The sequence below is a fragment of the Homalodisca vitripennis genome, chromosome 4 (assembly GCF_021130785.1).
Source record: "Homalodisca vitripennis isolate AUS2020 chromosome 4, UT_GWSS_2.1, whole genome shotgun sequence".
NCBI lineage: Eukaryota > Metazoa > Arthropoda > Insecta > Hemiptera > Cicadellidae > Homalodisca > Homalodisca vitripennis.
In genome coordinates, this window is record NC_060210.1 from 88403189 (window position 1) to 88536039 (window position 132851).

At 33.7% G+C, this 132851-nt stretch overlaps 1 protein-coding gene across 4 annotated transcripts; it reads left to right on the forward strand.

Moving 5' to 3' along the window:
- The first annotated feature begins 4689 nt into the window (after positions 1-4689).
- On the forward strand, positions 4690-101933 carry LOC124359723 (pituitary homeobox homolog Ptx1-like). Of its 4 annotated transcripts, none has more exons than XM_046812696.1 (7): positions 4690-4858; positions 18909-19265; positions 49261-49365; positions 53646-53884; positions 96770-96958; positions 98349-98620; positions 100507-101933. In XM_046812696.1, the coding sequence occupies exons 2-7, from the start codon at positions 19022-19024 to the stop codon at positions 100667-100669; spliced, it is 1212 nt and encodes a 403-aa protein (XP_046668652.1). In that variant the 5' UTR covers positions 4690-4858; positions 18909-19021; the 3' UTR covers positions 100670-101933. The 4 variants fall into 4 exon arrangements, with proteins under 4 accessions (XP_046668652.1, XP_046668654.1, XP_046668655.1 ...); XM_046812698.1 differs by having other exon boundaries at positions 18909-19262; XM_046812699.1 differs by having other exon boundaries at positions 98349-98653; positions 100507-100645.
- The last annotated feature ends 30918 nt before the right edge of the window (positions 101934-132851 follow it).

Below are 132851 nucleotides of genomic sequence, written 5' to 3' on the forward strand. Positions count from 1 at the left end.
AAGGATACAACCGATGGCATTTTTTTCAAGTTAGTTTCAAACAAGTGGACCCAAGTTAACAACGGCGATAAAGTTTGAAATCCGTAAAAACTACAAGTACTATCACTAAAGCAGTTAATCAATTTGTCATCTGGGTTTACTGGACTTTATAAGTACATACCCAAAGAACAGACAAATAGGCTCAAACATAAATCCTTTCAGTACACCATACATAATTTGAAATTTGTTAAAATTCTTCAAAATCTGTATGCATTTACTGCACTACGGCCATTATAAATAATCATGTATGCGTGAGGTCGTTCTGGAACGTTCTTTTATGTAGATGCATACACTGATCGTACGTTTGGTAAAACATTTAACGTAAGCAAGACAAGATGGTTTGGTTAGATTAATAAATGGTGAGCTTATTTTGAATGCCAGTTCGTGTTTTTAGATTTTTTATAAAGGTGGAACAATCTACTTCAAAGATATTGCTCACTCACGAGAGATGTGACAAAGTAATTTGTAATGGAGAAAGATGGCTAAATTTTACCGTTATTGGTATAGTAGTTGTTAGGAAGATTTATGTTTCAAATTAATCAATATCGTGCAAAGCTTCAATACGTGTCTTTACAAGGATTAGAGCATACCGTTAACGTTTGTAGGCGGCAGCTTGGCACAGTTTGAATTTCTGCTTGACACGGACAACCGACATCGCAGAGAAAACGTTGGTGGAGATACATAGATTATTGGAGAGCCATGATATTTTAATATCCCAGGACTTCCTCATGTCTAAATTAAATTTACATCTGTAAAGAGTCGCATTCCGATGGAAACGTGTTCGCTTTATGTTTCACAATGGACATTTATATATCCTGAACCGCATTAAACATAGTGATCCCGTCATGAAATTTGCCCACCTTGCTATCCTGACCAGATTTTCGTTCAAGTAACTTGTATTTCTCATCCCTGCACAAATCTAATACACATCTTCATCAGTTCATTATTGTGAAGAAAACTACTAAATTTAGTAAAATTTTTACTGAGGTAACTACAATTGAATAATTACGGAGCATCTCTTCCGATAGACTATTACACAATCAAGAAATTTACTTCAAATTCTGTCCAAGAAACGAAGTCTCGTAGAATAAAGAGGGGAGTATTTAAGCGTTCCTAGGAACCAGGATACCAACAAGGCTGTGTGTGCTGCACTGGAGAAATGGGGTTAACATATAAGTGGTGTAAGAGATAACAGAATGTAAACCATAACTACAGAAAACTCTATTTCCAACCAAGGTATAAGGAAAATAAAATAGTTGGAGGCTGCAGCTCGAGATTTCTATAAAAGATGCCGTACATGCAGCTCATGCTGTCCAAACATTTTTCACCAGTAACGTCCATCCCGGACTTTACTAACTGTTCTCGAACTGCACTAAACTCGTATTCCCATGTTTCTTGCTCGAATTACTGCAGTGATTTGTAATCTATTCGGATTTTCAGAATTTAAAATGTAAGTATGCAGTTATTTTGACCTAGTAAACATTTTCTTTTCTTTTGAGCGTTTTCGTTAGTTTTCAAGAACTCTACAAAGTACTTTAATTTATTATTTGTCAACTTTATAATTTCTATTTCCTACCTACAAATAAGTTAAGCAAACTATCTGAAATAAGACTGTAAGAAAATCCGAGTTACTATAATATTAAACATTTGAAAAAAAGCAACCAGTTTAATTGTTTACTGGATTACTCGACTTAATCGATTTTTACGATTTTCTGTGTTGAGTACATTAAAAATATTTAAGTGCTAGGACTTAGTGGTGAACTTACGACAGCATTTAATACAAATATAGGTAATGTAGAGTACTTTTTGTTACAATGAGATTCCCTTCAAGGAAATTAATCGCAAATTCAAAATTCGTTATATGGGTTGAACACAAAATAAAATGGTGCCTCCCAGGCATCCATATTGGGTTTGCAATTTTTTTTATCACAAATGAGATTCAGGCAATACCGACCAATCTGTAAAAACGAAGTTACGAAGTTCAAGAAAAAAAGCTCAGCGGTTAGTTTAAATTACAAGTAAAACTTAGAATGCCTTAGCTGTTAACGCGCCCGTATGTTAAGTGAACTTTACTGACTGCTCTCGAATTATACTGAGAGTTTCCATGATCTAATTTTTCATTCCTCTTCAAAGAGCAAAAGTGTTTGGAAAATTAAAGGAGGTAGACTAAGAAATCCTATCTCTTGAAATAATATTTAGGTATTGACAAATTCACGGCCACTATTCAAAGGATTTTTTTGGTCATTTTATCAATTTTTTAAAGTGGTCATTGAATGTAAGAGAATGAGGAAACACTTCTTTAAAATCAAATCATGTTTGTGTCGCTCGAAACAAACAAATAGATTCTTTTATCCAACATTTACATATAAGACGACTTTTAAGGACGTATTTAAATTGGTTTAGTTCATAACGTGCGTTGTAGTATGAATTAATAAAGTAAAATATCATATGTTATATAGTTTAAGCCAAACATTTTATCAACTATTACTTAAAATACTGACCCAACAGTCAAAATTAGTTGGTTTAATTGTAACTAAAAACTTACTTAACATGTAATTAAAAAACACTATTTCATTTTCGATAAATCCATTTTAATTTTCGATTATTCTCATTGAAGAAAACCTCCTTGTAATAAAGAGGACTTTACATAAGCTATATTTACTTGGCATGCTGTAGAAAGACGACTCAGTCCTAGCAGCTAAATTTTTGAAATGTACTCAATAAAGAGAATCATAAACAAACGAGAGATTTTACAAGTAACCAATCAAATTGGTTATTTAATTTATTCAATGTATTAGTAACACGTACAGTAACTCAAATACTTTCTATATTAGATAACTTGTTTGCACATATTAAATAGCAACTATCAACTCAAGAAATAATAAATTAAAGTTCCTTGTACAGTAAAGGAAAACTTAAGAAAACGCTCAGAATAAATACATGTTTATCAGGTCAAAATAACTGCACTGCTTAGATTTAAGGCTCTGCAAATCCGAACAGATTACAAACCATCACTGCAGTAATTCGAGCAAGAAACATGGGAATCTTCCTTTTAAAATATTGGCGGTAATTTAATTTCACTTTTGACTAAGATCGGTTACTGTGGTATGTTTTCATATTTAGGTTGAACCAATGGAGAAAGTAATTAGTATTTTTTGATAAAACTAGTTAAACCGTCTAGGTAACGACGCGAGGACTATTAGAGCGCGAAAATAAAAGGCTGTCGGTTGTGGGGCACGGGTCAACGGGTAATCCTAGGGCTCTATGTTAAGTCTGTGGATTTGGACAGGGTAAGAAAATAAAACTGGGGCCGTGTAGCGCTCTGGCCGCGCCGCCTTGCCTCCGTCCCGCCATTTACTGTGAGATGGTGCTGCTCGTGCTTTGCTGGACTTCCTTCATTTTATGTCTTCTTTCAGCATTGAGTTCCTGTTTCCAACAATTTTTTATTACGTCAAGTACAACACAGTTTAAATGTTGTCAGTTTAAAAAAAGTTATTTCTCATGTTCTATGTGTAAAATATTTTGTATTATCATGCAATTTGATTTATTAGAATAAATTATAATACATATAAATAAATATCTATTTTGAAGTCAATACGACAAAAGCAATAGATATTCAAATGGTTCTCTTCGGCTGACAGAGTTGTCGAATATAACTTTTCAGTAGACTCTATTGATGATTTATATTTTACCCATAGTTTAGGCCTATCCCAATACCAATAATAACATTAAACTTAATGATAGTTATTAGTTTCAGTTATCATTGATCAAAATCATTCTAACAATTCAAAGCACTGATAAGTTATGGGTATAAAGATGATCCGTTATAAGAAACAACAGCTTATAGGCTACTAAGTTATACATGTAGCCTATATTGTCATGAATAATACAATCCTGAATTCCATAGGCTATAAAATTCTATAGAAAAGAGATGTAGAAAATGGCTATTAATACTATGCTATAGAAAATATGAACACAAATAGGCAATTATTAGACTATACTACTGTAGTCTATGTAGACCCACCAAGCGAAACAATGTTTCTGCATACATACTAACTACTCTTTAAAATATCTAAATTGGACAGTCTGCCTATTTTAAATATAGGTAGGTATAGGCTATGAATTTTAACTTCCGGTGCTATTCTTAGAAGGCTAAATATTTGTATCCATTATGTATAGACTACGGTGATAAATTGGAGGATCGGCTGTCTTACCCTTGTTTGCAAATTAAATGCTAGGACTCCGTGTTGTTAAAACAAGATCGATTTATATTTATTCCGAAATAAAACAATCGCTTGGATTTTCAGACCGAACTTTTAAGTGTTATTTGTTTTGCGGGCCCATTGAATAAATTTAACGGGAAAGAAATTTATTAGGAAACTTCTTCCGCAGATACACTGGCCAAATTTACAGTCGGCAAGAGGTTTTACCGAGTTTAAAATCGTTCGTGAAAGGATGAGTCGGGATAAATAAGTGCAGTTGATACAGCAATAAAATACAAGTAACATGTAGAACCCGTCTAGTGGGCCGGGCTTAGCAAGATGGCGTGGTGGCATGGTGGGGGGTTGGGGGGTGGAGTGGGAGGGGGAGGGGCGGGGGACAGACCTGCGCTCTGGCGGCGCCCAGCTTAACTCTCTCACAAAGCTCTTGCCATCATTCCTAGCCCGAGGTCAATTTGTCCAAAGCCTTCGCGGAAAAGTGTTTCTTTTTTTATATAATATTGTATTTGAGCTAGGCGGTCACCGCGTCGGTAATACCCGTGGGCCAGTGTTCTCGAGAGATCCCAGGATTGCAAAAGTCCGCCGAGTCTCCGGGAGAGGTGAGTACTCGAAAACGTCTTAACACCAGTGATTTCATACTTAAGCCGGCCAGCTTAGCCGGGATTTTTTGGGGGGATTTTTCCAAAGCCTGCCTAAGCTGCCCGCTATCTCTATATTTATTATCCTTCTAAACTTTCCTCTCCTTGCTTCTAATAATTCTCGTCATGAGTCATTTTTACTGGGTTTTGACAACTCCGGTTAGACTCTTGACAGTGTTAAGGCCGTCACAGTTTCTCTTGCTCACTTCCACCCTGAAATGTTTATTTCGGCGGAGTCAGTGAGGATGTATTGGGTGTTTTAATTTATTTTCCAGGATTCCACCGGTTTACATACGGTTTCCTGAGTACATCTCGGACTTAGTCTGGTTTTTGTTGACACCCAACATGACTTGTGAGTTCTTTGAGGCTTATATTATAATATTCTTATAACTTCATTTATATTTGATCAAATTATACATTTCACATTATTTAGTTTTTTCTAAAACTTTTAATTTATTAAGTAGGGAGTATCCCTTTTGCCTTCATGAATTCATTTGGACTGGCCTACCCAAATGAAACAAATACTACTAGGGCCTATAAATACTATAACTTCTATAACAATGGTTATATTTTCCTACACTTTGATAACCTAATTTATTCTAAACGTAACACGAACTGTAAATAGTTATATACATAGCTACTAGTTTTATAATTAGAAACTGTTTTATTTTGATTTACTAGTTAGTCGGCTGCAATTCAGTTTCTTTAAATTTAGTTTAAAATTTAATTTTGGCTCATCACTAAAGCAGATTAAATTATAAGAAGTTCATTTATTTATAGATTATAATAAATAGTTTTGTTGTCGTACAAAACAGAATTGTGTAATAAAAAATAAAAAATTAAAGCTTTTTGTTACTGAAGATTTGCATTAGAAATAAAAATGGGTTAGACTAATTTATAACATTACTATTTAACAAATAGACTAAGACAATTTGTTTTGATTTCATACCGTACAACAATTTTTACTAACCTATTTAACTTATTTGTACAATGAACTTATTTGTATACCATACAAAATTGTTTAAGTTCAAGACATTTACAACTAGAAAATAGTTTTACATACACTGTTTTTTGTGGAAAATGAGTAGGATTTCTCATCAAGCTTGGGCGATTACCTTATAGCAGCTTAAGCACAGGAAGTTCAGCAGGGAGTAAATCAAAATAAAAACATTAAATCAGTAATATGCCTCAAAATTTTAAAAATGAAACAAACTTTAGTATTTGTAGTATAAGAAAGAAAACAACTTCACTTGTATTGTATGTTATCATGCTATAAAAACATAGATAGCTCTATCTGGCTGTAATGTTACGTGTATAATTTGTATTATTAATTTACAACAATCTCATATTCGTAGTAAAAATGACAATCTTAGCCTAACTAGATAATGAAAATCAGAGTATAATTATGCCGTATACCCCGACCTTTAAAACACCATGACAATGTTATCTTCCTCTTTAATCGTTTACTGGCTATAATGAGGAAAAGAACGATATTCAAAGTAATAAAAACATAAATACTGTATAAAATTACGATGGTATCATATGAAGGAATTTAGTTATGTAGCCTACATGACTATTACAAGTAAAAAAAAAAATAATAGACTGCGAACATACACAAACAATATGGCCTATGTTTTTTTAAGCAGTATTCACGTATGCTCAAATTGAGAATATAGTAATCGTTTAAAATATATCACACCTTCTGATTTAGGTAATTTAAAAGCCAGAAACCAAAGAATTTTGTTTCAAATTTGTATACAAGTTATTATTAATGATATTGATAGTATATCTAATATATTGCCTCAATTACCTCACAAATATTTAAATTCATTGATAAAATATATTGGTAGTGTATCAAAAGACTATCATTTATACTATACTATTATACAATAAGAGAGCACCTATTTCAATGGTAAAACTATTTCTTAAAACTTGCACCTCAATAGCACCTCAGTGTTCAGTTGAAAAATCTTTTAGAAAATGAACTAAAAAATGATAAAGTCTCTTTTGTCTACTGTCAATACACACAATTGTTACAGTTAAAAATACTTAGTAAACTTTATTATACTTTAATCTTGACAGCAATTCAAATTTCGAGTTCCAACACGTTTTTCTATTCATAGAAAATACAAATTTATTTAAAATAAAAATTTCATTAATTTTTAATTTGATCGATGGCCCATAAAAGGAAATAACTAGAATAGTCTTCACCTAAAATACTAGGATACTCAAAATGTTGATACATCTGATTAAACCGTAGTCTATTTGTCTAGTTAATTATACACTCAATACCAAATGAGTGCTCTACATTAAAGATTTATTTGGCAAACGTAAAATATCATCCTTATGTGCGCCTGTTCAATATTAACTAAATACGTAAGTATAAATAAAGTAAGTTTTTTTCTACAATCCAAATTTAGTTAAAGTGTCACTTTGAGTGTTTGAATTGTATCATTCCTTACAAGCGAGCAACACTATTTACATAATAATTTATGTCGTTGCGGAAAGCAATATTATAATTAATTGATAAGGATGTGAAAATAAATAGTAACAAATATTATATAAACAATATAACACAGTTAATTACATAATACAATTGGAATCGATTTTAAATAACCGACAAATATCATACCTAATTAATTAGGCAACAAATGTCATGATAGTTTGCATATATTTAAATAAAATATTTATATGCCAAAAATAATTTCGAAGGAAGAATATAAACACTTAATAAACAAATCTATACACTATTTAAAAAAAAACATGTAAAAGTAGCTCAAATCATTGATTATTTTGTCTGAAATAGTCTTGCGTTAGACTATTTTTGTATATGATTCCGAGCTAAAATAACAAGTAGGCTAAACTAAAATTTTAAGTAAAAATAAATAAAGTGACACATTGTTACAAATTCAGCATTATCAACTATTAAAACGAATTTACATCTTGTTCAAAGAAAATTCCGTAAAGGTCACAGTTTTTTCAAAATCGTAGATCTGATGGTTTTCATCAAAATGGAAAATCACTCAAATGTTAAAATATAAAAACACCTAATTATAAACGTAATTAATAATCTGCAAATAAAATAGTATTTTAACATCCAATTATTTTTATTGCAATGTACTGTTCTGGAAAATTTTACATTTATTTAACTAATTAATGTTTACTAGATTATTAAATAAAATAATAATTTCCGGTTGGATTGCAATTGATAGGGAAAGAGAAAACTCGTCAAAATCCCAAATCTGAATTACTTCGTCGAGAATAAAGTGTTATAAAGTGCAATAAATAATTAAAGTAAAATGTAATAACTGTTGTCAATATTTACTTGGTAGTCGTCGGAAAAGAGAGCTGACGTTTATCAGTCGAGTGCACCGTGTAAGCGGAAGTTGTGTTTGAAAATGTTGACAGAATATTTATCATAGAAAGCACCCATTTATAAGAAAACTGTTGTTTTACTTTTATTTGTTTCATTAGTTAATTCAAAATCAGTTTTTAAATATATTTTAATGGAGTATGTAAACAGAGTACGTAATGAAGTTAGCCAAAATCGTTATTTTAATTTTTTTAAACCTCTAGCGTAAAATTATTCTGATAGAATTAACTTTAATTAACATACTTAATTCCATTCAGTCATACTAATAACAATTCTATTAACTGGTGTGACAATAATTTGTAATTGATGAACAATCGCCATCGATTAAAAATAATATTAACATATTTTAACATATAAACTGTTTAAGAAAACTATTCACACTCGGTTTTAAAATAACCAAATTTGTTAATAACACGGTATGTGTTAAAATTGGAATATTGCTGACTTTTGAAAATAAATGAATAAATGTTATTTAGCAATATTCTATCGATACTACAAAGCAAACTGAATTTCAGGGTTTTTTAAAAACATTGGTTTTGTAAGCGGTTTCCAATAACTGTAGGGCAAACGTTTCAATCTCCAAACACGAGTATCTTAAAGTGATGGGATCGGTATTTGTTTGGGATTTTTTTATCATACTCCTTTAAGATAACTTTCCTAAACATACGAGAGCGTTTGGCCAATCCACGAGGAATTCAGGGGATTCCAAGTAGAGCATTTAGATAATTTTGTAACCGTCCAAAATAAAAATGTGAATATTTATAGTACTTACATGGGTTATATCTTCTGGGGGTGACATTTTTATTATTGACAACGTAAGGACATTTTTTAATGAAATATAAATGAAGAAAATGACGTATATCATAATAAATTATATTTTGAGAAGTTACGCTTCCTTAAATCGTTTAGGCTTCTCCAGTCATCTTTTATGTAGATACTGCAAAAATTCATATCCTCATCTTCAACCAGTTTTGTATGGTATGATTATAAAATTCATCTAAATTTTGCTCCCAATACCTAGAAATCATTGTGGGATTAAACCATTTGTTCTATTTCTATATTTTATTATAAAAATGTATCGTAATGGGCAGTGTCTTAATTCAAAAAATATTATTTCCACAGAAACTTTATTGCGTCATTTCAACCAAAAATACAAACAATACGAAAAGTAGGTTCAGTAATTTTGAAATTCGGATTTTCTCCTCTTACTTTTAACTTACACACCAAAATACCACTTTTGTTACTAAAAAAAAATATATTATTAAGATATAGCATTTTAATAGTGTTATAAATTCACACACTTGTTTATTACTTGCTTATTTTTCGACAAACTGACTTTAAAGTTTTAACACTAGCAAAACAAATAAATTTTAATTTTACATTGACGCCTAGTTCAGCGTACTATTAGCTATAGAAATCAAAGCAGAGTTTTCTTTCTTAAATTTAAATGCGTTTTTCTGTTTATTTTTATCCAAAACGTATACCAAGAATTGCCTATTGTACATTGAGTATGTTCATCATCACCGATTGAAATTTTAAAATTTCCACGATTTCGAGTAAAAAATTGACAAGTGGAAACATAACTAACTAAATGCTTGAGTAAGGTTCAGTGTAGTTGTTAAATCAACGTGGATTCACTACAGATGTGAGGAAACGGCGCGTCGAGCAAACAAACAAACAAACAATCGGTTGCTCTGTTTATTAAACCGATAACGGGAAAATGTTGTTAAATTGTAGCAAACTGCCAACAAGTGGAACTGCTTACACTTTGGATTCTCTAGTGACATGAATAATAACATCAGTTTATTTAACTCATCTATGTTGTATTAAAAATTAACACCTATCAAGTTTTTGTTTATTTTAACTTAGCTTGTAATTATGTGTTAGGTTAGTTATTTACCTCAAGAAGAAATCTAATTACAGATCTCAAAATGTAGAGTTACTGAATTTTTGTATCACTAAACGATGGTAAATGTCCGGGAAAATTATGTTATAATTCTAGGATTTCTAAAACAGCCATGTGGGTTACAAAATTGATTTTTCCTCTTTGATATTATCAGAATGAAAGTAACAGCAGCCATTTAAATTTATGTTTTAATGGATTTGAAAATATTGAGTTATATAATTTTGAAATCAGTCATAAATGTTATAAAATTGAATTTTCTCTAGCAGACCTTTTTTAATAGCAGTAAGTAAATGATAATGCTGATTTAGTTTAATTATTTTACTTTTAATAGGTATGACCGTACAGCTACTGGTACCTACAGTAGACCATGCATAAGGTTATTTTTAAAGTTTAGAAAGTAATTAAAGTATTTCTTTTACAATAATGCCATGGTACAAAATAGCTTAAATATACCGAACTACATTTTTAATGAGATATTTAGGAAATATGTCATAAAATAGCAATGTTTTGACGTCTAAGGTATACTATTGTACATTTTGAATACACAATGATACTATCAAGTTAATAGTCGTTTACTAACATGTGTTGAGTTGAAATATCTCCATGCATATTTGAAATATTTATTCCTTTAGGGCGTAAATTTCACTTTTCAATTTATTTACTTTTCTAAATACCTGAGCAATAGTCTAATCTAAGTCCCAACAATAGGCACACAATCGACATTTTTTATAGCCTCGTGTTCCTTAGTTTTACCTTAAGGTAACACAAGAAACCGAACGAGCTAGGCAGGAAAATTAAGTAACAAATCAGAGTTAAGTGTTTAATGTACATGAGTGTTAGCGAAGATTATCGCTCGATAGGCTGGAAAATTTGCTGTCTGTCGCATTTACATAAACATGTTTGGCGGTCTGTTTGTGCTAACGCTATCTCGAGAAAAAAAAACAAACGTATAGAATTGAAATTTTGCATGAAGCTTCATTTATATATATTTGATCAGCATAAGGTACGATAATGATGCATGCTTGTTGCAATGGGGTTTGGCTGAGAGTTAAGTTAAACTGGGGGGGTGGGGTAACCAAGATGGTATCAAGAAGCCGCATTATAAATAAATTTGTAAACCGACCACAATCATTCGATGTTTCACTACGTGGCATAGTCACACACGTAGCCTAATGAAATTAACTGTAGATCTAAATTTTGCATAAACCTCAGCGAAGCTATTACGTGACTCACGATGCGACGTACTCCCTTCTATCTAAGAGATATCGAATCAGTATGATTTGTTCCTAAGTTTTATTTAGCGCGAAGGAGACGTCTTCTCGAATCATATAATATTTCCAATGTGGCAACATTATGTTGATGACTAAAATAGCTATAAATCTTGCCAATAACTAATTAAAAGAATAAAATAAAAATAAACCAAATATATTCGTTCACAAATATTGTTCAAGCGCGTACCTATATGAAATAAAATAATAGAAGTCTGTAAGCAATTTTCGAATACAAAATATTAAAAAGAGTAGCTGGTCATAACAGAGGTAATTAAATTCTGCGAAAATATTATAAAAAACAGCAATTGATAAATACGTAACCGAACTACAAATATAACAACGTTCGTACAGTGCAATTGTACATAAAATAGACAAATATGTATTTAAATCGATAAAAATGTTATAAACTACAGAACGTACTTCTAAAATTATCCAATGAACAATGAATCTAACATCAGAATAATTGCATTCAATCAAGAAGAATACGTTTTAGTAAACGTTTCACATTAGTTTAGTAGTGAAACGCCGAACGTAAGTTACGTACAAAATTCTTTGACATTACCGATTGTAAAAGTAAATTAATCTCTGGGGATGCACCATGCAGTTGTGAAATAAATGGATACGAACTGAAGGATAGTCAGTATCGTACGCTAGTAATTATAATGAAACCTAATGTTAGACTTCAGAGGAGGTCTAGAACAAGATTAGGGACTGGAGGACGTGAAAGACTAATTTCAGAAAAAAATAATGGAATTTTATTTTAAGTATATTACAATATTATACTAATGCTTAATTTTAACTGAGAAGTACAGGTAATATATAAATATTTGTAAGTAAGAATCAACAGGCTTCATTTTAGCCTCAAAAATAGGTTCAATGAATATTCAAGCATTACAGTTTTGTTTGTTTAACCCAACCATCTTGACGTCCATGATATTTTGTGAAATGCACGCCTATTTTGTGAAGTTTTGCAGGTCTCCCTGTTAAATTTATAAAAAATACTAATTGATATATAAAGTGTTCCATGTAATTTTGTTGTAATGAATTATGAAAACAGTACTCATACAGTACTTTTAACATTTAAAAATGTTTAGTAAAAGAAAAAAATTGTCATAAAAAATAAAAATAGCTTAAACTAATGATCCAGATGCTTTTATAGTAACATTATTATAGTATCATAGTTATACTACATTTTTTGTTCTATATGTAAAATATAGAATAACCAAACTGCAAGAGATTTTATTTTTAAAACAGAAATATATAATGTTGTAAAATTTACATAGGTAACTTTTTTTTGAATTTTTTCAACAACATCTATGCGCGCTTCGCTGGGAACAACAGCTGATACAGTCGATGTAAAATAATGTTCCGTACAGGCAAAGATAAACCCAAAGGCCATTAAAGACGGAAAAAGCTCTTGGACTTTCGAACGGTATAGCTTATAATGCGATTTTACATATAATAGCGCCGCGTTTAAGAAACGAAAGATGCGCCGCTGCGTTGTATAAAACGCATTCAGTAAATTAATCATATTAAATTCCATGTAAGTCTGTTCTGTAGTTTCGCAGATTTCATGATGAGTCAGTCAGTGGTGACTCACTTCTGTGTATATAGATTCATTTACGAACTATTTGTAAATAAGATATATTGTTTTAAAGCACGTACTTTGAAAACTCGTATTTTAGATGAGAATGTAGAGATAGCGCCTCAACTTCCGCTTGGACCTAACCCCGACATTCGTTTTGAATCAACCCCTTAGCATGTTATGCGTATTTTATATACTATACAGCTTATGTAATTATAAAAGTACGGGACAAGAAACAAAGTGTAAATAACTCAAACAGCAATTATGAACAGAGTGATCTTGTGTAAACTAACGGGTAGCGGGTCGGCTGTTTTTGGTGTAATCCGGATCACTGCGAATTATCCGGTTAGCATATCCTCGATATACTATACGAGTTACAGCCTCTCACAAATTACGAAGATACTGTAGTACCTACTCTTGTCCACATACAGTGTTTTAATTCTAGTTTTCTGTCTGTTTTCACCAATTCATTTAATAAAAAAGTACTCCTAAGTATATAGGCTATTTTGTATACACGAAAATACTTTTGTTCTTTAATTCAATAAACATTTTCTGTATTCTATTTCTTATTTAAAGGAGGCAGTATTTCTTATTTAAAGGAGGCAGTAACCCATAAAGGCATATCGTGCACATATAGTGCAGTGCGTTCTTGTACATAGTCTTTCTGAAATTCAGTGTTACTTTTCTGTCTGTTATTAATTATTTTACGAAGGAAATACCACTATAAAGTCTGCAAACACTACAATATGTTTCATTTCATTTTTCTTCTATTAATTTTATATTTTCTATATATTAATAGTAATTTTCTATATGTTCTTACTTATATTAAGAAGAAAGTAATCCATTAAAGCTGTATGCACTACAATACTTTTGTTCTTTTATTCAATATTAATTTTCTGTATTCTATTAACTCTTTTAAGAATGAAGTTACCCATAAAGACTGTTTATTTTAATTTACCACAAACAGTTAATTTTGTTTTTATCAATATCACACACAATCAATATTTGGTCGTCAGCATTTCGATGAACTTTTTGTAGAAGCATGCTACTTTTAATCACATAAAAAATACACCACCTACAATCAGATTTTGGATATTAGCGCATTGATTATTAACATAGGGCGTATATCTCATAGATAACTCTAATAAACGGGTTTCGCATATTATTATATTCACACACGGGTGTCGGAATGAAGTAATTTTTCACACACGTCCCACTCATTACTAATACTCTTTTTTATGATGGTTGGACAGGGAACTAAACAGAAATGAAAAATAGGAACAAATATAATTTATGTCCCTTAAGTTGTTTTATTGCTCATCGGTATTTAGTTTTTCTTATATTGAAACTTGCATTTTCTTTGGGGATTGAACACGTGGGACCTCAGTTAGATATATACTACAATAGGTCATAACAACCTTCATCAGCTTTCTGGGACCATTCAAAATCCATCGAGAACAATCACATGTTCTCTTTATTTTGACATTTTTGAACTGCTCTAGTAGAAACTACTGAATATTTAAGCGGGTAAATTTGGAGCCGGTTCTAAGGTTGATTATGCTGTTTCTACAGTCACCTTTCTGCAGGTCTACTCGCTTCTAGGTCTAGTCGCCAAGTAGATCGTTATCTTCTCAGGCTGTTGGTCTGATCACGGGAGATCATGGGTTCTGAAGAAACATCTTTATAGAATCGGCATTTTCAGAGAGTAACCCCTTTGTAGATTATGTAGTTACCAAGAAAAAACTGCTGAAATCGTACTACTTGACTGCCCTGTGACTGCGAAGGAACGTTGCCCTATGTTTGACATTCTGGACAAGGATGGTGAATTCCCCAAGAGGAGCTGATCACCGGCATTTTGTGGGATTACTGAAATTGTGAACTGTTAGGCTTCATGGTACACTTCTGGAGCTCGCGAAAGGACCTTTTAGGCTTAAGTGCATGGCGGTAGGCCGCTCCTTAGGATGAAACACAGGTTTAAAACTACACTGATCGCACAATATCCAATCTGTAGCCAGAAACATAAACGGAAGCAAAGTAGGAAAGTGATAATGATAGGAAGAGAATGGATTGATAAAGACGTATATAAAATCGAGTATTATCTATATATATAAAAGAAAGTCGTGTTAGTTACACTATTTATAAGTCAAGAACGGCTGAACCGATTTGGCTGAAAATTGGTAGAGAGGTAGCTAAGAACTGGGAGAAGGACATAGGATACTTTTTATCCCGTTCCCGATTCAGGATTCCGCCCCACTGGTCTCTAAAAGTTACAGAAATACCCGTAAGAAATGCATAGCAGCAAACATATGTTATTAAGTGAAAGAGCCTTTTCAAATTTAATCAGCTGTTCTTTGTAAACATATATAATGCGACAAAAGAAATTTATATGTTTATAATATAATTTAATTACTATTTTAAATTTCTTTACACTTATAGTTAGAAAGCATAGAGTAAGCTTAAGAGAAACAGCAAATTTTGTTTCAACTGTTTCCGCAATCACTGTTAAACATAGACTTTACTATCCAGATAATACAATTCAAATTTGACGTAAAAATTCACCTTTAACTGCAATATTTATCTAATATAAACCATGCTCATGCTTGATCAGAAGAGCAATGCAGATATCAAAATTACTATCTTACGTTGGCTACAAATATAAAGAATGTTATAAAACCAACCTTAGTTGTTTTTTTTTGACAGAAGTATGGTTCTCAAAACTCCGTGTGTACATATTCTCTCGATCGAGACAACAAAGCAAGCTCAATCATGGCATCGGATATATAACTAATTTAATCCAGAAGTGATACACACGCAAAGCTTAAAATAAAAACCAATACGCAATTTCGCTTAACATCTGAAGCTCATAATCATTAGACTGTAATAAAATGTACCTAAAATATGCCTATTTTCGTTTCAAAATTACATTGAGCGCCATCATTTATTACATTGAATTCCGCGCTAATGAATTCCGACTTTTTGACTCCTGTCCACGATGGTCTAATATAGTTCAATTGTATACAAAAATCATAGAATATTGGAGAAAAATTCCAATTATTTCACAGGTGCATATTGAGACTGTTTTAAAATTTAAATCTTAAATAGATCATGAGCTTGGAGTATCTGTCAGTGACTATCATTTATCTCAGAAGGGTAATAACGACGTTTAAAAGAAATATGCTCTCCTACGTCCCAATTTTTCTGTAGAAAATCGCGTGCGAAGGAGTGAGTAACAGCTAGTATATATTAAACTGTGACATTCAAATCATATTTTTATTGTAATAAATAACGGAAAATCCAATATTTAAAATACTATTCAACAACTCCGTACAAATATCAAATTGGAACCAATAGAGGAAATCTAATTGTCTAAATTTATTATTATTCTGAGTTAACTTCTTCATTTACTTGTATGTTACAAAAATTAAATTATAAAAATTAAATATAAATATTTATTGCGTTTTTTAAAGTTTACGATAGATTTGATAAACCGCATACGGTTTACATTTCAATACTTTGGCTCCGGCAACATACACAAGTATACGCCCTTTTTACAGTGTTATGCTCTTTTGTACCAGGCCGACTTAGCAGCCGAGTAGCATGGTTAACACATTTTTTCGATGTAAACATGAATATTCATTATACTAAAATATAAAATACTAAAACTGCGTTATATTTATAATTGTGATATTTTACTTATGATACAAAAACCCTTTTTTTAACTTACAAAAAATATTTATAATGCATTATTTAGCATTTTCATCAAACCCCTTCCATTAAAATCTGCTGTTATATTTGTCAGGAAAGTTATATTTGTCCTAGTCTTTTTCTCAGTCTCTGATAAAATTGTCATTCTTATACCCTCCATCTTATAATTTGACGCTACACTAAATGACTAACATTAACAGAAGACATTGCTACGGTAATAGAGAAGAGAACATTTTGTATCTATGTATGTATATTTCACATTTCGATATGTTACATATTCTTTTCACCACAAGTATTACTAACTTACTTACCTATACATTTCTTACTGGAGAGGTCAGTTATCTATAAAAAACTGTCCCTTAATGGCAAACATTATTTTAACTATAACTCGAAGGTTGTTCGGTTTAACTTGTTCAATAAAATAAAGTTAACCGATTAAGACATTTTTTATGTGTACGTAACCACAATGATGTACAATATTGATTTTGAAAATTATGTTGATATCCCAGTTATGGTTTTCGACCATCTTATTAGTAAGAGTAGTAAAAATATGTCAAATTAAATTCCTGTCCAAAGTGTTATTGTTACTATTAACAACGGTTATTTCTCTTCTGAATATACTTATAAGATTTAGTCTCCATGAATATATAATTACTTCCTGACTTATCTAGTGGTGTTCCTTATCGAGAGGGATCAGAAGGATTGGTACTAGTGGTAATTCTGGATAATGATTTGGGAAGTGACTGTCACACTGTTTCGATAGTCTTCATACCACAAATTTGGGATATTGCAGTGGTATACAGCTGGAACTCGTTGGCCTAAACTGTTGCTATGGTGATATTGGCTGTTATTTTCTTTTCATTTAATATTACATTACTGTATTATTGGCTGAGCATTAGCGAAGCCTAACAATCGAGAGGTTGAAAAAAAAAAAATCATTTCTGTTTGTCTCTTCTGTCCGCAAGATTTCTCGAAAACGAACTAAACGTAAAGACGTCAAAATTTGCACGAAGCTTCACTTTGTATGAGCAATACCGAGTTAGATGATGGTGCATCTCACTTCATGGGATTTGGCTGAGCTTTAGGGAATATTTTTACATTGGTCTTATGGGTAACCATGATGGCAACAAGAAAATAGCAGAATAAATAGATTTCTAATCAAACCAATACACCCACAAGAGATTCAAACATGTGACATATTAACCCATAACTATACATTCATCATTTTATAGTGCCTTGGCGTGTAAACAAAAATATGAATGTATCATGTGGCAGGATATGTCGAAAAAAAAATTCATATGTAGATGTCACATTTTGCATGAAACTTCATTTCTACAACAATGAATTCTATGATGTGCCTTTTTTGCGTCGAGTTATTTTTGTGTGATTGTCAGTCACTCTATGTGTCCACAGGACATCTCTTGAATGAATTAAGCTATAGATATGAAAATCTGTCTGCACCCCAATGAAGCCTGTTATGACATGTTGTGTGGTGTACTCCTGCCTTGTACTAGGTAAAAACATCCATATTACACAACGTCAGATCCAAAGTTTCAATCGAATTACGCACTTAATCATTTGCCGATATTCCTAACCTTCGCAACGATAATTCGGAAACTCTTGAAAAGGTAATATGTTACCGTGAGATTGTGGGATAAACTAGCCTCATTTCAATATCCAGCATTAAAGTCACCAATTGTGAAGCAGCATACTGCTTTAGATTTTGTAATGAACATCATTATTTAGTAAAAAGGTGCACCAGTACAGAAAAAAAGAAAATTTACCTCTCTCTTAAATTATATTTAATAAAATTTTACTCTCGTGTATTCAGTGTTTCAAAGAATGTCTTTATTACTTATAAACCTTTCAACACATCTATAGGAATCACAGAGAACTTAATGAATCATCGCAACACTTTAGTATAACCAAAAGATTGTCTAGACAAGTGTAGACATCTAGGAGAACAAGACATCAGTAAATATGGTATATATGTTGTTTTTAGTGTTTGTGTTGACAGAACTTAGTTCTTTCATTGACTTTTAAAATTTGTCACGTATTATATTGGCCACACCATACTGAGCATTCTACTTATTTATCCTTTTTCAAAAGTTGCAACAATATTGTCATTCAATATACTGTAAGACTTATCACAGATTCTGTTTATGTTTCAGGTCGTGTCTTCCAACTGACGCCGCGGCATCCGCGCTTTCCACCGTTTCCCCCCTCGCGGTCCGCGGACCATGAACCACTGAGTGTGCCGTGAGTGTATTGTCCGTTTCGCAAGATGATGGAACGCCTGGAGCCGCTGTCAGACCCCGGGCTGTGTCTCCAGGACCTGGTATCTGGAGTCGCCACCAGCTCCGGCCACGACCTGCATCACCAGCACCTCCACGACACCACCGCTGGAGGACTGGGGGGCTCCATGCTCGGCGGGCACCACCACCACGTGCACCACCACGAGCCGCACCATCCCGTGCCGTGTCCCCCCACGGTCCTCCACCACGAGCCCCTCGAGAAACTGAAACGTGGTGAGTTGACTCCATACTGGCCTTCATCACTATACAGTATAACTGTTAACTCCAATATATAATGACGATTCCTTGGAGATTTTTTGTGTAGGACCCTACATTCATATCATTGTAAATGATACTATAAAGGTTAACGAAACCTTAGATTTGCAGTTATATGTAGATCGTTGTAAATTCTCAACATCTAACGAGCTAGAATAAGTGAGTATTACCAAGGCACTATGGTAAACTCTCCGATGTTATTGGAGATGTTATCAATATTAGAATCAGTGATTATGGTGTCTGTGACCTAACCTTTGTAGTTTTATTTCAATTAATTGCAAAGCGGTTAATTTTTCCAAAAGATTTAGTTCAGAATTGTGAAACTTGGAAAATTGCAGTTATTTCCAAGACTTGTTGATTGGGAAGATCTGACCTCACGGACCTGACCTCTTATGTTGGTTCCTAGGTTGAGGACGAATTGGCCTGCCCTAAAGGGGGTCTGCAGGGCTAGCTAGGGCGGCGTGGTTGAGGACTGGTTATACAATCGCGTGTTCTAGGCGACAGTCTGGCGCTAGTGATAACAATGATATCTCGCAGTTTACGGCATGTCACTCGCTCACCTCTGCCACCTCTGCTCCATTGCCACTTCCGCGGCCACTCTCAGAACCTGGCTAAATTTCCCCTTTAAACTTTTCCAAACCATCTTGTACAGGTGGCTAAGTGGCTGAAATTACCAGCAATGAGACCTGACGATTAATCGTCAAATTTGTTCGGATAAAACTCAAATGAATGAATGTTTTGTTTTCTAGCTGCAAAACTCAAAAAAGAGTTTAAAACTCTCAAATTACCCAAAAACTTTTAGCCTCCAGAAATTAAATCAAGCACAGAATGCTAATCAAGAATTAAATACGCATTAGTATACTATCAAAAAGAGAACGTGTAATCAGAAACTCCGCCCACTGCTACTTCACTTTGAACAAAGATTAAGCTAAGTGACTACTGTATGGAAACTTGTGAAATAGTGAGTCTTCGATTGGCTAACCGCTTATGAATGGGTTGCCACACATATATCTCAATATATTGTGAGTAATTTATATAGATTAACTTCGAAGAATTTAATGACTTCAAAGTGTTTCATCTTAACGGTTGAATCAGTGTTGAACCAGGGACAGGTTTGGGGCGTAACTGATCATTTGTCATACTGATCCCTGAGAAACAAGTCGAGTGAGGAGTTATTTTACTAATTAAACAATTTAAATGTCATAACATGTCAAAATTTTCAATTTAAAATTTAAGGCGGAATATAAGCAACATAAACGGTGATGGACGTTAATCTCAAAAAAATAAATATAGATTGACGGTATTTATGTCTAAATTTGTATAATTTAGACCAGCATTGTTGGTCCACATTTCGTCGGAGCATATTCAAGCGCAAACGGAGATTTTGCCGTATAGTTATAAACGCTAAATTTTTCAATTTCAGTTTTAGGGCCCCAACAAATTGGGCTTTGTTTTATATTGCCCAGCAGGAGCAAATAAGGAGAGCCGGTGGCTGCAGGGTCCAAAACTTCGTAGTTGAGCAGATTCAAGTTCTTCCTACACCTGCGGAATTTGGTCTGTATTGGCCACATTGTACTGCCTCCCTTGTTCGTTAAACACTCTATGAAGATTTATAGCCTTTGGAGAATGGGCAAAATTCTATTGGAAGTAAAAAATATCGGCCTTTTTTACAAAAAAAAAAGAAAAAAAAAGAATCATACCATCATCAATATTATTGGATTAATCTATTAAGGGTGTACTCATCTTTTCTTCTACAAAATTACAATCACTTTTATACAGTGTCGTAACAAACCTTTTCATATGTTTATTAAGTGTTATAACCGACAATTAGGTAGTCCTAGTCCAAATTTAATATTTTCTTCATTTACGGAATATTATCAAACAATCCTTCCCATTTTCATAAGTCCTCCATTTAACGACTTCCCCCTGGTGACGTGTTATCGCGTTACTGTGTTCTGTTAGAGATCGGCCACACGACAATTATACTAATAATTTTTTAAAACCTCTAGAAATGTCCTTTACAGCTTTAAAAGATATCGGTTGAAACAAATATGTAAGTATAAAAACCCAATTTAAAGCTTTCATTCCCACTCAGGTTCAAAAGTAAGTTTGAAACGATTCGGCAAACCGCAAAAATACAATTCTCTCTGCGACCATTGGAGAAGCATTGTTTGGTTAAAGACAAATCGATTGAAATTAATTGAGATTCGATGTTGTGTTATTCAATTTGGACAGTTCTCGACGCGACGCCGTTTGCCGACGCTAATTTTTGTTTGCTTCATCAAGTTCTGATGAAACGATTTCGAGGGTTGGGTAGGGGAGGGTTGCCTTTGAAATACAATTCCACAGCCATTTGCTGGATGTTATTTTGATGACATGAACACCGTTAAAGCCTCAGTTGCGATTACTTTTCGTAAAGTGTGACAGTTGACTTCTTGCAGTTGTTGCACGTACTTATTGGATTACATTTAGTACAGTGTTTCAAATTTTTATAAAGTACTAAACTCCAGCGCTCTTTCGAAAAATTAAATAACTAGATAAAACTTTAACCATTTTTCTGAAATTAATGTAAATGAGATTATAATCATAGCATCGCATTGTAATCATATACATGGTTCACCTTTGAATTATTACACTACATTCCATTACCTATGCATGAGTCTGGGACTAATGGCGAGATCCTTCAATTTAATTAAAATCTAGTCTCGCTTTTCCGACAGCGTTCGCTTATCCGACATTCTGGTTATCCGATGTCAATCTAGAGTAAAACCTTTTTTTAAATATATGGTGGTGAAAGTCTAGTTTTTTATCGACGTACCACCTACAAATGTTATTAATTAATTATTATTAATTTTATTAACTATACCTTTGGGTGGGTTTTAGTCTTCTAAAGGTCACATTAGAAAGTATTGAGAACTTTTGGCATTGGAAAATGAACTTCAGAAGCCCTCCAAAAATTCGAGTTTGAAATCCCTGTGGTTGAGTCACTATGTATACTTATTGCAGGCATGTATGTTTGCATTACTACTTTTGCATTAATATGTGTTTTACCTGTGACAATGTTTAGTTATAAAAGCAATGTATGATATAAAGGTTATTTACATGAATGCTAGTGTTAAAGTTACGCTGATATTTACTGTCAAAAATAACTAAAACAAGGTATAATTACGCTACATTACATATTGCGTAACAGGATTTGCTCAAGTCTGTGTACAGGTACTTTGAGGGAAGAGAAATTTTGCCAGCATACTAAGTGATGGCTTAACAAAATCCAATGAATTTTGTACACCAATGAGGTACACCATCATTGAACTCATTATTGTTCCATGAAAAATGTAAAGCCTACAGATGAAATATTTCTCGAGACATCTTGCGGTATTAGGCTACTTTGTTACTACGTCGCATGTTAAGATGTCATATTACTATTTTACACAGTTTACTTGAAAATGTGTTTGTTTTGCGATGTTGTAGCCACCATGGTTACCCATACGACCAATTTAAAAAGTTGGAAAACGATGTTGCCTAAATATAAATGAAAGATCGTGCAAGTTGTATAGTCTGTAGGCAAGTTCGTTTTCGAGATAAGGCACTAATAGACAAGTAGATAGAAGACCAACTGGGCTGCAATAACCGTCTCCGAAAGAGGAAATAACCATATGATCATAATACTGTAATATTAAGTTATAATTTTTATTAGAACTTATTTCTTTTACCTTTTATGATTGAAGCTTTACAAGTACTCTGGATAAGACACACAATTTATTTCTGATTTATTTTTCAGAAGAACTATGTTGTGGAAATATTTTCTCTGAGATAAATTAATAACAAATAATGTTACCATAGCAATGCAGACAAATATTTACAAGACTTCTCTAATATACTCCATCTCTATATTTAAGTAATCGTATAAAAACTCGCGCATTCAAAAATTGGATTGAATTCCTTCCTTACTTGAATTTGAACTTACTCTAATACTTGTAGATCCTTGCTTACTGTAGAGGCATTCAGTTTTAGAAAACCAGAATCACAACATTTCGATTACTTTTTTTACCACAGCTAGTATTATCTTTTACCCTCCTTGTTCACACGAAAGGGCTACTTTTATGTTGGGTTTCTGACGTTTAATTCTGTTTGCTGACTTAACATGATACCGTGAAGTACTATTATGTATCAAATATTATATTAAAACAGTTTTATCTGAAATTGCAAGAAATTCTGTCCATTACTGAAACAATGAATTGAACATTCACGTTTCTAGAAACTCGCCCTATTTCTAATCGATAGTGACATTTAAAATAGAAGGTTTGCCAGAAAACTCTCTCACTATTCCCAGCAAGACCAGGTTCTGGTCCACTGCTCCCTGCTATGTGCTCTCGACGCCTCGCCCTTTTGTCAGTGATACCCTTCACTTGAGCGCCGCCGCGCCGCCGTCATGTTTACCGCCGTCACTCGACTCCTGGCCCTCAGCCCTTGGACCTGACAGTTTATAAAACATCGTCTCACATCGGCTCGGCCACTTGACCGACGAGGGTCAAATCTAGACACAACATTGCGATTTACAGAGTCGGTTCTATTAAGTACTTTGAATTTGAGAAAATATCTTGATCTACTCGTACTTTATGTGGACTGGTGCTATTTACTTGACTCTACATAACTAAGTTTTGAGGCTAGGTTGAAAACAGTTTTAGAACTTATAGTGATCGATTACACTACGTACATGCTCAGTGTACTTGACATCTTGGAAATTACGGAAATAAAAATATGTCGTGTAACTTCTTAATATTATTAAAATATATCATTTCTCGACTACAGATTACAAGTACAAAACTTATCTTCTTGGAACCCAGTGTTTATTCTTAGACTACAGAAAATTATTTCAACCATTAGTAGTGCGGAATAAATGCTTAGAATTATACTACGCTAAAATGAAGAATTCAAGATTTTAATATCAATAAAAATGTGACTAGTGCACAACCTTGAGGAATGCCGGATTGGAAAACCACGTCTTCTTCCCACCAAAAGGGTTACTCACATTGTATATACTACCGTAATAATGGACCATTATTGTTAATACGGGGGAACAAATGTTGCCTGAGTACTTCGTTTGGTTTAATAAACAATCTTGACAGTCGAACGTCTGCCATGTCAGTCTTAATGGGCCACCAAATGAAGAATTCAAGATTTTTAATATCAATAAAAATGTGACTAGTGCACAACCTTGAGGAATGCCGGATTGGAAACCACGTCTTCTTCCCACCAAATGGGCTACCCAACTAAATAGACATAAATATTGCAGTGTCACACATGACAGCTCTATTAGTTGACACTTATGCCAGCAGTAACAGCTGTAGGAAGTGTAGCAGACTATGTGACACTCCGCTCTGCCGTCAGACAGCTTCTGGCCCACATTGTTACATTAGTTAGGCTTAGTCTGACAGCCTCTTGGACCCGACTTTGCTACTGAGATCGTTTCTGTCACATCTAGAAATAAAATTACTAACGAGGCCGATTTGTTAAATAAACCGGTTAATGGCGGCGGTGATGCCTCGCCAACTCTGTAATTAACAGCCACTATAACGTGCCAGAGGCCTGAGGTGTTTTGTTTGGTCATGGGTCAAATGCACTTCTGGTGATGATAGTTTTTTCACTCCCATATAGATAAAAATAAACAGTAATTATGATACATTTATGAGATTTTTTAATACATTAAACGCTACGGTATTCATAGATAGACGAAGATTTAAGAACATGTTTTAGGGAATTAATTAGAAAAAACATTGGTATATGGAATGTTGCACTTCATGTTACACGAGTATGTATGAATGAAATATTCTACAACAATCATACTACTCTTTGTTAATTATTGGCCTTAACTTTATAACTTTTAACCTTGACGCACTTCTTAAATTTGTCTTTAAGTTTGAGATTTAGCTAAAATAAAAGTTGAAAGGGTTTTTTGGATTTTTAGACAGGCAAAATGTATATATATATATATATATATATATATATATATATATATATATATATATATATATATATAGCTTAGTTGCGTTTTGTATACTTTTAAAAATTTGGAATTTTCTTTTAGATTAGCTTTCTTAGTGCAGTAAAACTGACACGGCAGACGTTCGACTGTAAAGATTGTTTATTAAACCAAACGAAACACTCACATTTGTTCCCCCGTCTTAACAATAAAGGTCCATTATTACGGTAGTATACACAATGTGAGTAACTCATTTGAGATTCATTACATCGGGCTATCGGAGTCGAAGGGCTCGGCTAGGGCGCACCCTCCTCGGGGCGACGGAATGCCACACCACCACTGCCACTGCCCCTCGCCTCACAGCAAACTGCCCTAATGCGCGGCCCTGTGTGAAGTTAGCCTAATCTAAAAGGGATTACCCGAGAGGGGAGTAATCGGGTTACGAGCGCGGCGCGGTGCGGCACCGTCGTTTGCATCCCCTAATTGTTTTGTCACTTTATCTCCATCTCCTAATTTAATACATGTTATTGCAGCTCACGTATGCTCCCGCCAGGACTTGTTAGTGTCAAAGTCTACATGAAGGATGATTTGTGATTGGCTCAGCTGTATATTATTACTGGTTTCATGATGTTTGTGATCCCAGCATCGAGGTTATTTAGGGTATTTCCTTCTCGTGTACTATGTATTATGTAAAATGTGCTTTTATTGGAATACTAATTACGAACTTTAAGAACCGGCTGTAGTGAACCGACCCTGAGTTTCCCCCCATAAGAACTTTACTAAGAGTGTACTTTTATGCCCTTATTTGGCAAATAATGCTTTGTCTCATTTAAAAATATAATTAATACGCATCTAAACGCTTTTAAGTTATTTTGAAAAGTTCAAAATTAGGTATACTTGTAAGTACAAAAAGGTTTTACACATTTTTCCTGAATAATCTACAAAAAATGTTTTAGCAATTCCTACTTCGTGGTCAATTAAAATAGTAAAGTAGACATATACTTGAATGCATTTTAATCCAACGGCAATATATATCTACGTTAAATTATAATTTTGGTTAAAAACCAATATTATAAATAAAAGAAAACATACACACAAAAACTCGAAACGAAAAAACAAAAATAGAGAACTGTAGACAGTTGATGTAATTAATTGTGTCATCAGTCTAAAATGTCTTCTAAATAACACTTACACAGGATTTGAGTTGATATACAAGGTTATTTAGCTCGATCGAATAATGAACTAGTGGTTCAATTTAAGCAATGTATTTCTGCAACATGACGATATAGAAAGTACAAATTTAAAAATATCAAATAACGTAAACTATTGGATCTGTACTAATGACATCTTTAAATTGAGAAGTCTACCATTATCCTATGACTAAAATCAAGGTTTTAAAGTGCATAATGTTTTACATTGTCGTTATGAGGGTTCAGTACAGCTGGCTCTTAATAAGGTGTATTTAAATATTTTAGAGATAATTTCATATATTGTTTCTAAACTATAGATATCTTTCATGAGTAAATGTTTAGAATAAAGGCGTGTGACTTCTGTGACTTTGATTGAATTAAAGATCAACTGAACTACCACCATCGCCTTAACAATATCCAGTTGTGATCACACAGAATACTAGTGAACCACTAGAATGTTTGAGAGTAGGGACTATACAAGACAAGATTGAGAAAAGGGCAGAAATTCGTTGGTAACAAAAACTAAATTTCTTCAACTTTTATCAGGAATATTTTTTCAGTTGCTTTTTCCTGGTACCGAACTGAACCAGAAACTGCATTGAATTGCATTCTTTTCCATCGTTTAGAAAATGTCCATTGCAATGTACTTAAGTAAAAAAAAAAAAAAAAAAAAAAAAAAAAAAAAAAAAAAAAAAAAAAAACAATTACTAAGTCCAGCTTGTACACTTTTTTGGCAGTTTGTGGTAACTTGGGATCCATGGGATGAGTCTTGGGAAGCGTGAAGATCTATTGCGGCAAGGCTTAGAAAGCAAAGGAAACCGATAAAGAGAAAAGGAGTCAGGGTATTCCAGAGAGCTAGAAGCCAAGACACGTGGTGTCCATGGGAGGTGGTGCAGTTTAGCTAGGTTATGGTCTAGAGGAGGCTAGACTAATAACATTATTTTTAGTTTAGAAGTTATATAAAGAATCTATTCTAGGGTATCAGTGGTCCGAGAATTTTACGTATATCATATATTTTGAGTTTTCTAAAACGACGTTGGTAACAAAAACTAAATTTGCAGAAGACGCACCTCTCACACTGTTTATATTACCACAAATATCTTTCACACTTTGAAACATGATATAAACAGCGGAACTCTGGTAAGGGCTTATTGGGTTGAGAACTTGGCATACCAGAAAGAACGGAAATTTAGATACATATTTCAAAACTTAACTTAATTTGTAGTTTTTTGTTCCATTGTATACTTCAGTTGTAACAACTCTTCTAAAAAGAAGGCTCGTTCTTTGTAACAAAACGCTGACAGCAATTCTATACCGCGCTCAGATGATTGTAACATGATAAATGGGACATATACAATAAACCTATATGACGGAGTAACTACACGTAATAAAAGACTTATCAATCAGAAGGACAGAGAGACAGACGGACATTGTGACCCAAATATCAATATTTCTTGGACCAAGGGGATCTCAAGTACGAAGTTTCAAATCTTTCGAATCTTTCTATCAAAAGTTATCGCACATAATAACTACCCTTTGACCACAAAATCGATATCGTCCTTCCATGGACCGAAATGAACCTCTCTCTATGACTTTTCTATCAAGAGATATCGCTCTGATGGAAGGACGGACAACGGATTTTGAGAATGTCCTGTTAGGCCCTTAATAATTTACAGAACTTTTTATTTCAAAGTACAAACTCAGTCAACTCAATGCCTTTTTAATTTTTGGTGTTTAAATGTAGTGCAAATTGCGAAATTATATTAAACTTTTTTAATCAAACGTTTAATAGGTTAATAATTGTACTGGTATGTTTGAGTATTACACTTGTTACCATTTTTATGCAGCAAGTAATGCAAGTAAACTTTGCAAGTTTAAAACGCTTGAATGCAGCATTTTTAAAACGTAGAAACGTGTTTAGAACGCAAATACAAAAAATATTTTTTAAATAGAGTACTATACAAACATTTAAAAAATGTTCAATATATTCCAATACTCATTGTTTGCCTTCTCTTAAAGTTATATTATAAAAAAATTTTTTAGGATCTTTACCAATATTTGGTTTGAAATTAGACTTGCTTTATCTTCTAAGAAGCCATCATTAAAGGTAGGACATGTAAGATAACAACTAACAAGACTTTATAAGTGTAAATGCTATCTTATCTTATAGAATGTAAAAATGTTATGGATGTTCGATATAAACTTCTAACCATTACATTTATTTGCAAGTACTCGAGCAACCGCTACCTAATTAGTAATTGGAACACAACACCAACTCTTCTTGTTAACAGTTTTGTCTATGAAAGTAGTAATTCATTTTGAACTGCAATATAAGAGTCTAAAATGCTAAAATATATTCTGGGCTTCACTGAAGCAAACTATCTGTATTAAAACTATGTGTTTATTTTACGAGAAATATGACTATAAAGAAATTCTTATAAATCAAATACAGGCCACACAGGAACACCAAAATACAATTTAATCATCTAAAAATAAATCACAATCTAAATTTACAACATTAAAAAGGTCGGTGACCACTCTAAGGGAACGTCCATATACCGTGATGTTGATTTAGCTAGGTTGATGGGTAGTAATAAAATTGTTTTAAACTATTAAATTGGTAACACATTTTATGATTTTAAATACGCTCTTTAGAGTTTATTTGCGTTTTTATGTTTAAAGACAATTATATTAAACTGAAGGTAGTTGTAAACTAAAATATAAAGCTAATGTAATATAATGTTTGAGACAGTGTGTTTTTATACATAATAAAGGTTTTTAGGGAAACTTTCATACACTGGAGCAACAATAGTGACCTTCCAAGACCACAATCCTAACATTCATTTATACCTTAAACTTAAAAAAAATTCATAAAGTATTTTGTTTGCCTTTTGCGTTACGATTAGGAAACTTCAATGACGGGCTAGCCGATTTATTAGATGACTCTTTTCTGGAGGAAGTCAACTGTTCAAAATTCCTCGGAATATGCCTGGATCAAGGGTTGACTTGAAACTATCGCAATGATCATGTTTGCTCAAAAATGTCCTCGGGCATTTTTGTTCTGAGGTCTGTAGCTAAATACTGCCCCATTCAGATACTGATGACGGTGTATTATGGTTTGATCTACCCCCATCTCATCTACGGTTCGGTGCTGTGGGGAGCCAGAGTAAACTACCAGTTCTTTAGAGAATTCAAATTGCAGAAGCAAGCGATTCGCATAATCGCACAGTTAAGGTTTAGAGAAACATGCAGAGAAGCTTTTAAAAAGTTGCAACTGCAGACTATGCCGAATCTCTATATTTTATCTTATTTTATGTGTCTAAATGTGCTATAACACCTGGCCGAAACATACATTCATTTGAGACAAGAGGCAGAGATATCTACCGGCTGGAAGTCACAGGATATGGGTTTACGAACACTTGACCTCGCAGACAGGAATTCGTTTCCTCAACAAATTTCCAACTTCAACAAAAAATGCACCGACGCCTAACGCTTGTTGAAAGTGCTTTCTAGCATTTCAAGCATTTTATAGTGCTGACGAGTCTATGGAATTCGCCTGGGTGGTCACACACAAGTCACAAGAGTATGGTCATACACTTGGAACACTGACAACCAGTGTCGTTGGAAAATGGGGAAATCGGCATGAATGAATGTGGTGCGACTGAAAATACTGTATGTTGACTGGGGTCTTGATGTGGAGTTCTTGCTCATAACGTTACAAAAACTATTGCTATACATTTTGTGTAATGCCCTTGCAATAAAATATTTGAATATTGAAAATATTTACATATTTATTATATTTATTTGAGGATATAAATTTTGAATTTCTATTTTTATTTCTTTGTCGGTATTTTTTCTTCTAGAATGCTTTCTGGCTTCATTGGCCTCAAGTTGGAATGTTTCAGCCTTAATGACTTGCAGTATATTTTTTTCATATCGCGTTTTGGACCAGTTAGGTTCAAGTTTTTAGACCTAACTATCTTAGAACGTCTACTCTACCATTATTCCCATCATTGTTTGCAACGACAGCATCTAGAGCTCTATCATTAAAAGTTTTAAGGCCAATGAAATTAATTTTGGGAGCACTAGACCACAGTGCAAAGTACAATATGCACACAATTTTAGCATTATTTTATAAATCTAGGTTAACCAAGTACAGACAGTTGAGCTTCTATTGCAGGAGGATGCAGGGAATTTTTATTTATATACATCATATGTATAAAGTAGGCATTGTAAAATGTATATATAGGTCTTATACTCTTATATCAACTACAGTATGAAAAAATTAGAATGCTAAGTTAAAAAATTTTTATTAAGTTATACAATTAGCTAATTTCCATATGTTACAAGTTAACATATTCGTAAAAACCAAATAAAATTAATAAATATTTTTAAAACTTATAAAAGTCGTACATTTCCCCTATAAGCAAACACCTAAACTACATATTTTGTACATAATAGGATCTGGCCAGTAATTTGCAAGATTGTTGTTACGTAGAACTCAGTTCATCCGTGGTAAAATATATAATCTAAAGTCATTAAGTAAGGTAACAATGATTTAGGAGCAGATAAAACAAATTTCTAAATTGCTTTTTTTTATTCAATTTGCTAAGTTTTCCAGACTTTGAATTCCGTGCATATCTCGATGGCATGTCATTGCACCCTCGAGTACCATTGTTCGCAAAGCTGGTCTATCGGTTATAAACTTAAATTTAATTAGTATTTTTATTTTTGATGCCCGTTTACAAATGTGATAAGAAAAGCGCATCGTCGCTGTTACTTTAAACTGGTCACAACTTACAATATCATTTATGGAAGGTGGGAGGTGATCACCTGATACAACATAGGATTTGCTTAATACAACTATTATACGGTGGAGTAATCGTAATCTAGACAAACCAGAGCGAAATATGTTGCACCTTCTTCAAAGCAATACATTTAAAATCGCTTACATAGATATTTTGGAAACCTAGTTTCTTATTCGAAAGTATAAATTCGTAGTTCGAGAAACACCTTGATGATCTAACTTTAAAAATTTAAAGTGGAGTTATATTTCTCTAGAAACGACCCAAAAGGAACATGATTCACTTAATACAAAGGGCTTTTGACTGTAATCTAGGAGCCAAGAGCCAGCTTTTGGACTGTATAAGCTCAATCTGGTTATTCTTATAATCTTTAAATTTCGTCTAATAGAGAAATCTATATTCTGCCGCACTCGTGTGTTGGTGGAGGTCTAAATGGGCAGTATCGAAATATAAATAAAAATGATAATTTTTACTAGGAATATTCTTTTATTATCTTAACATTGTTAAAAACCAACTGACAGACATGTATTCAAAAGTCCAATTAGCTGTTAGGTCACGTGTTGACTTTCAATCTCTTTATGTAGTTGACTGACGGTGATATAGCTATTATTTATGCAATTCATATTCATTTTATTGTTTAAAATGTATACATTTTAAACTCATAATGCACAATTTAAAAATAATAAATTTCGTAAGATGATTTAATACGGTTTTTATTTTTATTTATAAAACTGATGAAAATAACCAAATATTGCCTCTGATTTGGTTAAATATTAAATTACATAAGATAAATATATTATAATATTAATTGTATATAAGATTTCCTATGTAAAGGCTACATTATTTTGTTCTACCCTATGGCAAGATGAGGTAATTTTTGAACAACCTTTAAACTTTCATAAGTAGATCATAGCTATTATTAACAAGGTAGATGCACGCCACGTGTTGAGTAACAAGCTTCGCTGATGTTGCTTGCAAGATTCGAATCTATACATTTCACTCTCGGAATTTTAGCGGGAAGATTTACAGGCAATCACACAGACAAAAGTTTTAACATCCTCCAGGCAGGCAAAAGTGAAATTGAAACAGTTTACTGAGTGATAGACGCTCAGCCAAATTTCATAGTTGGAAAAGTACATTAATAGAACCCTATCTTGGCTATGTATAAATGAAGTTTCACGCAAAAGTTAGAGACTGAAGATGACATTTTTCTCGGGATATCCTACCACATGGCACATTGATATTTTTGTCCATTACGTAGGTTTCACAGTAGCATTCATATAATAAAAGTTACGGTCGTTTAGGAGGGTTTTGTGTTTTTATCAGTTCTTGGTTTTTAGTGTCAATCTTTACTAGCCAATATTTTATTTGTTATTTTAAGCCAATCCAGTGCCGTAGACTTTAAAGAAAGGCAATAAATAATATACATTTATTTATTCATATGTATTTAAAAGATTGAAATACATATAAATTTATTCGGTTGTAAAACTGTTTAAATTGTGTATTGGACTCTACTGGAATGTTTAACAAGTAAAGAACCAATGTTGTGTAAATAAATAAAAAATGAACATTGATTTTCTACGTCTTCTTTTTATTTTATTTTATTAATAAAAATGTTACATGTTAACATATCATATGATTGTTTTCAGTTTCTCAATAAATTGATCTATTCCGTTTGTTTCTCGTTGTCCTCATGGTTAACAATAAAACTAATGTAAAAATATTCGCTAACGCTCAGCCAAATCCCATAGAGGGACGGCACCATCATCGATCCGTGTTGCCTATATAAAATAGAAGTTTCATAAAAAAATGTCAAGTTTATAGGTTAGTTCGTTTTTGATAGATCGTGCGGACAAACAGAAAGACAGAAATGAAATCGTTCCAGTCCCTCGATTGATAGGCTTTGCTAACGCTCAGCCACTTGAGTTGATATTAGACATAAACCACAGTACAGTTCTTAATGTGCTTAATGATCATAGAAGAATAGTTCCAATAACTGGACTGCATATTAGTAACGAAGCGCCTATTTTATCTCTACTATCCGAATAATGCTATCGATTAAACAGACGCTAAAATAACGTAATTAGTGTGAAGTTTAATTTACCCGAAAAAAATAATATTGGTCTCACAGTTATGACTCACAGGTTTTTTAATAGAACTTTTGTTCTTTACATAGACTGGCCAGACATCGCTGGAAGTCCAGGAGATCGCTGCTTCTAACCTAAGGTCTACCAACACAGACGCGTGCGGTTTGTATACAGACCATAAACTCGTCCCCTAATCTCTAACCGTTACTCGGCAAACACACACACACGCGCACACACTCGCACGTAGTGCGCGCGAGCGACGAGGTACCGCCACAGTTTCAAACTGTAATCCCAAAGATGGACCGGACCATTCAAACGCTCGCCTAGCTAAGCGCTTAAGCCGTCACGTCAGCTTTACTACCGCCTTCGATCGGACAAATTAACTTTGGCCAAGTCATTCAACATCCAAAATCCGACAAAGATAGCTTTGCGCTCTGATTGTGACGCCCGACCTTGGGTGACGTCATGATGGCCGAGGGGTTTGAACCTTGGAGTAAAACAACGAATATAATGTTCAACAGTCCCCTCTGACAATTCTCTTAAGTGGAGAAAAAGAACCGTTTTCATCGATTTGTCTCTGCCTTTTGTTCTTTATGGACATTTTCTACTCATTTCTTACTTTTAATCCCATCATGAAATTTGTACAAGCAACTTCCAACTGGTTTCCACCTGGAATTCAAAATCCACAATTCTTCACTGTAATACCAAGACCATATGTAACTTAAATGTTGATTAGCGCCTCAGCTTTTCACCCTGGACATACTGGTTCGAATCCTTTTTTGGTCAAGGGATTTTTCAACTTTTGATATTGCAATGACATTTAGCTTGTTCCTATTGATGTACCAAGAAGTGCGGGGAATTCTGATTATAGAATGTTAGACCTAAGCCAGTTGTTAAACTATGGGAAAACATTATTATATGTTCTATAAAAAAATGAAAAGTTGTATTAGTGAAAATGAGTATATTTAATTAAAAGTCGTTTATAGATTTAAATACGTTAGATTTATAAAGAGAAACGTTTGCAGTATGATTATTAATTTGTGGAATTCTTTCGTATAAGCTGTAATCAAGTGTCTGTAAATCAGTGTTTATATAATTGTTTACAAGACAGGAAGTTCCCCTTCCAACACCACAAAATGATATTTTAAAGCGGCAAGCTTTCCCTTGGTTTAAATGTCTTAAAGAAAAGCGGGCGTAGAGGAAACAAGGACTGTATCTCAGGCGACTGAAATTGCCCATAAATAAGGGCGAGCGTCTGAAAAAACATCAATGTAGGATTAGGTGGCTGTCCGAACCAGTAATTACACGATCTTAAGGGAGCAATTGGAGAGTAACCACATGGGGTTCAAAGGGTAATTTGTTTTGGGGGGCTTAGTGGCGGTGGCGGCGGGCCCATATGCGCCGGCGTGCCACCACCCGCGCCCTCTCGCGTGTCGGCTCTTTTATTTAACCCCAATGTTCATTAATATTATTTCAATATTATATTCAATGAGCTCTTCGTGGGCTTTTTCTATCTCTTAAACTGAGATTCCACTTTTACGATTCATGACCTTGGTTAAAAAATTAATTTCATTACAAATCATTGCAGAAATGTCATTGACGTAAAACACGTTCGCTCTAAATTCTCTATAGTGTAAAACCCATGCTCGGAACTGTTTTATTAATTCTTCAAATATTTAAATTCAGCTGACAATATTATCTAGTTAAAACTCAAATAACTGCAGTTATTAAACGAATTCTAAGCTTGTTTCTCAACCGTTGGCTAAAAAACAGGATTTCTTCTAATAAATCACCTTTCCGAAGATCCCACTTTTGCACTAAATCACAGCCTAAGCTCCCGAACCCATGTCATCGATGACGAAGAACCCTCAACACTCCTGGAGCACCTGTTGTCCCTCCACCACTGGTAGAGACGGAAGTCGTCTGTCGGAAGTAGACGGGTCAGATCGTGGTCACAGCTGACCGCAGGCGGGAGAGTGACCCCTGCTGCTGTTGACCTCTAATAGATCACGACAAGTGTTTGGCCGCAGTGGGGAACAAGAAGCTTCCGCCACGTCCTCCCTTGTCTGCTGCCTAAGACCGACTAGACACAGTTAATACAACTCAACATGTTTAAATGATTCAACCCCTTTTTAATATTTTCTACCCTCAGTTCTTGAACGAGGAAAACTTTTATTTACCAGAGAGTTGAGCCACTGTGGGCCCTTTCATGTATTGGCTCTTTTATGTTGTGGCTTTGTAAGATAAATAATTAGAGTTGGAATCAATGAGATCTGGATGTTTGAGACCAAAAACTATCCATTTCCATTGGAAATGCTAAAATTTTACTGAGATAGTTTAAACAATAGCAATTACTTACTGTCTACACTGAAACTATCCCCCAAAAAATTAGTTTAAAGATACCAACCTGGAATTATTATTAGAACTTCCACCCGTAGGTGTTAAAATAGTTTTTGTGTGTCCAGTGGAGGTAATTTAGCAATACTGGCTTCTACTCATCACGCTGCTGTGGGAAGGTAATGAAGGGGTTGCTGTCCTCACCACATGTCGCAATATCTCTATGATCCACCATGAGTCAGCGATGCCAGGCTCCCTCCTGAGCGCGCTCCACCGTGCTATCGCAGCATTACTTACGCATAGCTGAGCTCTTATTAATACTGTTTTTTACGTATCAGACTGTCACTCAACCTCCCTCGAGAGCAACATGTGTACGCATTTCCACAGCCCATTCAGCACACTAGATTAGCCGCACCCCTCATTAACCGCGCTATGTATATGGTGATAAAACTGTCACGGAGAAGAATAGACCTATCGGTTTCATAAAGGATTTTTTTTTTTTAATATTTTACTTGTTATTTATTATGTTTACAAATATTGTATAAAACTTGTAATAGACAATGCTGAAACACAAACTGAATTTAAATCATTTAATCTAATAGTATATTTATTATATAACAATTTCGAGATTTGTTTTCTTATTCTATTGGCGGGGCACATGCATTGTCTAATGTTCGTTGCACGATAATAAACAGTGTCTAAGCGATTATGATTTAAATGTAAAAAGCTTAGATAAAGTGAATTTATTAATTCGTAGGTTTAATATAAACTAGTATGTTTAAAAAGAAAAGTAATAAAGACTGGTTACTTAAATTTTTAAACTATTTTGGAGACTGAATAATATTGAAGTCCCCAAGAATCGTGTTACTCGAATCTTGTCTAGGAGTTGTACCAGGGGAAACAGAGATAAAGTCAAAGCTGCATATATTAGCCTATAGAATATAATTATCCTTCCGTCATGGATCTGGATGGGGCAGAATAATACAAATTTTACAATGTTTGCACCTGCATTGCAACTCACCTGAGTTGGTGATGGAAGGAAGTGTAAAACGGAGTGAGGGGGGGGTTGTAGAACGGTTGTGTGTAAAGAGCGGGTGTTTACGATCGCCAAACAGTGAGCTGGAATGTTGTAGCGGACTGCATTCCTGGAGTGAGTTACGATGTGTGGAGTTGATAACGTACGATATACACACACGCACGAACGGGCACGGGCGCGCGCGCTTATAGACAATATTGTAGTAAGATACCCTGCAGGTCACAGGCCATTGTTGATATTTGCAATGTGATAACAAACGATATACATCAACACGACGTCAGGAGCATTTTTACCAGACTTGCTCCTTTGCTTGCACTATGATCGCAAGGTTTTCCAGGATTTTGATAAGAGATTTCCATTACAGTTTAACGCTTTTTTCTCAAACTCAGAAATTTTTAACAAATTATTCAATTGATTATACATTTTTTTATTTTTACTAAACAATAAATGAAACGTTCTTTTTAGCAATAAAAATATATACAATGTTGACGCTTTAATTTATCATTTTCCTTCCTCATCTTTGAAACAGGAAAATTGTTCAGTAACCTCCACGGCTTTTCATGAATTCATTAATGGACTAGAAAGCCTCAGACAACAAGATGGGTTTTAAACTATCTTTGATTTGTTGAGTACTGTTAATAATGTTTTTACGATGGAAGAATTATGAATAACATTAATTATCCAAACATTTTCCGAGGATTACGTTGTTACCTACACCATACGGGTTGAAATTGATATGATATGTATTCGGTGACATTTTTATTACTTTGACACCAACTTTACAATAGTCATTTGAGTGCAAATGTTTGGTTTTACTGAGTTGTTTTCAATTAGTATCGAAAGTATTGAAGAAAAGCCTAAACTGCTTTTATATTTTTGTTCATATTTAAAAGTTTTCCACACACTGAGAATTGAAGAAATTTCAACACTTAATCCAAAAATAAATAAAGTTTGTCACAAGAAATAGAACGTCACGTGACATAGAGAGTCTTCCCAGAATTTGCTAATCCTATATTGACTAAAGTTCTAGAAAATCAGTAAGGCAAGCGCAAGAGAAAGCGGATTTCCAGGTATGCTGAACAAGGAAGCGCGAGTGTTTCATTAGTAAACTACCCGTTTAATTTTCTCCAACAATTGTTCGAGAAGGACGGTTACGTTCATAATTGGGATTATAAGAATTATATCGTTTTAGAAAGAAGATCCTATTTTCAGGAAACTTCTATTCTCAGATGAGGTTGTTTTTCCTGCAGAGGTTTGGTGAATGGGTGGAATTTATTGTTCATATTGTGCCTCGAATAATCCAGGTAACTGATAACTGTTGGTATCCTAACCGCGAAAGCGCTTTTGTAATAAAAAGTTTATGGAAGTACTAAACATGTCTTCAATACTAAAACTACACCACCTCCAACAATAATTGTTCAAGGCATAGAATCCAGGTACTTCATTTTACATTGAGATAAGAACAATAGGTCGAGATGGATTTATCATGAATCTACATAGCATCAATCTGATAACCGATATATTTTTCATTTGAGAAACAGCAATTTTAGTCCTTTAGAGAAAACGTAACGGAATTATTTACAAATAAAATGCAGTAACGATATGTAATACAATCTACTGAGCACTTTGGTTAGTGAACTTTTTACGAAAATCAAACAAAATAAGTGACGTTCCACATTTTCCTTTCGAAGCCTTCATTTCTCACCTGGCGATTCTTTTCGGATGATGTAAAATAAACGTATTAAAGACGAAATCCACAGACTCTTCTTATTGAAGTTAGCAATAAGAGGAATTCTTGAGAATTACATTGAATTTTGTTCATAAGACTTGAAAATGAAATTAACACAGTAAAATGTAAAGAAATTATACGTGTATATCTTGAGCGTGTTTTTTTTATCCTCCAACAAACCTTTGCACGTAATACCGATATTGTTTTGGGTTTGTTATATTTAAGTGAATTAAATTTTTGCAATTGGAAATACTTGTACTGTATAATTATATTTTGTTATAAACGACCGTTATAAAATTTGTAAACTATATTGTACCTCTGAAATTAATATAAACCGCGGATTACAAAAGATAAGATATCTCTCCACATTGGAAACACATCATGACACAGCACTATAAATGATTATTTGCACAATAAACATAAACATATGCAAAGGAAAAGAGTGTTATATAACATAGTATGTAAAGTTCTTTATTGATAGTGTTATGAGGGAATTTAAGAATCTCGTTCGTTCCCGATTCTTTATGAGTACTCTAAGGTCATTTACGTACAAAGGTGTGATTTTTATGATCTAAGAATTAAGAATTTCAACTACAACACTGGATTCCGAATGTTAATTCCGATCTAAAATGAGATGAAACTATGATAGATAAGAGTCTAACCTATACCACTACTAGTTTCGGAATCATAAAAGATACACGGCTTTGAATTTTGAGTCTACGTGAAGTCCGGATAACTCACTATGGTGACTGGAACCAAGATTTATATGTTCTTCTTCTTCAGTTATAGCTTAGGCAGTAGTTGGACACAATAAAAAAAAAGCGCTGGTCATGGTACACCGTTTCTGATTTGTTGAGGGTTGCTGAAGGTTTTTACCGCAGTACAGTATTAATATCGAAACATAAAATAAATCGAATCACAGTAAATTCATGTGATTATTTATATTATTTATGTTCTTTGGAGTTCCTGTTATTAGTTACAATTTTTAACATGATTTATTCACAAATAAAACTGTGTTATGACAACAACAGTCAAGGATATTTTTTGTATCCTTCCTTAGATCTTTCACTCTTTAACTTCTTTCATGCCGCATGGCAATTTATGTTGTATGTTTATATGCATTGCAATCTAAAATAATTGAACAATTGGATCGTAAATTTTACAAATCTTATTGAACTGAATTATGACTGATTTTTGCTAGTCCCAATATGGTATTAATACATTTTAAATTGATGCCACGTTAAGTTGCCTGAAAGTATGGCCTCCAGTTTTCGGTGTGCTATGGCAGGTATGAGTGATTTGATATTTGGAAAAGAATTTTTAAATTGACCTTCCACTCATTTTTCTTTTTTACTCTATAATAAGATTTCCATTAAGGGATGAACCCTTAATGGTCCTCAAAGTAGGAGTTTATAGCAAATTTTTCCTTTTATTGTTAAATTTTGCCTTTCGCCATAAATTACTTTTAAAAAAGTGTTCAAGTATCAACGTACTAAATATAGCTTTGTCCCTTTGTGGCATTATGCAACACTATTAAAGTAACGCATATAATATTTTCATTGTTCTTGTTAATTAAAAACTCAAAAATAAAAAGGAATATGTTAAATCACGAGAGGGTCAAAGAAGGTCAATGTTGTCTGAACAGTCATTTTGGATATTCTTTAGGAGAGGAATTCGGCAGTGGTAACATTAGGGTTGGTGTACGTTTTCCTGTTAATTGTTCATTTTATTTATAGACCTGTGAGAATACCATTATTTTCTTCTTGTATTTAATTTGTTTATTTTTGTTTCCAATACTACATCAATATTTAAATCTTAAATTATTCTATACGGCATCTTTGCAATCCTAAAAGTTTTTGTGAGCTCTTAAAATTCAATTTAACGATAATAAATTATATTAAAATTTCTAACTTAATAACTTAAATAATATTCAAAAATAAATTTACTCTTGAACATACTTTAGTTACATATTTTTAATTCAAAACATGAAACATAGTTCCTACTGATCATATTCAAATTTCACATTGGAACTTTTTCTGTTTCAATGTAGTATCTGAGGAAAATAGCAGAGGTTTGCGAACTGCCAAATGCATAGAGTATCAAAGCGTGTGTTGCATTATTTATACGTGTACAAGTAACGTTCCCGTAGAATAACCCTGGCGAAATTGAATTCAGAGAGGATCTGGAGAGAGGACTACAAAGAAAACGATCTTTTATAAAAGGTAATTTATGATAGTGTGGTATGTGTTCAAGTCAAAATAGACTCATATTGAGAAATGTAAATGATTTAAAGTACAAAGTTACTAACTGAAATACGATTCCTTGGGTTGTTCAGTGAGACCAAATTTGGTGCCATTGTTTCATGATAAGATTTTAAGTAACTATTATTATAAATGTAGTCTCTTTCTTTATCTTTTTGGTTGACGCTTATAAGTGTGTGTCAAGCTAATAAATATGAGGTGGAAAGATGTATAATTTAGCGTTGTAAATCTTTTCACTACCTTCCCATTACGACCCCCATAACATTTGCCTTGAATTTTGATTAATTTCTTTCTTGCAGGGAATTGCTCTATTGATCTCACGAGAACTAGGCCGCTTTGATGTATATTATGCAAATACAACAAACTGTGTTTAGTATTCCTAATGATAATATATATTAATAATTCGTCACTGGTAAAAAGTTATTTTGGCTTACATTAAAAGATCGAGGATTCCAATTATAATAGGTTATCATTTGTTAAAAAATGTAAATGCGTATTATAAATTCAAGTAAGCATTCAATATCATTCATAACCAAGTTGTTTGTATACTCTACAGGGTGAATATAAAGTCAGGACCCCCCCCCCTCTATTTTCTTCTATAGGTAATATAAGGAGATATCCTTTGGGTAGTGGTGCAATGTGGAAAGGAAGTTTCATTTTATGACATTGAAAATTTTTTTTTGTCCCCCAAAAATGCGAAATTTTGGGGGCAACCCAAAAATTTCAAATGTAAACCCCTATCAAGTGACCCCTTATTTTAAAGAGCATGAAAAAACTTAAATAGTAGTGAAAACCAGAGATTGCTATCTCTTTCCTAATCCGAAATAATAGCCAGTATTGCCAAAACAATTTTAATAACTCACCACGTCACGAAGATACGAAAGTGACAATGTTCCAGCTGCATGATCAGCTGTTGGTGTCAGCTCTACTGTCTATTATAAATAATAATGCATTAGCTGACTCATACTGCTTGTTGTGTTCTGACGATTTATTTACATTGAGGTTATGTATACTGATGATAGTCCAGTTGATTTTGATGTGAATATTTCTTAATTTTTGAAATTAAAAAATGGCACAGAGTGATTTAGAAAGTAATTCATCCAGTGATTTATTTGGAGAATATTTTTTTTTTTTTTTTTTTTTTTGAGAATTGATTTCAAAAATTAAGAAATATTCACATCAAAATCAACTGGACTATCATCAGTATACATAACCTCAATGTAAATAAATCGTCAGAACACAATAAGCAGTATGAGTCAGCTGATGCATTATTATTTATAATAGACAGTAGAGCTGACACCAACAGCTGATCATGCAGCTGGAACATTGTCACTTTCGTATCTTTCGTATCTTCGTGACGTGGTGAGTTATTAAAATTGTTTTGGTAATACTGGCTATTATTTCGGATTAGGAAAGAGATAGCAATCTCTGGTTTTCACTACTATTTAAGTTTTTCATGCTCTTTAAGGGGTCACTTGATAGGGGTTTACATTTGAAATTTTTGGGTTGCCCCCAAAATTTCGCATTTTTGGGGGACAAAAAAAATTGTCAATGTCATAAAATGAAACTTCCTTTCCACATTGCACCACTACCCAAAGGATATCTCCTTATATTACCTATATAAGAAAATAGAGGAGGGAGTCCTGACTTTATATTCACCCTGTATAATAGATTGATGTTATACTATCATGTTGAGCAGACTATATCCTGGCCAGAGAACCATTTTCAATTTCAACATAGAAGTAGTAGTGGTGGAGTTTTAAACCGGATAGTTTCAATCCTCGAAATTAACTTATTCGAATACATCGTGTTTGTAAATAGACAGACACAAAGACTGAAATCGACTTTCGTAATATTTTATATAGACAAGCAAAGCAGTTCAATACCGTCTCAAAAACCGTACAAATAAATAAAACTGTATTATCCAGTAACGAATTATTTATTTATCTCAAGAGGATATTCCCTCTGCTTTAAAGTCATCAATCTAAGCATATGAAAATACTTATATAAGTATATACTAGTGTTTACTATGTAAAGCAGACAATTCTATTTGCGTCTCAAATTTCAAGACTATGTCATCGCAGAGTGTTAAAATCGATGAAATATTAGTAATCAGAGACGATAAGGAAAAGAGTTAATAAAAAATTTCAAACTACCATACTTACATATGCTCGTCGATACCATATTTCATCGGTAATTTCAGTCACTAAAAAAAGATAATACATTCCTTTGCTATTTAATTTACAATGAAGACTAATTGTTACAATTCAGGAGCATCGAACAAATTTGCATTGTTAAAGCAAACAACCTGGTTTGTTATTGATATCGACAAAAGTATTTCTCCTAATACCGTCTGCTAGTTTTGGTAGAGGTCCAAATAGGACGGTAACAAAAGGGTTAAATATATGAAATTGTTTTTTCCCATCAGATTATAAACTTCTTAGCTTGACACACCTAAAACAAACTGACAGACACATACATAAATACAAATAAAGTTATAAGCGTGTCAAGCTAAAAAAAGCTTGACCTGAGGAAAAAGTATAGTTTCATAATTTTTGACAGTTTTTACTTTCGACGCCCACCAAAACTAGAACGGCTGACAATAGAACTCTTCCTTGAGAAAATGTACTCTCTCGGTAAAAAAAACCAGGTTGTATGCTTAAACAGTAAAAATTGGCACTTGACTCCTAGACTAGACTAAGTAATTTCATACACGTGTTGTAAAAGTGTATTATTAACAATTCATTATACTTATACATTACACTTCACAATACATTATACTCTGTTTACTAATTTTTATTCTGATATTTCGTTGCTAACATTGTACCCATAATACCATTGTAACTAGAGTCACTTTTTGACAGACAAATACCAAGATTGCATATAACCGATGTTTCTAAATTTCAATAACATAGTAGAAGTAGAGCTCTACAAAATTTCAACTCTCTAGCCCAGTGTTTCCCTGTGGCGCCGCGATTGAGCGACAGCGGTTAAGAAAATATTATTTCGTATGAAAAAAAAAATAAAAATACACTTTTTTATTACTTTATTACGCTAGAGTAAACTTTTAATGTTGTATCAAATTATTTAGTTATCATTAATATACCTACAGCTCCACAAATCACTTTTATATTAAAACAATTAAGCATGAACAAAAACAATTGCTAAGTCATCGCATGAACAGCGTTGTGAGGGACTCGAAGGCGCACTCTCCACTATTTCATGGAACGTGCTGCCTTGGCACTACACATCACTCCACCCAGACAAGCCAATAATCATGACACTGACTGGCTAAAATATCTTAATAATATCGTAATATGTAGTCTACTGATAATGGCAGTTCAATGGCGGGTCGAAAGGGGGGCTTCAAGCTCCGTTACAGCGAAGGCGACCATTGCGATTTGGACCCATTGCAAGATCCATAGAGAAGCATCAGGAGCTGAACATCTCATTAAGGAACTGCACGATATACTTAACATTGTTATTGGTGCACTTAACATTGTTATTGGTGCACTTGACATTGTTATTGGTGCACTTAACATTGTTATCGGTGCACTTAACATTGTTATCGGTGCACTTAACATTGTTATCGGTGCAATCAACATTAAAACACTCCTATATAGTAAATGTTTTTAAACAAATGTACAAGGATACGGGATCTTACTGTTTATGTTTTACTCTGCAGTAGTCCTTGTTGGTTGTCTCATGGTAACTCATTTTCTAGAGTGTTTGAGTTGAGACCCGAAATACATGCTTACCAGAAGGATAAATGGCGATACATGTCATGGCGATATATTTATTGATAAGAACTTTTCTGGAACATTCAGCTCTTCTTACTGAATTGTTTGAAAAGTTGAATATAGTAAGTAAGTAATTGCAAGAAAAGAACACAAATATCTCAAACCTCTCAGACAAAGTGGAAGGTTTAAAAAAAGAAACTAGATTTTCGAAAGGCTATCATGGCTAAAAGTGAATGCAATAGATTTCCGCCTTGAACAGTTTATTGCAGAAAGGTTTTCCAAACTGAGTGTATTTTGATGAGTATATCCCTATCAAAGATATCAAAGATGGGGTGTCTCTATAATGTGGATATCAAATCCATTTAACAAAGATGGCATCTAAACGTTGAAGAGAGTGGACAATTGGTTGAATTCCAAATAGATACTTCATTAAGGACTGAACTACAAACTAATTGATTGCTAACGTTTTGGCGTAATGTCAAAAAAAAATGAATCCGCAAATTGTCAGGAAAGCGTTTCTTATGTTGATGCCCTACCTACTTTGCTCTTTCCTTCCTTTGTGAGGCGGGCTTCTCAGCTGTGGCAGTTACCAAGCCAAAATACAGACCAAACTTAAAAAAAAGTGTGTGATGCAGTTTCAACAAGAGTCCAGATTTTCATGTAGGCTACTAATTAAACGAAAAAATCTTATACTTCGTATAGACTTTTAGCAAATATGGTGAATGGCTTGTGTGAAACTTAAACGGAATATTATAAATGTGATGAATTTGAGTAGATATAATCTGACGAGGTAAACTAATTTTTATGAAAGCAATCATTTAATTATTACAACAATATTTAAAACGTCAAACACTTTGTACTTTACTTACTTCCCTCTGTATATTTACTTGTATTACTCCAAGTTTAACAATAATAATAATAGTTTTCTTTAAAAATCAGTAATAGTGAATAGTACATTAAAACACGGTTTCTACTTGATATTTTTATTATGGCTAATTTACATGACGTAAAGGGCAAAATTTTACCGATGTTAATGAATTATGTTAATTATAAAGTTACAATACTTTGTTTGTTGTTCTTTATCGACTCCATAGAGGGGTGGGGCGCCATGGAAAGTAATACAGACCTAAAGGGAGCATTGGGTCCAAAAACTTTTTGAAACACTGCACTAGACCAAATCGTACGATACTTCTCGCTTACAGAAAGACAGATGTCGGATTTCGTTTCGTTTTGCAAGTGGCTGGTAAAACTTTACTAAGCACTCATCTAACAACAATCTTATTTTATTGCGAATACTAGAATTTAAATATTTGTAATTTCCAAATGTTAGTAGAATTTAGAGTGTACCAAGCTATCTATAATAACTCTGAAGTTGAGTCTTCTCATAAGTGTCGAGTTAATTCTGTCATGTCACGATACAGTGTGAATTAAAAAATCACAACGACTTATTTTGGAGTTGGCTAAGTCGATTATGCAAAACATACTCCTAGCACTACAAGAAAAAAACTTGTTGAACAACACTGGTAAAAAATGACTTGGATTTTTCCATCTTAAGAATGGTGTGGACATAACTTTACGCTTCTAAATCTAGTGGTATAGGGGGCAACCGCAAGTCTAAGATTCCAAAAGCTTTATATGTATAGAGTAAGGGTTAAATACAAACTGTACTTATGTTTTTGAATTGTTATCTGATTTTTTATTTTGAGTGCGATAAAGAAAATTAGAACTCTCTATAATGATATTTGCACTATGTAAAATACGATAGTGGGTGATGTTCATAAAGCAGTTTTATTGCTGTTATCTTTAGATTGAATCCGTGTTTTACAAACAGTCGCCATATTGGGGTCATAAACCATATCAGGGGAGCGAGCTACATCGCATCGTCTGGGTGAGGTTAACATTAACAGGTCTTTCCAGTTCACTAGGCGCTTGCAACACATGTTAATCTTCATTTTTGTTGCCACACAATTAACGGCCTATCATGCATTAGAGTGTAGATACTACATTAGATTAACATGTATTTATGCATACATATTTATGTTTTGTGTTGTTTCTAAAATAGCTTAAATTAATCTTTGTCATCTTGAGGGTTTCATGCATATTTTATTTCTTATATAACACTTGTACTTTCAAATTTCTTTAAAAGTTTTTCTGTAAGATACTTTTTTTGTAGAATGGTGTTTATGCCCTGCGTAAACTTCTTACTATTTGAGGTTAAATAATCATAAGAAAGAACTTTAATTAGTAGTTTATGGGAGATCTGAAACCAGTAAAATATTGAATTCACGGATTGGCAGCGCCGAACTTTTTACACTCAGTGATGCATCAGATATCTCTAGTTATACCCTTGGTTATGAAACCTTCTGACGAAGGTTATAGTCACATTAATTAGGAGTAGTACGAGAATATCAACTGGTAACATCACAGAAACCCCTCTTCTTTTCAGGTCTAGAAAGAACACCTCATGTTTACTATACCATTCATAGGATCTTCATGACTATTTGTTATGTTCAAAGGGAAAAATTGAAATTTACAATGCAATTTTTAAATACGTGTTCAATATAGTGCCATTGTAAATATTTATATACAAATATATATGCAATTGAAGAATCACGACGTCTCGGAATACCATCTAGTCTTCGACACTTTGAGTTTCCCTTATTGCCCTTTTGTTGGCTGTGCGTTAACAAAGCTCGAGGGGCGGGAAGAATGGCATTCCTGTCCGTCTCTCATATCTCGAAAACAAACTAACCTCTCGTACTTGAAATTTTCCATAAAGTTTTTTTTCTATTTAGGCAACACTGAGTTCGATGATGGTGCATGTTACTTAAAGATACTTGGCTGAGCACTGGCGAATATTTTTACATGGATCTCATTGGAACCATGAAGATAACGAGAAATTACAAGAATAAATAAATGTGTTAACAAACTGATTATAATCATATGAAATGTGGGATATTAACACGTGTAGCCTGCACGCTACATCACATACATAATCTTTCAGAGGCTTTGTGTGTGGGCTTTTATTCATAGAGTAAAAATAAAAATTAATAGAGTGGAAAGTCGATGTCAGAATTCGGTAATAAGATTCCATTTCAGCGCACTTCTACGTTGTAGTACTTACCTAGTTCCCCGGAACTCTTATTATTCAAACACTGCTGTGAAACGTAACTTAACGAACTAAAATGTGAGTGCGTAATGTGACTAGAAATCACGAGAAAGATTTCATCTGTAGACTTTAATTTTGTGTGAAATTTCATTTCTACATGTGCAAGAATGAGTTCTACTTGTATGATGGTGCATGTCCAACCATGGAACTTGGCTGAGCGTCATTAAATGCTATCACTCAGTAGGGTGCAACAATTTCTCTTCTAATTAAAATGGATGTAAAAATTGAAGTACATTTTTTGAGAAATTAATGAGCTGATATAACTTGAAAGTTTGCATTTAACATAAGCGAATCATTTTACGTGACATATGTGGTACTGCGGCGTTCTCCTACCCTTATATATTGATAAGAGGACCAAGACATTTTACAGAATATTTCTCTTTTAGCTTTTGCTCTAGAAAAAAATAGTGTTGCCCTCTTTTAAATCATATTTTTAGTTTATGGGAAATTCCTTCCTTCTTCAAATGTTTTTAGTGGGCATCTAGACAAATTTGGTTTCCACACTAATAATTACCACATTATTTTAAAACCATTCACAAGAGAAGAGGATTAGTAGAATCAGATTTTAGTATACTCTGACTCTGTCATAGCGGAAGACGAGGCGTCAGTAGTTTTGACTAATTACGTGGTATTGTTAATTGATAAAAAGCTTTCCTGGGAATATACCAAACATTGTTTTAACTTATGAAGATTAGATTTTAATTAACTTTAAAATAATATCTGTTCACCGTAAATTAATACATGTAATCTTTTAAGATAAGAATAATAGTTTTTGACACACCGAAACCACTCCATCGCACCACATTTGACCCGGATCCAAAACCGGAGAAATTTATTGGCTGTTAAATAATTTGTCTGAGGTGATGGGAGTCGTTAGTAAGAGGAGTGGGAAAGATGTTCAAGCCATTACAAGGTTGTAAAAACTGAGGGTGCCGAATAAATCAGAAGCGCCTGTCGTCGCTTGGCGGCAAAGGATGGCTTCCTGGAGAGAGACAGAACGGGCACGTAGGGCCACCGTGACAGGTGTTTAGGGTGGCGTGTGACGTGTGGTAGTGATCATGACGTCCTGGCATCGCTCCTTCCGCTATCCTGGAGGGGAGTGGGGAAGTTGAAGACCTACCATCAAGTTACGTTCGGGAATGAAGAAGATAATTTGCAATGTAATATTTTTAGTGAGGCTGTTTGAATTGCAGTGTGGGCGGAGACGGGAGACTCTAGAGACAACTCTCACCCCATGACCATGGATCAGACACAAACTGTCCAACTCTTCCTTACCTATTGTAACTACACCTTTGTAAATATTTATATTGCAAGTGAGGCTGTTTGAATTGCAGTGTGGGCGGAGACGGGAGACTCTAGAGACAACTCTCACCCCATGACCATGGATCAGACACAAACTGTCCAACTCTTCCTTACCTATTGTAACTACACCTTTGTAAATATTTACATTGCAAGTGAGGCTGTTTGAATTGCAGTGTGGGCGGAGACGGGAGACTCTAGAGACAACTCTCACCCCATGACCATGGATCAGACACAAACTGTCCAACTCTTCCTTACCTATTGTAACTACACCTTTGTAAATATTTACATTGCAAGTGAGGCTGTTTGAATTGCAGTGTGGGCGGAGACGGGAGACTTCAGAGACAACTCTCACCCCATGACTATGGATCACACGCAACTTTCCTTCAGCTCCGCTCGTAGTCGCAACAGGGATCGAAAGGGTATGTTTATAAAGACATATTTTTGAAAACTACTTGTTATGTGCTGTAGGGGCCAATCCAAGTAATTATATAACAGGTAATCAAGTGATTGACTGATTTTGTCATTCCTGATTAAAGAGGACATTTTAAGAAATGTCATATGTACCCAAGATGAATAGATGCAGGTATTCAAGTTTAGTCATTGTGATATCTATTGGAACTTTAAATTAACCATTATCAGAGGTTATATCTATTAATAAAGTATTTATTTGGAGCACAATGTACTTCACTTTTCCTCTCATTTTCTGTTAATAAAAGATGGTTTTTTTTTGTTCATTTGTGCTGTACTTTAAATCGTAACACGTCTTCATGTGCCATCTACATCAATTCAACCCAGCTCTCTATCTCCACAGAGAAGATCAGAGGCCCCAGTGTGATACCTTGCGGTGGACCGTTGCTCTATGTGTTACGTTCGCTTGGGGTTGTATTTGCCCACCAAACAGTCAGTTGTAAATATGTCCCAGCAGACAGGTTAGATTAGATACTCCCCATAAACTACTTCCTTATCTGCTGCAGACTCCTGCCGAACCGCTGACGAACTGCCGACATGTTGACTATTGGAAGTTTTCTTAGTAAGTTCAAAACAATTGTTCACAAAAAATTAAAATACCGCAAAGTAACCCATTACAAACTACCATCACAACAAATAATTAATGTTACTTTAATTTAATTGACCACCCTTTTAATGTGGATTAGATTAATTATATGTCTAGTGATATTTTTATATGTCACCACTGCACATTCCATTTCAACAGTAATTTTATAATTTTGAAAGAGTTTTAGTAATGTTGTTGTAAATCTCTCCAGTATAGCTAAGTTTTGAGCGGGCTTTCAAGAAGTACATATCTCTTGGACTATAAATTAGGAAATTGCCTCCGCGTTATACAATTTAAAGGAAGGTAATCAAAGTTATATAATTGAAACACACCCTGACTGTTGTGTTTACCCCAAATAGAGAGGTTTTTGGTATCTAAGTAATGTGCCACGCAGAGCCAGAAATTATAGGCCTACTCTATTTGCCTACATAATTAGGAAACATCAAAGTAATTGTACTAACGTAAGGTGAATAATGTTTATTTAGTAGCATTCTTAATAAAATGAACACTCTGCTCTAATTTTGTGTCAGTCTAGAAAATGATAGTAGAGTACTAACGTCGAAATGGTAATGAAACTAAGCTGAACTCTGATAGTGATTAGAAAAAATCAATGGAACGAAGTAAGATCCTTTCGGTACTCCAGTTCGCGTTTACACAGGATCATTGTGTTATCCCGTCTTGTCGTGTAATGGCAGGACGAGGTACCCAGATCTTTGAGCAACTGCACCCTGGCGGGTACCGTTAGTTGACTATGACCGAGTGGTATCACTGGCTGATAACAGAGGTTTGAACCACCACCGCCGTGATCCCTCACTGTCAGCGGTGTCTTTGTGGCCATCTGTAATTACACTGTTTGGACGGCCGATAGAGTTGTTTGCCGAGCGACAGTAGCCCGATACACACCCTCTACAACGTAACGGGACTCGGGATCAGATCCGAGGAAAGTGGTTCCTTACGCTACGCCCAAGGATTAAAACGGAATAACTTTGTCAGAGTCTATAAATATTTATTTTAAACTCTATCTGATAAGCCGTGTTATAGTTTTTACATTATTGTTCTAAATATGTTGAAGTAAAATTATGATAACAAAAGAAAACCATTGCAGAGAAGAAAATTCCATTAGCTATTTAGATGCATTATCTTCCAAGTCTAGGATTGGGCCTAATGTGAAAAGCCCAGATTTTATTTCAGGAAAAGCATTTCAATACGGCTGAAAACCGCGTTATACTCCTACTTTTGTGATTGTTATAATATCTATATTAGAAATCTGTTTGTGTTAGGAATTTTAAATGCCATTATACATAGTACTCATTTTCTAACTTCGATAGGATACTAGCCTACGATAAATTATCAATTCCTCTAAAATGTTGCAAAATCTTACATTTTCAAAGGCCTCCATTAAGGCTATTTAAGCTATATTCAATCACTACAATTATTTTTTCATTATACACATAGCAAATCGTATAAGAAATCAAAGCTAAGATTAATAAGATAGTATTCTATTTCTTTCTTTATGCAAGTAAATAAGTAAAAGAAAAGAGTTAAAGATGTTAAAAAAGACATGTTTAAGTAATATTTTTATATGACTCCAGACAACTTACCTGTTGTCCATTTTTATATTACTTAATTCATTATGTATTTGTAATACTTCTAGTTATTCTAGCGGTTGGAATATTTAAAATATTCATTATGAGATCATATAAGTACTTTTCTAAGTACTTCCTTATTAGTAATATATTTGATATTAGGTATTTTCTTGGGTCACAACATAAAATTTGACTGATATTGAACCCTCGTGATAAAAATTATTGTAAAAATTTGCAATAATAATAAAAAAACAAAAATAAAACATTTGGCGTAATTTAGAGTCAATAATTACACTAATTATTAGTGTTTTTATTATTCATTATAGTTACTAGTTATTATTTAATTACTCAGGATGACATTTTCAGAACTGAATGGTGCTATCAAAATAGTCTTGAAAACTTTGTAAAATACAGGAAGATTTCAATCTTGTTTTTGCTTATTCTATATACAGCAGTAATTAGGCTACGACATACGCAAATTAATTACGACATAGTTAGTGATTATGTTAAAACACTTAAACTAAATTAATAACTTATGAATTTCACGAAGATAAAGTGCTCTTGCACATTGAGTATAGGTATAACTTATAAAAAGTCATAAAAATTTAAATTTTAGATCCCACTTATGGATTTTGTACGATTCTCTAGTACGAAGAACCAAATTAGGATATTCCTCACGAATTCAAAAACTAAATGTAACATCCAGAAAATTTGTTAACAAAGAGACTAGAATTTACGTTCTGAACGTTCACAGAGATGTTCTTTTCTTAATTGATAATATTTCTTTATCAAGACACAGAAACGTGACAAATTAAGTAAGAAAATATTCAATTAGGCATTCAAAGTACCAATCGGTAAAATCTTCCTAAGTCATCTCCTCCTTTAAATGTTTGGCTAAGTCTTAAATTTCTTCTCGGGCTTTACGCCGGAAGGGACTTTCCCGAGCTCGCAATTTCATTACATTAGAGACGCCGAACCACATTCAAAGCAGCTCTCCTAATTTGTTTAATTTACATATTCTTTTGGGGAAATTGCTTCTTCATCTAATTTTGTTGTCGCGGGGGCTTTGGCTCGGGATCAACTTCCCGATCCTCCCTCTCAATAATTGCTTTGCTCACTTATCAATCAACTCGCGAGACAGCCGAATGAATAAGACCACAGCCTCATTTACACTTTAGTTCCTTCTATTGCTCTCTTGTTTATTGGCACTCGGCCCTAGCCTGAATAAAACCAATTTAGGGTTTGTTGTTATCTGTCTTCTCATCCAGTTGCTTCTATTGCTAGTTATTACTCAAATCATTTCTATCATTTCATCAACAAATTATGATTGATTGTTTCAAGGTATTTAGACCGAAATGTCTTAACTTTGATTTGTTTGTATTTTAAACATCCGTAAGCGTTGTTTATGGCACATACAAGACTCAACATAAGAATAGAGCAAGAAATAACTTTAAATTAGTATATGAAATTAAAATTTTAAATACGATCACATGACTTACAAACTGTTAATCCCTCGACATGTTTTGTCCTCTTAGGAATTAAATGAAAATTCACAGTAGGCTGTCGTTGAAACGACTTAAATCCAAGCATAGGTCAACTTGCACATTACTTTAAGGTATTGTTGAGAATACACCAAGGTAAGAAACTCAATATTAAGGGAAATAAAAAAATTAATGTTTAGATTTCGAATATTAAGTACGAATTATCTTACAAACTAGGAAAAAACTAGGATTCAAAATTGAATTAGAGTAATTAAATGTAAAATATTATACAGGAACTAAAATTTCACAAAATAAACTGTAAAAAAATGTAAAATTTTCATTTAAAATACCAGAAAAAAACAGCAATGTAATGCTTTTTTGTGCATTTCTCAGTCTCCCGAGAGGTGGCGTAACATTAGTTACAACAAATCGTTGTTTGGACCTTACAAATATTTAGGCATTTTTCCGACCTCACAAACAGCAGTTAATAATGACCTCAGATAGGTTTAGAATCCAGATAAAGTTTTCCATATTCTCCATACTCAATGCCAAAGTTCAACTTCCTATTGGTGTTGCAGGGCGAGTACTCTCAGTGGAGCCCCTAGGAGGGATCAAGACAGAAGGAGTGGACGCCGACGACAACTCCAAGGACCAGAAGAACAGCAAGACCAACAAACGACAGCGGAGACAGAGGACGCACTTCACCTCCCAACAGCTACAGGAGCTGGAGGCCACCTTCGCCCGGAACAGGTACCCGGACATGAGCACCAGAGAGGAGATCGCCATGTGGACCAACCTCACGGAGGCCAGAGTCAGGGTGAGTCAGACCTTTGAGAATATTTTATGTAAGTGTCCAACTCCCTTATCAAGAAGAATCTTTCGAAAATTATGAGGTCTTCGAACGACCTCGTAGTTTGATACTTTTCTTTGATGTGATTTAGGAGGAACATACAGGAGAGCTTTTCTCCTCAGATAATAATTATTCAGAAAAGAGCTTGAGTAGATAAAAGAAATAAAAAGTAATGACAAAGTGAAATAAGCTATAAAAGATGTTTTACATAATGAATTTATTTCTGGTGTAACTGTTAGATAGGACAAGAAGATGAATTATTTCATTCATCACATACAGTTACGTCTATTCTTATTTCAATAATTGTGTTACCATTCCAAGAAAGAAGTTTTGAAGATTAAAGTATTATTAATGATTCAAGATTCAAGGTTAAAGATACTGCATGTAAGAAGATAAAATCATGTAAAGCATTGATTTAAATCTAAACAATAGGACTATTTCTGTAATCTGTATCTTTCAAATGGTCAAACTGATGAGATCATCCACTTAGATTGAACTTGTTAATTTTATTCAGAATTACGAAAGCTGCATTTGTAATTTCACCCCTAGCCAAATTTACTAGAGCATCTTTCTGTATAGGGTTTATTAGCGAGAGAGGTTTTAATTGTTTCAACTGAGGAGTGATAATAGCCTTGGTTACCGTTATCAGCTGATAAGCGGCGTGTTGACTCTGATAAGGTGTGCTCTCTGCAGCTTGTTCGCTAAAAGATGGACCCTGTCTTATCTCCAACAGGTGAAATGTTTGTGGTAGTGATAATTCTTTAGTAAGTCTTCACGTCTCGTCAATTCACTAGCTCATTCAAAGCAGCCCACTTCTGAGTGATTCTTACAAAAGTCTAGAAGATGTTTATAGGTTTTGTTGTTTGTTTACATAGCTGTTGCCTCTCTCTTACCTCTTTGTTGTCTATCACTTGAAAACAAATTTGGATGAAAGATTTCTTGGGTGCTTTGTATTAGGTTTGCTGTTACTAATTTTAAAACAGATTTTGATAATACGAGTGACCACTTTAAAACTTATGTTAGAAAGACTTAAGCTTCAGATCATTATTTTCTTACACTAATTTCTGCTTAAGTCAGTTGATTTTGTTTATAAATTTAATGATTATAGGATATGCTATTTTCATTATGCTATTTTCATTATGAAAAACTTTTGTATCTTTTAACAAATGGTTCTTGTATTTTTTTATAATAAATTAACAACACAATCCGAATGGTTTTACGTACGTATAATATTTTTATGGTTGAACGTTCAAATGTCTGCATATCAATATAATGTTTGAACCGCTGATGTTATTTTATTATATCTAATTCTACAGCATATTTAGTCACGTAACTGTGATTTATTATGATAAATTTTCCACGAGTAACGAGGTGACTCATTAGGTCGCAATTTAAAATGTTTACTAATCTGTTACACACAAAAGTTGATATTTGAGTCAACTTCTCTTTATAGGACTTTTTCAACTCTCTTCCACACCATCAGACTTAAAGATTCATAGGAGGATTCATTGGATAAATCTGAAAAGGAAAAACAACCAAAGTGGTGCCTTGTTTATAAATAATGAGCTATCAGCTTATGGTCATGAGGGTCTCCCCATAGTATAACCTCCATAGAAGGATTTTGTCTTTTTCAATGGTTGGTTAGTCTCTTTTCGAAAAATAGGTTTCACCAATTAGTAATATAATCTTTCTCTTCTTACAACATCAAAATACACTACACCGTCCCTTACTAAAGACTACCCTCTTCAATAAGCTCATCACAGTCTACTCCAGTAATTATGAAGTATATAGTAACATGTTTGGATGCGTAACAATAAAAACAGCACTGATAATAGGTGAGAAGATCAATGCTTCAATACTATCTGAATTGAACTTAGATAGTCAAAACACGTTCCCAAGGACGCAGAATATTGACGATACTCCAAGACACCCGAGTCTTACGAAATATCGGTAGAGATAATAAAGTATAGGTGGTGTTATTGGGTGGTTTATAGTGTTTTCTATACGCTGCATACAGACTTGTGATTTTTTTTAAATCTGAGGTGTATTTAACCCATACCACTAACTTCTAAGATCAACTCTAGAGAAATAGTAATTTCATTTGATAAGTTTCTTTCTAAATTTTCACCTTTTAACTTAACCAATATTCCACCTACAATGCAAGTGTCAAATTATTTTTTTATTTCCTTAAATAGTCTTATCGTGTCTCCCAATAGGAGATTCAACGCTATTTGCTGCACGTCGCATTGGACTACAGTCTAAGCTAAATATTCTTCTCTTTTAATGATGGTGATCCAAATTTTGAGCCCAGACAATTATTACTGAAGGATAAGTTGTAATGATTATGAATGTTAGCGTGCAAAATTGCCATGCCCAAGCCTAGAATCGACCCCGGAACCCCTACCATGGTGAGATGCGACGCTAACCACTCAGCTATCAAGGAATGTTTCATTTCACCCTATCAATTATACATTATAGGTACTTCCCAGATGGACAAATTAAAGTACCACCTCCCACATTCAAAGTTAATTCCTTAAAAATTTGTGAAAACTTAACCAAGTAATAAAATCTTTGAAATTTTTGTATTTAATTTATCACGCGTAATTACGATGTGGCCAAATACGTTACCTCACTAGCAAATTCTTGTTCAAGAGCAATGTTAACGGTTATCCTTGAAAAATGTCTTAAGCATTTCGGATGAACTAATTTTAATGACCTCATACGCTAAGTATACTCCTTTATTACCACTTTATTAACAAAAATCTAATTGTTTTTGTTTAAACAGAGTTTAGTCACAGATTGACTGTTACAGTAGAAACATCGAGTCGGAAACTGTGGGAATGTTGTCTCACAGAAGGGAAGTGCAGGCGAGGGTTTGTACAGGAGTGGAGTACGTAAACAGTGGGTGAGTGCGGGGAAGGAAGGGGGTGGTGGTATGTTTATAGGACTGGGAGCGGGAACAGGAGCGGGCGGCCATTGAGGGGGGCGTACATCTTGAGCCGGGATTAGGGATGCAGCTGTGGGGGATAAATCCCTTCCTCCCCCTCACTCCAGACATTATTATCCTGGCCACCAGGGCGCGCTACATCTCACATCATGTGACGTCACAATCGGACAACCTCTCTTTGGTGTTTCAATCAGTACCCTCTTCCTCTTCCTGGTCGTCCAAGACCTCAAATTGTGGTATCGATCCATCGAAGAATGAAATCATTGAAAGTACTACTTGTTGACGATATTATGACTTTTCCTTTGCAATTTCCACTGCTTTTATTTACACTTTATTTTTGGGAGATTTAAATAATCTTTTTCATCTGTTGGAATACCATCAATAATATATCACAGCTAATTATAAAGACAAAGGGAACACAATACCACTCTATCAAAGAGTCTGCAGGAGGTAGAATATTGAAATTGGTTACAGGTTTTGGTGAATTGGACTTTGATTTCTTGCGTCACAAAACACATATTCATCACCTTAGGAGATTCTAAGTCTTGTACAAACGTTGTTACTTTCTTGCGAACTTGAAGCCGGCTGTCAAAATAAATGAGAGGACAAAGATTCGATTCCCGGATATATCAAAAATTTGCAAATGGATTTTGACATTTTCCTTTAAAATCGTAACTAATTAAAATGCCAATGGCGTAGAAAACTCCCGCAAAAAGGTGGAATGATGAAAAGTGAAAGGCTGAAATATAATGTTTAAATCTCCACATAACTGTAGATTTCCCGTGGTTACTACAGTTGCTCATTAGTGACACTTATCCATAACACTGATTCTCCATATATGTTTTTTAAGGAGAGGCCGATCCCGTTTAAGTCTCATTATGCCTGATCTCATTGGCACTGACGTGTTCAAGGATCTTATCAAATAGAACGGAGAGAGCCGGTAAGTTCGGTACTGATGAAAATGAAAAGATTGTGAAGGAAACAGGATTTTCCGGACATTTGCCATCGTTCAGTGAAACAAGTGCAAGTTTATAGAGTTAGTGAAGTTGACAAACAACATGTAGGTTGTAATTCCTGACTTAGGCGTGCCACAACGCTTTGGTAAGATTTGTTTATTTTTAACCTAGTTTGTAATTATGTATTAGATTAGTTCTTTACCAGAAGAAGAGATCAGATTGCAGATCTCGAAACATAGTGTTACTGATTTTTTGTTTCACTGAAGGATGGCAAATGTCCGGAAAAATCCTGTTTCCTTCACTGATGAAAAGTGCTACGGTCACAAACAGGATTTGAAGCTCTCAAATTATATGAAGCTATCTCTAACTCAGATTCAAAGTCCGAATATTAATTATAAATAAGTGACTAGATGTTATGAGTAAATGTTTTAGTGAATGAGTTGCTGTATTTCTGGATATCATTATATACGTTCTTTAAATCCTTATATTGCATAAATTGGGTTTAATATAATAAAAAATATGTCCTGTAAACTTAATCTCAAGTTAAGAGTACGCCACACAACGTGTCGCATAACCGGCTTCACTCGAGTTTGTTACAAAGGCAATCCGACAGAAGAGACCCTCAGGCAGGCAAACAGAGAAAATCTGCCAGACTACTGTGTGATTCAGTCAATTAAATATTGTCTGCAGATGAAATCGTTCTGGAGATACAGGTATACTGGGGACGGGTATGTTTTAGCCAAATTGTTGCTTATGTATATAAAAAACTTCAGATCCACATCTCAATTCGTTCTTGACATTTCTAGTTCTAAACAGACACACAGGCCTATAGATAGAGAGAGAGGCTGATGGAAGAGAAATTAGGCCAGAACCCTAAGTGAAAAAATTCTGGTATTATAGAGGGTGTCAAAGTTCCCTTTTTGGGCAATTGTTCAGCATCCTCGTTCACTTCATGTGCTGTGTGTCCTGGACTCCAAATGGGGGAAAGTTGATTACTTTATCCTTCATAGTTTAGCGTTTTTACACTAATAAATATTGTTTCCAAGGATAAATGGATTTCCAGCTTTATTGTGACATAATTATAAATAATTTCCACTCTCACTTTACATGTAACTCGTTTTGAAACAAATAGTCGAAGGTCTTATACCTATTAGCGAATACTACCTTTCCAGGGGTTAGATAAATTCACATGTGTCTGTCTGTCCTTATGATATATTGAAAACGAACAAACCTGTAGACTTGAAATTCTTTATTAACCTTCATTTCCACATAATGAACATCGAGTTTGATGATGGTACATGTCATTCCATGGTTTTTGGCTGAGCGTTATAATATGTTTACAAGGATCTGGTGACCAAGAAGGTAACGAGAGATTTATGGAATAGGCAAATTTGTAAACAAGTCTTAAGTATTAATCGTATGACATTTTAATGTTGATATTTGATGGAGTTTTTTGGTGGTGGGACTTTCGTTCTTCGTACATTATGTTGGGTCCTTCAATAATCCGTTGTTTTAGTCTAATTGTATATAGACAAGATAGAGTTTGATGACGATTTTGTGTCACTCTACTGAATTTGGCTGAGCGGTAGCAAAGCCTAGGTATTTAATCAGGGTGATATATCAAGAATGAATTGAGCTATAAACTTATGAATGTTGTATGTTTTTCTTAAGCAGCACTAAGGGTACTGCCATAATTTCTCCTTTGTCTGTCCGTATCTGCGAATCTACCTGCGAATTTGTTTTCTGCTGAATATCTCAGGAGCTAATGGAGCTGTGGAATTAACATTTTGCATGTAACGCACTTTTTACTTTGACAACGCCTTTACTCTTCTCCATTTGATAATGGGCAAGTCCTTGTATATAATTCGGCTGAGACTGTACGTAGCCTAACTATCCGAGGATTTATCAAAAAGATTTCATCTGTATATTTTAAATGTGGTATGATGCTTCATTTCTACATAAACGATAAAGAGTTCAATGAAGGTAAATGTTTATCCATTGGATTTTGCTGAGCGTTATTGAAGATCAACCAGTGGTCTGGTAGATTTACTCTTATGTATGTCTAGGAACTGTAAAGATGTCTTTTCTGTTTGATCATCTATCAGTCCGTAGGATATTTTGAGAATGAAATAAGCTATAAACTTGGACTTTGACATGCAACTTCAGCGAAGGCTCTTGTGAGACACATGGCGTGGCCTACTCCTGCCTTGTCTATGATATGATCAAGAATTATATAGGCAATAAGACATTTTTGTAGTAAACAACAAAACCGTACAGACTTACATTTGTTTCTACTTTTTGACACTGGTGTTACATAAAAAAATCTACCTATTTTTAAGGTTTTAAAGAGATTTACTTACCTTTTATTAAAGAGTTGATAATGAAATGAATAGACGGCAAAATATCACTATCTCTACTAATATCTTATAAGTCACGTCGGTTCTTGAACATTTAAATTTACCGGATTCAAATAACACCCTGTTTTAACGCCACGATATTCTTAAGTCTATAATTATAAGTTGACAACATGAAAGTATGTAATAAAACATCATTGTTGCTTCTAATCTGACAAATACCTGACATCCGAGTATCTGTAGTTCCACGAGAGCTGGACGCTCATTTCTCTAATGATATTTTGTTTTAAAAAGAAAGAATTTTATTTGAACCGTCAACCAATACAATGTATCATTAATATAAGATATAACATACTGGGACTGGTGCGCGAGAGATCAAGATCAACAGAGAAAAATGTATTTAAGTCATAGTTCTGTGGAACAATGTAAGGTAGTCAGGTTAGGGGGACAGTGTATATTGTTACAAAAATTATCTTTATTTGTCGATTATAATCGTGTGATAAATTAATTTCAAATATGACACAACAGCACATGGAGCCCAAGTACAATTAAATTTCAAACTATTTCAATGTGAATAATACAAAATATGAGGTGGCCCTTGTATAAAATGGAATACAAGTTATAAAGTCACTTAAGCCATTAGGTACACATTTGTATATATAAATATATATATATATATATATATATATATATATATATATAATTTCAATAAATATTATATAACAAAAAGTACTAACCCAGCCGGCACTCGACCCCCGGATCTCTCACTCGGGTATGGTAATGGACACTGATTATTATTTTTACAGATTCTATTTCTCCCTAAATTGTACAAATCATTTCTTTTGAATTCACATGATAGTCCCCAACCGCAAAACCGAGCATTTGTTGTAATTCCACATTTGTTAGACTCAAACATTATTTTTTTAATTGCATTATTCTTCCTCAGTGCCTTGATAACCCTGCCTTAAACATATTGTAAATAAGTTAAATTTAAGTTGAGAATTAAATAAGCTGTATACCTGATAGTATACAAATTAGTGTACAGCGTTATTGAAGTTAATAAAAAATGTATTGAATACTTCATAAGTTTATTATAACATAATTTGAAATTAATCAGAAATTGTAGTAAAAGCCTATTTATACTGGGAGCCATCTTCATTTTAGCCTCTTAAGGAAAAAGTTAAGGTTCAAACAGTTTTTTCTCCATTTATAGTAATAGAAAATATAACAAGTTATGATTAATATGAATCCAAAATCTGTTTAATGTTTCGATCTTTATGTTGTTTATTCTGAAAAACATGATTATACTTCATTGCTTGAACAATCAAAAGTTATAAACTTTACAAGAAAAATAGAAAGCATGTCGGTTAATTATATCTTTAAAATAAGATATAACCCTTAAATCTACGTAAAAAATAAGGGTGCAAAAGTGTTTTAACATTGTTCTTATAAGTTAATACTCAACACGTTTCATAAAGAGAGCAAAGTTTATACTGTGCTACCTACCATTAGTTTTTAACTGGTAGGTCGGGAGGAAGTATCTTTAGGTAGCAGATCAGAACAGAGACCGCAAGAGGAAGGAAGAACAAGGACATGATGTAGAGTGAAATTGATGGCAGAGACAGCTGTGCGCAGCGCTCGCAGTGGCTGACAGGCTAACTAATAAATTGTCATTTTTACTCGCTCCCAACAACCCTCTCCCTTCACAACACAGGTCTTCCCATCCTTGTGCTGCCTCTGCCTTGTCTACAAATAACTTTGGGACATTTAAATTTAAATATATCACCGAGTAATCACAACATAACGGTGTCTTTCTTCAACTTTGTATGCGTAATAAAATATGAATTAAGGCAAAAGTATGAAGAACATAGCTAAGTGAAGAACGAGAGAGAAATGTCGTAAATAGTAATTGTAACCACAGTTTGACTCATAAAGCACTTGAAAGACCTTCTAAGTTGTTCAGGCGAAAATGAGGACATCTTTCGAAAACAGGAAATGAATTCCTTTGGGATAAGGGGTTGGCTTTTAGTGGCTAATCAGAATCTTCCTTGGTATATTTTATAAATATTTAGGCTACATTTGTTACTATGCCACATGTAAAATGTCATATGCACCAACAGATGTGGAGAAAGAAACAGGAGGTAATCGACAATTTTCCAGTGCGGACCTTTCTCCAGCGAGCGCATACTTTGCAGGCGAACTTAATGCAAGGAAAAGTCCAATACCGGAACCCCACGACCAAAAGATTGTAGCCTCAACCTAAGTTGAAAAGATCATTTTACAATGCCTCTTATTTTTTCTTGTACTAGCATAGGCTACGCATAATCTCCCCTATATCCTAACCATATCTGGCGACTAATCGGCCATGAGCTAATAGTGACGAACAATCCTTCAGCCGTGTGATCCGAAGGGATGAAGAACCGAAGGTAGGGATGAAGAACCCAAGGTAGGAAGAACCGAAAGTATGAAGATTCGAAGTTATGAAGAACCTAAGGTATGAAGAACGGTAGGAAGAACCAAAGGTAGGAAGAACCGAACGTATGAAGATCCGAAGTTATGAAGAACCGAAGGTATGAAGAACCGAAAGTATGAAGATCCGAAGGGATAAAGAACCGAAGGTAGGAAGAACCGAAAGTATGAAGATCCGAAGTTATGAAGAACCGAAGGTATGTAGAACCAAAGGTAGGAAGAACCGAAGGTACGAAGATCCGAAAGTATGATGATCCGAATGTATGAAGAACCGAAGGTATGAAGATCTAATGTATGAAGATCCCAATGTATGAAAATCCGAAGTTATAAAGATCCGAAGGTGTTAAGAACCGAAGGTATGAAGAACCGAGGATATGAAAATTGAAACCTGTATTTATCTTAGACACTTGAATTGGTGCGTCAATTTTATATTCAGGCCTAAATAAAAACCGCTGAAAATTAGTATTATGGCTTCAGGAATTGACATTTTAATCATAAAAAATTAATTTCGTTAAGAAAAAAATATTTAAACAGAAATAATTGTATTAAGTTATATTCAAATAGATTTAAAGTCATAAATGAATGAAACAAACAAATCAGTGAGAAGGTGTCCAAATCGCATTCTCAAACACTTTTGAAATATCAAGCCTCTTCATGATTGGTACACATCCCTTTGTATTACGGGTATATCCGTTATAGACCATTCCCATGTCTTTGGATACTTGTAGTGACGCTATTAAGCATAACATCTGCTATGATGACATACAGTAAATTTGGGACTTCGGTGACTTGAACAGAAAGGATATATTCTGAATAGTTCTTTGGCTTGCCAAATTTAAAAAGTCAAACAAGTTATTAACTTGGGCAATCTACATCGCATAGGGATAAGTCAGACGAGTTAACATGTATCCTGAATAGGGGAAACCAAATACAAACCAGACTTAAAATACGGAAACTGTTAATATTTAGCTATTTAGAATTAAAGTTGATAGTTATATCAAATTAAAGGTATTTTCTTTATTAAGAGGCGCATATTACATAAACTAATAATTTTTTGTGATTATAAAGGCATAAAATAAATAATAAACACACTACTTTTTCATACAGTTGAATGTGTTACTACACATAAACGTCACTTTTAATAAATCAAACAATACGATATACCTAAATATTAAAAAGTCAGAATTTTCAGAAAGTTTTAAAATTCAAGTTTTGAAACAATACCTATATTAATTTATGAATAGTTAAACATTTTGGTAATCATATATCTTCAAAAATTGAATTGAAACTTAAATGGAGCATTAATTGGTACAAAGTATCACACATACTTAATGGAAAAATAAACTTAAATTCATTATGGTTTTTTATCATAAGCTGTGGCCATAAGGGCTTGAAAAGCTAAATACATTTCCAAACATTTTTCCAAGTTTTCAACCGGAGTTGTACAATGCACATAGTTTTTTTTTAAGTAAACACTTGGAATGCCAGTATAAAACATAGAGACATTAAAAAACATTCTAAGAATGGTGTATCAAACTATATACTCTTCCCTAACTTAAATTTGTTGTTTTTTGATAGTATGGTTTATGATTATCAAAACCAAAATATACATAATTATTTACCATATTAAAATAAAATAACTAATATAATGCATCGAAAATAATAAACGAATAATAAAACCTTCTTGGATGGTGTATAAAGATAAAAGTATCTTCTTCAAAGCTTTTAAAATTCTCAACGTTCGTAAAAATAGTATTTTTTTGTAACAAGCATTTTGAACTGCAAACCCTAATAGTCTGTTCATTCTCATATAATCAAGTTGTCTTTGAGTTAAAAGTGAAATGATCCAGTAGGCTACATGAAGCACATTCCGGAGTAGCGGAAAGAGATACACAATTGTATTATAAGTTGTAACGCTTCAATGACAATTAAATCGCATTTATGTGAGTATCATGCTCACTTGCATGTTTAAGTAGTATAATACAAATTATAAAGTTTGTTTTACCTTAACAACGATGTCTGTTTAAAATAATTTGTATTATTTTCAATAGCATATGTTGTTGAAACTCGAAGACTATTAAATTAAAAATAAAAGTGTTATTTTTCCATAGTATTTCATAACGTTGTCTCTCGTCATTCATTTAGTTCAAACTAGTCTATTCTATTTAATTAAGTATATTTAACGTATCCTGTATTGCATATGTTTCCAAATGACGACACTTTTTTTGCATTCACGTAATAATAATAACTTGTTCATCAGTTTTGCTGTAAATGAGATATGGACCCGTAATTGGATTTAGTGCTTTTTTAGTATTTAGTATTTTTTATCACACATTATTCTATAAAGTTTTACATCATTTACTACATAAGCTACAATTTAAGTTATCTTTTTTCTGGAGCGCCCATTTGTTCTTTAGCTTGTTACCCTTTTAGTGCATTTTAGTGATTTAACTAAAGTAAAGAACTTGAATTTGCTAAATATTAATTTATAATTTCAAATTAGAAGCAATAGTTAGATCTCATTAACTTATAATGAGTTTCTGTTTACTAAGGAACAAAAATCTATAAATGACATAATTTCCAAAATTAGTTTATAAGCGTTATTATATTCAAAATATTTTAACTGCTTCTTCTTAGCATTTTACAGAATTTAGAAGAACTTCAAAATTAAATTTGGTTACCATAATGAAACAACCATTTACAGTACTTAATCAGTGCGACTTTACGCCAGTTACTTAAAGCTTTCATATACAAAACAAAATCAGTCAAACTTCTGCAGTAAACAAATAATTGGTCAATAACATTAAGTTCGAAACATCTCTAACTCAGTTTGCAAACAAATTTTTCAAAATAATCTGAAATGACTATTGTGCATATATCCTGCACGATATTAGTTCAAGTCCCATTGAAAGATAGACTAGTGATTCATTGACATGCTTCAATCATTCCACTCATACATGATTTATTGGCATCAATCTTAATTTTAATATATTATATGATATCAATGTATCAAACATTGTAACTATAAATGAAATGTTATTTAAATACAACACTCGAGACAAACTCAGGAAAGAAATGCAGGTGACTTTATATACGAGTTTGAAGTTTTATAACGTTAATCATGAATACGTTTTACAAATTTATGCAGTTAATAAATTTGAATTTTGAGGTTAGCTGCAGTTAAACTTCCTCTTAGTTCAGAGTTTGGAATCTGACACTGTCACATACTTGACTCCTGGAATGTGACACTGTCACATGATTGACTCCTGGTACGACACTGTCACATACTTGACTCCTGGAATCTGGACACTGTCACATGATTGACTCCTGGTACGACACTGTCACATACTTGACTCCTTGAATCTGACACTGTCACATGATTGACTCCTGGTACGACACTGTCACATACTTGACTCCTGAATCTGACACTGTCACATACTTGACTCCTGGAATGTGACACTGTCACATACTTGACTCCTGGAATGTGACACTGTCACATGATTGACTCCTGGTACGACACTGTCACATACTTGACTCCTGGAATCTGACACTGTCACATGATTGACTCCTGGTACGACACTGTCACATACTTGACTCCTTGAATCTGACACTGTCACATGATTGACTCCTGGTACGACACTGTCAAATACTTGACTCCTGGAATGTGACACTGTCACATACTTGACTCCTGGAATGTGACACTGTCACATACTTGACTCCTGGAATCTGACACTATCACATGATTGACTCCTGGTACGACACTGTCACATACTTGGCTCCTTGAATCTGACACTGTCACACACTTGACTCGTGGGATCTGACACTGTCACATGATTGACTCCTGGTACGACACTGTCACATACTTGAATCCTGGTACGACACTGTCACATACTTGGCTCCTTGAATCTGACACTGTCACATACTTGACTCCTTGAATCTGACACTGTCACATGATTGACTCCTGGTACGACACTGTCACATACTTGAATCCTGGTACGACACTGTCACATACTTGACTCCTGGAATCTAACGTTATGTTCGACTGAGAAGATCCAAAAAATACGGTGACGAAGAAGTTCAAAATGAACTCTCTCCATCGTTTCGACATCAGAGACACCTAGACTACATAATGTAGTGTAACGTATATGAAGATGTTTTGGTATTTTCTAGAGCTAAACTCAAAATCCGCGTTGAATCAACCCTCCCCAACAGCTACGTTATGAGTAGTTAAGACATGTTTTATTATATCTGTCACCTTACAAGCTATGTTTATATTAGTAGCTGCGTTACTTAATTGGAACTTATTATAGTTTACTTAATTTGGATACTAATATTGTATTGGAGAGGAAAGAGCATATGGAGTTCTTTATGTTGTGTATTGTGTTTGCAAATCGGATAGTGTGAAACGTCTAGAAAAATAAGGAACAGCTTATTTCCAACTTCAAAAATAAACAAAAGTATAAAGTCTAATCAGTCCTGTAATTTATACATTAGTACTCGTATTTTAAAGAAATATCATTTTGCAAATATGAACTTATTGATATAGAATTTGCTACATGCCATGTCACTATAATACTCTGTTTATAAATATTTAGTAAATTTTTAAAAAGATAACACCGTAGTAATGAAAATAGTAAAACATGTGATGTAGCTCAACGAAAGTTAAACATTTTTGATTTTAAGAATTAATAACAACAATGATGTTTACATGTTTATCAAACGTACTTGATTATTTTTTACCGTATTAATATGAGAATACGTGCACTAGGAAGAAGTTGCATGATGTTGTGTTCTAAACATTCCATATCATTAAAAACATTACTTTCAAAATAAACGAGAATTTTGTAAATCAAAAGCAGAGTGTAATTATTAAAAATGTACTAAAATAATTACTATAAAACACACAACACACTGATATTAAACAAATTTAATTTAACATTTCCTTTAAAATTAGTGCATGGTAACAGGTAAAGGTAAGAATTGCAGAATTTCGTTCCAAATTCGCAATAGCCTTTTAACTCAATATATTCAAAGATCAGAAATCCTTTCATCAGTCAGGACTGACTGTTGCCGCCAAATAAAATAGAGCAGGTTATTTTCATATAGGAAAATAATTTTTCCACCACACTACAAATTTAAAACTGTGGTTTCGAACATCATTTCTGGAAACTTGACACGGTACTTTATACTGACAGCTACACGATGAAATCTAAATTCAAGAGTGCATTTCAATAGGTTGAGACAGAAATTATGCAATACAATTCCACATAAGGAAATAAGAACGTTCACAAACAGTAGGAAATGGTTGGAGATAACAGTTCTGTGATGCAATTTATTTAAACTCTCAATAATTAAGAGTACCTTGATAGTTAGAGCTCTACAACATTTCACATTTTCTTATCTCTGAACTAAAGTCTTTTTCTCTTAGGTAAAAAAGGGTCACAGTTCCCCCCCCCCTCCATCCCGAATACCATGAGAAAAAAGTATTTTCTCTGACGTATCATTCAAACTCTTGTACTGTCCTTAAGCATACAATGCAATAGACAGAGTCACAAAAAACCTACAAATAAAAGGAAATAAACAATCGGAATGTGTAAATTAAAAATTTTTCAAAGTTTTCCATCCAATAAACTATTAAAAAAACTCATTAAAATTATAAAAATAGAATTCTAAAACTTAGTTCTGTAGAATCTTTTTAAACCTTTTACATCGACTTGTACTCACAAGATGTGCCGAGTAAGGTATTTACTTATTAATATAAGTTATACTTATTATATTCAAATTTGACATGGATTCACTAAACCTATGTTACGGTTTTAGGGTGTTTTTCTACACCAATGGCATTTTTTTTTAGTTGTGAATACTAAATTTTACGGAAAAACGGTCCAAACTAACTATCAAATATTTATTAACCTCCCCAGGAATCGAACCCGCGACCTCTCGGGTAGAGACGTGCAACCTTCCCTCTACGCTACGGGGAAGTCTAAGGGGATATCATAATTTGTCCGAATTTATCAGATTTGGTTTAGAGACTATGAATATGAATAGATAGATTGTGTTCCCTTAGATTAATTTGGCATAGCACAAAGAGGTTAAAATGTAATATTTCTAACACTGAGTATATCTTCACTCTTAAATAATGACTTAAGCGATCAAAGTAATCTGCAGTAAGTTACCAACAGCCTTTTTTGCAACAAAATATTTGGGTTTTACACCCACGCAGTGCCATTGATCCAGTAAGATATAATTTTGTGATATAAAAGAAAGAATAATAACATTCCTTCACATAAAAAACAGTTTTTATAATATATCTTAAATTTCTAAGCAAATAAATGCTTTTCGATAATTTATTACAAAGTACCTCAATATGGTCTCCCATGACTTAAAATAAAATTGTATAGCAACAATCCTTACATTGTTAACTTAGCTAATGACACAATTTCGCAATCAATTGTTAAGTAAACGGGTCATAGATTGAGTTTTCCTCTTGGCGGCGTGCCAAGACAAGTTTTCCATATCTTTAGTTAGTCCAACATAAAGTTTGTCTGATTTAAAGAAATATCTGGAAATATATTAGTTCTAGCTGAACATTATTACTAACTAAAATCATTGAATTGAATTGAGTTGAATTGAGTTCAATTGAACATTCAGTATTTTGTGCAAGTCAATTTCATATCTGCCAATAATAAATTAACAATCAATAATAACAAACTTAAACTTAAAAAACCTAAAAATCCTATGCATCGTATAATACAAAAGGTTTAAAAAGCAACAAAAAATAACAATACTAACTGATAAGCAACCTAATCTGCGATTGGACCTGCTGCGTAACATCGCGATCCATCCAAGGGCCTCTTGTGTACTATAGAAAGCTCTATCGGCCAAGTAGCTCTTTAAATGATTTTAAACTATGTTGATTTCAAATATACTGAGAAAGAGAATTAAATCATTTTGGACCTAAGTAAAAAACCAAAATAATGACAAGGGATGGGCTCTGAATCCACAAAATTCTATAATTTTCCAGTCCCAGTTGAAAAATCACAGTCACTTTCTAACACAGGTTTTAAAGCAACAAAATGGACTTTTTATCCAGTTCGTACTATTGTATCCACAGTTCTAAACAACTGTATATCTGATACAAGGCATTGAAGTGTTAACAATACCTCAAATACGGTATACCGTATTTGGGATTGATTCTTTCATACTGCTGAAATCGGGTAGCAGGCTTGCCAAACATTGAAAATATAGCCGAGGCTCCGAGGTCGGAAGAATGTCTTTAATTCTTTCATATTGCTAAAATCGGGAAGCAGGCTTGCCAAACATTGAGAGATATAGCCGAGGCTCCGACGTCGGAAGAATATCAATTCTTTCATACTGCTAAAATCGGGTAGCAGGCTTGCCAAACATTGAGAGATATAGCCGAGGCTCCGACGTCGGAAGAATATCAATTCTTTCATACTGCTAAAATCGGGAAGCTGGCTTGCCAAACATTGAGAGATATAGCCTAGGCTCCGAGGTCGGAAGAATGTCTTTAATTCTTCATATTGCTAAAATCGGGTAGCAGGCTTGCCAAACATTAAGAGATATAGCCGAGGCTCCGAGGTCGGTAGAATATCTTTAATTCTTTCATACTGCTAAAATCGGGAAGCTGGCTTGCCAAACATTGAGAGATAATAGCCTAGGCTCCGAGGTCGGAAGAATGTCTTTAATTCTTTCATATTGCTAAAATTGGGAAACAGGCTTGCCAAACATTGAGAGATATAGCCGAGGCTCCGAGGTCGGTAGAATATCTTTAATTCTTTCATACTACTAAAATCGGGAAGCTGGCTTGCCAAACATTGAGAGATATAGCCTAGGCTCCGAGGTCGGAAGAATGTCTTTAATTCTTTCATATTGCTAAAATCGGGAAGCAGGCTTGCCAAACATTGAGAGATATAGCCGAGGCTCCGAGGTCGGAAGAATGTCTTTAATTCTTCATATTGCTAAAATCGGGAAGCAGGCTTGCCAAACATTGAGAGATATAGCCGAGGATCCGAGGTCGGAAGAATATCTTTAATTCTTTCATACTGCTAAAATCGGGTAGCAGGCTTGCCAATCATTGAGAGATATAGCCGAGGCTCCGAGGTCGGAAGAATATCTTTAATTCTATCAACTTTAATTTCTTAAAATCCAGCTGTTGTCTTTCATCTGTCAGTATGTTCGATAACTCTTGACAGAAAGGTGCTAGAGATTTGAAATTTGGTACATAGGTTCCTCTTAGTTCCATAAAATCCTTATTGGTTTGGGGGTCAACACGTAATGGGCTGTACTTATGTCCGTCTATCTCTTTCGTTACGTTGTTCGGGCCATTCAGTAACCCTACTGAACCGATTTACTGTTCTTTTGTTACAGTAAGGAGCCTAATTAATCGACTAATGAGAGAACTAAGTTTTATTTGAGAAATGAATTTATATGTCATTATAATATCACATTTTATGCTAATCAATTAACAGTTGTTTAACAATTGAAAATTATAGTAGCATTTGTAATAAATGTGATATAATTTACGAAAATAAAAAATACAGTATTATTTATTAATATATTTTGCCATTTGGTATTGAATCGCCCGTTAATTTGTAACAAACACTGGCAGGACTAACTTTACTCAATACAATTCTCCATCTTATAACATTTTATAAGCAATATAAATCAAATGTAATTCTAAACCATGTTTTATCCCCTCTTTACTCTTTTTATTAAATGACTTTAATAATATTATTTAATACTAAATATGTAATAATGGGTAATAAAGGGGATTATTTTCAACATTATGTTAAAATATTACATGTAATATCAGTTTCATTTTCGTATTCGGACCAAGCTCATTCATACAGTTCTACCGAGAGCGTAAACATCTTTACGTTACAGGCTTCCAGTGATATTTAAACAATACATTCCGAACTTCCAGTGATATTGCAACAATACATTCAGAACTTCCAGTGATATTTCAGCAATACATTCCGAACTTCCAGTGATATTGCAACGATACATTCCGCACTTCCAACGATATTTCAACAATATATTACGAACTTCCTGTTATATTTCAACAATGTATTCCGAACTTCTTGTGATATTCCAATAATAGTATATTCCGAGCTTCCAGTGATATTTCATTAATATATTCCGAACTTCCGATTATATTCCAACAGTACATTCCGAACTGCCAGTGATATTCCAACGATATATTCCGGACTTCTAGTTATATTAAAATAATATATTCCGAACTTCCGGTGATATTCCAATAATACTTATATTCCAAGCTTCCAGTGATATTTCAATAATATATTCCGATTTTCGAGTTCTTACGTTTTATACATACGTTTTCCCCGATTAAATACAATAGCATATTGCATAACATTACAAAATTCTTTAATGAATGCAATGTTTGACATTATTTGGTTATAAAAAAACCTCTAGCCACAATTTTAAAATGTCCCCACTTATAATTTTCTCCACCAAAAAAAAACTTTGTAGTAAAATTTTTACGTAGGCTAAGTTGTAAAATTGATGGAGAAAAGGTTATAAAAATGAGTGAGCTAGATTTAAAGATAGGATATACAATCTATGCGTTGATTTGAAAAACTTCTAAATGTACTCTGTGGAGTTTACCGTGCAAGTGTTTTTTGTGGTGACGCCAGTATTAAAATACCAGCAAATAAACATTCGGCCGGGAAACATTTCCCTCTCTCGCGGCGGTGGAGGTCTTGGAGCAGAGCCAGTCTCTGTCGGAATCAATTTCGGGAATTACCCTGATAAACGGTTATTATTCCATTCATTTACGTTTAAGCCGCTTTTAACAATTAAGAAATTTATCACTACAAATAAAACCTCCGAGAAATCTTGGGTCTACAGCGTGAATGATGACACAGTTCTTGAGTTTAGGAACTACGCTTTTGGTCCCCACTATTATTGTTCTGTTTTCCACAATGTATTTTTTTTATCTTGTGGCTAGAAGAGTCAATTTTGTGTACTAAAGTTGGTTAGTATACAGTATAGTACTCTCTCCTCCAGTAAACCAATCGCCTAAATATTTAATTGGACATTAACATGTATTTGTTACGTATTTTTATAGTTTCCATCCAAAGATAGAATCTACTTTAACGATTATTATAATTTTCCAACGTTGGTTTCGAATTAATAGATGCTATGAACCTTATGGTGACTAAATCTCTCTTAGTACAAATCTGAATACTTCCCCTGTATACACAAATATTTTGTTTAAATCTGTATTTGTTCTTTTTCATATTGCATAGCATTAATTGATTAAATTATTCTACTTTATCGATTAAAAAAATATAACCTTCTAGAGAAATCACGCCGCTTATTCGCAAACCTTTTTTTTACTACTGTACAAGAATTTGGAAACATAGGTCAGATTTTTCATTTATTTTTCTTGGCTTGTGGTAAAATTACAACATTTATCCATTGTAATACACTATAATGTAATTTAAACACTTATATGCGGAGTAGTAAGAAGAGTACAATAAGATGTGTTTATTGGACTGGTCATAAATTTTCATTTCATATGTTAGTCTAAGTTATGATTTTTGTTCCTTTTCAGTTAAGTTGTTCTTTTATTTTTAGCCTATGTATTGTTTTAATAAATCAAACTCTCTTCGCAATCCCAAAACGTTACATCATAATTATAGCCTAACTTATTTTGGTTTCTGGCTTCCAACGACCCATTATGATATTACGTCATTTCTTAGCTTGCAATGTAACAAACTAAAAAAAACAATAAAAATGAACAAACAATATCCAATCTAATCTTGTTTAATAATATGCATGAACAATATGCAATAAAATCAAAATTTGCATTAAAAAATCAATTATTGGTTGTAGTATTTAATTTTAATACTTTTCCACTTAAAGTCATTATGATTACCTAAATTATAAATAAAACTTATTAACACTAGTCATTGTTTTATATTTTGATTATTCGGTCATTGAAAGGGTGTTGTGTCATTTGGCAGTAGTAGCAGTAAAATTCACGGATGTCATTGAAGACCTCCGCAATTGCCCAACAATAAGAAACTTGCACGTGCGAGGCGTCTCCTTATCGGAATCAATAAAGATGGCGCAAGTAAGATAAGAACAGCTGATCGAGCGCTAATTAGCTGTCACCTGAGGTCGCCGTTATCTGTGATGTATTGTTGGTGCTCTTTGATTGGTCGGCTGAGCTGGCCCGCCATTGGCCCAGAGCCCGGTCTCCGCGGTGGCGGTGTGGTGGGCGGAACGCCTATTACGTAAGGCAGATTATCGGAGGACAAACACTGATATCACTTCACGGTTTTTGGTTCGGTTCCATACTGGGGTGCAAAAATTGTGGTGTGGAGGGGGTTTTCTGAGGCCCGCCTGCAAAAACAGTGATAACTCATCCGAAGTGCGGTTTGCCCGAAACTGGCTGGGAGAAGCGAATTGCAGTCCAGAAAATAAAAACTTACTGGCCACCAAATAGTATAAAGTGAATCCAATTCTAGTTCTAATACTAACAGTCATTATTTGTCTAGTTAACCGCAAGTAGACTAAGGAGAGGAATGGTTTCAAGAAAAAAACTACTTGAGGGAAATTAGAGAAGGGCGTGAATAATACCTTAACTCTCCGACTTTTTAAAGATTTCATTAGTTTCGGTGTTACTCGAAGGCCATTCTGTTTCTATCCACTGCTTGTTATTACGCATTATAAGTAAACCCACGGTGAAAAAGTTCAGATTTAGTACCAGGTCGTCCAACGTTACCTGACGTTGGAAACGTACCTATCGAAAATGCCCTTGGCCATCAGTGCGGCCTTTGCCGCCACCCCGCACTTCAACCTAAATATCATCCCTTGATTAATTCAATCAGATCACATGAGCGCTGGTAATGGTTAACTTTAACTTATTTCTATTTATAATACGTACTTATGTATTTACTACTTATATCGCGTAATAACAAGTAGTGGCTTCCGGATAATAACTTAGGTTCTAAAGTACCTTAGTTGTACATAAATGATATTTTGGCCCAAACATTTTGGTATTAGTGGTACTCCCAAAACAATAGAAGAGTCTAGCTCGGTTTCTTGCGTATTTTGACACAGGTCTCACCTGGACTACAAATTTTAGAAAAAAACATGAACACTAGCAGAAAGCATCAGAAGCATATAACAACTGTGCCTGAGTCATTCTCTACACGAATCGAATAAGTAGCCTAATGTGATTGTTGACACGACTACGTGTATCAAAATTCTCTAAACGCTGCACAAAGAGGAAGGTGAACTGGAGCTAAACCTGAATCAACCTTTCCACCATCGGTACTTTATGGGTATGAAATGTTTAAAATTGTCTGTTTCAGTGTGGTGGATATCACAACTTCTAGAAACGGTTTAGTGGGAAATGTACAATTTAATCATTACAAGATGTTTCTATAAATTTATAAACATGACATGTAAAAATCCAAGAAATTATACTGTTTACAAGGAGCTTTTAATGGATTTGTTTTCATAATAGTCAAAATAGCTTTTCATTTCCTACAATAATGATTGCAAATATTATGTTTACTTTCCATGGAAAACTCAACATAAATGTATACTGTTAAACAAAGAATACAAAACATAACCTTAAATAATCTTACACACATGGAAATGTCTGTCCCTCAAAATAAAGTAATTACGATTTTGTTTCCTTCGTAATGTTTTATTCACTTCGAAGTTTGGATGAGGTTGGCGATGCTGTTCTGTAATCCAGCTATGTGTAGATTCTCGAGGGTAGTTGTACTGGAATGCGTCTTCCTGTGAGCAACCAATCGTATTATCCGGAGTCTACTAAAGATTAGGAGTTCTAGATTACCTTTGGGTAGCGAAGAAAAAGAGTTTGAATTAAAAAAAAAGATTCCAACAACCATCAGATAGATTATAGGATAAAACGGAATCGTAGATGTCCATACTTTAATTTTACTAATGACTCTCTTATTGTTGGTCATGTTACAATTTGTTATTGAAACTTGCAAAGAAACAATTTAATTTGGCTTGTAACAATCTCTCTCAACTCCTTGTACCCGTTATTCGTTAATATTTATTTTAAAATATATACCTCTCATACTTCTAAAGTAAGTTTTTAAAGTTCTAAATTAAAAATCGCATCACTTTTTAATGGGATAAATGGCCAGACACAAAGCAGTATCGAGGGACACGTCATATCTTTTCTGCCCTTTGCCCATTTGACTCCAAAATTAATAAAGTTCTTCCTTGGATCCAAAGGGACGAACCTATAAACCAAATTTCAAATCTCTAAGACGTTTGTATCAAGAATTATCACACAGATGGACGGACAGACAACGGTATTATTTTATGGGCCTGTCAGGTCCTTAATAAACGTAAGGCATAGAAAGTCTTAAGAAATGTAAATACATATAACCTTTACAGTTACTTTTATTGTACTTATCAACTTATATTTTAATCAATCTTTCCTCAAAAGCAATAGATGGCGCTATGCCATCCTAAAGTAGATTTTATTAATCTGTAGCATGCAATTATAGAAATTTCCAATGGTAAATTTCAACTGTTAAAAACATAAAAAGACCATTTCAAAAATCGAATCTGTTATAATTTATCAATATATAACGATTATAAATACGTATTGCTCTTTTATTTCTGTTAGTTTTTACACTGGTAGTGATAGTTTTATTGGTCGTTCATTCATTAATGAAGCCGAAGCTGAAAGATGTGGGAATCTGAAGGGTCTGCGACTCAGACTTGAACATTTAAAAATGTTTGTTACTGTCAAATTTGTTAAATGCATTATATATTTTTTTACTTTTATCTTTTAGTTTGTAACTCTTAAATTCCTTCTTATTTGAAATGTTTTATACATGTCGTAGCTTATTGGTGGAAAACTAGGATTTTAGGAGGCGTGTCATAAAAGTTTTTTATACACCGATTATAATCTATAAAGAATTATTTCATTGAATTACTGAATTTTGCTTTTTCACCACGGTGTGTTCAGAATGACAACAGAGGGTGACATTCCACAAGCATCAGTTTATTTCATGAATGTTAAGAACTCCAAAAGAGCGGTTTAATCGTTTTTCATTTTATAACTCGTTTAACTGTAACACTCTAAAAGCTGTTTTCGGAATGGGATGAAAAATTAGCCAATAAAGAACGTGGCGATAACAAGTTTCAGAAGTCGCAAATCTGCGACGTGGAAATTAAAAACTAAAACCTATAATTATAAAAATCCGCACCCGTTAATCCGACGGGCATTATAAGCAATTTAGCAGGATTTAGGAATGCGGCGGCGCCGTATTTATCACAATAAACGAAACGATTTTTATCGCTGGAAAGGTGGGAATGTCGATAAATAAAAAATACGAGACCGGCTAATCCGCAAGGGTTAATAAACAAGCGGCCAAATCCGTTGATGACGTAAAAATCTGGCTGTGAAAGAGAGGCAAAAAATCGGGTAGTTGTCACATTATAAAATTGTATACGATTCTCACCGGCACAGTCGGCCGCTCAATTACATACAAAGCCGGTCCATTCATCCCGGGCATTAAATCATTTTTCGTCCGCCGATATTAAAGGTGGCAACACCGGATTACTACCAATGTTGGCCAGCTGATTAATATGTCACTCATAGCGCTCACCTAGCGGATATGTTTTAACCGGACGTTGTGACTGTGTTATCCGCTCCGACGTGCCGGATACCGTGTACCGGGTAAGATCCCTTCAATCGGTTTTATATCCTCGGGCTCGCGTTCTAGTGGCATTACCATGGAACGGTTAATTATGGTTCGATAGATACAGAAAAGGATTAACATTCCGATGGAAGGTATTACCTTAAAGGTCGTTTACCCTTTGATTGGACCTTTAATTAGCGCCACATGAGGGAGTTAATTAATGTTGCGCCTGTTTAATTTCTGTACGAGTTTTGGTGTTTGATTATAAATTTTGTTTTGCTTTAATGATAAACTAATTATAATTTATATTATAATTGAAATTTAACCTAAAACTGAATCATAGTAAGGTACTAAACACACATCGAACAGCTCTGAAGAACTATAAAAAATATGGCCTACATTGTGCTAAGTGATACATTCTTACTCATTCGTAACTCGCTTTTTGGTAGATGTATTGTACACGACACAGCCTAGTACAATAGTTTTCGTGGTAGAACTTACTGAGAATTTCTGCATAACTTCACCGAACATGACTTTCAAAGCCCAAACGTACCCACCGTTCAAAAGTTCAACCTACTATAACCCTATATGGCGTGGCTTGTGGAAACTGTCAAACACCTCATAGAAGATGAAACTTACAAAAATATATCTTTAAAATATCTCGTTTATGTTCGTTGGTCAGCTTGGTACGCCACTTCGTTTCAATAATGTCATCCTTTTAAACTTAAAAATTCACAACTCCGTTATTTATGAAATTATAGAAAAGTATAAAGTGTCCTGGAATGCCAATACATTTTCCTAAACGTTGTTATAGACGACGTCTTTGTAGCTCTGGTGGTTTTTACGATATTCAGTATATTTAAATCCCTTAAAAATAATTAATATATATTTCTGTTGTCGCGAAATTTCTCTACTCTTCCTACTGAACCAGAAGAATTTTTTTGTTATTTACATTAATGATAATACGTTTAAATGTATGTTTAAATAGTGCTTGACATATTCGCAGGAATCTGCGATACGATCTACTCCATTATTGTATACTTAATTCAATTATCAAGCAAAGTGTGTAACATTGCAAAGTTAGTTTTTAAAATTATCTAACTTAGGTACTTTAATTCAGTAGTTTAATATATAAGCATAAAAATCAGTGCTAGATTAGACATAAAACATTACTTTACGCCGGGTAGGCTGACACCCCTAAACCGAGACGTGTCTAAGGTATCGCTATTATTCAGGGGTAATTTAAGGCCCCATAAAACTGATGCAAACGCGCGAGAAAAGCAGTTTTATACCGACGAGGAAATCGACACGAGCGCCATCATGTTAGACATAAACCACCCCTTCCCCTTTCCCCATCATCCCTCCCCGCCCTCAGTCATCATGATGGGAGTATTGGCGACGAGTCGGGCCATAAACAATAAAAGAGAACCTACGAAATTAAGTCCTCCATTGCACACCTTCAAATCCTTTTGCAGGAAGATAAAGAAATTGCTTTCTAAGGAATTTTCTTCATATCTCATTAGGCTATACCTTACAAATAGTTATTACTGCATGTAGTATTAACAAGTTAAGATTATCTCTATTATCTGTAATGTAGATATAAAGTACACTAGAAACATGTGTACCAAATTTTAATACTAACTTTATATATGTACATTTTAGATGCATATTCATCTTTCGATAAATATGAGGAGATGGTAAATAATTCTATATTTGATCAAATCTTTGATAGTAAATTCAGTTACATCAAGTGTATATTTTGGTATCGAGATGAGCTGATGTGATGGGCTTGCGCTAAATTTCGTGAGATTTTTTGATACCTTAAATATGTATTTTCGGAATTTTAATGCCTAATTAGGCTATGTGCTACTATATGTTGCTTTTTACCTTTCATGTTAATATATGTGTCCAGTTATATCATAATCGTATATGTATACAAAAACTTAACTGTTAATTTATACTTCACATATCTACATACTTTTGAGTAGAGTTTCTCTCATGACAATTTAAAAAAAACAGTTATTGCCATTGTTCTTAAAATATTATTTCGTTTGGGTTAGTTAAGAAATTACGCATCAATATAATCGTAACAGTCAGCAGTACAGGTTATAACGTTGTTAATGGTGTTTCAAACAAATCCAGAAGTTGCAGGTTGGCTCACTGGAATATTCGAACAAAACAAAGTTTCGCCCGCGAGACTGGCCCAATTATTGATCATTGTAGGAGCCCAGAAGCTAATGGGCGTAATTAGCCCTAATTAGATATATTAGCTAATTACCCCCAGGGAGGTACGATCAATGTCAGTGTCTCCTGTAATGCCTCCACTTGAGTCTGTACTAGGATCCTCTAATTGAACTGAATTTCCGAGCGAGTGCTCGAGTTGGATTGTTATATTCTAAGAGGTGGCTTGGGTTGACATGGATTGTCATTTAGTTCAATTGGATTAATCAGATCAGAGTTTCTTTATTTCAGTTTAACTCAATTATACTAAAAATAACTTTATACTGAAAGTAACAGAAATCATCTCATTCATTAAAACTGTTTATAGAAATGCAGTAATTAATATTTTTGAAAGAGTGGTGATTATTCTAGAAATGTTATACCTAAATCAATAGCCCTCCAACAATTGTTCGTAGCTATAGTCATACAACTTTCTGTTTATATCCACTAAACAGATATACTCATTGGATAATAATTTGTTTGTTTATAGTGCTGAACACTGTATATATTTTATATTTGAATTTAAATTTATCTTTACTTATTATATAAATAATTAACCAACTAATTAAATATCCCCGAATAAAACTGTAACATCTATTTTTCTGACCTTTTCGTTATGATGAAGTCTGGATCAATTCAATAAATAATTGCATGAAAATGTCCTATAAACACAAAAAAAACTTTTAAATGAGTCTGAAAAGAATTTCTTCAAACTTCAATATTTTTAGCTGTACAAGTTCAAAATAGAACATTTTTTGTAATAGCAAAGACATATAAAATTTGTTGTATATTACTATTTGAATATTTTGAATTTTTCAAAATTTGAGCTTGATAGGAGAATTTCTTATTTTGTAAGTTTATTTTAAAAGTAAATATAGGAATGAAAATGTTTTTTCGCTCCAGTAATGCAATACGTAAAATCATGCATTTTTGCAAGTTTTGTAGCCTCCATAAAAAAAAAAATTCTGTTTGGTGTACACAAAACTATTTAACTTAAGAAGACATTAAAAACTATGCATAAAATTACATATGTTCACATTAAACACCCTTGTGAATGAACGAAAGACCTAAAGATTTGGGCACACCCTGTACTAAAATCATGAATAAAGTTTAAAAGCATTATGCAGATGGTCAAAACGAGAGGAAGGTGTGTTGAAAGATAGAGATATAGACAAATATTCCTATAAAAAGACTTGCATGCATCAATTTTGCATAACTGTTGCTAAATGTTTTCAAGATACCACCCTCACTGTTGCCAAATCTTAAGGTTGATAATAGGAGGCTATTGAACGCTTAAAAAGGGCATAATGAAAGTAGTTCCGTAAGTATATGCCCCACTACACGTCGCGTAACAGATTTGCTCAGGTTATATCGAAAATTTCAAGTCTATAGTTTATTTCATTAGGTTACATATGTTCCTGTGTTACATGTTAAATGTCATATAACTGTTCACAATTTGTTTACAAAATTATTTATTATTTAATTTTCAATTTTCATTAGAAAATGTTAAAATGTTCGCTAACGCTTAGCAAAATGCTATGCAGTGACATGCATGTACCAAGATCGAATTCGATGCTGTTTATATAAAAATGAAGCATCATGCAAAGTCAATTGGTCAGTTTGTTCTCGAGATATGATACATGGACAGACAGACAGATATGAATGATATTTTTGGAATTCCTCGAGTGATAGGTTTTGCTAATTCTCAACCAATAAGGATCTTAAGATTATTTTATTGCTTTGAAAAATATTAAAAATGTAAAAGATGGAAATAATGGATTTTCTTTTTTGTTTATCTTAGGCATCTACAGTATTTTTTTATCACAATGTCATAATCTTTTGTCGTTAAAAATTCAGAAGCATTTTAACTCAGAAAATGTAAGTCCCAATTTGTTTCTCAGGCCTCCTAACATTTGTTATACGGTTAAGTAGCTTTTCATCCTCAAGTGTAAAACTTGTATTGTTGGACTTGTACTGGGAGTGCACGGTCTAGGACGTCGGACTTTGTGTCAGTGATAAACATAGTAACGGTTGAAATCCTGCTATCTGTGACCGTAGTACATATTATCAGTACCTTGTACTATATCGACTCTACCCTTTATTGTTTTTTGACACGATCCTTGCAAAAACCAGTGGTCTATGACAACGGGCAGAATAAGGCTTAAAATAAGAATAGGCCCCCGATTAAAAATGTTTTATTTCTTACCTAGTCGAACTACGGTATGCACTTTTTACATCATTTTGTAACATCTTGAAACAGTTCTAGATTTTGTAAAAAACAACTTTGTCAATAATTAAAAATTAGAAGCTGTTTTTAATAATTGAAGTTTGCAACTTTGTAATATTTGGTAAAATTAACTTGATACATTCGCAAATATAAGTAATATAATAAATCACCATTTGTGTTTGTATTTTACCATATGAGTTGAAAAATGGAAACGTTTAGAACACATCAAATACCCCATTGCAGCGTAACCATCACGTAGTACAAGAGCTGGAAACCAAAGTCAGCCCAAAATCCTTATTTCCTTGTAACAACGATAACGTAGCTGCGTGCTTACCCCGGTGTGGTAAAGTGTATAACGGGCACATAAGACCGATAAACGTAGCCATATTCGGGTACAGTCGGGTGCGGGGGTTGTCGATCGATACGGACAGTCTGTTACGAGCTCTGGTGCACTAGCGGTATGAGGAAACCTCTAATCCTCCACCTCTGTCTCAAGAAAACACAGTTTACAAAACACCCGAACATAGTGTACTCTGGGTTAAAAATATGTGTTTCAACACGAAATAGTGCTGACAAAATGTTTTCCGTAATTATTTCTAAGTGGTTAGATAGTTTGCAAAATATTATCTTAGTAGGTTACAATACAAATCAAATTTTTATTTAGATACCGATACACGTTTACAGTGTTTCTTTTCAAACCCAAATGACAGGACCGAATCTACCAGCTTACTGATAATGCGTCGCCAAATAGTTAACGGACGCACAAATCCATTCGTTACAAATTGTCTTTTAATCTGTCAAAATTTTTAAAACGCCCGTACCATATCAATCATTAGATTTAAAAGCGCGCGGAACACGACAGTAGGTAGGGTAATCCGAAGTAATCCATCCGCAATTCATTGATTACGGCTAGAGCGGGCCCCGCTAAGCTGTTAGTCCCCGTGCTAATCAGCATCATGCCCTCTCTAATTACATATGCACACCGAATTTTCTATGTAACTAATCATCAAAGCGCCGGCTTACCGTGTCACTGGGGGCCAGGTAATTTGCTGTTCCAAAAAGTGGAACGCTCTCGATTGGGCAGCTCGGAACAATGAAATGAACCGTGTATTAGCTCCTGATTTTTATTTTGTGTATCAGAGTGTTTATCGTTCCCTTTTGGCGGGCTCGTTCATATCGATATCAATACGAACAAATGTATAGTGTTATAATTACGAGTATTTAAAGAATGAAATCTATTAGGTTAGCTAGTAATTAAAGGATGTTGTAGGTTTTAACTAAGAAATCTGATACACTACTATTAAATGTTTATTTAGAGAAAAGAACTGAACCAAGTCACCTTAATCAGATTATCATGTAGAAACCCTGGAAAATAATAATGTATGTTTTAACAAAAATGTTTCAAAACGGGTCACCTGTCCCCTATAGTTTATTTTCATTGCTAAGAAGTCAATAATTTTCAAAGTATATGAAGACCGTTTGGAAGACCGTTTGGAAGACCGTTCATTATTTGGATAATTCAATAGAATTTACACGATCTGGCCCCCTCTAACTCATAGTTAGAGTAATCATATCTAGGACTAATTTATTTTAGCGATTTAAATTGGAATAAGCGTATTAATGTGGGGTATTATGCGAGAGGTGACATAACTTCAGAAAATAATAGTGGATATAAAAACAACTAAAACAGCTCATATGCACATACGCCATGTGAACACAGTCGTGGGGTACTTGGTTTCTTATAAATGGAACAAATAGGGAAATACAGACACTAAAAAAAAGATAGGGTACATGTTCTATCAAAATACACCTATTAAGCGTTTTGAAATGCTATTTTTAGAATAAAAAACATAGGAACATACAGACACTAAAACGAGGTAGGGTAGGCCAATGTGTTTTATCAAACTACACCCATTAAGCGTTTTTGAAATGTTATTTTTATAATAAAAAATATATAGAGACATACAGACACCAAAAACGAAATGTGACACATGTTCTGTAAAATTGCATGCATTCAGAAATTGTGTAATGTGGTTTTAGAATAAAAACCAAATAGAGACATACATACACGAAAAACGTCATAGAGTACATGTCCATTCAAATATTTTTCTTGTTTTGTGCCTTTTATAATTTCTTAAATTTATACCAAACTTTATTGAGAAATCCTGTAAAATGACTTACGTTAAATCCAACTACGACATGGTTTTTTCATATTTAAAATACACTTACTCAAAAACTGTCTGGGCCTATGTTTAGAAGAGGCGAAAATGTGCTATACTGGAAAAGCCACATTGTTGCCAATATATGCCTAATTTATTTAAGACTGTTACGAATGTTAAATTGTAATAGTATACCTAGTTATTTAGTGCTGATACAACCACAGTCGTCAAATAGAACTAAGGCGTCTTTCTTTCTGCATTTTAATTTTGATATTTTATTATGCACGTTAATTGTGTCTAAAAAATAATAAAAATATAGTTGTTAAAAAAATAATACATTCAATAGTGTTACGCTAACCCTTGTGTCACAAAACTTTTGAGAAAATGTTTATATGTACTTCTAGCATTTTTTTTTATCCCAGGAAACGTTTATAGACAGAATGATATAAACGAAGCTCTGAGTTAGGACTTCAAACCACATCTTTACAGTAATATTCTTTGCATATATGATATTTTTTATCATATTAATTTGTAAAATTATAAATGTTCAGTTGTGAATTTCAGGCAATTTGAAAGAAATTTATTTATTAGAGCAGCGTGTAAATTACTAATATTATTTTGTTTTAATTGTAAGAAACAACGATTAATTTTGGTAATTCTAGAATAAAACATATTAAAAGACTAAAAATAAATTCCTGCAGTTATTTTCACCTTTGCATTTAGAAGATGGCTTTGTTGTTAAAACACATTTTAATTTAATTGACTTATAATATTAGTTTTGACTACCATTGAGTATATACTAAGTGACTTTATGGGTAAAAAGGACTTAACACGTTTTATGTATAATATTAAAAACTATAATTCACTTAGATTCACATATCGGGAATGTGGATAATGTTTCTTTTGTAGTTACGTATCGAGAATTATGGATAATGCATCTCTCGGAGTCATATATCGGGAATGTGGATTATGCTTCTCTTAAATTCACATATCGGGAATGTGGATAATGTTTCTCTTAAAGTCACATATCGGGAATGTGGATTATGCTTCTCTTAAATTCACATATCGGGAATGTGGATAATGTTTCTCTTAAAGTCACATATCGGGAATGTGGATTATGCTTCTCTTAAAGTCACATATCGGGAATGTGGATTATGCTTCTCTTAAAGTCACATATCGGGAATGTGGATTATGCTTCTCTTAAAGTCACATATCGGAATGTGGATAATGATTCTCTTAAAGTCGCATATCGGGAAGTGTGGATAATGATTCTCTTAAAGTTACATATCGGGAATGTGGATAATGATTCTCTTAAAGTCACATATCGGGAACTATGGATAATGTATCTTTTTGAGTGATATATCAGGAATGTGGATTATGCTTCATTTGGAGTCAGATATCGAGAATGTATTCCAAACCTGTACCTTATGAGTCGGTTATCATGTGAAGGAAACTGCGGTGCGCTTGTTGTCTTACAACTAATTATGGCTGACTCAAATTTCATGATCTGTATGTGATACTGTAATTACATCAAACTGCATCAATTGTATGTGACACTGTCGTCGCCCTAATCTTAATGATGCGTACACACTGTTCGCTGCTGCTTTATTTTTACGCTAGATACTCGTATTTAATAATGATGAAGTATACCCAAAGACTAAAGGAACTCTTCTGAAAATGAAGCAACGACCTGTGCAGAGTTCCATTGTTGGGACGTGTTCATGGCGCAAAGTTGGTTGGATATCGAGGTAAACTAGTCACTTGACTGGATGTGACTCAATGAACTCATTGTGAAAGCCAGAATCATGTTATTCTACCGATCATTATTATCTGCAGTGAGGCCCGGTTTAGTACGCTATGGCCTTACATGATCATTATTACGGGAAATATAAATCACTCGAATAAGAAGTGTTCATACAGGTACAAAACCTACGGAATTGCGTGCGAAGCCGCGGGCAACTGGTAATAAATGAATAATAGTGCATTCAGTCGCTTACGATCATGACTTTAATATTAATCATTGAACATTAAATTAAATTATAATAAATTACAACAGCACAGTTAAAGGAGGATGTAAGCACATTATCAGCTAAAGTCTTTCAATTTTAATTGATCACCAGTGCAGGAAGTAAAATGTCCTTAATATAAATACAGGTCGTTAAGCAAAGTAAGATCCGATAGGAGAAAGATCCTACGGTATTTAAACACATTTTTCACCCGAGTGCATATCCATCATTGTGTATGATCTTTAGTAAATCCCCTTCTGGTACTTTACCTTACGGCTCCTTAAAAATCTTGTTTCACGCTGCCCTCTGCAACCTTCACCGCACCTGCAACAGGAGGTGGCATTCTGTTGAAACCCACCTAAAAAGGACGGACCAAATCTATATTCCTGTAAATAAAAATATCTAGGATTTTGAAATTTTTTTCTGCCAAGATATTTCCTCTGATATTCATCCCACAATAATATATTGATAGTAATGTTAGCGAATCCCTATTGAATAATTTGTTCTTATAGTGAACGTTCTCTTACCAGCCCTCAGGATCCGTTCGTTTTGACCGATCTTGAGTACGGTTTTGTGTCATTCCTATCTGAACTTCTCTGGATAATCCCACTAGAACATTTTAAAAGAGGATTTGGTAAGGATTAATTTATACATACCATAACGTTGTAAGACCATAATATGATGTTTTAAAGCGTATCTTTGGTAAAAATAGGTATTTATACATTTTAAATTTAATTTTTAACTGGTAAAAAAATATTGTGTCTATGGTATGGGACTTGTGAAAAATGATTCTTTTTTTTAAACGAGACCTACTGTTGTAGATGTAAATAATGTATTGCAACGGCATTTCAAACAGCCGTGCCTGTTTCGAACTGAAGGAAAACCTTAAGAGAAAATGTGATTTAATAGTCTTCGTTTAGGAATCCACGACAATGACGTCACTGCTCTTGGTCTCACGATCACGATTGTTTATTCCGCCAAGAAAGGGCGACCAGCGCCCGCGGCCGTGCCTTGCGGACTGATCACGACCGATAAGCCGTGAATCAATGGGCGACTAGATTGATTAGACCGCTGCGAAATGAAACATATGAGTAAAGCAATCTTGCGGGTCCCCTCCCCGCCGCCCCCTCACCCCGTGGGTGACAAACCATCCCCCTGACCAGTCGTGACACTCGCGACACAGCTTGATTTGCTGTTTAATATCTCACTACCGGATTACCCCACGTTATTGCAACATTGCATAAACCATTACCGGCGAGGGCGCTTCTTTATTACCCTACCCGGTCCACATCCACGGGGCGCCCCGAATATCGATGTCGTTGAGCCGCTGTTATTTGACTCGGTCTCGGTAGGTTTATTAAAGCGAGTTGTCAGAGGGTAGTTACCCCTCCTCCCCATTTCTCAGAATGGTTTCAACTCGTCATTTACGTAGTGTTTATTCAATTTTTTAGTTAGCGTATAATACAAATAAAATAGCATTATTAAAATACAGCGAAATAAAGTTTGTATTTAATAAGACATGCACTACTAGAGCCACAGTGTAATAGATATAAATCATTAATGTACTGAAAAACATTTTAAAACTCGTATTGAAAACTATCTCAAACTATAAAATAAATTTTCCTTTATTCATACAGATTCATTAACTCGATCATATTGTACTAAAAATTAGTATTAATACATTTTAATAGATGTTGAAATACTTGAAATGTATGATTAATATAAACACATTTAGATGCACCCGGAAAAAAATATGGGTTGAACAATCAATTTATGTTAATTCATATAAATATGTTTTGGTTTTAAGTGATGTGTTGTCATTTTTAAATATTAAATGTTGTACCTAGCTACAAATAATATAGTACATTAATAAAATAATAGTTTCTTATTAAGGGGAGTAAATTGAAAACAATTATTTTTTTTCAATTTTGGGTTTTTTATTGAATATTACAGTTTGAAATTTCCTCTTTCCAATGATATATAACACTTTGTAATACATAAATCATAAAGCCATGAAAAAAATCAATAAAATAAGGCCTGCAACTCAGTTTTAGTAAAAAAAAGCTCCTTGGTCATGCAAACTGTATCAATCTGAATCCCTACCTTACGGACCTGATGTAGTAATTAGAAAACTAGAATGCGTAGGTCATGTACAGAAGCGTATGGGGACTCGCCTACGTACTCTAAAAGATAAATGTAAAAAAGAAAAATTGTCAGATGGGAAACCTTTGTCTTGGAAAAACCGACTAACGACTGCTGCGGTTCAAAAGCTTCAGACGTTTTATGGATTATCAATTAGGAGGAACACCCATAGTGTAGTTGAGAGATGAAGAAAGCTGTTTGGTCAACATATTTTCATGTCCAATCTACAAATGAAACGCCAACACATCAATTGTATCCGAATGATGAAGTGACGTAAATATAAAAAAGCAGAACTCGAAAATAAATCCTATGACCATGGCAAACATTTCCATCTCCCTGAAGCCATTATGTTGAAATTAAAACCAATTTTCAAGACCCTGTCTGATCCAGAGTTATTAGCAAAGTGCCTCAAAGGGAAGTCCCAGAACCCAAATGAGTCACTAAACAACCTCATATGGTCTCGTATTCCTAAAAGGACTTTTGTACGATTGCACACCTTGACATTTGGCGCACATGATGCTGTGCTATCATTTAATAAGGGTTTTCCAGCAAGTGTAAAATATTAGAGGGGTTAGGGTTGGAAGTAGGATCTAACATGCTTGCCGCTATGAAGAAGATGGACTTGGACCGACTCCGAAAAGCAGAAAAGGCCATGACTGACCTTGAAAAAAATCCGACAAAGCAGGACATTAGGCAAAAGAAGACTGGAAGACATTTACCAGGAGTCAGAAGACCCAGAGAACCCATCTTATGGTGCAGGATTACACTAAAGGTAATATAACTTATATTTTGGTGTTAATTTTTACATTTTTGCAGTTTTCCGCAAAATAGCACTTTTGTACATTTGATGTGATATATTTTAAAAACGGTTATATAGGTAGGATAGCCAAAATTTTACTGTAGCTGCATTACTATAAACACTAGTTCCTCCTAAAGTTTCAAAATATTCCAATTATAAATAAAAATTTAGCAAATGGAAAAATATAAAAAATAATTTACAAAAATCATATATTTTTTTTTAAAAATCACCATTTTTTATTTTTTTACCAATAATAACAATAATTTACGCGGAACTAACTAAAGAGCTGTTCTTTCAAACAAACAAAAATGTATATTTCTAGGTTACTTACTTCCAGAGATATGTAACATAAAGTTAACATTATCGTTAAATGGAATTTAGACTCCCCAAACATTAAAATAAAATAGTAAATAGGTTTTTTATTCAATTATTACTCAAAATTAATCAATAATAGAATAAACTGACTCAATTATTATATAAAAACAACTGTATATTATTATAAATTAAACTTCTTAGTGACAAATTTTGTATATTGAGATTTAAAGGGCGCATCCCAAATTTTTACAACCAGTTAAATTACCATTACATTTCCTTTTGCTTCTTCTGTACACATATCCAAACATCCTGTGAAACTGGGTGTCATCTGCATGCAAAACCATGCACTGTACAGAAAAAACACGAACCAGTGAAACATCTATTGAGTTCCAAGTGGTGCAAGATATTCTGTTTGTTTTACGTTACAATATTCACATACAAACTCTCATATGCATATAATATACTTAAACATAATGATATACGATGCACGAAAAGTCATAACCAGTTTAACCATAAGAGAGTCAATATGTGCCTATTTATATAATGTTTGCTACCTAGAAAAAGACAACTGTTACCAAAACTACGCACACCAGAAACATTAGATAGAGATAAGCTGGGTTCCTCAAAGACCTACTAAAATATATGATGCATGCATTGTTGCTGATATGCGCAAGACATTAGCATTGTGCCTAATGATTATTATTTTTGCGTTGTTTGCCCATATTTTTTGCTAGAAACTGCGTAGAGGCGTTTTCTTAGTGTCATTGTATTTCTTTTGAATAGTCCTTTAATATGGCATATCACAAGATTGGGTTGCAATTTTAAAATTTAAAGTCACCCTGTTTTACCCCTCTTTGAAAAGGGGGATGATTTTTTTTTACTCTTCAAAATATCCAAAAAAGTAATTTAGTAAGTATGGTGAAGGTTGTATATTGATATCGCCACCCGTTTGGAATATATCGAGGCGTATCAGGACTTAATTTACACTCTTAGATGTAAAGGTTGTTGTTTGCCCAACACTTTTATTAGGATCGTCGTAGATATGTTTTGTTCATGTCATTGTGTTTCTTTTAAATTTAATTTTCAAATGACATGTCACAAGATAGGAGCAATTTGAAAATTTAAAGTGGTCCCCATCTAACCCCCTTAGAAAAGGGGGGATTTATGTTTACCCTACAATAAGTCCAAAATCGTATTTTAATAGGTATAGTGAAGATTTTACATCGATATCTCAATCCGTTTGGAATATATACAAACGTATTAGGACTATACACCCTGTTTGTATACTTTTCATCCTAAATCTTGTAATTGTTTTATATAATTCACTGGTAGCGTTTGCGTATGCGCGTTCATGTATGTCAGAGTATTTTCTTTGTGTGCGTATGTGCGCGTGGAACATGCTAGGCAATACATGTATATTTAGACTCGTTTGTATATTTTTAGGATTATTAACCTTCTGCATGACTTACGGCAATGAATGCATTATGTTTCTTTATGTAAGAAAAAAATACAACTAAATTAAATTTATTCTAGTTTTATTTTACTTAGATTTACTACCTCGCGCAGTTCTTTATCGTTTTTCGTATGGTACATATATTTTTAATTTGTATATATCAAACAAAGTCGGGTTAGCTACACGATTTATAACTCAAGAATGTTGTAGATGGAGCTTATATTGGTACTGATAACTCAATTACATTAAAACATAAAACCAATATTTAATACTTTTATTTTTTGTGAGGCCTTTCGATATCAAGGATATCTTCTTCAGATCTTTTGTGATGTGTCTGAAGAAGATATCCTTGATATCGAAAGGCCTCACAAAAAATAAAAGTATTAAATATTGGTTTTATGTTTTAATGTAAGTGAGAACTCAAGAATGGCTGTACTGTTCATAAACATCTCTGATTTGATGTATTTGATTCCGCCTCTAATAACAGAATAGCTATTAAAATATCGTAAAAGTTCACTGAAAAAAACAGGTAATTAGAAAAAGAACAAGATTGTTATATAATACTATAAATTAAAGAGTCTGATGGATGTAATCAACTGTTCTGTGTAAATATTGTTTTAAGACAGCACAACCATGTTGTTAATTAATTTAACTACTATTTTAATTTGTTTACATTTATAGTCTTTAAAACATGAAGTAAGGTTGATAGTAACATCACTTCTCAGTCCATCCTTTTCTGTAACCACTGTTGAGCAAAGTATAAGAAAAATTTTCAGATAATAAAATTTAAAGTTGTAATAAAAATATTAGTTTAATTGTAAATTTTAGCAAAAGTTAAGTATGTAGTGCTTGGTCAGTACTCTAATGCAGACATCAAAGACAAAGTCACTATCTTACATTTACTATAAATTGAAAGATTGTAGATTGTTATAAAACCCATTTTAGATTTCTTTTGAACAGCTTCTAAGACCTCTGTGTGTGTGTGTGTGTGTGTGTGTGTGTGTGTGTGTGTGTGTATATATATATATATATATATACATAATAATTTCCAGGTAATAGCAATGGCGTAAATATCCACATTAGATATATGTTTTGCCCGTGGCAACAAGGCAAACTCAACATTGGCGTCGGAAATATAATTACTCGAACTAGAAGTGCTCATATACGTGCAGAGATTGCAACATTGCGTTCGAAGCCGCGGGTATTTATTAATTAAATATATATATATATATATATATATATATATATATATATATATATATATATATATATATATATATATTATAAATTATTATTATTAATAATTTAATTATTACATATATATATATTACAGTTTTGTATCCTAGTTAGCCTTGTCTCAAAATCTAGTGTTTTCATAATCTAGGGAATTCGAATTAGGCCCCACCCACAGGGTGTTTTTAGATAACTAAAAAACGAATTGGAATTATTAACTAGAAATGTATATATTTATATTTTCATATGTTGTGTTTTTTTTTCGTGCAGTTATGCTGGACACCGAATTATATTAAAAATTCGGGACGGTTTACTGTGGATGATCTGAGACACAGGCCGTCTACCACATTGCTTCAAGCGTGTGAAAATGCGTGTGGTTGGATTATAACGCATGTTTGCTGGGGTTTGCATCGAAGCTCTGACCACTCTTAGATATTAGTGCCACACTAGTGGGCTCTTAATAAACAATATCGTCTTAATGGTGTTCAAACGACAAATTCTGAACGACAAAGTAGAATTGGCAAGACGAACAGGTACTAAATACTTTAAAAAGTAGTAACACATGAGTTAGCTAATTTTCACCGCATGTGGAGCTACTAAAAATCTTAGAAATTACATTTATGTTTTCAAATTAATAACATCTTAATTGCGTGACTGACTGAGATTTGACACAGACGTTACTCAAGGTGAATCTTTCACAGAAAAATATTTAAAGCTCCAAAATTCATATTATAAGCAGAAGCTCTGCAAGTGTGTTGCTTTGAATAAATTTGATAATTCAAAAATACTAGATAACAGGTAAAATAGGTAATTGTATTAGTTTTATTTTGATATGTCGCGAAATGTTAAATTTATTCATCCTATATTGTACACATTCAGAAAACCTTAAAAAGTTAATCTTGATTTAATTTTCAATGTAAATAAATATTTATTTTTCTAAATAAGAAATTAAATCATTTAAAAAAAGAATTAATTGAAATTTTATTTTAAAATTTGAATTAATTTCTAATAAATTGCTAAATAAAAGATGTTGAGGTTATCTTCTCAACTCAAGAATTGTTGCAGGCTTGAGTCCGGTTTAATGTATTTTATGTCATTAAAATGCCAATAATATTGTAACATGATTCGCCTGGAAAGAGATCGTCTCTAAAATACAAAACTATGAATTATAAGCTTCAGTCCGTGTCCATGTAGAGTAACGTCTAAGACAATATTATCACCGCCAAGGACGATAATGTGGCTGTATTTATACCCAACGCCACAGTGCCTACCAAAAAGGCTTGTCGAAACAAAAGGTTACTGAGAGTTGTCACAGCTAAAATTTTTATAAGTTAGGAAATTTTTCTAGTTTTAAAATTACGTCTAGTTTTTTACACGTAATTGGCTTAGCGTTAGCGAAGCCTATCATTCAAGAAGCTAGACAAATTTTATTTCTGTTTGCCTGTCTATCCGCATGATATAACGAGAACAAACTGACCTATAGACATTTTGCATGAATCGTCATTTCTATACAGGGAATGTATAATATGGTGATGGTGGGATATGGCTGAGCGTTAGTGAAGAATTTTAGCTTGGTCTTTTGAGTAGAATAAAAAAATGTGTAATTAAACTGAGTACGATCATATGACATTTTAACATGTGACACAATACCATGTAGCTATCTATCTGGACTTGACATTTTCATAAAACCTCAGCGAAGCCTATTACTCTGCACTTGGTATGATCTCCCTTTTTTAATGAGTTATTAATTGATTTTTAAATATATTAATTATATATTTTAACAAACATAAGTCATATTAATATAGCCAATGCACCGACTAACTTTTTGAACATTAAAGACAATCACTGTTAACCTTAATCAATGACCCACTGGTAGGATAGAGTTTTACAGGTGGATGGAGGGAAAAGTTCAATTCAATAAGGCAGCGGTGCCAAGTGCCATTCCAATAAATTGGGATCGCGCCGTGGACTATTGGTTTATTTAGAGGCGGCAGGATGCGGAAATGGCCTTTCACAACTGAAGGGGTGAAGTAGTTCAGGGGTTCAGTGAGAGAATGGTGGGGGGGGGGTTAGCAGCTCTCTCATCTCTTTACATCACCTCTAGTGGGCTTCCGGGGAGGAAGACTGGCTTTAGCGTCACTTCATCCACGTTTCAGACTGGAGGAAGGAAAATACAAATTGAAAACGTTCCTTCTCTAACTCAAAGTAAAAAATAGTGCAAATACAATTTCATTCTTCAGATGGATATTTCATAAACTATGGTACCATAAATATGATCATATGGTAAATATTTAAAACATTGATAAACGAAATCGTTTTTCATCAAGTGCATTAGTCTACGATTAACGACAGATGCGTTTTAAAAGATTTTCAACTAAACCTGCTTCGGTGTTTCTATGAGTTCTTTTTCATATCGACTGAGTCAAAACAGAAACCAAAGCGATTATGTGCTGTGCATTTAAAAACGTACCGAAATATTTTGCGTAACATCGCCGAACATAACCCCCAGACACCAAAGCCCAAATAAGTAGAAACTTGGTACAAACATTGATTTTGAGTTTGACATTGATTTGGCTAAGTTCATGGCCAGCTGGTATACTATTTCGTTTCAACATGGTGACTGTTCAAACGCTAACGGTTTTCGAGATATTGAGTAGGTACGTGTAAAAAATACCATGTTAATAACGATAATAATACAAAAATATCAGATGTCTCAAAATCTACCTACCTCGTTCGACTGAACCGGAAGGACTCTTGAAACTATGAATACGTAATGAAAATACATTATCATTATGAAGTGTTCAGGTATTTCCTCTAGAAGACATCATTTTGTCACAGATACGTAATTCACGTGCATATATACCAAGTTGTATACTTTGTACAATTAAATAGAAGTGTTCAGTTTTGCTTCTGTGTATATATTACTATTTTTAACCCTGTGGTTATTGAAATGTGTATTCTTTTAATATTGTTTATGTGTAAGTATGCATAAATTTATTTTGCACGCCCTGTAAAGTTTATTTATAATTTACTTTTAAAACGTTTTATTTAAGGGTATACATTTAAATCATATTTGCTTTATTTCATATCTTTTTAAACTCTTAATTGTATGGGTTGTAAATTATTGTTATTATTTATACAGATGGTGTGTTGTTTTGAAAATAAATTATTATAACTATTATTTATCTACATACCCAAAGTGGTTAGTTCACAACATTGCACTGCATATATGTATATATATATATATATATATATATATATATATATATATATATATATACATATATATATATACACTCATTTATATGTTACCCGCACCAAAACAGATGAGAGTTTACAGCTAATGTATATCTTCACTTTCCTTTGGAACTTTGGAGAGTTAATCCCTATAAGTTGAATATTATCTTAGGCACTTCCATTAATTTTTAGGGACAGTTGTAACTTGAAAACCTTCTCATTAGCAAAGCTTGTCACTCGTGGTAACAAAAAACGTTTCTGCTTGTTTGTCATTCTATCTGTCCGTTTGTCTGCTATAATCCAACACTGATTTCAGTTATGGTGCATTTCCCTCTAAGGGATTTGGCTGAGCGTTAGAAAAAACTACCTGGGGGATGTAAAGATTTATTCTTAATATGATGTCTGTCTGTGTATCTATCCGCAGGACAACACGAAAATGAGCAATAGACTTGAATATTTGCAAACAACATCAGGGAGGCCTAATGGTAGTGTGGCGTACTCCAATCTGTTTTAAGAGGAACAGTCGTGCAAAAGTTGATGCCTGTAGGTCATTCTGTACGTCCGCTGACGGATGAAGAAACGGGCGCCTCTAACCAACCTTTAGAAGAGACTTCGCTTACACTCACCCATTCAATGAAACTCAGCCAGTTATGCACTTTACCGGGATGATTACGTCTTTCCTATAGATCTAATGTCAAACATTTCCTCACAAGTCTAACAGTTTCTTGCGTACTTAAGCATAAACTCCAAAACGTGTTTAAAGTTGAATTTGTGTACAACATAAAGTAATACTCCCGTAAGTATTTAACATAACTTAGATTAAATCAGAACATAACTTTTCGAATATTTATCAAAATGAACTCAACAGGACCGAAACGTGTTTGTTAAGCCCGATGCACAGTGTATCCCCAACTGGCAGGAAAGGCAATGGGCCTTATCCCTCCCTTTCCCCTCTCACCGCCACCCTTGCGTACAAACGCAGCCAACGACTCGTTTAATTGGCCAGCAGATTAACGATCCCAACGATGAGAGCTGAAGGCCGCTCCTCGCCTGATGAAACAATCGTCGTTCCCCTTCACTCAAATGATACTTAATGGAACATTCCAGGAGAGTGGCGTCTCCTTTTATAGTTTTTATTGTTTTCTCAAATTGATCCTTATTATTTGATGGGCGATACCTGTTTCGATTATTAAAGTAGAATTGGTTCATTTCTTTCTATAATACTTAATTCTAAATGTTGCTTCAGTAGCCCTATACCCTATTATCTTCTCAGTGTAGGATAAAGATTAAAATATACTTCGTGCATACTATGGAAATAGTTTTATAATCCAAAAATTATAAATATTATCCATTATTGAAACAATAAAGGGGTCTTTTAATAATGTAAGAAGCGAATAGAAATTCATTATAAAGTATGCATGAATTCAGACGACCCTATTTTCCATTTTGGTTATGATTTTACTTAAATGTTCTTCTTAGAGAAATCCAATCTTATATGAGTATTTTCATCATGAGAAGACATTCCTACTTTATATTCTATTACAGTTTTAATTTGTATTTTTATCTCTCTCTTGCTGAATACACATAAAATATTTCATTTATCATCAAGTTTTTCTCTAAACATTCACAAATCGTGTTCCAGGTGTGGTTCAAGAACAGGAGGGCCAAGTGGCGCAAGAGGGAACGTAACGCGATGAATGCTGCTGCTGCCGCCGCTGCCGACTTCAAGAACGGCTTCAGCACCCAGTTCAACGGACTGATGCAGCCCTTTACCGATACTGACTCACTTTACTCCTCCGCGTACTCGTCTTACAACAACTGGGCCACTAAGGTACGTCCAACTCTCTCCCTTGATGTGATCTAATGGTTGGGCCATCCGTGATAGTAGTGCACGTCCAACTCTCTCACTTGATGTTATCTAATGGTTGGGTAATCCGTGATAGTAGTGGACGTCCAACTCTCTCCCTTGATGTGATCGAGTGGTTGGGTAATCCGTGATAGTAGTGGACGTCCAACTCTCTCCCTTGATGTGATCTAATGGTTGGCCATCAGTGATAGTATTGGAAGAAGCGCAATGAAGATCCATGAATGAAGAACTTTTACATGCGGTAGACTTCTATAGGATAGTATATTACCAATTCTTCACAATCTCACCGTAAAATATGTCACATATGTCAAATTAAAATTCAAGAAATCTAAACTTAACTATTTCTTAAAAATCAAAATGTAGTACGAATGTAAAAGATAAAAATTAGGTTAAAATAAAGAGTTTTATCGTTTTTAAGCTTGATCTATGCTTCTTTTACTGTAAACGTAAAGAAATTTAAAATGGTACTTAAATTAATCAAACATATGAGATTGTGTTATCACATTGTATGTTTGTGTTGCCAACTTGTCTTCAATGTTTACATAGAACAGTTGATTACAAAAGCACATATACTATCTGCTGATAAGCCAAAAAGGGAGTTATGAAGCCCAGTTGGACATAACCTGAAGGAATTTTCGAAATAGGAATAGGCCTACATGTTAAGCAAGGACCTCAGACATTTCCATGTAAAATCTAGTACAATCGGTCCAGTTTGACGTGTTTGAGTAACACACAGGCAGACACCTCTATATTTATATATAATTGTATACATGAACATAAAACTTCTTACAAACCGATCGTTGAAATTTCTTGTACAAATGAACATAATTCATTTATTTTTTCACACAGAAATTTGTCTGTCAAACTTGTACCAAGTCACTGCACGCGATTCTGTCTGTTTATTCTAACCCCCTCGATAAAATTACTGTGCCATTTTGGCACTAAACCGTTCCTCTGTTGTGCCAAACGTTTTTGTACATTCACTCACCACCAGAGGTGGAGCTTCGTTCATCAACGCATTCGCTTCTTACATTGTGGTTTGTAAATTTTTTGATCTTTCTCATGATTCAAGTAATAGGTCTCTTGAACACAAAGGCATTCTTCTGTTGCACGCTTTGACTTTTTCATATTCAATTTCCACCAAGGGAGCTTAGTGAGCTAGTTTATTTTCTACTACTACAGTTCATTTTCTAACCTCCTCATGTTTCACGTAGCGAATCCCTAAGGCACCTAGGCGTATCCTTCTGCGTTAACTGCCTGAGAATATTCAACCACCAACAGAGCTTATACTCATATTACGTGGTCGCCTCCGTGTTGACGTTTCAGTTCTCTTATCGTTGTTTTCATGTTTCAGGTTCCAAGTCCCTTGGGCACCAAGACGTTCCCTTGGTCTGTCAATCCCCTGAGTACAGTGAACCATCACCAAAGTTCCGTTAACTGCTTCAATGCAGCGGCGACCTCAGTGGCCGCCTCCATGTCGACGGGTGCCGGCTCCATGCTACCAGGTGCTCCTCTGGCGCCCTCATCAGCACCCGCGGGCGCCGCCTGTCCCTACGCGCCCCCCACAGCCCCCTACTCCATGTACCATCACCGCACCGCCGAGCCCTGCAACGTCATGACCTCCAGGTAGAGCCGAACCTTCTCCCTAGTTCAATGGAAGTAGGTACCCCTCTTCGTCCAATCTACTTAAGTCTCGGGTTGGGGCATTGCTTATAGTGCTTTACAATAGTTTTTTTTTAATTTTAAAAAAAGACCATTTAAATTCTGCTTTCTGCCTTGCATTGGAGTTTACTTACATTTTTAAACGAATTGTTGTTCATTGTCAGTATTGTAATTATCGCATTTGTAATTATTGACTTTAAGGAAACTTATTTAAAATTTGGTTGATTGTTGGTGAATCATAATTACAAAGAACGTTCATTATATATTATTTGCCTTTGTTAAAGGGACCAGTGTAGAATCGTACACAGAGAAATTCTTGTTTTGGTATTTTAAAATTAAATGATTTCTATTACAAGAAAAAGAAATTATATTCATTTGATTATTAATAAAACTAATTTAATACATTTTATAATATATTTAATTTTCTGTAAAAAGTACATCCTATTTAATATTAAATTTTCCTCTCTTTTACTTAAGTGCTTAGTTTCAATGGTTTTATTTAATTATTTCAAATTCTTAGTCTATACCATAAATTGAAGCCTTAAACCTTGAACCTTAAACCATCCTTATACAAAAGACCCAAATGCGACGTAAACTATTTGAAAAACTAGCGTGGCAGTTGAATTATCTAAGAGTATAAGTTATACATAAAAAAGAAACAATAATAGTGATGCTCGCATTACAATATTTTACTTTGCACAGTCCTATTTTGGAAAACGTCACGGAAAAATACACTTCTATGTATAAAAATATTGTTGACTCTCAACAGATTTCCAAATCGATGACATTATTTTTTAACTACTGTTAAAAATTAACATAATGTTATGATGGATTATGAAATGCAAAGAATTGCATGTTTAGTAAATTGCATATTACAAACTATAGTATACAAGCTTTTGCTTTAAATGGAAGTATATTGACTACCTACCATTCATTAGTAAGATGTAATAAAGCATATACTATGTTACTTTATAGATCATTCAAAAGTATCTAACTGTGGTACAGCTTTTGAAATATACCTACCCTCATCTCTTGCACTCTTTCCAATCTTTATTGTCGTCCAATGCTAAATTCGGATGCCCAATCTTACACATTGGCTATCCATTGACCTACTGGTTTCGAGGGAAATGGGAACGCTTTTGATTCCTGAGGACATACCTTTGGAAACGGACTAGAAAGTTGGCAGGAAAATTTGGAATATTGCGAGAAGGGTGAAGAGGGACTCGAGTATCAACTTATCTGTCATGGAAATTTAAAAACATACTAGCTCAAAATTAGCAGGTTTGAGACTTGAAATTTTCTTACCGGGACTACAAGTAGAAGCACGGTACCTCCTACGAAATCTCTTATTCTATAAGGGAATTCTATAAGGGATTTTAAAATCTCGATAAACCATTGGCCTGAAAATTACTGTGGTGGCCAATGTTTGGATGCGTACGTATGTAGACAGATTGCTTAAAAGGGTACCAATCATCTACGTTCTAATAAACATTTTGTAACGTACTATATTATCCTAAGAACATGCAGGAAAGTATATGATTTCGTTACGGAAATATTAATTTTTTAATTCGTGCATCATTGCACTTTTACTAATTTGAACACTTTGGTGTTTATTCTATTAATTCTAGTTCTACACTCTGTTTTATCCTCAAATGCTTAATAAAATCCTCTCGTATATTCCTACTCTTCCACAGGTACATCCCACCACGTCCTTTCAACCTTGCCTTTGGTAAGGTCTATCCACGTTCTTGTCATCCCCCCTTGGCATTCCACGATATTCTTGTAAATGCTCTGTACATGTATACCCCTGTTGTGTTTGAGCGTATATAACAATTGGCCTGTGTGTGCAGCATCGCCAGCCTCCGGTTGAAGGCCAAGCAACACTCGTCAGGGTTCTCGTACTCACCGACGACACCCACCACGTCCAGCGCTCCCGGGGGCCGAGCGGGGAGCGGCGGGCTCAGTGCCTGTCAGTACGCCACGGCCGGGGGTAGTGAGCGTCCTGGTGTCTGACGCTACTCTGTCCAGCACTTGATGGACTTCAAGGAAGACAAACTCCTCGCCATCAAGACTGAGAATGCGGACGACAAATGTGGCATCGACAACCAGGATTTTTGAAAGTTCCATAATAACTTCATGAGTGATATCGACTTTGACATTTTGTAACGATACAATCCTCCCAGAACTGAACAGATTTTGTACTGTGTGCCAAAGCCAAAGATTGCGATTTTTGTATCATACTTCCTTTTACTTCCTGGCTTCAAAATCCTCTCTTGTGTATATCGGTCGGAATTCAATTCCTATATGTCTTTGGATAACTCCAGTTTGGCATTGGTATAAATCAAGATAATTTTTAGTAACGTTTCGTTATGGATTACTTTTATATCTTCCAGTTTTTTTTTATACAATTAGATACTAAACCTAAAACTAGGAGGAAATACTTAATTCAAGGTATTTTAAATTGTGTAATAGCAATTAATGGAATGCTTAAAGCTGTGTGAGAAACCTTAATGGATTAATTTGCTGATTAAGAAATCTGTAGCACAAACCTTTAAATTGCTTAGAGTTACAACTCATGATGTAAAAGACATTAAGAAAATAAGAACTTAAATACTGCTAAGTTTTATAACAACAAAGCAAATTCATTTTTTCCCAGGAATTTTATTCCAAGAAGAGTGATTTTAAAGCCAGGCCCTCTATGTATATACTACTCGTCTCAAGCAAACTAAATGTACTATATAAAGCAATATCAAGTACCTGACCAGTACTTATGAGTCGTGGCCAACTAAGCCGAATGTACATTTGTATTATATCCGTACCTATACAATACTGTATCGCTGTATCAATCATACCAAGTGTATCTCTCTGTATACACAGTTTGTATAATATGTCAGATGGTGTCGTCGTGTTTTGTATTACTTCACAGTCCGACCGACCCACTCACTGGAGGTATTCTGGGCTATTATAGTTGTATTCTTCGTGTATTTTTAACAGTTTTATGATCCATCTCGTTTATTCATTACATGAAATTATGCCCACAGCTATCGGGATCGGAAGCAAATATTTTGGAACATGTAACCTATCGTGCTTCTTTAACATTTAATGTTCCGATTATCCAGCATGTTCTTAAATTTCATAGAATTAACTAAATTCTATGAAATTTAATTCTTTCAATAGCACTATTGTGCGAAAAAATTACACTAACTAAAAATGTAATACATTTGCTGTTGTGTTTGTTTGTAAATTTCCATGCTTGATAAATAAGACAACGCGAGCTGCGCGCTAAACGTTAACGAAATGATAAGCGCAAGTACAGAGATAAAGCCCACTTATAATAATTAGTATTTTCGAGAAAACTGTTTAAAAAAATGTTATCGCATACTTCAGCGTGTTGAAATGTTTTGACCTGGTACTTGTGATTGGCTGCAGTAGATTCAAAATTATTCAAAGTCTAGTCTAGAAAATTACACTGATAACAAATTGTGGTTGACTTACCTTATTTCGTTTGAAAGTGACACCATTGTGTTTTCAATTACTTTTAAATTGTACATTATGTCATAGAGTACTGTTTTACCAAAGTTTATTTTACGCTGATAATATTAAATCATGTCTTCAATTCAGGACAAATTTTGGTCCTCTGGGTCACTAGGCTAATTAGTGTAATGTTCAGTCAAATATGTCTTAATTGTGTTTGAATTTATTACTCCATGGCGTGGGTAAACAAACTTCTCATTGAAACATCGTTGTTTATGGTCAACATACCAACGATTGCGTTTATAGTCATACAACTGTTCGTAATTATCTAGTGAAATAGTTTTACAAACTAATACAGTCATAAAAGTAAAATACAGATTATATGTGACATTTCAGTTCGCTAAAAGATGTTTATCAAACATTTGTATGTTTTGATTTTTATTTATATTTTTAACATAAAGTTTATTTAAAGATGTAATAAAACAGCTACGTAGTAATAATGATGCCTTTGTATTTGTTTCTATGTAGAACTACTTTCCCCCCCCACCCCCCCCCCCCCCCACCCCCCCCCCCCCCCACCCCCCCCCCCCCCCACCCCCCCCCCCCCCCACCCCCCCCCCCCCCCACCCCCCCCCCAAAATGTTTCGTTTTCAGACGTTATAATTAATGTCTGTTAAAGTGTTAATATAAATTTCAGGATCTGCAAAATACACTAATTTACATTTTATGTTATCTTGTATTATCTATGTATTTCTTTATTAAATAGAATAGAATAGAAATTCTTTATTTTGCTGCAATACAATTTTAGTACAATAAATACACATTTACAAACTCTACATGAATATGTATTTTTACACCCTTAAACATGTACAAAAATAAATAACTATATTATACTTAAAGATAATTTTTAATCGATTCTTAGAGATGCTATTATACATGTTAGACGCCCGAAACAACCGAAACACCCCCCGCAAAAAACCATTCCATAATAAAAACGGCATGACATAAATAAATAAATATATTATAAAACTATCAACATATTTTACCATCAAGAAACTTTGACTTATTACAAACAGTCCCTCGCAAAGGGCGCCCCAGTCACCCCAAACATCCAAAATACAATATACTTATATTTAAATTTAAATAATAGTTGTACATTGACTACATTAATTGAACAAACTATGATAAAAAACACTCAAGTTTTCCAAACATAACAATTGGTTGTAAATGATTACTCATTATGTTTTCATAACTAAGCAAAATAAATAGGTTATCCCCTAGGAAAAATTCCTGTGGTGGGATCGCCAGCACGTTAAAAATTATTAAAGATTAAAAAACGGCATGACATAAATAAATATATTATAAAACTATCAAAATAACTAAACATGTAATATCTGTGCAATAGTAAGTTAAATGAAATATAATCAGAACCACATACAAAATAATATGTTGAGAACCTATTTGCAATTAAAACTGTTAATACTGCAGTTGCAATATTGTACAATTTTCAAAACAATATCCAGATTTTCTGTAATAAAAACCACTTTCTTAAGTTAGACAAAAATTGATTTATATTAGAAAACATTTCAAGTTGGTGAATGATTGTATTAAAAACTCGGGGTGCAATACTACTGTAAAAATTTTGATACGCTGCTGAATGTGATTTGAGAACATGCATTACTTGACATCGTCTTAAGTTATGGTTTGTACTACGAGTCATTACGGAGAAAAGCTGTACTTCTTACAAAAAATAGTTTTTTAAGACTTTATAAATAAAAATGAATAGATGCTTTAGTGGAAACAATTTCAATTCAAGAAAAATCGGCCAGGCATGCTCAAGCTTTCCCTTTCCTGCAATCACACGGACAAAGTGTTTTTGTAATATAATAATAGGATAAAGTGTCGATTTGGTAGGCTCCACCCCAGCAAGTAATTCCATACCCCAGCTTGGGACCCAATGAGAGCGTGATACACATTTGATCATAACCTTCCTTGGACATAATTGTCGAAGCAAATAAAACTTTCTTAGCTACTGTACAGTTCCTTTTTCAATTTTAAAATATGTGACTTCCATGTTAGCTTGCTGTCGATAATCAGTCCGAGGTATTTAATACTATTGTTCTGTTCTATAATCATGCAATTGCACTGTTGGTAGGTATTGTTAAAACAATTACAATCATGGAATTTCAAATGTGTTTTTTCCAAATTGTACTCTGTCTTTAGACCAAAAATTAAAAACTTTGTTTTGTCACTCAAAATCATGTAATTTTTATGTAATATAGTCATCATCTCAGGTATCAGAGTTGTCATAACGGTGTTTACAGTTAGAACCAATTTAAATTTAATAAAACACACACAAATTTGCACACGCATTTCTGGTACTTCGGATTTAGGCACCAAGAATCAATTGGCTACAGTCTCCTATCTCAGGGGTCAGCCTTACTTGCCCAAAAATACTTCAATATCGAGTACTGAAACTTTTGAATCTACTTGACCATAAGCCATGGATTTGGGCATAAAAAACCTCCTCCGCTACGTAATAAATATTCGTTTAAGAAACCGATTCATTCTCCGACTTCAGGACTTCTAAAAATCTTCGCAGTTTATGAATAAATGATAAGGAATAACATTAAAAAATAGCCAATGATTATGAATTGGTGTCTGAGATGGGGATATGTTCCAATGAGCATTATACATTGCAGGAATCACTAAGATGTCACTTTTTGCACAGCTAAAATGTATCAAGAAAAATGTATAACTTTGAATTATAAAACCGTCAAAGTTTCAGTTCATATTTAATATACACTTTTAAGTTCAAATGGCCGAACATTTTAGTTTCTTCAAAACCTATCCACGGCGTTTACAGAACATTACGAACAAGAATACTGCCTCAGACACACTATAGAAGTTAAGAAGAAATAAACCTTGCTTAATTGAATCCCATTTGAAACTGATGAATAGATATAGAATCGATATTACGAAATAATATACGTATATAAAACGAAACTAAGTAGCACATACAAATTAAAGAATTAAAAATTCCCATTGGATGTAGAATCTGGAAACAAAACAGTCCAACCTCACGCGGACAAGTATTGAAGGTAGAATAACGAAAAAGGCGTCCTCTGAAGACATTCATCATTATTTAATAATGCCATCAACTAAGTCCGTAATCCCTGTTCGACCTCCCCTTTAAAAAAGCGACGCTGCTATAGAAAATTGGGTCGTGGACCCATTAGAGAAAGCGATTAAAGAAATGGCCCAGACCGCGTTGTTGGCCATTAGACCAGCAATGTTCATTAGCGAGATTAAACAAGTCATAAATATTCAGGGGAATCAATTAGGGTGGTTGAGAACAAAACTGGTGAGGGCGGGAGGGGGGAGTCGTTAGATCGCGAGAACGGCGGCAGTCAATGTGTTTAATTGTGAATTTAATAAAAGGCTATTGGCTGTGGATTGCTGCAGTATCATAACGTGGGCGGTGGCGCTCAATCGAATACATTTTAAGATCTTCACTAGCGCTCATCTTTCTATAATACATCGACATGCTCAAGTTACGATAGTCATTTATTTATCGTTTGTTAATTATTGAGTCTGTAATTAAGTTAGTATTTTACAACAATCAAAGATTAATTTTAAAACTACCAATTTATCACATACTGCTTGTGCTAATCAATATAAAACATTTAATTTGTTTAGATTACATTTTCTACCCTATATGTGGGGAATTCAAAATGAGGAATTAATGATGTTGTTGATTAACGCAATACTCTCAAAACACCGATTAATTATGACGATAACGTCCTGGTAGAGAAATAAAATGAATTATTTATATATTTGTTTCATTTAACATTTCTACTGCAAGTAACCACTGCCTTTTAGTTAGTAAATATCTCCAACATCGAACCAAATTACAGTAAAATTACGTATTACTGCCAGATAAAGACAACCACAAAAAGTAAATAAATAATAATAATACAAATAAATATTATAAACAAAATGAATGATACAATGTATACTCGAAAACGGCTGGACCGATTCCACTAAAGGTTTGTAAGAAAAAAAGATACGAAAATTTACCAGATTTTTTAAGATTATGAATAAATGGTAGTATTCAATTCATAATTCAAATTTAAATGACACTAAAAACTTACAGAAGAAGTTCTACAATTAGGTTGAAGCATACTTTTAGACTTATATTTTATATAAAATGAATTGTACATTGTTTATATCTGCACTGCTAGAAGTTACCAACTCTTTTATACACGGTTCTGCAAAGTATGAGGGGATTATATATCCGACACCAATGTTGAGTTTGCCTTATTGCCAAGATCAAGAAAATATGTTGAAAAGTATTATATATATATATATATATATATATATATATATATATATATATATATATACATAATCATCAAGAAAATATATATCGCAGATCAGAGAAACCTACTTCTTTCAAAAGACAACTAAGATGGGTTTTAAAACTGTTTTTAAATTTATAGTGAAAGTTAGATAGCAACTTTGTCTTTTATATAATGATAGTTAATATTTGCTAAGAATGTACAGTTAGAAAAATCTTAACAATGACACTATTTACCTGTTTGTTTCTATATTATTTGTAAAATATTTTCAATTTTTTCGAACAGTTAGAGCTAGAATTGGTACATTAATTTAAGAACACAATCCAGCGAACTCTCATCTAGCATAGGTCTTGCCGACTGCTTCAAAGGGAGTCAAAGTCTAACCATCTTATGTTGTAGGACATTTTCTAATAAATATGAGTTTTTTTACTCAAATTACAGCAAGTAGCGTATTTTTACCTAAACGCTGAAATGTAAAGTGGTGAAAAACTAATAACTATTCCGTAGGGAAATTACACACTATAAATGTAAAAAAATGAAAACAAATTTAGAGACTAAGATGGAATTATTTTCTACTAAAGGCCAGTGGGGCATAGCCCGAACGAGTTTTAGGAATAAGAATAGTATATTCATACCAAAGACCCTAAGAATGTCCATGTAAAATTCCAGTACCTTCGGTTGTAAAGTTTACGCGTGAAAGCAAAAGAAACAAAAGGCACTTTTGCATTTACAAGACGCTGCAATAAAAGGCAGGTTAACTGGAGCTAAACTCAAAATTCAATATGTGCCTGATGTATGATTAGTTACGTATAAAAAGATCTTTGTCTCTATCGCATTTTGCAATAAGTCTTTTTACTAAGAATTCTTCGGATTTAGATTTTAAAAATTGCATGCGAAGCCGTGGGTAAAGTTAGTGAATAATATACAATAATATGAATACATAAATTACATTAAGTAATACATAATATATACTATACATATATACGCACATGATATATATATATATATATATATATATATATATATATATATATATATATATATAATGCAATATCATATTTCCTTTTAAAATTAATAGTTGATAACGAAAGAAGGAGGGTGAAAATTAATAGAGCAGAAAAAACAAGACCGAGTAAAATGTAACGTAGAAATAAATTGAACAATACATGAAAATTGAATTAAAAATAAAATAATGGCAATAGTTTAGTTACAACAGATACCACTAATAAATTATGCACTAGGCACTTGAGAAATGCTAATATTGTGCTATGCATGCATCTAACCAAATCCACATATTTGAACTATTAATGAACTAATGTGATTTGCATTTGTGTTGTAAAAGGTGCTTAGGATTTACTCTGGACCTGTTTTAACTTGTTTTAACCTGGTTACATACAATCCCTTCAAATGAGAACCCAAAAATATAGCAGAATATAGTAAGTAATTGGGACTCATAGACGATTATTTTAAAATTTACTTCAGTTGTACACACAGTGTAAGTTAAAGTATGAAAATAATGTAATCCATTATATACTCTATTACAAAATGGAAGGCAAACAAAAGAATGTCATAGAGATTTCCTTGTGTATTTTCCTCAGTGCCGTCCCAAAGAAGACGTCCTCCCAGTCAAGGAGGGTCAAGGGGCAGAGTCAAGGGATGATATTTATTTTATGGACAGCCGGGAGGGTGAGCGCTCTCTCCTACTGTCTCTGTTTTCATTACAACTCCGATAGCAATTTTCGAGGAAATCCCTCAGTTTCGTACCAATTTCCCACTAATCAACCCTCCTGTCTCGTTCTGTTCCGAGGAAATACTGCGGGTCTTCGGAACATTTCCGTAGAAATGATATAAAACTGCTGACTGTAACTTATGTCTTTGTAGATTCATTCGTTACGACACAATTTATCGCGTTCAGTACCTCTTTTGAGCAATACATGTTTGGAATACTTTAACGGACTTATACTTTTATTTACATGTAGAAATGTTATTGTACACATTTATTCTCCCATAATCAGGTATTAAGTCTTTAAATTTTGTTTGTGTGATTCCTTACGTAAAGGTATATGATTCAACAAGTGAAAGCTTATGAGACAAACTGGGCAAGTTGTAGAAGGAAAAGAAGATAATTGTTTTAACATAAATTATTTCGTTAAGAAATTGATATAGGACTCGTGTTTGAACCCCGTTTCGCGACATTCATTGTTATTCCTACATGCCAACTATAATATTAGCCCGCTTCAACTATGGCATACAAGTTTCCTTACTGAGGCTACTAATACAGAGTTATCTTTAAGTCACGCATATTAAAAGGTAATAGAGTAGTAAAAAGAAAAAAAGAAATAAGATGAACCACAATATATTTACGAACTTTTAATTATTATTATAATACACAAATTACTTATATATTCTCATGATATACGTTAACAACATGCGTATACTGTATAGCTTGATAAATACCGTTCCACAATACAGACTCGCTGCTCTTCAGAAAACCTCATATTTACAAAGCAATGGACTCAACAATACTACAGATTTAATGTGGCTAGTATCCATTTCAATGGCGTCTATATACCTTTGGTAATATTATTTGATGCTATCTTGCAGGGGTCAACATAACTATTTCACTGAAATTATTTTGTAAAGAAACGTTCCTTCACGTATTTACTAGCTTCAGTACCCTTTGCTAACTATCAGAATAAATACTAAACACAACCACGTAAACCGTTTTAGAAAAAGATTGTCCTTGCTTTCGGTTCGGTATATGTGTAGATCATTTCATAGCACTTAGTATGTAGACAAAATGGAAAGATTATTTAGATTTTCTTGATTTCAAGTTGATCTCAAATAAGTCTTTATCCAGTTGCTTAGAGAATTTTTTTTCAGCGGACGAGATCGTCATGGATAAAGGTTATAGGCTAATGCGCAACGCACCCATCTTTGGAGTTAGTGTCTAACCAAAAGTTGAGTACATTGGGGACTTCGAACGCTGCACTAAGAGGAAGATGAACTGGAGCTAGACCCTACATTCAATTTGAGTTAACGCTTCCCACCATAGCTACGTTATGTGTAGAAATATTTGGTATCTTCAGGATTTCAGTTCATTAATTCTTGCTTCCCATGGCATAATACAAAATTCTCTCAAGGTCAGAGAGAGCCTATCACATTTTGTAAGGCTATTTAAAAAAACATTCCATTGTTTGGTTCGTGAGAAAAAGAATACATAGAAATCCTGTCTGGTTCCAAAGAGAGTAATGGTGGGGATCGACACTAACTTTGATGCGAACTAAATTTAAGCTCTGACAGGCAATTAGAACAATAGTCTTTTATTTTTATTTACATTTTTTCCTGCAAGCCATATCGCTTCCTATTTATGTTGAACACGTCATCTTATCATTGGTTTCTGCACTTTGTTATGTCTAGCCCGTAGCTTTCTGGTTATTTCATTTAATTTATTCTATTTTTACACGCAGTAGCCCTTTTCTAAACCAAAAAAACAAGAACAGTGTTTTCCAACAAAACGCAGCATTTGCGCGTTTCTTGTATTTATTCCAATGTTGATATCAAATTAATATTTTATAACATGTAAAATCTCAATCTAAATTTATGCTGCCTTAGAAGATTTTACTTTAAAAGTTGACATTTTAAAGCCCCGTTTATGTCAAATTTGTCGAGTAGACTCTACTAAAACAACAAACATACAACCGCTTTAAGAGGAACGGTAATATCTGAATTTTACTAAAATGTTTTGTATTTTTTCATTCTATTTCTTTCTAAAACAGAATACATTGTAAAACCCAATCAATTTATGTCTGTTAAGTATGTACGTGGAACGATCTGACCGGAATTTTTTTTAAAGGCTAAAATGGTCAACCAATTTTCGGTTATTGTTCATCCTTATTAGAGACGTTTTAGATGTTGTCCTACTTTTTTGGCTCAAGTGTTAATTTTGGGTCATTCATTAGGTAAGCTTGTCCGAAAGAAAATTAAATTTGTATATGTAAGTAGTATATGCTGCTCGAAGAAAATATTTTCATGCTTTATTAACGACACAACACTGTAATGAACAATCGCTAGTGTTGATGTAGGCTCGGCAATCCATTCTTCTTTGCCACATCACGTTTCCAATTTCCTTTGATCACATTTTATTGTTAGCGCATTAACTGATATTCATCAATTGCACAAAATCACCAATAATCTGCAAATAATGACTTACAACTATCATTTCATTTTCATAGAAAAGACCTTGCCACTTCGTAATTTAAATAGTTGTGAGTAAAAATCTTTACCATAAAAATCAAAGTTACTTACACCAAAAATGCAAATTAATGCAGAAGTAATTTTAAATAACATCTTCCAAAAGTCCTATTTTTTTTACTAAGACTATTATTATAGCTCTATGTAGAACTGCGAGCCTAAAATTACTTTCACATTACTTCTTCGGCGCGAGTTGTAGTTATAAAGATTTGTAGTACTACTTTCACAATGTTTAGTCTCAAGGAGTTATTTCGTAGTTCTGGAATTCATGGTTCATCTGATAATTCATGTCCTCCCGTTATGTTCAAATTTGAAACCACCAACGATAGCGTGACACATAAGCCTGTTTGAAGCTTCTGTTTCTACTATTTCAGCCGGAGGCAACTATGACAATTGCTGAGTGGTGAGCAACTTATTATAAAGAAGCACTCTTTTACACCGTCAATTCGCAGTGCCGCTGCCGCCAGGACCGATGAGCCCCAAATCCCACTAAAGCCTCAAGTTTCCTTAGCTTATTCTGTCAGCTCCGGTGTTCATCCTAGCCGTTAATTTATTGACAACCGGCGGCGGCGCTTCGGTGTGGCTAAAACTGTTTGTTTTGTTTACTACAAAACAGTGCTGAAAAGGTAAAAATTGAGAATTATTCGGTAATTAGTATTTTATAACTATTGTTAAAACAAAATTGAAACATTACCATTTTGTTTTTTGTCTTGGTTCCAATCGATCAAACGTCCAGGAGGTAGAAAATCTGTACATAAAATTTATCGGGTTTCGATCGCGATATCCAGACCAAAGCACCTGAATCGTAAAATTGGCAATATGTTTCCCCAAATTCCATAGAGTCGGCAAGACGTCCAGTAGGGGTTTTATAAAGTATATTACGCAAATACATAACTTTTTCGAGTTAAACTTGCAGAGGGGAGTGAGGTTCATGTTTTCTTACCTACTCCATTTCATTTGGATGAGCAAATCCTGGTAAAGGAAGAATTACTTACTTTATTTATAATGCTCGAAAACTGAATAGGTAGAAAAATCTTAAAGGCAATTTATTTAATATGGTACAGAAAATACAAGTCAGAAGTATCTCTGGAAGATTGTTCCCAGCGCCATCCACACCAGCCAGACCTAAGAATTGCCATAGTGCATTTCTATTGTACACAGCACGAAAGTAGTCCAATAACATTTCAGACAGTGTTGCCATAATGTCTACTGAGAACCAGCTGTTCCTGATTAGACGAGGCTTCACATACTGTCTGCTTGATTTACAAATACTATACATATAGACCAGGAACTACTTTGTTTTCACAGTTAATAAAATATCTCAACATGGAGAAACAAATTGTAACACCGGCTTTACTAAAAAGTAGCAAAGAATGGAAGTATAACAAAAATTATTTTCATGTAACAACTGATTTTTAAATCTTTAAAGTTGCTTCTACAAATACAAGTGACAAAATAGAGTACGTACTTCCTTGATGTAAATTGTGATTCCAAAATTAGATTTCTTCGTAGTTCCGTACTCAAAGAGCACAGGAATTGCGATTATTTTTTTAATAGATACCACGGATAATTAGTTTCTTCCAGTTTAAAAATATTTTATAAAGTATTTATTAACATTCAGGTTAGTTAACTATTTTCCTGTCCTAAATTATATATACATCAGTGTATAAATCAATATATTATAATAGTAACTGAAAGAACACGAGATTTCAGAAGCCATTCAAAAAAGTGCATCAACCGCTTGAATATTCATTTTAACTTATTCTTATTGCTGGTGCTCCCTAACCAACGGCTTGTCTCTTTGGCCTCCGCCTCTCACTTCGACCGTGCTGTAAAGCCATATTGTTTTTTAAATATGGTATGCTGAATACATGTTAATATGTTGAATATATTGAAGGATTCACAGTATTACTTCCCGAGTTACAGTTGACTTTCTCAAGACCTGCAGGATTGATGGTCAGTTGTTTGGGGGGGGGGGGGGGGGGATGCGCAAGGGGAAAGAATCGGGGACGTTTGATAAACTAAACACGTTATCAACAAGGTAATATTCAGTTCATCGGTAGTCACTCCCAACATATAACAACCTTTTAAATAAATATTTCATCCACGCACGACATATGGCGACATACACATCATAGATTTTTGTGCGCCATACACATTATATATTAACACATATACTTTCAGACGTTGTATTACTGGATGAAACTTGTATTCCAGACATATTTTCATCAGTGACCTTCGTAAACATTTACAAAACTACCAGAGAACTATGATGTTGTCAGAAAATGTTATAAGAAACTCTTTTGTAACTAAACAAAAAAAACAAGGTTTTAAGAAGTGTATTCTGTTGCTTTCGGAATAACAGTTAATTTCCTAAAAGCCTGCATATTGATAGCAACAATGTGCGGGAGGGGGTAACACAAGTAGGGACATTAGTGGATTTTTGTAATTGTGTCAAACCAAGAGGAAAAATTTCAGCTTTCCAGGAATTACTTCCATCATGGCATTTATGTCACCCCACTTATTCACCAATTCAATTTTCTCTTAAGTAATTTACTTAAAAGATTCTATATGCTTGTGTATTTTACTATTTTCCATATTTTACTATTAGTTTTAATCAAATTTCACAAACAGTTTTATTTCTATACACTACCAACGAATTTTTAGGTTTTGTTTCAATACTGTAATTATTAAAATATTGTGGAAATTTAGAAAGACTTATAAGGACTCCACTGTAAGCATACCACATAATTTATACAAACAATAAAAAGCTATTATTTATTAAACAATAGAAGTTTAACAATACATTCAGAGTTACAGTTGGTATCCAAAAGGCGCCTATGTTGATATTGAAAAGTTTGGGTGGGAAGCCTAAGCGAAGAATCGGGGACTTTTGTGTAATTCCGTCTTTTAATTATCAAAAATGACCCTCCAATTGCATCTGACGTGAATCATATCGTTTAATGGTCAATATACTACATTGCTAGCTGAAATATACCTCTCAAAAACGCCACTCACTACAAATGGCAATAAATGGGTTTTCGTCGCAAAGCCACACACATTCTAACTACTTTGTTAATGCTGGAAATCCAGGGAAAATATAAACATAGTCATAGTTTGAGTTGTGAATGATTTGAAACGTAGCTTATTACTTAACAGTAAAACTGTGTTTATAAGGCCTTAGGCACCTAATAGTTCTTTTTAGATAAATTGATAGTTACAGTCCTAATAAAATCTTAAAATAAAGATTGTTTATTACTATAACATCTACTAAAATAATTAACGATCGTCATTAAGCTATACAAATAGACGGTCTTATACAAGTATAAATTTTAAGTTAAGTTCCGCTAAACCAATTCTAAGAGAGTAGTAATGTATCAATTTTGAAGTACGATAAAATGATACAATATATCTAGAAGTGTTGAATGTTACCCAGTGTTTGCTTACATTTTCAAAACAAAACCGTATTCATTAAATAATATACTGTGGTCGGCAAAATGAGCGCAGAATATACCGTACGCTTAATTTATTCTACGAGCTGATTCAATGGGTTGCATCGTGATTTATTTTTAGCGCAAACTATTAAGTATATACTGAAAAGTGGTCACCACGGTTTAAAATTAATTATCATCAATTAATTAAATAATTTCTATACATTCTGAGAGGTAAAATTGACGTTTTTATAGATATCTTATAGAGATCGATAATAGTCTAGACCGAAAAGAATAAGCAGCAGTCAATTCGAAATAAACTGATAGGAATCAGGTTCTTGGAAATGGAGTACAAGAAACAATCGGGGCTGAGCCTCCACATCTTGGCGGCGCGGCGGCTTGTCAGGAAGAGGGGTCTCTCCGTCTGCGTTGCCGGGGCGACCGTCTGAGGAGCAGGTGGAACAACATTGCAGCACTACACTTTTATTTACTGAGTCATACAGTGTTGCCAACTTAAGGTGTATGACCCTCTGAATCATTAGTGTTATTGCGTGTAGAATGCACATCAAAATCAAGAAAGAAAACTGGTACAATGACTTGAAACGATCTTAATTGTGGGAGTGGACTGTTTGGGATATTTTAATGTTACACATTTCAATATATCACTTTGTCAACGGCCAGTGTATTAAATTTGTATATTTTTCATAAAAATTTCACAAATATTAGAACCCACAGGGATTTTGTTCTCCAATCGTATATCAGACGTTAGTTTAAAATTGATAAAAATAAGTAAAGGAAATGGAAAAGCAAAAAAAAGAAACAAAAATATTTTGAATCATAATATTGTGGAGGATTTCATTCTTACTCGGGATCCTGATTTGACTTCCGCGGAACAAGTACTACTTTAAATACATAAATTATTGCTATTGCAATCTTATCAAATACTCATGCAAAAACCATGTTTGACGTGTAAAACTTGTACAACTTTTAACGTGAACTTTAACATATAAAGTAGTTGTTTTAGGTATAGGTTAGTGGGTAGATTTTTAAAGTAAGAATATAAAGAGCGTTCCTCCATATGACAATGTATGAGAGAAAACAAATAACGTAATTGCATTCCAATGAAACTAAACACCAATGGGGTGGGCCGTGGCTGTAATAGTTAAAATGAAAAAGAAAGAAAAAGTTATAAAAGGCAGGAATTATTGAATGGTTACAGATTCCCTTACAATTTCCCTTATGAAATTTCGCGGAATATAATATATTTTAAATTAATCTTTGCACCTACTTGGAAAACAAATGTTAGTAATGAGTGAACGTTTTGAATTACATATGTAAAATATATTCTATCATTTACATTAATACACGTACAAAACATTATTACCGGTTTATAATAAAATTATTATATAGTTCATTATTATTTCTTTCACTAAATCGTTTTCATTTAGTTTTTCTTAAGTATTACCTAAATAAAAAGGGTTTTCTGCAATATATGGGATTTCGTAAGTACTCATCTCTAAACTAAACTCGTTACTTTAGATTGTCGAGATCAACAACAAAACTGTATATAAAATGAATTGTTTAGCTGGCTGAATCACTACCACCGGCATCATGTAGTCAAAATCTCAATGTTGACAATTTGCACCGATTGACATAGAAGACATGATCACATGACAGAAAGTGGAACAAAGACAAGGCTTCATTGCCAATATGAACCAAGAAACTGTTGCTATTGATGATGTCTTAGGTATCTTTAATTTAAAGCTCATGCAAATTAGGATATGGAGTATTGCTCCTGCAAACAATGTGGGCTGTGAGCTAGAAATACAATCGACTATCATACAAAATACCCATATACGTTAATTGTGAGTGTGAAAGAAAACAAATTAGATTGTTTGTCAGTACAGGAATTATCACAAAGAGAAGAAGGTGTAATAACTCTGTTGTAGCTATACTTTAGTTAAACTGAAACATAATTAAAGAAATTTGTCCTATACTTTCGGTGTTGACTTCCGAAAGATGTGCACATTGTTGGACAAGAGGGTGGAGCGGGGCAGGACAAAGGGGGTGTCGGGGACATTTGGAAATCTAGTCATTCTGTATTAAGAAAAATTAGCCTACACTAAAAAAATAGGGAAATCAGCTCTTTAGGAATTTGTTTGACATATGGTCAGTTTCAACCTACGTTGGATTATACAGGGGTTTCAAAAATGTGTGGAACGATTGATGCATGCGGTTAAATAGGTGACAATAAAAAAACATGTACCTACTATAATCTCTCATAGTATAGCGTCTGACTATCTGTATTACAAATAATAGTACATTTGATATAGTTTAAGTTAAGGCCTTGTAATGTAGGTCTATTAGGATGCTACTTTCCCAAAATCTATCCTCCCGAATTCCAAAATATTTACACTTTACACTTACACTTTATAAAAATCCTGTATGACATATCGAATGAATGGTGCATAATAAGAGTAGGAAAAAATAAAATAGCCTTAATTAAAATGTTAAAAACAATATTTAGGTTAATTGACAATTGAGTGAAACTCTTAGGGTAAAGAATAACTCTCAACACAGTAAATCCAGATTAAATAATAATAGAAACAAAAGGGCATGGGCCAAAAGTGAATATAAACTCAGAGAAACCCCCTAAACAAGGATGATCTACCATTTAAAACCATTAGTCGGATAGACTCTGAATCAGTTAAACTGAATCCAAGTTGATCAGTGATATTAGATCCTTCAAAGGCCAGGGACTTCCCTGGAAACTTTTAGATATTTCGGGCAGCCAGAAGTTAGGTTCACTCAGAATCTAGATGTAACCATCTGCTTGCGTCCTAATGTGTGTTCCACAGGTTGCAAATAGACGCACCCTGTAGGAGCATCAGAGATCTTGTGATTCAAGGGAGAACTTCAAGAATCTGGGTAGTTTCAAATAGTAGAATGACATATTATAAGGAGGAAACGTCTAGATAGCGTATGGTTCCGAATAGTATAAGAACTTACAATTCGGATGATACCAGATTCCATTGTGATGGCAGATGCTAGGTGCAATTTAGAGACCAGTAAAACTCAGAAGCCAAAACAAGGGTGTTCTATAAAGATAATACCTGAGGGTTATCATAACACCCTAAATATGATCTTCTTTAGTAAATGCTGAAACGTAATGTAAAACCCCTGTATTAGTTATACAGGTGTAAGTAATTTATTCAGTGAATTAACAAACAATATTGCATTAGTTAAGTCAATGGTAATGATTAAAAGATAATCGTCTCAACCAAATTACAACATTATAAGCGAAATAGAAAGTTAGATACGCTAGGCCTAGACTTTCTTACCTTCTCTCCTGCTGACGTTGAAAAATCGCTAAAGACTAGCCATAATTTTTCACAATAGTTCTTGAATTATTGGGAGAATTAACTTTTTAAAATGGAATGGAATTTGAAAAATTTATTACTTTTTCTTAAACTCAAGCTCATACAATTCATTCAAGCTTACACGTAATTTGATTCATTAATTTTCATGCCAGAAACAAAATGACTCTTGACCACTTTACAGAACAGTTGTTTTGAACCAAAGTGGATAACCAGCAAACACAATCGGATTGGATTTATTGCAACTTAAGATGGAATCTCGCTGTTAATGGAATATTTCCGGGTAGCAGGGTTACTCCAGGTTACCGTAGATGGCAGAGGGTTGACAACGCTGGTGTCAGTCGATGTCGCTGCCGACACGGGCGCGGGCGTGTCAATACATTCAGATTTGGATTTGAATAAATCAATGGCCACTTTGGCTCGGGCGCTTACATGCATTTATGTATGTGTTCATCTCTCTCGCGCCTCCTTGTTCTCTTACATTATTGCAGCTGTAATATTTTAGACATTTACGTACCATTTCTTTTTGAAATCGAACATTTACGTTTCGATCAGAGGAGTAATTCGGCTCGGAAATTTGAAAATGTGTAGAAATTACAATTTATTCATAGTCGGGCTTTTGGTTTCATTGAATTTTTGGCAACAATCATTTTGACACTAGACCATTAAAAACCATTTTGCACTTAACAGTATTAATACGTTTACACTGTGAGTGATACAAAAATACAGGATGGATCGATAAAAGAGTTTTAGTGTTCGCTTATGCCCCTTCAAACTCATCCAACTCTCGCAATTCGTAAGATAATACGACGGGCCAATCGACCCGGTGCAGCCCCCATAGCTCAGTCAAATTGAAGTGGAAAGTCAAACTTTAATTTGTTTGTTTTATATTTTTGGGGTTGCTGAACACGAATCTGTTGTTTTCCAACAACAATTATTTTCGCAAATATGAACATTTAAAAAAATACAACAAAACGTATCTTGTTTTAGGTTTACTACTTAAAAAATAAGCATTTATACCGAAACACGCTCCTTTAGTAAAGCAAAAAGCTTAAACTTTCCTACAATTTATATCTTGCCAGTTTTTCTAAGATCCACTAGTACATGTGACGCGTTAAGATGCGCAGAATATTATGAAAATACTCAAAATTTGAGTAGTGAGTATTCATTTCGGGATATATTACTCATACACCATGTCGTTGTGAATATGTTTTGTAAGCTTACATTCGTTTACCGTGTTTGTGGGGGGGAGGGGGTAACCTCGCCGAAAGGCTATATATATATATATATATATATATATATATATATATATAAGGCTCTCTCTTTCTCTCTCTCTCTATCTCTCTCTCTCTCTCTCTCTCTCTCTCTATATATATATATATATATATATATATATATATATATATATATATATTTAGTACTACTGTAATTTGTATCACAAGTATGTAAAGTTTTACTTAAAAGACAAGATATCACAACAATATTTATTGCGAATACAGTTTCTTGAAGTTAGCATTTATAAATACCTATTGTAAATTAGGGGATATTAACACAATTTTCAATTTTTATATCTATATACAAAATATTCGAATGAGTTTATATAGGTAATTGTTTTAGATCTTAAAACCTTACCTAATTAGGAATGAATATATAAAATGTGTTTTATTGGGTTTGATGGTAAATTTTCCTTAATTGACTTCCGTTAATGCACTTTGACGAATATTATTTTATACATTTTTAGGGGCTTAGGAGTTTTGTCACTAAAATGTACAGATTTTATAAAATGCTTCCATCTGAAGTTTTACCTGACTTATCTTTTAATCCAACGTAAGGTCATATAACTAGGGTGCAAGCCTTAAATATAAACAGAGTATACGAATACTTTCCTTTTGCAATCTTATAGCTGTAATACCTTAATATTTTTCTTTATTGCATAAGCTTTATTGATGTATTCAAACTGTTGTAAAATCGATACTTTATTTGTGAGGCTCATCGTTATTAAGCCTGTAAAGTATCTTGCTTTGGTTATCTTGAAGATCTTGGAATGTAAGCCACCGTTTTTATAGCAGAATCTTTTTCACAAAAAGTTAAAAACTTTTTCCAATTTATAACAATTAAATTTTATACGTTTTATACGAGCCGTCAAATATAAAACTGTCTAAAATTGTGTTTCCCGCGGTGGACTAAGTCCGCTTCAGCCTTGCGGCTGTAAACCTGCTGGAGGTCCTGCGGCTGTAAAACAGATCCTCATCCTTCCGTCTGTACCTTTATTGCTACTTCGGCTCCACCCGTAGAACAAACTGTTACTGTGACAATCATTTTAATCGAACCAAGATGCAGTGAAGAGGCGTTTAAATGAATCAAACATTGATGACTAATTGTGCAAATTTGTATATCTTCAAAGACATTAACCGTTTTCTCCCATATATATTATTGCGTATTTCGTTAACGATATATATTGCTATTAATAGAAAGAACAATATTGATTAATCATTTGTGTTACATCATCAAATTCAAATTCTTTATTAGTTTGAATAAATGACGTTATTTGCATAGGCTTAATACAATTTGAAATATTAAACGTTACAAACTATTTTATATCTTTAATTGCCAAAAATTTAAATTGTTACTTTTGTATATTATTTGTTATTTTAAATGAATTATTTAATTGAATAGAATATTTCTTTTCTATTAGTAATTATTTTAATTTCGATTTAAATGTTTAGATATTGTTTTATTCATTGATAAAATTCAATGAATTTTCAACAGTTCATTGATGATTCAGGTTTAAATGTTTTGATATTTGATTCTTTATTGATAAAATTCAATGCATTAAATGATAAAACTTTTTTATATAATTTCCTCTTTAGCTTTTGATTTTTATGGGTTTTATTCATATAATATTAAACATTATTCATTCATTATTCATTCATTCAGTATTCATACATTATAATTCATTTAATGTTTTTCTTTACCAAACATGTTTATTTCTAATATGCAAATGTCTGATAGTTTGAATATTATTTTCCATAATTTCTTCTCACTAATTTAAATATGGTTCTTATTGACATTCTTTTTAATAGAAAGGTACCTTTGATAATCATGTATGTATATATTTGTAAAATAAAGTTGCAACCGTTTAGACTTCTCTCTATTAAATACTGACGAACATTTTTTAAGCTTTAATCTAGAAAATATTACGCCACGGCACAATTCCGTCGAACTTTAATATTCGGTTAATATTTTCTAGTTTCCTGGGAGGAGCAAATAAATAAATAGGACGTTATATTTTTATTTATTTAGTTTTTCTTATTACGAACATGTATGGTGTTAGTCTGGTGTTTGATGTTAGTCTTATGTAATTTATGGCAATACATTAAACAATTGTCGTACTCTACATCCAAAATTTCAGAAATACTTTCTTAGCTCTTTCTTTCGAGAAGATTAGTTACGTAACCAAAACCGTCATATTGTACAAATCAATAGTGTATTAGAACTACATGTATGTTTGCTCAAATATATTACAACAAACCATACCTATTACCCCCCCACTCCAAACAATAAGTAATTATCCCCCTCCCTCAGTTTTAATATAAGTAACTCAATGTACAAACGTAAATTGTGTTTATTTGGTTGTGTATCGAATAAATCTAAATCTTTTATTTGATTACTGTAAAAAGTTTGGTAAGGGATGAACCTAGTGCGCAACTAAGAGTGGAGTAAAAAGAGTGAGCATTTTACGATGACCTAGTCCAAAAATTGGTGTTGTTTACTACAAAATGCAATTATTTGCCAATTTGTAAAAATTAGGCTACTTAAAGATCTGGATTTATCTATACAATTTTTCGATTTATATTGATTTATCTATATAGGAGTAAGTTTTATGTATTACTTATCTTTGGCCACAAATGCACAATATAAACAGAAAATAAGTTTAAAATAAATAAGATAGAATGTATCGAGTGTGATTTTCGTATGTGAATAATGTTTCATTATATATTGTTTTCAAATGTTTAGCTCATACACACAAGACATATTTTTTGACAAATCACGAAGGAAATATGGATAAGACAGTAGCAATATCCAACTTTAAATTACAACATGAAAACTCGTTTTATGATTTTAGTCAGGTACTCAAATAAAAAAACACCTGTAAAGGGATGTTGACTTAAATAATATACTAAAAGCATTTCATTGGTGCACAATAAAAATTGAGTTGAACAGTACAACATGAATGATCAAGATCATAATATTGGGTCAACTCTATTATGACGAATTAATCTATTTCTAAATAATTAAAAAATACTACTTAAACTGCTACTTTAAAAATATAATTCGTTAATTTATGACCGATTTTGTAATTTATGCGTACTTAATTTTTAATCTAAACTTCTCTTTAAAGAATTGCAGTTTAAAAATGAAATAATACTGAATTACAAAATACAATTACAGTACATACATTACATAAGTTCTTCAAATTGTGAGAGCAAGGTACGTAAAATGCATACTGATTCACTGTATTTACTCGTAAATCGAAACCTGAATGAAATACAGTAGTAGAACTCAACGAATAAACGTGAGAGTGAATAATAATGAGGTATTTTAATAGGGGAATTTTCTTCGAGAAAGGAGTGTTCTTAAAACAAAAATGTCGGCGTTTAAGACTTTTTCTTACTCTTGTACTTAACTACTAAGAATTTGGCGTCAACCGTTTCTGAGTTGAAATAAAAGTTCATTTCACGTTAAAATTAATAAATAATTTCCTTTTCAAACCCAGTGTGGATTAAAACAAATAGTCTCCAAATCAAAGAAATTGGCGACGATAAAAATTGCAATTTTACATTTTTACCAGCCGTGTAAATAATTCATTTTCACAGAGCATATTATTTTGAATTTCATTATTTAAATTGGAGCTAATATACTAACAGGATTCTATATACCGAGTGCCGCTATTAGTGGGAATGAGCTGAAAGAAAGGGCGAGTGAGCAAAGGCGGCCGCACTATAAAGAAGAAGGAGTTTCAATAAATTACCGGGGCCAAGGGGTTGTGACGGGCTAAGCCGGGCTCGGCGCTAAACTCTCTGATCCGTTTAAGGAAATTTGCTCCACACTGGGATTTGAGGGCTCAAGTGGCTTCTTGGGAAAGAGAATTTATAATTTGTTTTGCAATGATTAAAACTTATTCGCACCAAATAAAGTGGAGAACATTGTTAGTTCAGTAGATTTAAGTTACGCGTCGCTTCTTACTTTAGTAGCGACTAAATTTGTCATACGAGTTAAAGATTAGAATACTCTTAAGGTACACTATTTGGAACGAACATATTTACTCCTCTAGTTTATTCTTAATTCAATTCATATTAATCCAAAACAAAGATGTAGCGTGACCACGAATATTGTAGAATTAAAAAGCATACAATGGAAATGTATCAAAATTGTTTGATCTGGGCATAAAATATGCAAAGAGTTAAAAAATATAGTAAATGTGAGTATTTAGTTGGATGGATATCCTCAGATAATGAGACAGATTTAATTTCTCCCCAAAATCTACTTCGAGCAGAGCTTACCTACATTAATTTGGTACGGGTTCAAGAAATGTTCAAAAACGAATGCCTTGCGATTCTAGAATTCTCTAAGGGCTATAAAAAAATTCTTACGAAAATGAAACAAGTTTCGAAACTTGATTATTAAGTTTCTTTTCAAATTAAATCAACCAATTAAATAGCTTTTCTCGTTTTGAACTTTGGAATAAGGGCTTTTTGTTGAATCCATTTTCGGTATAGAAATGATTGAAAAAGTGCTTATTTACGAATATTTTCTCCCTTTACGTAGTAGCGAATTCCTTGGATTCTAGAAAGAAGACCTCGTATATAACGGAAGTATCCTGTTAGCATGTAGAAGGTAACTAAACAGGACTTCCTCACTGAATAAACTAATTCTAAAACACGTTATCTGTTATGTCTCTTCATAACAAGCTTTCTTTGAACTATCTATCTAACAATGCGTAGCACACTTTCACCGTAATGCAGGGTGTGGCTTTCTAGCAGTAATATTCAATTCTCAATTCTCGAGGTCAATAAAAACTTGGTGATGGTTTTGCCATAAAATATAGTTTCATTTTTATACATTTTTATACATTTTAAAAATTAGAATTGTAATGTTAGCAGGTAAAAATTAAAGGTGTTCTGAAAACAATTAAATGTGGTAATCAAATACTTTTCTGCTTCAGAAGTACATTGAGAGAAATGACATCATCCAGTCATACGATTGATGCCAGATTTGTCGTCTCAGAGCGCGATGTTCTAGCGAGCTTGTGTAATTCCTCGACTCCTTAGAGGACTTATGTTTATTCGACGCAGGGAATGATCTTCAGTGGATGACCTGAGACTTTAGGATGAGCGAGGTCAGGTAGTACACTTACGTCCAGGTCTTCCACGCTTAGCGACCTCGACCTAGAGTAAGGGTGAAGCTGTTGATTTCCAAGCGAGAAGTCTCCGGATCGATATCTGGGGAGAAATGTTTAAGTGGATTGGGATAGATTTACTTTAAAAATATAGTTAACTATGGCGTAAGAAACCATTTAAAAAGGATTGGGTTATTTAGACGATTGGGTTATAATATTGTGGGTACCTGAACTAGTCCTATTATTTTCTCTTCGTTTTCTCCCCTGATAACTTTAATAACAGTTATTTATGTTGAAAACAATGTAAGAAATGTGTCACTGGCGTCACTGATGTTTTTCACTCAGTAGGCTGACACAAATTATCTTTCGTCTGCCAGGGGGAATGTAAGCAAATCACTTCTGTATCATTGCCTGCCTATATATCCGCCTACATTAATGTATTACTAGATGTCCTGCACACATTTCGAGAGTGAAATGAGTTATAAGTCATACTTGAAATTTTAAATGCTATCTCAGCGAAGCCTGTTCCACGACACATAGTTTGACCTACTTTTACCTTGAGTTATATATACTCTAGGATGATTCAATCTGTTGACTTACACATTTATTTATTATCAGACTCTGCATGTACAGGATTATCCAAAAGTCCTCCAAGTCTTGATACATTTTGGCAGTCCAATAAAATAAAATTGAAATTTTACAAATCTTGTAATTAAAAAAGGACACTTCGTACAATAAGTAACTCTTTACCACCTTGAGGACCGTCCCTTGAGGGAATAATGTAAGTAGGACATCATGTCTAAGTGTCTTACAATGTGTTACATACATCATATTTTTAACTATGTTTATCCTAAACTCATGTCTTGAGTTTAATTTTTGATAAAGCTCACAATTTTTACCATTGTATAAACTATTTAGTTTGCTGTGTTCAAAACCCCGATTTAGCTACCATTTTTTTCTATGGAATCCAAAAATTTTATTTTTGAGACCATTGTTTTGTCATCAAGACCTTAAAGGAATACCACCGTCCATGAATAAATTAAACATTTTCACAACTTTTTAACAACTCTTGAAGGCCCGACTCCCTGAGAAAATGAAGAGTTCCTAATAGCACATACAAATCTTTAGTTTGTATATTGACTTGCAGTCCTATTACTTTTCATTTTTTGGAAAACTTACAATAAAGCAGCCAAATCTAAAATGAATGGTTCTAATGTTTACCTTCCTTAGCTTCCATCTCGAAGATTGTAGATGTGACTACAAAAGGTTTGTATCTACTCCAACGCTGGTTGAAAAATTGTTAAAAACGATATTGTCCAGTATTGTTTCAAAGGACGGGATGACATATGATTCACCGGGCAGTAATGCCAACTGAAATGGAGGGATTTTTATTAATCCCGGTCGGGGTACAGTTATGACATCGACGGTAGTAATCTAGGAAGCAATTTATATAACTTTGCGTTGTTGAATACGTAACTACCCCGGCTCGGAGGCTATTGTTATGTAAAACCTGGCTTACGCTTTGTGGTACAGTCTGCGACCGCAGCAGCCCGGTACAGTCGGGTCCGGACAAACTGCTAATTATGGGTGGCGTGTCAGATCAAAGCTCACGATAGGCTCTCTGTATCAGCGATATGGCTGGAATCAATCGACAATCGAACATTGGTGAAAACTTGTACTTCGCTCTCAACCGCTGCACGTCAACCTCTAGAGTGGCAACATCAAATAACAATTTACAAATAACAATATAAAATAATAAAGTAGTTAAATATTGTATTTTAGTTATTGATGTGCTGTAAAAAGCTTTTTTGGTTATTTTTAAATGTTAAAAGTCACGTACGTTTTAGAAATCTTACCTCAAGAAATAAAAAATCGGCACTTTTTTATTATCCTACAAGTAAGTTATTTAAATTTGAAATTTGGGCTATAATTGAAAAATGATTCGAAATAAAGGCTCGAATGTTTATATTATGCACAATATATGCAATATGAATTACAGAAATTACATTTTTCTACCCATAAACGTATAATTACAATATAATTACGTAGTAGTATTAGTCTACATAGATGATTAACAATAATTCATAAACCATAATCTATCTTAAATAAATAATAATTAAAAAATATAAGTAAATAAAATGATAAAATATAAGTAATTCATAAGTAAAATTCACAAAAACAAGTAATTTTCATATATATTAAAAACGAATCTAAATGCAATGTAAACAAAATCCATACCTTTATCTTCATCCATTTTTTAGACTCGTAGCAAAATGAATATTTTAAATTATTTTAATTTTTCGTGTAGAGATGATCTTAACAATATTGTTCCTATCTTCTATGAAGATATTATTTTAATGTGATGTAATTCTGAAATAAAAAAATAATACAACCATAAACCGATCGCACCATAATAGTAATTTCTCCCGAGTAAGGGTAAATAATGAATCGCTGTTGGAGAATGTATGAGGTTTATAATTAATATATAACATTTTTAGAATCGTATTCAAATTTTTCATAAATAATTTTGGATAAAACAAAAACTTTAGTTCTGTCTCTCTCTACACTGTATATCTTAAAGAATATTAAATATTATTGTTATACACACGCTAACAGAATATTGTTGGTCGCATGTGATTTGTAGGCATTGATAACGATCAAACAAAATAAATACATATATTATACTGTTCTACAGGTAAAGATTAGGTAACTAATTTAATTACGTACTCTACTACTAATTTACGCTACTCTAGAGTGCCGACATTACCTTGATGCCCATATTTATTTCAATCCCATCAGCGCATCTAAGTTTTTACACAATTTATTTATTATTGATAAGTAATGATATGAATTTTATGTGATACATTTTTCACAAATTTGTAAAGACTATCGCAGTACAACTATTTTTTTTTACAGAAAGATGCATTTTTCAGAACGGCTGGTTATACAATTGTATATGGTCCTTAAAATAAACACCCAAAACAACTATGTTGGATTCATAAAATTAATAAGTGACAAAACACTATTTTTTGGCGTTTATTTTACACGTTTTAAGGAACTCAATTATGAGATTTAGCTTTAGAGTTGAATTATTGGACCGTTACCTTTTCTGAGAGTGACACGCTATGTCTTTTATTTGTTCTGCTTATTTTTGAATGGTAAGATTACTTACGGTCATATACATACATACAATTACAATTATATCTCATTACATACAATTATCTAGTTATTATTACGTCATGGTTTGGTATATATGATTTTCGATCATAAAACACTTTTATGATTTTAATGTTGCTGATTCTGAAACTCTATTGTATCATTTTACTGCTAATAAAAGTCACAATACAGACTAAAACAAGTCAGGTCGACAAACCTTGATTTTTTCGATAAATTTAAAGAAATTTTCATGAGTGTGCACATTAAAATTTACATACAATGTATTAATGGCAATTTTTTTGTTTTTTTTTTTTGTGACATGTGTATTTCATTTGTCACTGGTGTGAACCCGTTTAAGTAGAAGTCAGGGAAGAGATTAAGTAAGAGGACCTAAAAGTAAAACACTAAAAAAATGTTTTTCAGAAAAACTTTACAATTTTGGGCCAAAATGATTGGCTATAAATATTTTAATTTTATGGACTGGATTTGTATGGATAAAGTTTATTAGACAAGTGGTGCCAACTGTAACCGCTAAATAACGGGTGTTTACAAATTTGGGGAAAGTGACAACATTATCTTCTACTTCACATTATTTAGTTTATGAAGTCAAAGGCCTGTAAATCACGCACAGCTCGTGACACCCTCTAATCCAATCTGAACGTCTTTGAGCTGAACAAGAATCTACAAGATGGCTGGGCTTTGCTCAAAATATGAACGGAACAGTACAAACAGCACTCAGTAAGTCTAAGTGATGTTGGTCTTTGAGCTGAACAAGAATCTACAAGATGGCTGGGCTTTGCTCAAAATATGAACGGAACAGTACAAACAGCATCAGTAAGTCTAAGTGATGTTGGTCTTTGAGCTGAACAAGAATCTACAAGATGGCTGGGCTTTGCTCAAAATATGAACGGAACAGTACAAACAGCACTCAGTAAGTCTAAGTGATGTTGGTCTTTGAGAGCTGAACAAGAATCTACAAGATGGCTGGGCTTTGCTCAAAATATGAACGGAACAGTACAAACAGCACTCAGTAGTCTAAGTGATGTTGGTCTTTGAGCTTGAACAAGATCTACAAATGGGCTTTGCTCAAATTATGAACGGACAGTGCACTCAGTAAGTCTGTTGGTCTTTGAGCTGAACAAGAATCTACAAGATGGCTGGGCTTTGCTCAAAATATGAACGGAACAGTACAAACAACACTCAGTAAGACAAATGGTCCAGTGTAAGTCTAAGTGATGTTGGTCTTTGAGCTGAACAAGAATCTACAAGATGGCTGGGCTTTGCTCAAAATATGAACGGCGGAACAGTACAAACAGCACTCAGTAAGTCTAAGTGATGTTTGCTTTTGAGCTGAACAAGAATCTACAAGATGGCTGGGCTTTGCTCAAAATATGAACGGAACAGTACAAACAGCACTCAGTAAGACAAATGGTCCAGTGTAAGTCTAAGTGATGTTGGTCTTTGAGCTGAACAAGAATCTACAAGATGGCTGGGCTTTGCTCAAAATATGAACGGAACAGTACAAACAGCACTCAGTAAGACAATGGTCCAGTGTAAGTCTAAGTGATGTTGGTCTTTGAGCTGAACAAGAATCTACAAGATGGCTGGGCTTTGCTCAAAATATGAACGGAACAGTACAAACAGCACTCAGTAAGACAAATGGTCCAGTGTAAGTCTAAGTGATGTTGGTCTTTGAGCTGAAACAAGAATCTACAAGATGGCTGGGCTTTGCTCAAAATATGAACGGAACAGTACAAACAGCACTCAGTAAGACAAATGTCCAGTGTAAGTCTAAGTGATGTTGGTCTTTTGAGCTGAACAAGAATCTACAAGATGGCTGGCTTTGCTCAAAATATGAACGGAACAGTACAAACAGCACTCAGTAAGACAAATGGTCCAGTTGTCTAAGTGATGTTGGTCTTTGAGCTGAACAAGAATCTACAAGATGGCTGCTCAAAAATGAACGGAACTACAAACAGCATATAAGACAAAGTCCAGGTAAGTCTAAGTGACAGCTGAACAAGAATCTACAGATGGCTGTGTCAAAATATGAACAAATGTCTTTGAGCTGAACAAGTTGAACGGAACAGTACAAACAGCACTCAGTAAGACAAAGTAGTCTAAGTGATGTTGGTCTTTGAGCTGAACAAGAATCTACAAGATGGCTGGGCTTTGCTCAAAATATGAACGGAACAGTACAAACAGCACTCAGTAAGACAAGTGGTGCCAACTGTAACCGCTAAATAACGGGTGTTTACAAATTTGGGAAAGTGACAACATTATCTTCTACTTCACATTATTTAGTTTATGAATGTCAAAGGCCTGTAAATCACGCGCCCAGCTCGTGACACCCTCTAATCCAATCTGAACGTCTTTGAGCTGAACAAGAATCTACAAGATGGCTGGGCTTTGCTCAAAATATGAACGGAACAGTACAAACAGCACTCAGTAAGACAAATGGTGCCAACTGTAACCGCTAAATAACGGGTGTTTACCAATTTGGGGAAAGTGACAACATTATCTTCTACTTCACATTATTTAGTTTATGATGTCAAAGGCCTGTAAATCACGCCCAGCCCGTGACAAACCCTCTAATCCAATCTGAACGTCTTTGAGCTGAACAAGAATCTACAAGATGGCTGGGCTTTGCTCAAAATATGAACGGAACAGTACAAACAGCACTCAGTAAGACAAATGGTGCCAACTGTAACCGCCTAAATAACGGTGTTTACCAATTTGGGGAAAGTGACAACATTATCTTCTACTTCACATTATTTAGTTTATGATGTCAAAGGCCTGTAAATCACGCCCAGCTCGTGACACCCTCTAAGTCCAATCTGAACGTCTTTGAGCTGAACAAGAATCTACAAGATGGCTGGGCTTTGCTCAAAATATGAACGGAACAGTACAAACAGCACTCAGTAAGACAAATGGTCCAGTGTAAGTCTAAGTGATGTTGGTCTTTGAGCTGAACAAGAATCTACAAGATGGCTGGGCTTTGCTCAAAATATGAACGGAACAGTACAAACAGCACTCAGTAAGACAAATGGTGCCAGTGTAAGTCTAAGTGATGTTGGTCTTTGAGCTGAACAAGAATCTACAAGATGGTGCTTTGCTCAAAATATGAACGGAACAGTACAAACAGCACTCAGTAAGACAAATGGTCCATGTAAGTCTAAGTGATGTTGGTCTTTGAGCTGAACAAGAATCTACAAGATGGCTGGGCTTTGCTCAAAATATGAACGGACAGTACAAACAGCCTCAGTAAGACACAGTGTAACCTGAACACTCAAATCAATCTGAACAAGCTCTACAAAGTCCTAACTAAGTGATGTTGGCTTTGTAGTCAGGACAGCATTGTGCCCCGTGTTCATGGAACTCTTCTCTCACGCATTGTTTGTTGGGAGAACAATATTGCATTCCTACGATTGCAATTTCAATATTTTTACCTCCTTTTATTAAAATCAACACGACTAGAACTTTTATAATATTTTGTTGAATTCCATAGCAAAACGATATTCTGTGTCTATATTAAAATTGCGATCAAAGTATCTATTAAATATACCAATTTTTTTAAAACTATGAATATAGTTTCCCCGTAGTTTTCACAAAAATGTTATTTAAATTTAAAACTTGAAACGTTTCCACCTGAAAATCTGTCGGTACAATGAGAATTTAGCGGGGGTGACTGGATTGTTCTCATGAAATTTCAACATGGATAGGCTGGCATGTCACTATCTTGGCCACTATGTATTTTTAAGAAATTATGTACTGTGTTGGGTACAAATTCTTATAGTGGTGCACAATGTAGATTTGAGATTTGGCCTGACTTTTTCATTAGATTTCTACAAGGCTGGGCTGGCATGTAGTTGGTCCTACCCACTCATTTTTGTTTACAACGTTTCACTATGCCAAATACATTTCCCGAAAATGCTGTAAATCAGAAAAATAAATACTAAATGGTGGAATTACTTTTTATTAGATTTAAAATACGGCCGGACTAACGTTTCTCAGTCTTGGGTACAAATTCTGATACTGCTATACAATTTAGTATTAAATCGTGGTATGCGTATAGTTGTTAATTGTTGTTAATTTAAACAAAAACAATGGTTTTTAATATGAAACAGCGATATGGACCTGGTCTTCGATTACGAAAAATGATATCAGGCATTTTTGAGACTATCCTGTCATTGATCAGCCGCTCCTACATCGATATGCGATGAAGATTCTAGAAAGGGTTTTCTCCTAATAGAGATCCTTGAAATATCTAGGAACATCTATTCATCCAGGAGAGGGCGCTGGTATATATATATATATATATATATATATATATATATATATATATATATATATATATCTGTTGGGCATCCTGTATAGAGGTGGGTATATCTAACTTACTTTAGTTCAGGGATGCTTGAAAACATCTTGGTAAGAATTAGACAATGCCCTTGCTTTAGAGGCTACATTAGACCACCAAGAACAATTAGAACCTTCTGAGGTCCAGACCAAGATGCTCAGCTTTGGAATATATGGAAGTTCACGAAGTTGAAACCCTTCCTTTAATGAGACAAGAGCCTATACTGCAATGATGCCGAGCCTTTGCATAAGTAACTCTTGGACTTTAGTTTCTCAGTGTCATGAAATTTACAGGAGTTGTGGTTTTTTTCAACGACACCTCAACTTTAACCTATTACCTAAAATGTTAAGAATTTATATGAAACCAAATTATACTTGTTTCGAAAAAAGACGTAAAACCTGTATAAAATGTACTTCTTCTATCTGATACAAGTTTTGTTGTAAAACGCATTGAGTAAGAACATATTACGATCTATCTAGTTTATAATAATGATAATTATATACTGGCCTAAATAGTTTTTTGTGTATATTGTAGTAGAAATTGATAATTTTATAACCATTTATATATGTTTAATATAATCAGTGCAGCAACAATGCACTAATATAATTACATATATGACTGTTTCATACACGCAGTCCTATTACTACCTGTAACTGCAAAAGGAACGTATGGCTGGTCAAATATGTAAAAAGAGTAAAAATCGATATCCATAAAGAGGCAAAATACCCGGGATTTGAACCATGTTCTGAATGAACATCAAGGAAATCTCTATACGCTGTCACCTTCAACGAACATTTGCTTGAGATCTGGGATAAAGATTAGTGGCACATTTACATTCTCAGAGACAGCCTATTTACAAGGTTGCTTCATTGGGAAATATGTGCTTTTTGTCCTATTAAAAAAAAATACCTGCTGAAACCCACTACTGTTAAAATTATGCGTGAACTTGGTGGGTCCAAACTTCCTGTACAGGCTGCGATACTATGTAAATTACACAAAGGTGAGGTTGATGTATTGTAGGATGTGAGACAAAAAGCTGCTCTCAGCTACTTTCGCTTTCAGAGGACATTACTTTAGTGGTTCTATTGTTTCTGGATATTGTTAAAACTGGTTGGAGATGTGTTTATCAAGCAAAGTAGCTATTTTCACTTTCAGAAAATATTACTCTCGTGGATGGTTTGAACATTTCAGAAGCTTTGTAGAACTTCCAAGAAATTTTTCCTCACGTAACGTAGCTATTTTCACATTCAGATAGGGGATATTATTCCCGTGGATGGTTTGAACATTTCCGAAGCTTTGAAGAACTTTCAGGAAATGTGCGTCACATAATGTAGATATTTTCACTCTCAGAGGATATTATTCTCGTGGATACTTTCGTAGTAGAC

What these genes read in the sequence shown, in the direction of transcription:
- LOC124359723 (XM_046812696.1), top strand. Translation starts at nt 19,022, where the DNA reads ATGATGGAACGCCTGGAGCCGCTGTCAGACCCCGGGCTGTGTCTCCAG. An exon ending in ACAACAACTGGGCCACTAAG is followed by an intron (nt 96,959 to 98,348) that starts GTACGTCCAACT and finishes TTCATGTTTCAG; the next exon opens with GTTCCAAGTCCCTTGGGCAC. An exon ending in TGCAACGTCATGACCTCCAG is followed by an intron (nt 98,621 to 100,506) that starts GTAGAGCCGAAC and finishes CTGTGTGTGCAG; the next exon opens with CATCGCCAGCCTCCGGTTGA.